Source organism: Myxine glutinosa, chromosome 2 (genome assembly GCF_964187855.1).
Source record: "Myxine glutinosa chromosome 2, kmMyxGlut1.1, whole genome shotgun sequence".
In the NCBI taxonomy this organism is placed as follows: Eukaryota; Metazoa; Chordata; class Myxini; order Myxiniformes; family Myxinidae; genus Myxine; species Myxine glutinosa.
The window spans coordinates 17,961,230-18,083,125 of NC_136262.1; the positions used below are offsets into that span (position 1 = coordinate 17,961,230).

Consider the following 121,896-nt stretch of genomic DNA (forward strand, 5'->3'; position numbering starts at 1 on the left):
GAAATGTCTGAGGTTTAAATAAGACAGGGTCCTCCAAGATCCTCTCTAATGAAGTTCTAATAATTTGCACCTGAGCTGGTGCACCTGATTCTAATTTTAGGTATTTGAAGTAGTGATAAATGTAGGGGTGTACTTACTTTATCCACATGCAAAATTTGCATTTATGTTTATTTAAATTATACAATGGACTACAAAATGCAAATGTTTCATGATATTTGTTATATTATATCACCTTTATCTATCAATATTGTTGAAATGAAGATCAAATAGCTGTATGTTGGAATATGTTGAAAAAGTCAAAACTTTACACGGGGTGTACTTACTTTTTCACGTGACTGTATCTTAACACAGATTTCGCCCAAGACGGTAAAATCCCTTGGGAAGGGGGGCTAATTACATTGCTACAACCTCTGTCGTGTGACCCTCAGTCCTCCTGTTAAGGTTGTTGAGATTGCATAAGTATCGATCAAATGCGTTGCGATCAGACATCCAGACAGACAACAAATTGCGTATTTTAGTACGATATTGTTGCGGTCCCGGGTTTCAGGTTGTTCTATGAGGTGGAGCATCTCGGTTTCTCCTGAACTACTGGACACGAGGCCACCAATGAAATGGATAACTGGGTGACCTTTGTGGGTTGCTAGGCAACCGAGAACACCAATTAGTTGAACAAATCCCCCCAGGTTCCTCCGTCTGATTACCGTTTACCTGGGTGATGGGCTTCCCAACCAGGTTTTGTACCCTCAGTACTGGTCTTATCTTTGTCAGAAGCAATTGAGCAAAACTGCAAGTATGCACTGGACTAGAGCCAATTACTTGGGGTAGAACGTCCCAGCTACGCTAATATTGGCTATACTTCACCAATGAAGGAAAAGACATCACGAGCAGCTCAGAAGAACAATTCAACAAGAGGAGGTTTACTTACAAGGATGGGGAGAGTGTGAGGAGACACAAAGACATAATCAGTGAGCAACTAATGTATGAGCAATCAATGTGCAAGCAATCAATTGATGACATATAAGGGATCAATAACATCCAAGAGGTCAAAATGGCCAAAATGTATGGACATACAGCAGAGTTGTCCCGATCTGTCTAGTTATACAACTACCTAGCTAAACACAGTACGAGGGTGACCACTCAGAAACATCTGTGGAAGGGCAACTGGAGAACAAGGAAAGAAAGAAAGTTCGCGACTTTTTGCTACCTCTTGCCTCACTGAATGAGGGCTAATGAACCCACGTTTCCCAATCGCTTCGGTGAGGAGTAGAGGGAAGAAAATACGTTGGTTAAGGTGTGTACTGAGGTGATAATCGGCTTGGACCTTTGCATCCGTAATGCGCCCTGCATGGAACTGGGATTGTTTGCTCGCTGAGCACTCTGCTCCGCAACTCCGTCCCATAGCTGGGCATCACTCTGTCTCTCCTCGCACACCACCTCCGAACCAGAAATCACATACCAAGATCGCCTCCTCCAGGAATCACCTTTCAAGACCTCAACTCCCTTTGAATCACCACCTCCCTAATGTCTGGAATGCGGCATTTTGTATAGCTGTTTGGGGAGTGGAGCTTTGATGAGGATAAAAAGAACCTCCGGGTGTGTACAGATTTGGTGTTTATGGGAACAGGCGTGTTCAGAATTCTGACTTCTTATTCACAGGAAAATCTTAACTGCCAAAGTGGCCCAGGTGTAAAGGATTACTGCCGATTACGGAAATGGATACCAGTGGTAAAAGCTCGTACCGTGATTTGCTGTTTACAGCAAACTGGCGCAGGTGGTAAAAGGTGGTGTACCAGGTGGTGTACCCGTTATTTGCTGTTTATGGCAAATTGGTGCCTTTATTTTGGACTGGAGTTCTTAAGGAAATGGGGATAAACGGGAAAATCCTTGCTAATCCCCCACAATGCATATTGAACCATGAAACCCATTACACAAAAGGGAAGGACGACCTGCACATGTACTAATGAAATGACTAACTAGGAAACCTGTATGTTGAATGCCATTGCCTGGGGAATGATGGTTTCATGGAACCGTCACAATGTATTTTTTTTATTTTTTTTATTTTTTTTTGTATACGAGATCGAGGCTCGTGAAAGAGCTAACATTAATCACACAAAAAGACAAACCGACACACAAAACACAAAAAACAAGGGGAGCGGCAGACAAGATGGGGAGAGAGGTGGAAGGACACAAAAGAGAGGGGGAAGAGGGGGAAGGACACAAACACAACATTTGAGAGCAGGGACATCGGGAGGACTTGGGGGGAGGTGTGAGAGGAATAAAACATATGAACACTGCAAGGACTCTGGGGTGAATTACCGGGGGTAGAAAAGATCAAGGTTTTCGATGGGGGAAGATAAGAGATGGTGGTGAACAGCTGTTTTAAAGACCTGGAGGGAGGAGTGGGATTGAAGGGAATGGGGGAGTTTGTTCCAGAGGCGGGAGAAAAGGGGAATGAAAGAGTGAAGGTGAGCAGAGAGCCTAGACTTTGGCAGTTTAACCATAAGAGGGTTGCAGGCAGATCTTGTGCGACCTGAAGGAATATTGGGGGGACAGAGCACAGAGAGAGCTGGGGGAGCAAGGCCGGAGAGGAGTCGGTAGAAGACAGAAAGACCACCAACCTGCCCGCGGTGAGTGAGTGAAAGGCCCTCAGTGTTGACTACATCGCAGGAGATTCCAATGATTCTGAAAGCTTTGGCCTCAACAGCGTGAAGCCGAGCAAGGTGTGAGGCAGGAGCACCAGCCCAGAGGGGGGAACAGTATTCTATTGAGCTGCGGATGAAAGCCTTGTATGTGGTGAGGAGCTCAGGTGTGCCAAGGACGGACTTCGCACGACGGAGGATGCCCAGTCGGCGACTGGCTTTGGAGGCCAGCTTGGAATGTGGTTTTCCCAAGAAAGATCATGGCAGATAGTGAGACCCAAAAGCTTGAGCGACAGAACTTCTTGGAGAGGATTGTTGAGAAAGTAGATGGGAGGGTTGTCCAGTCGGTCCTTTCGGAGAGACATTGTAAGAGTGTGAGATTTGTCAGGATTGAAAGACATGTTCCACTTGTTTGACCAGTCTGTGATTTTGTCCAGGTCTGCAGAGAGTGAGGAGGCTGCAGACTGCCGATCTGAGGGATGAGGAATGGAGCGACAGAGAGTAGAGTCGTCAGCAAAGAGATAGAGAGGATTTTCAAGAGAGTCAGAGAGATCATTGATGAAGACCAGAAAAAGCACAGGGCCCAGAACACTACCTTGGGGAACTCCAGCCTGAACAGGAAGAGGAGATGAGAGAAACCCATTCAGGGCCACACGTTGACTATGGCCAGAGAGGAAGTCCGCCAGCCATGCGTGGAGATTTCCATGGATACCAAAGGAGGAGAGTTTGGTGAGCAGAGCAGGGTGCCAGACCGTATCGAAGGCACGTGAAATGTCAAGGGAGACAGCTCTAATTTCCTGTTTGGCGTTGAGGACCTCCATCCATTGTTGAGAAAGTTGTTTCATTTGTCAATGAAAGCTGAAAATTTGCATGCCGACAGACATTGAAGCTGGTACACCGGGAAAAATCACAGAACCGTCGGAAAGCGTCTGCAAATGAAAATATATGTAAACTAGAACTATGCGACTGTGTCGCCAATATGCCTCCGCATAGTCCCACAACAGGTAGATGCCATCACTCTGCATATGTATGGGTAGGGGATCACATTTGTGAAGTTTTGTGTTAATCGGACAAGGTTCATTTTTCTATCAAAGATGGCTGCCAAACCACGTGACCTATGATATCATCATTTTCAAACTATATGCAACAGTGCTGTTAGATATTTGTGAAATTTCGCATCTATAGGGTGAGCGGTTTCAGAGATATAATTATTTTATATTTTCCTTCAATCAAAAATGGCTGCCAAACCATGTGACCTTTGATGTAATAAATTTAATATTTCAATACAAATGGGTCATAGATCATGTGCAATTGTGCATGCAATTTCAGATTTTTAGGATAAGAAATTCGATTAAAACATTTTTGGCTGGTATACCACTTCACTTTTGATGTCATCATTATCATGCTTTTGTTCCCCATTGGGAGTACTCGACAATGTGCCAAGTTTCAAATTTTTCCATTTGCCGGTTTCCGAGAAATAATTCTTTAATTATTATTATTATTATATATATATTTTTGTATACAGAATCGAGGTTCATGAAAGAGCTAACATTTATTTCACAAACAAATCAAACAGACAAACAAAATATATAAAAGGAGGGAGCGGTAGACAAGATGGGGAGAGAAGGGGAAGCACACAAACACAACATTTGAGAGCAGGGAGATGTGTGGAAGGGAGAGGGCTTGGGGGGGAGGAGGCATGGGAAGGGGGGGAGGGGGGGTGGGAGAAGTATAAAACACAAGGACACCAAGGACTTCAGGAGAGAAGTTGGTTTTACAAAAAAGTGGATTTGGGGTGAAATTAGTGGGGGAAATTAGTGGGGAAAAGGGGAATGAAAGAGTGAAGGTGAGCAGAGAGCCTAGACTTTGGCAGTTTAACCATAAGAGGGTTGCAGGCAGATCTTGTGCGACCTGAAGGAATATTGGGGGGACAGAGCACAGAGAGAGCTGGGGGATAAAGGCCGGAGAGGAGTCGGTAGAAGACAGAAAGACCACCAACCTGCCTGCAGTGAGTGAGTGAAAGGCCCTTGGAGTTAGTTTCATCGCGGGAGATTCCAATGATTCTGAACGCTTTGGTTTCAACAGCGTGAAGACGAGCTAGGTGTGAGGCAGGAGCACCAGCCCAGAGGGGAGAGCAGTATTCCATTGAGCTGCGGATGAAAGCCTTGTATGTGGTGAGGAGCTCAGGTGTGCCAAGGAAGGACTTCGCACGACGGAGGATGCCCAGTCGGCGACTGGCTTTGGAGGGCAGATTTGAAATGTGGTTTTCCCAGCAAAGATCCTGGCAGATAGTGAGACCCAAAAGCTTGAGTGACAGAACTTCTTGGAGAGGATTATTCAGAAAGTGGATGGGAGGGTTGTCCAGTCGGTCTTTTCAGAGAGACATCGTAAGAGTGTGAGATCTGTCAGGATTGAAAGACATGTTCCACTTGTTTGCCCAGTCTGTGATTTTGTCCAGGTCTGCAGAGAGTGAGGAGGCTGTAGACTGCCGATCTGAGGGATGAGGTTTGGAGCGACAGAGAGTAGAGTCATCTGCAAAGAGATAGAGAGGATTTTCAAGAGAGTCAGAGAGATCATTGATGAAGACCAGAAAAAGCACAGGGCCCAGAACACTGCCTTGGGGAACTCCAGCCTGAACAGGAAGAGGAGATGAGAGAAACCCATTCAGGGCCACACGTTGACTACGACTAGAGAGGAGGTCCGCCAGCCATGCGTGGAGATTTCCATGGATACCAAAGGAGGAGAGTTTGGTGAGCAGAGCGGGGTGGCAGACCGTATCGAAGGCACGTGATATGTCAAGGTAGATAGCTCTAATTTCCTGTTTGGCATTGAGGACCTCCATCCAATGTTGAGAAAGCAGAAGCAGCATGCCCAGAGTAGAGTGACCAGGTCTGAAATCAAATTGATGATCAGAGATCAAGCCAATGGAGAAGAGGAAAGATTTCATATCCGAAGCAATGATGGATTCCATGACTTTGCTGATAATTGGGAGAAGGCTGATTGGTCTGTAGTTGCTAGGATCTGTTTTTGCACATTTTTTGTGCAAAGCGGTGATGTTGGCTGATTTCCAAGCCGATGGCAGATGACCTTGAGCAAAAGAGAGGGTGAAGAGAACAGAGAGAGGGAGTGAAAGAGCAGAAGAACAGGATTTTAGGACCCGTGGGCTGATGCCGTCAGGTCCAGTTGCAGAATCAGAGTCGAGGGTTGACAGAAACTTTTCCACCTTGTCAGGAGGAAAGGACACTGAGTCCAGGAGCAGCTGGGCACGGTGGGTACAGAGAGGGATGGGTTTGGGACACAAGATTTAGAGGCAAACACAGAGTTGAGGCATTCAGCTTTTTCACGCGCGGAGTCAGCCGTGTAGCCGTTTGAGGTGAGGGAGGGGATGGAGGGGGAACAAACACCAGAAACAGATTTGACCAGACGCCACCAGGATTTGGAAGAGCGAGACAGATAAGAGAGTTCGGTCTTGAGAATGGAGAGATATTGTTTCCTGGCTCTCCTGAGGGTGGACACACACTTGTTTCGGGCTTTGTGAAAGGAAATGAGATTTCCTTCCATTGGATTTGCTTTCCAGGAGACGAAGGCAAGTTGTTTCTGGGCAACAGCCTCACCACAAGATTCCGTGTACCATGGACGGGAGGAAGGGTATGACAACTGAAGACGAGATGGGATAAATCTGTGCATGAGAGAGAGCAATTTACTTTGGAAGAATTCCCAGGATGAGTTGATGTCAGAGGTGGTAGAGATGGGAGACCAGTCCAGATGATTGATGGCTGCTTGAAGACCGTGCCAGTTGGCCCGAGTGAAATGCCAGACTCGTCGACGCTGAGGAGGCTCTCTGAGAATGGTCAGAGAGATGTCCACTTTAACAAGCACATGATCAGATGAGCCGATTGGAGCAGAAGAAGAGCAGCAGACATTTTCAGGGAAGTTAGTCATAACCAAGTCCAGAAGAGAAGATGCTCCGTTGACTGAGATCTGGGTCGGGAAATTGACAGATTGTGTCAGTCCCAGTGAGTCGCAGAAGTCCTTTGTGAGGAGCCATGGCTGGTGAGAGAGGTACCCACACCCAGCCAACTGGCATGGTGACAATTGAAATCACCACATATGTGGAAGAGAGAGTTGGGATGGGTAGATAGAAGTTGGTCCATATTATCAGACAGTGAGATGTAGATGGAGTCATCACTGTTTGGTGGATGGTACAACACACATATGAACAAAAGGTGCGAGCGAAGGGGAAGCCGTAGCCAAAGGTATTTCTGGGGGTGAGGTGGAGAGAGGGCAGTGCAGGGCGAGTGAGGAAGAGAATTTTATATAAAGATAGCAACCCCACCTCCAGGACGAGGCTCAGGTCTCTCATTCCGGAGGAGGGAGTAACCTGGGAGAGATACCAAGGAATCAGAGACATCATGAAGGAGGAAAGTTTCTGTTAAGCAGATCACGTCTGGATTGTCAGAAGCAACCTGTATTGAGAGATCAGTCAGGTTTGAGCGAAGGCCCCGGATGTTTGAGGTCCATACCGTTAAGGAAGAGGAAGGGGGAGTATCGGATACAGAAGAGGGGGGGAGGGATAGGGTAAGATGTGGAAGAGGAGGAAGTGGTAGGGAGAGCTGTTGAAGGTGTGTCAGAGATTTCAGAATAGCTTGGAGAAAGGGAAGAATGGGGCAGACAAAAGGTTTGATGGTGATTGGATGAGGCACAGTGAGGTGTTATTTGAGGAGGGGGAAGAGCGAGGCAGAAGGTTGGGGGAGATGAAGGTGAAAGTTGGAAGGGGGAAGAAGTGGGGAGGACGCTTTGAGGAGGAGGGGTGAGAGGGGAGTCGAGGAGGGGTGGAAAGAGGGAGAGTCTCAGAGGGAAGGGGTGTTTGGGGAGTTTAGGAGGGAAGGGGCAAGGGGGGAGATTTGAAAGGGATGGGTGATGGGGAAGATTTGGAGGGGAGGGGAAAGGGGGAAGATTTGAAAGATAGGGTGATGGGGAAGTTTTGCAGGGGAGTGGCAAGGGGGTAGATTAGGAGGGGAGGGGTGATGGGGAAGTTTTGGAGGGGAGGGGTGATGGGGATGTTTTGGAGGGAAGGGGTGATGGGGAAGATTTGGAGGGGAGGGGCAAGGGGGAAGATTTGAAAGGGATGGGTGATGGGGAAGAATTGGAGGGGAGGGGGAAGATTTGAAAGAGATGGGTGATGGGGAAGATTTGGAGGAGAGGGGCAAGGGGGTAGATTTGGAGGGGAGGGGTGATGGGGAAATTTTGGAGGGGAGGGGTGATGGGAAAGTTTTGGAGGGAAAGGGTGATGGGGAAGATTTGGAGGGGAGGGGTGAGATTGGATTTTAGAAAGTGTACGATTAATGGGAAACGAACATTTATTGCAACATGAGTTTCTTGTGACCTTCGAGTCAAAAATACATTTGAGGACGCTGAAGGAGGGGTGGAGTGCAGGAGAGTTTCGGGAATGTAGAAAAGAGGAACTGTAAGAGATGGAATTTTTTTTTGGAATGAATACATTTGGTGAGCAAGTCGAAAGCATCCTTTTATAGAAGAAGAATAAAAAGGTGTTATAATATACGACAGAATGCAGTCCTTCAGGGGAAAGTTTAAACATTTTTAAATTGAGCAGTGAAAACTATCTGGGGAAATGGAAAATGGAAATGGGGGTGAAACACGTGATCGAAGAACGAATGAACAAATAAGAACAATGAATAAACGAATAAGAACAACGAATAAGAACAGAGAAGGAAATGGTTTTTTTTGTTTGTTTTTTTTTTGAGTTGAGATTTTAAACAAGGAAGTATGGGGTGAAAGACTGGGACAAAAACAGAGAACGAAAGTAATTGCAGCACAATCGACGGACCGCTGAGAGAAAAACAAAGCCTCAAGGTTGGACACGGGAGCCTACTAGGCCTCAAAATATGCGACACGAACTAACCGACGATTTTGTATACATGTATGAAAAATTAACACCGAAAATCTTACTAAAGACACACTACAGGTACACACACCGAAAGATAGATACAGTTTCGACAAAAACACAATTGTGAAAAATTACTTAACTTCGAAAGCGTGAGCACATGGACAGCTTCGAATAGACGTGACCTCGCCGACAAAGATCTCGCGAAATCTCCCATTTTGCGCGATCGCGAGATCCTTATTTGCTTTTAATCCAAGATGGCTGCCATACCACGTGACCTATGACGTCACAATTATCATAAACACATTCTGCATGGGTGTCACTCCTACCCTGAAAGTTTAGTCTCAATCGGACTAATGGTTGCTGAGAAAAACGAGTTTATCCCGGACGGACGGACGTACAGACGGACGGACAACCCGAAAACATAATGACTACGGCGACTTTGTCAACGGAGACATCAAAACAAACAAACTGTAAACCCTTATGTAAACATAGGGGCAATACCCCTGGCACTCACCTGGTGGAGTAAACAGTATACTGCACCGATTAAAGGTATTTAAAACCAATTTCAATGGTTGCTAGAAGACAGGGCTGCATGTAGAATCATACTAATATAATCATAAGACTAAACAAACAAAAAAAATACCTATTTGGGTGGGCTTTGGAAAGCTGTTCCAGGAGGAAAAAATATGAACAAAAAACAATAAACCTGGATTCTAAAGGATTAACAAGGAGGGTTTCCGGGAAAAACTTGTGTGCTTTGGAGTAGCAGGCAACTGAAAGTGAGGAAGGAAAACCTGAAAATGGAGGCAGTAGAAAACTTACCACTTACCTGTCTTCAATGACAGAGCATCAGGCTTTTGCATTTCTGCTTCATTGTGCGAAAAACAAATTATTTTAAGAGCTTCTGCATCTACATCATTGAGGGGTCAGAATGGTGTAAAGTGGGGTACAACAACTGTCCACCCATTATATGTTGAAGAAAGTCTTCGGACCATGCGCCTCTGTGTTCTTTTGTCGTTCAGAATGATTTTCCTTCAGGCATTACCATTTCACCTACCGAGGAAGCAACATCAACAAGGATGGTGATGCTGAGTTTGACATCCGCTCAAGAGTAGGGAAAGCAGACTCAATCTTCCAGTGCCGATATAAAGTTTGACGTCGACCACCCATGAAGCCTCGTCTATGCATGAGCATCGTGGTACCAACGGTGATGTATGCTGGTGAGACATGGAAGAAGACAGTAAATGTGGCGAAGAGGCTGGACGTCTTTCATCAGCGATGTCTCCGCAAGATCGTGGACATCACCTAGAGGGACAACGTCACCAATGAGAATGTGCTGGCAAAGAGTGGAGAACGGTGCCTGAGTGAAATTGTGATGGAGAGAGGTCTGAGGTCGGCAGGTCACCTACGACTACCCGAGTGGCGATCTGCTAGAGTCGCTATTGAATGGATTCCACAAGGCAGGAAAAGAAAGAGAGGGAAGCCAAAAAAAGACTTGGAGGAATACCTTCAAAATATACTTAAATGAGATGGAAACCACCTGGAGTGGAGTGAAAGAGCCACTGTATATAATTTACCTCTTTTTGTCTCTTTTTTTTGCCCCATATTTTCGCTCAATACAAGTGCTCCAAAAAAATTCTCCCCTGCTCTATTTCCCTAACCCCTGGCAATTTGACCTGCTGCTATTCCAGCTGGCTTGGAATCTATCCACTGTCCATGGTTTGACAGTTTTGGCTTTATGAAATGTCGGATACCTAAATTATAATATTCTCAATTGGCTCTCCATATCTGCTAGTGCGAGAATGAATGATGTTCAAACTCCCCTACAACGTTTCCTGCTCTTACTCAACTACGCTTAGCTCCTCAGATCGTGTCCTTTTGAGAGTGTCTCCCACTCTGGCTATTTCAGGGAACCACCAATGTGCTGCCGTGTCTGGCAATTTGATTTTAAAGCTTGATATGTTCATCGGATCTTAGAATCAGCAAGCTTATGGAAGAAGTCAACAAATTCAAGGAGGTTCTGGATGAGTCAGAGTATGCTGAAGACATTGAGTAGGAGGTCTCACTCGAAGGAACTACCAGAATGTGTCTGTCTGCAATTTCCTATCACTCAGCAAAAAGTATCCGCAAGGAACTGAAAGAGCAAAACAATGAAGGGAGAGACTCAAGTCTTACAAAGACTGCGTGGGAGAAGGGGCTAGCCACACTGGCTAAGGCACGTGAATCAAACAGTGAGAAAATGGAACAAGTGGAACAGGTTTTTGAACCGCATTCAAGTCTTGAACAGGGATATGCAATGAGAAAGGGAAGTAAATCGGATTACCTGGTGGCTTTGAAATCATCACTTGGTGATCTCTGGAAACAAAAAGAGATGTTGCCACCTTCTGAAGAACATGCAGTGCTCATTGTTGATGCAATGGCCTTCATCCAACGCTACCAGCAGCTTGACAGCAGCAACTTCTATGATCTACAGAGGAATTAATTGAAGTGGCTTGTTTGCATGGAACCCAATGCATGCAACTTTATCAATATTTCTGGTGATCGGTATGATGTCAGTGCTACAAAGACTGTGAAGGGTGAAGAACGAGAGAAGAGGGAAGACACATCAAGGCAAGGTGAAAGAATATGAACCTCGTGCTACTCTAGCCATTCCTGATTGGAAGAGCTTCATTCAGAGTCCTCTGAATAAGGAAGGCCACCTTCTCAACTACCTGGGACAATCATGGACTCATCACCACAATGCTCTCCCAGGAGGGTGTCAGATGATTTAAGGTGGTGTACTCCATGATGCTGGTCGTACAGTGTCCTTGACAGTAGACGGTCACTGGTATCCCTGAAATATCATGCAGAGACCACAAACGGCAGACACATGCATGATCGCACCTACTGCATACTGTGCACAGCACCTGGGCCACAAACGGCCTGTAGTTATGGCAACAGACACTGATGTAATCGTGTTGTGCATCGATTATAGTATTTGTCTGGTCAGACTGAAGGCACTTTGGGTTTACAAATTTGATCTTTCCTTGCGCACTCACCAGATTGCAGAATTCCTGGCAATAAAGTATGACAAGGATGCCTCGCAGCTGGCATCTGTTCTTCTCAGTGCAGACATCCTTACTGGGTGTGACACTGTGAGTTATTCCTCCAGGAGAGGGAAGAAGAAAGCTTATAAAGCTGCTGTTGCCAACATGGGAGATCTTCTAACCTTAGTCAGGTTTGGGGACCTAATGAAAGTCTGAATGTCACAAATGATGTCATCTCGGCTGCAAGACACCTGCTCAAGTGTCTGCATGACAGGGCTGACATTGAGGGCAACCTTGATGCATTGCGTGCTCACCTTTTCGCTACCACCAAGGGAGACATGCGGTGCCATTCCCCATCTCCATGTGCTCTGAAATTTGCATCAGATGGTACTTTGTAAGCAGGCCCATCTTTTCCAGCCATCACAAGTTAGTGCCACAGACTTCGGCAGAAATGGCAAGCTGGCGGCAACAATGATGCTGAAGGAGCCAAAGCCCCAACATTGCAAGACGTCCAAGTACTGTCGGTGCAAAACAAGCAAATGTCTGAAAGGTTGCATTTGTGCAAGGGCTACTGTGAATTGTGTGATTGCCTGCCTTTACACAGGTGACCAACAGAAATGTCCACGAGCTCAAACTGCATTAGACGACAGCGATACAGACCAACTACAAAGTTTGTACAAACTTACAAGAAGTGCTGGATAATGTTTTCATGCACAATATGTTTTGCTGTTCGATTTTCTGTTTTTTTATTGAAATTCAAAATTCCTGGTGTTTGGAGCAATAAGAAATGTCACTAAAGTATTCTTGTGAAGCATTGCCAATACCAGGAACGGCAGCTTGCTGCACAAAGAAGCCGTATGTGTCAACTTCCAATATGTTCACTCGGAAGTCGTTCGATTTAGTGACTTGTGGGTAGGGGTATGAAATCTTGCATAACATTGTCAATTCATGCAACATACACCTATCTGCCATTTTTGCACTGAAAGAAGTGCAGTAACTGGGGGAAAGAATGGAGTCTAAAGCTAGATGCATTTAACTGCAGCAGAGAGGAAAACTAGAAAATTTTATTGGGACGCCTCTTTGTGGTGGTTGTACCCCCCAATGCAAGTCGGGGAGCAAATCGTCCCTATTCTTCCTTGCTGCCCGGATTCGTCAGGGCAGCGTGGTCATGGTCAGAGTGCTGATCATGGACCAGCCCTTTCGCTCTTGTCTCTCTCGCTTCTCTCTTTCTCTCTAACTCTGTCGCGGCCCTGAATTTGTGAAGGGTGGGAATGTGTCTATTTGTAATTTGTGGGAATCTGGGTCGCTCCTGGGAGATTTTGGCCTTATGAAATGTCGGATACCTAAATCATAATGTTCTCAAATGGCTCTCAATATCTGCTCAATATCTGATCGGCTGTCTCCGTGCTTGTTCGAGGGAACTGTTTGGGGATATACAACAACAACTAGAAAATTATACCAAGATCGTACTAGAATGTGTGTTGATCTGATAGCTAAATCTTGCCAATTTACTTGTGAGGCATAATTTATTGATCCACACACCTGGAGTCATGCCATCCGCTGAACTGGGATAAGTTTCATAAGCCCCAACTAATCCTGTGGGGGTGAATGGACTCGATAAGTATATTTTGTTGTTTTTTACCAAAAACAACTGCACGGTACATGTGGTCGGAGATGTATTTGTTTGACTAAAGAGTAGCACAACTCTTTCATGGTTTTTCACATTTCGTTTAGACATCGTCCGCACTGTTCCTATGGCATCCTTCTCACTCCAAGTGGAACAACAAAAAATTATTTGATCCCTTCAATCCCCTGACTCATCCATTTGATCCATCTTTTCATGTGCTCATTGTGATTGATCATCGGCAAATATTTATATTTGTTTACAAACTGCCTTCCATTCACTTGGCCCTTCTATTCCATCTCGTGAACTCTTTCCATGACTCACAGAAAAATATTTGATCATTGTAATGTCGCTCGGTTTCTAGTCCCCAATCTTTCTTATGTGGACATAGATTAGTTTCAATTTTTTATGGTGTCTAAACTGGAATTTTGTCCCACATTTAAATAGATGATTTTCTTTTTACTTGGTAACACCTTCAGTCTGATATCACATAAAGAGATAAAACCTCTGGTTGTCCATTTTCCTTGTCCTGTGCAGTGAGAGGATGTATCATGAACAAACAACCCCAACCACCTTCCCCCTTCTCATTCATCACACCCCAACAACAAGTTGCCTTTCTTTAACATACACTGCTATGTCATTGATATCAATGAATGCCACATTTTCTCCAAAAGATGTAGATCAAATCTCTATCTACTGTGGCCGGCCTTGTACTTTATGCTTACGTTGTAAACATTTATGAGCTAAGGGCAACAGATAGTCCAGGATTCCAGGGGGTTGAAATTTGAGTAGATTTTACGCCGCACAATACACTTTTACTTTGCTATTTATATGTTAGAATATATCTTCAGGGTAAACAATGGTTGGTCTGCTTTGCTGGAAACCTTGAAAACAAAAATTATGACCATATGGATAGACTCTCCTCCTATGGTATCCATGGAAATCTTCACGCATGGCTTGCGGACTTCCTCTCTGGTCATAGTCAACGTGTGGCCCTGAATGGGTTTCTCTCATCTCCTATTCCTGTTCAGGCTGGAGTTCCCCAAGGCAGTGTTCTGGGCCCTGTGCTTTTTCTGGTCTTCATCAACGATCTCTCCTACTCTCTGGAAAATCCTCTCTATCTCTTTGCTGATGACTCCACTCTCTGCTGCTCCATACCTCATCCCTCAGATCGGCAGCCTGCAGCCTCCTCACTCTCTGCAGACCTGGACAAAATCACAGACCTGGTCAAACAAGTGGAACATGTCTTTCAATCCTGACAAATCTCACACTCTTACGATGTCTCCCGAAAAGACCGTCTGGAAAACCCTCCCATCTACTTTCTCAACAATCCTCTCCATGAAGTTCTGTCACTCAAGCTCTTGGGTCTCACAATCTGACGTGATCTTTCCTGGGAAAACCACATTTCCAAGCTGGCCGCCAATGCCAGTCGCTGACTGGGCATCCTCCGTCGTGCGAAGTTCTTCTTTGGCACACCTGAGCTCCTCACCACATACATGTCTTTCATCCACAGCTCAATGGAATACTGCTCTTCCCTCTGGGCTGGTGCTCCTGCCTCACACCTAGCTCGTCTTCACGCTGTTGAAACCAAAGCATTCAGAATCATTGGAATCTCCCGCGATGAAGCTAACTCCGAGGGCCTTTCACTCACTCACCGCAGGCAGGTTGGTGGTCTTTCTGTCTTCTACCGACTCCTCTCTGGCCTAGCCCCCCCCAGCCCTGTCTGTGCTCTGTCCCCCAAATATTCCTGCAGGACGCACAAGATCTGCCTGCAACCCTCTTCTGGTGAAACTGCCAAAATCAAGACTCTCTGCTCACCTTCACTCCTTCATTCCTATTTTCTCCCGCCTCTGGAACAAACTCCCCTCACTCTCTTCAACCCCAATCCTCCCTCCAGGTCTTTAAAACAGCTGTTCACCACCATCTCTTATCTTCCCCCATCCAACACCTTGATCTTTTCTACCCCCATTAATTCACCCCAGATCCACTTTTCTGAAATACCGACTTCTTTCCTGGAAGTCCTAGCTCTGTCCATGTGTTTTTTTTTACCTCTTCCACCCCCACCCCCTTCCCACGCCTCCTCTCCCCAAGCCCTCTCCCTCACATAGATCTCCCGATGTCCCTGCTCTCAAATGTTTTACTCGTGTGCGTTTCCCTTTCACACCATCTTGTCTCCCGCTCCCTTTATTTTGTCTTATGTGTCCGTTTGCTTTTTTGTCATTAATGTTAGCTCTTACATGAGCCTCGATCTTGCATACAAAAAAAAAAGTTCTGATTTTTGAAGGAGTACCTTGTCGTTTTTGAAGGAGTGCCTAATATGTCGTGCTGAGAGGTTCAATCGACTAAACCTCTTTTAGCAGCCAACCTTTAAAAAAGTTTATGTGGACTCATTTCACTACTCTTTAGACTGACATTTGCCAGGACTGAAAGACTATTCCATTTATCAGACCAGCATCAACTCAATTCCAGATCAACAGAGACTGATGCAGCTGCCATCTGCCTGTGGGTGTGATGAGGTAGGATATAGCACAATGTGGAATCATCTGTAAAAAGGAAAAGAAGGTCTCAGATCTAGGGCATATGAGGGGTTATTAATGTAGAGGACAAAGAATACTGGGCTCAAGTCTACAACCTCCACTGCATTAGAACAGGAGAGGATGCCATTGATAGCAACACGTTTACTGCTTGAACAGAGGAAGGCAGAAATACAGGTATGAAGACTGCCATGTGTCTTGAGGTTGGGAAGCTGAGCAGCATGGCTGTGTCAAAATGGCCGAAATACTGAAGGTCCAGAGAGACAGTTCTAACCTCTTGTTTGACATTTAGGGCCTCCAATCATTGGTGAGAGAAGAGCAGGAGCATGTCCAGAGTTGAGTGACTGGGAGAGAATCCAAATTAATGATCAGAAAACAGGCTGTTTGAAAAGAGGAAAGGGAGTCCTTGACAATGTTCGAAGCAAGGATGGAGTCCTTCACTTTGCTTATAATTGCAAGTAAGCTCACTGGCCTGTAGATAAGATTAGTTCTGCACCCTTTTGTGAATGGAAGTGACGTTTTTGTCTTTCGAGACAGACAGGAGATGACCAAAGAAGAGAGACAGACTAAAGAGTGCAGACAAGGGGGAAGCAAGAGCAGCAGAGCAGGATTTGAGAGCTCAGCAATTGATGCCTTCTGGGCCCATCACTGGAGCAGAGTTCAGGCTGGCCTGAACTTTTACCTTTATTTACCTTCTCTAGTGAGAGAGAGATTAATTTTAGGAGACACTGGGTACGAATGAGTGAGATGGAGACAGAGCTAGATGGGTTGGGTACAAGAGATGTTTTTAGGCAAATATCACGTTTTGAGATATTCTGCCTTATCTTTAATAGTGTCTGTGGAGATGCCAATTAAGATGAGGAAATAGATAGAAGAGGAACACACTAGAGACCTACTTGGCAAGGCAGCACCAGGACTTTCAGGACAGATACTGGTTGGAGAGTTCAGGATGGATAAGCACTTGTGTTCCTTCCAGAGAGATGGATGTCATTTAGAGCTTCGGTCTTTGAATAAATTCCTAATATCAGGACAAAGCTTGCCAAACTAACGCACATGTACCTTGGCCCAAAAGGCAAAATGCTTGATCGTGCAATTAAGCACATTCTGGGCAGAAATCCAAAAGCATGGACATACAAGAAATACTTGCCTCAGTCTTCCTTCTGGCATCATCAGCAAGACAGTGAATAATCTTCAAAATGAAAGGCTTCTCTTCAAACAAGGCCAAAATACTGTTTGACTCACATTGCTTTAAAATGAGTCCTAACAAATGCTTCATTAGCCTAACCCCTTGCAGGTAGCATCTCAGCGATGTTAACTTTGATTGACCTAAAGTTGTACAATGAACCACCACACAAAGGGAAACTAGAACGAGCAATCAAAGACTGCATACTGTTACGTGGTCCTCCCGGTGACTACCTGGTCTCGGTGACCCCCGGACCGTGAGAGGAACTCCGCCAGAAAGATTTATTATGTATGCGCTTTCGTAATGCAATCAATATGAATTCCAACCAAGAAAAAACCCCACACCAAGGATCCGGAATAATCAATGATATATTCCCCGAGCAATCAACCATCAACAATCAGCACTCAATAGTACAAAGATGTAAACTCATCTACATTAACTCTAAGATGGCCATCTTATACATTCCTCACGTGAACCCTACTCCCGACTCCCTCCGTGGTCAATGTCTCTCACAATGTCTCCGTACTCCTGTAGTTCGATCTCCGCACGTGGGCGGTTGAACGGACCCTTCCTGACGTGCTTTCACCGGGCACGTCCCGTACCGGGAACAACGGCTGCAGACCGCACCTCATGGCCAAGCAAAGCGGGTAATGTAAAGCAGGCACAGCAACACGCGGCTTGCCCAGCGCGCGCGGCCCAAGGTGCGACCCGTACGTGGCCTTGTAGACGGCGAGGCGAACTGTGCCAGCTGCTTGGTTCCGTGCACGAACCCACAGTGACTTGACGTGTCAAAGGGTAGTTACACGTCCCGGTAACTCCTCTCGCCAGACGGGCGTTGAAACGCCGATTCTCTTACGTTGCTCAATCGATACCGCTCGTGTCCGAGCTCAGCCAGGAAGAAGAAGAATCGTCGCCTCTCCAGGACCTCGTGTCTTTTCTTCTTCCGTTTCCGGTCTCCTTTTCCCCAGAAGGGCTCCTGACCCTTTAATCACAACAACCTTTAATCGAGTCCCCATTGATAAGCAAAGACCTGAATAGTAATTCACATACATTCATGTAAATATGTAACACTCCCCCCCTTCAAGAAAGAAAGTTTCAACCCAGCGAAACTTTCTTTGCCGGCCAACTTGGATAAACAAACCAGATAACTCACCCCCCCCCCCCCCCCAACTCATCAGTTCCCCCCGGGCACAGTCATCACTTAAAAATAAAGCAACAAAATTTCACACAATCCCCTAGATTAATTCCCTCTGGACCAAGCGTCAACCACTTCTAGTTTCTCTTGAATGACGGTTAAGAGGTGGTGACCCAAAGCCCCCAAATTTAAACCTCTCTATAGCACTTTTTCGGGAGGCCCAGCGGAGTATTCCTACATGGACGCCTTAAGGAATGTGGAGTTCACGGTTAGTCCGGGGAGGAAAGTTCATTACATGGACGCCTTTAAGAACGTGGAGTTCACGGTTAGTCCATGCAGGAAAGTTCACTACCTGGACGCCTTTAAGAACGTGGCGTTCACGGTTAGTCCGTGTAGGAGCCTCAGCTCGGCGGCTCCCCCGTATATAGTGCTTCAACTTCTTCAGACTCCTAACAGTTACGGTGGGACCCCTTGTCCCAGCCGTTACCTGACTGGCGGTCTCCTTCTCGGCCAGTGCTCTGACATTCATTCTTTCGGGAGGTGCCGTAACTCTGGGAGCCTCCATAGTAATATCGGCTGCTGCTAACCCCAAAACTCCTGCCAAGTGGTCCTCTTCTGTAGACCTCTCGACGCCTACGAAATGCCTTCCCTACTGTTATGGTCCGACCCTCCAAATCCTTACCATTCCAATTCTTCTCTGCCTCCCTGGCATCTCTGGTGCTTGCAAACGTGACAAAGCCGAACCCCCTTGACCGTTGCGTTTCCCTGTCTTTTACCACCCGCACTTCCACCAGCGGCCCATATCTGTTGAATAACAGAGGTCAGAACTTCTTCCTCTGTGTTGAAGTTCAGTCCCCCTACAAATAACTTGGAACTTTTGTCGCCATCCCAAGCGGGGGTGGTGTTATTTCCCCTGCGGGGCTCTTTACCCACCCTCGGGTTACCATAAATTTGCCCCCCGGCCAAATCATTCCCGATAATCACAGATACTCCCTCTACAGGAAGCGTGGCTTGTAAACCAACGGTGACCGGTCCTGACACCAAATCGGATTCCAAATGGATGACATGAAGTGGGGCACTAACACAGCCACCGATCCCTTGTAACCGAACACTATCACCAGTTGCGGTACTCTTTGACAATGGCAAAATGCCTTCAAGCATTAAGGATTGATTGGCTCCTGTGTCCCTCAACACCCTAACCGGTCTTGGGTTAGTCAAGTCTCCCTTGAGTGAGACCAACCCCTCATAAATAAATGGTTGGTAACTCTTCTGTGGGTGATTTCTTACGTTTGCCATCGCATTCGGAGTTGTACTAGTAGGACTCCGCTCTGGGTTGTCCCTTTTCATGAGGTAACATCTGGACATCAAGTGTCCAGGTTTATGGCAAAAAGCACAAGTAGGCCCGGAGGAGAACCTCGGGGTCGGCCTTGAGCCCCCCGAAAAATAAGTTTGTCTTGGGCCCGTAGCCCTCTGATTTCTAACAGTTGGGGTATCAGAGTTGTCTCCATAATCATCTCGAGGCCGCCGCCATGTAAGGTCGTTCTCCGCACCGGGTGTTCCATAACTCCCCTGCTGAAGTCTAGGCGAGGAGTTAGGTTTGTGGACCCCTATCCGGTGTGTTAAGGCATAATCATCTGCCATGGTGGCTGCGTCCCACAACTTTGGTACTTTCTTTTCCTGCAGGTACACTTTGATGTCCTCGTGGACACACTGTTGAAATTCATCCACCAGGATCAAGTCACGCAATGTTTCGAAGTCTTTCCCGACTCCTTTTGACCCACACCACCGATCAAACATGTTTTCTTTCACTCTGGCAAACTCCACATGGGTCTCACTCTCCCTCTTCCTGGCATTCCTGAATTTTTGCCGGTAAGCTTCCGGAACCAACTCATAGGCTTTGAGGATGTGCTTCTTCAATACCTCATAATCTGCACATTGGTCCATTGGTAGCGCCGAATAAATCTCTTGAGCTTTTCCCACCAGCACACTTTGTACTAGTATGGTCCAGGCCTCCTCCGGCCAGTTTAACTGTCGAGCCACTTTCTCAAAGTGTGGAAAAAATTTAGCGACTTCCTTTTCACTGAAGGGTGGAACCAGCCTCACATGTCTGCCCACATCCCAGGTGTTCTGGCTAGGTGTCGACCCCGTCAGCAAGGGTGGTCCCTCTCCCCGTTCTCTCATTAACTCCAGCTCCTTGAATTTAATTTCTTGCTGAAGCTCCATGTCACGTTCCTTTAATTCCCTTTCCGCTTTTCTCTCCTCTGCTTCGAGGTCCCTTGCAGCTCACCTCTCCTCTGCTTTTCTTCCTTCTAACCTTTCCTGGAGTTCTCGTTCCACTCTCCTTTCCTCTGCTTGTTTCTCTTCTCTCCTCTCTTCTGCTTTCCTTTCTTCTTCTGCTCTTTCCTTTTCTGCTTTCCTTTCTTCTTCTGCTCTTTCCTTTTCTGCTTTCCTTTCTTCTTCTGCTAACCTTTCCTGGAGTTCTCGTTCCACTCTCCTTTCCTCTGCTTGTTTCTCTTCTCTCCTCTCTTCTGCTTTCCTTTCTTCTTCTGCTCTTTCCTTTTCTGCTTTCCTTTCTTCTTCTGCTCTTTCCTTTTCTGCTTTCCTTTCTTCTTCTGCTCTTTCCTTTTCTGCTTTCCTTTCTTCTTCTGCTCTTTCCTTTTCTGCTTTCCTTTCTTCTTCTTTTAACCTTTCCTGGAGTTCTCGTTCCACTCTCCTTTCCTCTGCTTGTTTCTCTTCTCTCCTCTCTTCTGCTTTCCTTTCTTCTTCTTTAATCCGTTCCTGGCTCTGTAATTGCAACTCCAGTTTCCGGAGCTCAACGTCTTCTGGTTCTTCGGGTAGCCACTGCCAGGCTAACTCGTCCCATGTTCCTAATCCCACCATAGACTGTATCACAGTGGTCTGCAACTCTGCCTTCCTCAAATTAGTTCGGACCTCCAAGTTAAAATGTTTGGCCAATTTCAAGAGGTCTGACTTTAGTAACGCTCGGAACTGTGCCTCACTCGGGGTTACCGCAAAGTTCTGTGCCACAAACGCCATGGTGCCTATCGTTAACACCTGTTAACCTTCACCCAAGACTTTACCCCAATTTCCCCAAAAATTTACCAATTAATACTTAATTAATAAATTTTAATTAATAAAAATATTATTTTATTATTTTATACAATTTTAGATCCCGACGTAGACCCAATTGCGAATCCGCAAATCGTATCCCGGACGAGCCCCCAATTCTGTTACGTGGTCCTCCCGGTGACTACCTGGTCTCGGTGACCCCCGGACCGTGAGAGGAACTCCGCCAGAAAGATTTATTATGTATGCGCTTTCGTAACGCAATCAATATGAATTCCAACCAAGAAAAAACCCCACACCAAGGATCCGGAATAATCAATGATATATTCCCCGAGCAATCAACCATCAACAATCAGCACTCAATAGTACAAAGATGTAAACTCATCTACATTAACTCTAAGATGGCCATCTTATACATTCCTCACGTGAACCCCACTCCCGACTCCCTCCGTGGTCAATGTCTCTCACAATGTCTCCGTACTCCTGTAGTTCGATCTCCGCACGTGGGCGGTTGAACGGACCCTTCCTGACGTGCTTTCACCGGGCACGTCCCGTACCGGGAACAACGGCTGCAGCGCGCACCTCATGGCCAAACAAAGCGGGTAATGTAAAGCAGGCACAGCAACACGCGGCTTGCCCAGCGCACGCGGCCCAAGGTGCGACCCGTACGCGGCCTTGTAGACGGCGAGGCGAACTGTGCCAGCTGCTTGGTTCCGTGCACGAACCCACAGTGACTTGACGTGTCAAAGGGTAGTTACACGTCCCGGTAACTCCTCTCGCCAGACGGGCTTTGAAACGCCGATTCTCTTACGTTGCTCAATCGATACCGCTCGCGTCCGAGCTCGGACAGGAAGAAGAAGAATCGTCGCCTCTCCAGGACCTCGTGTCTTTTCTTCTTCCGTTTCCGGTCTCCTTTTCCCCAGAAGGGCTCCTGACCCTTTAATCACAGCAACCTTTAATTGAGTCCCCATTGATAAGCAAAGACCTGAATTGTAATTCACATACATTCATGTAAATATGTAACAATACCTTCATCCAGGTTTGTTTTGTGCGGTTTTACCGTGCGTACTGCTATGGTTCTACAAACCGTCACCCTGTGGCAAATGCACACAACATACAGCGGTTTCCGAGTTACTTATTTCATTACCCTGCGCTGGTGAAGTGGAAAGAGAGGTTAAGAAATTGGCTGAATAAGTACGTACATACGTATTTGATTATTTTTTAAAATTCATTTTCTCGTCAACTGTTCGTCTGATTGGCACATTTTCACCACAAGAGCACCTCTTGTAGAATTTTAGTGATCATTTTGATGTCATAGGTCACGTGGTACAGGCGCCATATTGGAAAAAAACGTTGCACCTCTATATCCCCCAAATCGCCCCATGAAAAAACAAGAAAACATCATGCGGAGCGCGATACTTGCAAAATCCGTCCCCCCCCGCACCCCCCCCCCCCAAAGTTTTCCATTGGTACAGCAAATTGCCCATTTCATTAAGATTAAAATTTATGATCTTGATCAAAGCTCGGGTCAATGGGAAGAAAAGTGACAATTTTTCAGATGAAAAATGATATTGGAAGGTTGACCTTGAGTTGACATTTGACCTTTTGACCTCAAAATTAGTTAGTTTCCCTATTTAGTGACTCAATGTGCAAATGCTGTTCAATTTTCAAGTCAATCGGATGAAAATTGAACATTTAAAAAACTTGGCCTTTGTTGACCTTTTGGCCTATGTTGACGTCAAAAATAGTTGGTGGTTGAATTCAGTGATCATATGTGTAAATCCTCTTCGAATTCTAAGTCAATCAAATGAAAATTGGTGATTTTAGAAATTTGGCCTGGGTTGACCTTTTGGCCGATGTATACCTAAAATATAATTTGTGGTTGAATTCAGTGAACAGATATGCAAGTCCTCTTCAAATTTCAAGTCAATCGGATGAAAATTGAGGATTTTAGAAATTTGGCCTATGTTGACTTTTTGGTCTATGTTGACCTCAAAAATACTTGGTGGTTGAATTCAGTGACCAGATATGCAAATCCTCTTCAAATTTGAAGTCAATCGGATGAAAATTGAGGATTTTAGAAATATTGGCAAAGATGGTGACCTTTGGCCTATGTTGACCTTTTGACCTTTTGACCCCAAAAACAATAGGCTTCTTGCTTATGACCAACTCTACCATTTGGTAAAGTATCGTGACGATCGGTTTAGAATTGTGACCTGTAGGCCGGTGACAAACAAACAAACAGACAGACAGACAGACAGACAGAACGACAAACGCAACCGACCAATATACTTGAAAAATCTTCGATTTTGCAAGGAAAAAAATTGAAACCCCTCATTGTCAAGTACTCACCATGGGGAATAAGATATGTTAATGATGGTCATAATTCAACAAGTACAACGCATAATCCGATCAGTATGAACATTTTTGAGGGTCATTTATGGATAATTTGGTTGCCAGAATTAAATTGACTAGGGCATGCCCGTACTATATATATGCCCGTACTATATATCTATCTAAAATTATATCCCCCCCCTCTATTTACATGAAATGGTTTGGTCCATTCGCAACGCCAAAGCGAACGGCGAACGGCTTGCGAGTACAGTGACAATCCCCCCCCCTCTATTTACATGAAATGGTTTCGTCCATTCGCAACGACCACAGAACCCCCCCCCCCCCCTCTATTTACATGGAATGGTTTGGTCCATTCGCAACGCCGGCACACGCGATCGTTCGCTGCTCTCTGATTGGTTGAATCGTTTTTTGGACATAGCTCGGTAAGTAATTGTCCGATTAATATGAAACCTTGAAAAGGCACATCCTCGGGTCCCCAGCAATATACCTGGCAAGTGAAAAGTATATCGGACCCGTGGTTGTCGAGAAACAGCGGTCACAGACAGACAAACGTACAAACGTACAAACGTACAGAGATTACTGGAATTATAGATAGATGACATCATAGGTCATGTGGTTCGGCAGCCATGTTGTATTGAACGTTTTAAAAAGCTTAAGAAAACCTTTATCGCCAGAACGGCTGACCAGATTGATGCAAAACCTAATGCACATGATCTACTTACTACCCTTGTCGAATATAGGGTGTCCATGGATAAATCACAGGTCACATTGTCTGGCAGCCATGTTGGATCAAAGGAAAAAATAAACAATTATTTCTCTGAAACAGCTGAACTTATCAAAGGGAAACTTTCCAAATATAATCTAACTCCATTGCTGCATACAGTGTGAAAATGATGATGTCATAGGTCATGTGCTTTGGCAGCCATATTGGATAGAAAAAGGAATCTTATCAAATCAACACGAAACTTCACACATCTTATCCTCTATCCAATTGGAGCGAGAGTGTAAATTTATGATGTCATAGGACATGTGGTTGGGCAACCATATTGAACCAAATGAAAATCTTTGAAAATCCTCTTCTCTGAAACCGCTTAACCGATCAATGTGAAACTTCAACAAAATTGATCGAGGATGCAATTTTGCCCACGTTCGCAACTCCACCACCAACAAGGCTCGCTGCTTGTTAGCACAAAACTGTCCTCACCTTCCTACTGTTCCCACCTGTCAGCAACGACTATCCGGTTATCCACCATGCCATCTGAGCCCTTACCGGGCATTCGGGTGGTGAATGCGGAACGATACACATCATCCCCATGTTAAGCTGAGCTGACACCCATCGCACCTCCCAAAAGTGAATGGTGACATTTTCAGACCAGCAAGCACATGGAGAGAGTGACATCACACAGAGGCTCATCTGGGCCGATGGGCTCACCGCACCAGAACCAAAGGGGGCAGCGCCTAAACCTTGCTCTCGGAAACTATGCCTGTAAAAGGTGAGCATCACCCTTGACCCCTTCCGGATTCCCCACCCCTCCTGAGATGCATAAAAGGAAGAGCAACAGGTCTGTCGAGAAAGTGGAGTCTCTCAAGGTCATCAAGTCCTTTGTTCTTGGATCAGAGCAGTTTGTTGGAGGCGCTAACTTGTGGCATTCAATCTGTCTTGGAACGGAGCAGAACGGGAGAAAGATGTTTGAGAAAGCCAGGTGAGTGGATTCATTCCAGGCAATAAGTACAGTTTTACTCCCCATTACCCTTTCCCCAGAGCAGGAAAACGATGGACTCTTCAGTCCTCAATTGGTGAGCCTAGAGAGGTCATTAAAATGTCACCCTGCTCTTTTCTTCTTAAACTCTCTACCCTTCTGCAGTGTGATTCTGATGGCATCAGTTATTACCTCCACCACCGAAGGTAGATGGAGGTTATGTCATTAGTCCTGTAATAAGTTGTATAAGCTAGGCAGACATGTGCATAACTCTGCTCTTTTTCTTTTCACTTTTGCCCCTCACTGTATATCTTTTGCCTCATTCCCCACATGGATTAATGTCTTTGCCCTGCTGTACAAATGTTCCTGTAAATAAAACATATTGTCTTAAATGTACCACATGCCTTTCCTCACTCTCCACCTGGTAAGTAAACCCTTGTTTTGTTCTTACAATCTGCCCGTATCGCGTTTTCCTTCATTGGTCTAGTGTAGTCCCCATTTATTAGTAGCCTGGGAGGTTTTTACCCCAACAAATTGGCTCATTTAACTAGTTGGCGCTGCCCTTCCTGTTCCACTCAGCAGTCATTTAAAGGGCCGTGCCGAAGGGATGATCCTTGGTCAGTGGAGCTACGTCACTCCAGGTATATGGTGAGAAACGTTAGACCATGGAAGGACTGGTCATATGATTGATGTTCGTTGTTGGTTTCAACCGAGCAGGCCGTAGAGTTATCTGTGGCCCACCGGCCTGCAGGATCGGATGTTGAGAGGAACCCGAGGAGTCTCCTATTGGCAAACCCCAAACACCGATTCCATAACAATACTGTTATGTTGGTGGGGTAGAGATACTTTAGACCAGGTAGATTTGTGTAGGTATCATGCTCCGACTGTCGTGAAGAAGAACCACCACCATGTAATAAGTAGAGGACCTGTTTAGCCCAGATGTTGGATTAAGGTGTATCTTCGTCCCCGTCTCGAGGGGGCGGGGCATGTTATTTAGCTCAGGGATTAGGTTAAGTACTTCCCTGTTCATCGTTCCCTATGTGATCTATCCTTTGTCCTTTATGGCACCGCACCATAGACACAAGTTAGAATTGGCATTAAACCACACTTAATAATAAAAACCAACCGGAAGCCAGGCATCAAGCACTAGGGCTAACAACCCCGACTTGGCAGGCACACAGCTCAGGCAGGCCGAGAGCCACACCCAGAAGGACAGTGATTGGGTGAGAGTTGACCAACGGGAAGGCCGGGGTAGGAAGGGACTCGCTGATTGGCCAGGGTGGAGCAAGAAGGCACTCACGGATTGGTGGAGAGCTGAGCATACAGTGGTGGCCTGCAGGCTGATTGGTGGAGAGTCACAGATGACGTCACAAGGCTGCCGATAAAAGAACACGCTGACCGACATCTTGCCCCTTGGTATCGGACCCTGGGAAAGACGGTTGAGCGCTGACTATTCTCCACCCTGTCTTGACATTCTGGACCTCGGTTCTGGCAGAAGAGGTTGTGGGCCGGCATCGTATCCTCATTCCCCTGTACGTCTGACGTGAGTAGGAAGAGCCGCAGACGGAGAGCTACAGTTTTGCCAGGCAGAAATGCCGTGCGGATGAATGCTTGGGAGGCCTTCATCGAGGCCTGTTTTGCGCCAAGGCACGCGCTTCGCGCGCAACGCTACCGGCGCCTCGGACCCGTTCGAAGACCCTGACGAGGTTCAAGCCGATTGAGCTAAGTGCAAATAGCCACACGTTTTTATTTTCCAGGTTATCCTTCCCTTCGTCTATGTTTCTAAGTCTGGTGAGGGAGCGCTCCATTTAGGACTTTAGTTATTGTCGTGCTTTTCTTTGTCCCAGCATTCCGTTTAATAAACCCCTTCGTTATTTTCTGTACATTTTAAATCCGTGTTTGTTTGAGTTATTTCTTTGCAGGCTTTGGGACTGCCGGCGATCACAACAGGTAAGCTTCTGTTTTCCCTTCTCTTTCTTCCTCCGGCGCATATAGTAAAATCTGCATTTGATCATCGCCTCCGAGTAATGCTCGATTTGCCTTCCGTGACTCCCGGTGTTAACTGAGAGCAGTCACACACCAATACTTTATAGACGTACAGCACTCACATTCTAATTGTACATACTTTGTGGAGGTATTTGGTTGAAAAAGTGTGCAAAAATTGTACTCTACGTTGGCAAATAATATGCGGACAAACAGACAGACAAACAAAGAAATATGTCATGCATACCTGCGAAATCCCTAAAATAAGTTGTTGACCTTTGGCTTATATTGCCCTTTTTGCCTATGTTGACCTCAAAAATAATTGTTGGTTGAATTCAGTAATCTGAAAGGCAAATCCTCTTCAAATTTGAAATCATATGAAATCATATGAAATATGAAAATCATATGAAATTTTTTGATTTTAGAAATTGGCCTATATTGACCTTTTCAGCTTTAGACCTTAAAAATAATAATTGGTGGTTGAAGTAAGTGACCAAATATGCAAATCCTATTCAAATTTCAAGTCATTCGGATGAAAATTGAGGATTTTAGAAATCCCACCTTAGGTTTTTGACCTTTTGACCCATGTTGACCTTTTGGCCTTTGTTGACATAATAATTGGTGGTTGAATTCAGTGATCTGACATGCAAATCTTCACATTTCAAGTCAACCGGATGAAAATTGAGGATTTTAGAAATTCCACCTTAAGTTGTTGACCTTTGGCCTATGTTGACCATTTCACCTCAAAATCAATAAGCTTTTTCTTATGACCAACTCTACTATTTGGTGAAGTTTCATTAAGATCGGTTTACAATATTGACCTGTTGGCGATTGACATACAGACACACAATATGTCGTACATAGCACGATACTTGCGAGATCCATAAAATAAGTTGTTGGCCTATGATGACCTCAAAAATAATTGGTGGTTGAATTCAATGACCTGGTATGCAAATCCTCTTCAAATTTCAAGTCAATCAGAAGAAAATTGAGGATATTAGAAATTTGGCCTATGTTGACCTTTTGGCCGATGTTGACCTCAAAAATACTTGGTGGTTGAATTTAGTGACCAGATATGCAAATTCTTACAATTTCAAGCTAATCGGATGAAAATTGAGGATTTTAGAATATCTGGCCTATGTAGACCTCAAAAATACTTGGTGGTTGAATTCAGTGACCAGTTATGCAAATCCTCTTAAAATATCAAGTGAATTGGTTGAAAATTGAGGATTTTAGAAATTTGGCCTATGTTGACCTTTTGGCCTATGTTGATCTCAGAAATACTTGGGGGTTGAATTCAGTGGCCAGATATGCAAGTCCTCTTCAAATTTCAAGTCAATTGGATGAAAATTGAGGATTTTAGAAATTTGTCCAATGTTAACCTTTTTTTGGCCTATGTTGACCTTAAAAATATGTGGGGTTTAATGCAGTGATGGGATATGCAAGTCCTCTTAAAATATCAAGTGAATTGGTTGAAAATTGAGGATTTTAGAAATTTGGCCTATGTTGACCTTTTGGCCTATGTGGACCTCAAAGGTACTTGGTGGTTGAATTCAGTGGCCAGATATGCAAGTCCTCTTCAAATTTCAAGTCAATCGGATGAAAATTGAGGATTTTAGAAATTTGTCCAATGTTAACCTTTTTTTGGCCTATGTTGACCTTAAAAATATGTGGGGTTTAATGCAGTGATGGGATATGCAAGTCCTCTTAAAATATCAAGTTAATTGGATGAAAATTGAGGATTTTCGAAATTTGACAAAGTTGGTGACCTTTGGCCTATGTTTACCTATTGACCTTTTGACCCGAAAAACAATAGGCTTCTTGCTTATGAGCAACTCTACCATTTTGTGAAGATCGGTTGAAAATTGTGACCTGCAGTGACTTACAGACTGACATACAGACAAACTACTACTAACTACAGACAAACTACTACTAACTAAGACAAACGACTGACATACAGACAAACAGAAAGACAAACAAACATACAGAGAAACATACAGACAAACAGGCAGACAAACAGGCAGACAAACATACAGATAAACAGACAGACAGACAAACAGACAGAATAATGCACAAGAACAACAATATACGAGACCAAAGTAACAAACAGACAATCAGGCAAACGGACCCAAATGCAATACCTTCTCTCCTGGCGAGAGTAATAACGAAACAATGATCACATGACATCGTCAATAATTTAAGGAACACAAGGCTTGCAAGTAAGTCTTGAGCTAAGAATGCCATCGGCAAAACAAAAGGAAAATCTCAAACAAAGCTTAAAGCAGAAGATGACTGCATTCAGAGTGTGTGCAAAACTTACTGCAAAAAATAAATAAAAGAACTGCGTGCAAAAAATATTACATAGACATTTTTATTGCAAAAATGAAAGAAGCACAAATGGAAATAAAAAAGAGAAAGAAAGCAAAACTTGTAATACAAAGAAGATCAGGGAGAAAAAAAAGGGTAGAAGAGAGAAATGTATTTTACAACTCCTGCATATAATTAGCATAATGAGCTGATTAACCACTCACTTTGAAGAGTAAATGAAACAGGAGGAACCTTGACCAAAAATGAATCGTCAATGGAGGGAGTGCTCCAAATAGAATGTTCCACAGCTGTGCAGAGGCATCACATATTTCTTGGAGATGATTAAACTCACCATGTCCTTGCAGAATCATCTGAGCTACAAAGAACGGTTTGTATGGCCAGATCTGTGGACGTCGCTAAGTGCCAAGGCCGTAGCTGAGGGTCGATGGTTGGAAAAGCAGGCGCATCTCCCGGGAGGGCACTCGAGGGTTAATGAAGCTTTCGTTGTACACGAACCACGGGGGAACGGCCTGGGTGCGGTCTCACAAAGCCTCAAGTATTGCACGGTCAAACACGTCATCTCAACTAAATCACAACTTACTCCACCATGCGCACGGCCTTGTTTTGAACTATTCGGGGTGGGGGAGTAAAAAATCAGCCAAAAAGCCACTAATGTTCAACATGTGATGTATGGTCCTTGTGGAGCATACCATCCTGCGACGTGAACCTTTGAGCTCATTTTCAGCCAGAAACAAATCATTTTGACATTTACTCGTTGTGATCCCAACTATGTTCAAATTCAAACCATTATACCAAGGTATTTATGAGGAACATACTCCTATGTGAGAAGGATTTTTCAAACAAGCATTTTCTCTCTGAATCATCACAGACTTTTGGCATCAGTGAAAAAATAATACTCGATACACAATAATACCGGTATACAATAATACCGATATACAATAATACTCGACACACAATAATACCGGTATACAATAATACCGATATACAATAATACCGATATACAATAATACCGATACACAATAATACTCGACACACAATAATACTCGACACACAATAATACCGGTATACAATAATACCGATATACAATAATACTCGACACACAATAATACCGGTATACAATAATACCGATATACAATAATACCGATATACAATAATACCGATACACAATAAAACCGATATACAATAATACCGATATACAATAATACCGATATACAATAATACCGATACACAATAAAACCGATATACAATAATACCGATATACAATAATACCGATATACAATAATACCGATATACAATAATACCGATATACAATAATACCGATACACAATAATACCGATATACAATAATACCGATATACAATAATACCGATATACAATAATACCGGTATACAATAATACCGATATACAATAATACCGATATACAATAATACTCGACACACAATAATACCGGTATACAATAATACCGATATACAATAATACCGATATACAATAATACCGATACACAATAATACCGATATACAATAATACCGATATACAATAATACCGATATACAATAATACCGGTATACAATAATACCGATATACAATAATACTCGACACACAATAATACCGGTATACAATAATACCAATATACAATAATACTCGACACACAATAATACCGGTATACAATAATACCGATATACAATAATACCGATATACAATAATACCGATACACAATAATACCGATATACAATAATACCGATATACAATAATACTCGACACACAATAATACCGGTATACAATAATACCGATATACAATAATACTCGACACACAATAATACCGGTATACAATAATACCGGTATACAATAATACCGATATACAATAATACTCGACACACAATAATACCGGTATACAATAATACCGATATACAATAATACTCGATACACAATAATACCGGTATACAATAATACCGATATACAATAATACTCGACACACAATAATACCGATACACAATAATACCGATATACAATAATACCGATACACAATAATACCGATATACAATAATACCAATATACAATAATACTGATACACAATAATACTCGACACACAATAATACCGATATACAATAATACCGATATACAATAATACTGATACACAATAATACCAATATACAATAATACCAATATACAATAATACTGATACACAATAATACCGATATACAATAATACCGATATACAATAATACTGATACACAATAATACTCGATACACAATAATACCGATATACAATAATACAGATATACAATAATACCAATATACAATAATACCGATACACAATAATACCAATATACAATAATACCGATACACAATAATACCGATATACAATAATACCAATATACAATAATACTGATACACAATAATACTCGATACACAATAATACCGATATACAATAATACTGATACACAATAATACTCGATACACAATAATACCGATATACAATAATACAGATATACAATAATACTCGATACACAATAATACCGATACACAATAATACCGATATACAATAATACCGATATACAATAATACCGATATACAATAATATCGATATACAATAATACCGATACACAATAATACTGATACACAATAATAATACTCGATAATACCGATATACAATAATACTGATACACAATAATACTTGTAGTAAGGGCATTTTATGAGATATTTCACAAATCTGTTAACTAAATTGTTACCAAAAAATTTCTTCACCAATATGTTTGTAAAGGTGTGTAATACTAATAACATGTGTTAAAATGTTGAAGTTCAACTCCCGTGGGAAACCCAGAAAAAAAGCTGTTGAATTCGGGTACCGAAAAATTATTTTCGAGAATTTTTTTTTTTTTTAAATCGGCCCTTAAGTAATTTATGAGGGGTCAAATAAGGGTTTTTCATGATTCTGAGTTGATTGTTAACATTTATATTTTCACTTTTACATTTACACACAAAGTAGCTTTTATTTCACATACATATATAATACTCAAGAGTTATTTCTCATTCACAATGTCAGAAGTTTCAACAGTCATTGTCTATGTCTTCTTCAGACTCAACAACATCATGACTGCAGTTTCTGCATGTAATGCCATTACAGACTCCACAGGCCGAGATGCACGTGACCCCATTCTTCTTGCAGCTGCATCGCCGGTTGCTGCAATCTCCATGACAATTACAGCTCGTGAACTGCAATAGCTCCTCAGGAGCCGTGGGGTCCAGTGTTGGAACTGGCTCATACCCATGCGCACCTATTGTCCATCCATAGTCACTGGGGTTCAGAGACACGCTCTGTAGAAGGATCCAGTCCCGGGTCTGCAGGTAGGACAGAAGTTTGGCTGTCGTACTTCCAGGATAGATCAACTGGATCACATCTAGTAGTCCAGAATCTTCCATGATGTTACCCATTGATCCAAGATAAGACTTCAGCAGGTGAAAACCACCCAACCTTGGAATGACGGGTAGATTTGCCTGCTTTATTATATTCACAGCCTTCAGCCAAATCGGAAGATCAAAGGTCACTATAGCGACCCCAGCGCGCCGTATGCACTCTTTCAGAGTGGTGAAGATGGTGTTGAGGTCATTAGGGTCTCCTTCAATAACTGGGAGGAACTCGATCTGTGTGCTCTGCTTTGCATCATTAGCATGGATTCTCTTCATCCAGCCATTCCAGTTGGAGTGTGGGAACTCAGGATCGTTGGCTTTGATCACCCACCCCGCTGCCCAGAGTGTGTCACCTGGAGTGAGGAGTGGCTGATCATGAGCCAGGGAGGAGGAAAGCTCAGCGAGGGGGAGAAACATGATCGCGTTCGTTCCTATCTGTTTCCTGTTCGTAAATGGAATAATCTTTACTTCAGTTCCTCTCAGGATCTTAGCTTTGTCAAGTGCCTTCAACTTCACCCGGGGGAAAGCTGCTGTTGTCTGTGGATCTGGCAAAGGTGGTGCCGGAGAGGTGACTTCGATCCAACCCATTGAGTGAAAGGGAGTGTTTCCGTGAATAGAGACAATGTTTAAATCTATATTGTCTCCAACAAACTGAGTGACTGCATTGTTTGTTTTCCCAACCTCCATAAAGACCACCTGATCATTACTTGACAATTCACTTTCACTGGCTGGCACTTTGGCTGTCATCACTGATTGATCCTCAAGCGCAGCATCAACCGCAACCTCATCATTGATCTGTTCATCGGTTTCCTCCACAATGGTGTCAAGAGTGCCAGAAGTATCTGGAACATCATCTCCACTCCTACTATTAAGGAAGCAGTATTTGTAGTTTTGTGTCTCCGTGTAAGACTCAGTGTATCCCAGCCGGTGGAACTTGTTGAGCATCCATTTTGACCCAAATCTATGATCAAGTTGTATGGCAAGCCCCATTTGGTGTGGCAATACTCCAGACCGAGGTCGACAGGCCTTAATAAAATTCTGCCCCCAAACGGCAACTCTTTCGTCTGTCTTGACAATCGGTCTCAAGAACATCTGAAGGCTTGCAGGAACAAGTGTCAGCTGACTATCGATGTCAGTCATACTGTGTGTGGTGGGGTATGACTTTGGACCTAAATCAATCAAGGCAATATCATTGGATATGAACTTGAGTGCCGTCTTTATGATCTGAGTCTTCTCATCTCCATGGTCAAGATTAGCATGATGCACTCGCAGAATATTGTCGGTGCCATCTTTGAGACAGAGTACATCTGCCCTTCTTTCCTGTGTTGTGAAATACAAGGTGTCTTCGTATTTCTCTAGAAGTTTTATCTTTAGCCAATGCTTTGAATAAGAAAGGCTCTTCTCTGGTGACTGATCAAACTCCTGCAGCTTTTCATGGACTTGGTCCATGTTCATTACCCCATGCTCTAATTCTGAGTCTAACCATTCGCAGAATTCAATAAAAACTGCCTCTCGCTCCTCATCAATACTCCTCTGTCCTCTATTCCTTTTTCCTTCCTCATCAGTCTTGGACAAACTGTCACCTCTCGCAAACATAAGTTTGCATCGCAAATGGTACAGTGTTTCTTCTGCTACCAAGTCGTTGATCCCTTCCAGGCGTCCAGTGACTTCAGTGCCCCAGTCATCCCCGCGACTCCGTGCTGTCTTCAGCAAGCTTGCCTTCAGTGTATCTGCAGTCAAATTATCTGGCACTCTGTATTTCTTTCTAGCTTGTGCTGGATTATTTTTGTAGAGCTGGGCTGGTTGGTTGCAAAGAATGCATACATCCTTATACAGGAGGTCAACTGACTGTGATCTTCTAGAACTGCAGCCAGTTGATGAACTGAACTCACAAGTAGTGCGTCTTCTCTTCAACTTTGATGACTCTTTCTCTGCCTTTGATGCTTGAGCTGACTTCTTGGTGGTTGCAACAAAGTTGTTGTACAGATCATTTTTACACTTCTGGTGGTACCTCAGTTTTCCTTCCTTTTGAGCCTCCTTCATACGTTCCACAACAGTAACATTTTCGACAGTTTCTGCTTGTTTCAATAAAGTTGAGTATCCCTTTGGAGTTGCCTGTATGAGCCTTTCAGCTGGTGTATCCGAGCGTGCACAGATGAAGCAATTGAGCACAGGTGGAGTAACGTCTTCATCCATATTGCTAGACTCCATGTCCTGCAAAGTAGAAAATGAGATATATTTAGAAATTATTTTTCCACAAAGGAGTGTCTGTGGTGAAATATAAATGTTAACAATCAACTCAGAATCATGAAAAACCCTTATTTGACCCCTCATAAGTTACTTAAGGGCCGATTAAAAAAAACAAAAATTCTCGAAAATAATTTTTCGGTACCCGAATTCAACAGCTTTTTTTCTGGGTTTCCCACGGGAGTTGACCTTCAACATTTTAACACATGTTATTACACACCTTTACAAACATATTGGTGAAGAAATTTTTTGGTAACAATTTAGTTAACAGATTTTCATATGTTTCCCTTACTATTGATACACAATAATACTCGATACACAATAATACTCGATACACAATAATACTGATACACAATAATACTCGATACACAATAATACCGATATACAATAATACCGATATACAATAATACTGATACACAATAATACTCTATTCACAATAATACTGATACACAATAATACTGATACACAATAATACTCGATACACAATAATACCGATATACAATAATACCGAAACACAAAAATACTCGATCCACAATAATACTCGATATACATAATAATACTGACACAACAACAGTGATACACAATAATACTCTATTCACAATAATACTCTATTCACAATAATACTGATACACAATAATAATCGATACACAATAATACTCTATCTATATAATAATACCGTAAGGACTCGACTTTGTTATCCCTTTTACGCCGCACCCAGTGACCCGATGCCCACGGCACTAATGCATTTTCCATCTACGAACCGCGCTCTTTGTTTATCACGTACAGCCATACTCGAAAAATCTGAATTCGCTGACTTTGGGACCCAAAAGCATCCGATTATCGGCCGATACGACGCCATCTTACGACACCATCGTATTGGCGTCTGCTGGGCGAAGGCGATGCGAGCCGTCCGCTGATTCGACAGTCGAGTGGTGTGATGGGTGGTGTGAACCAAATGGTCTTTTTATTCCCTTGAACATTTTAAATTAGGATATATAAGGAAACGTCTTTATCGTCATTTTAATAAAGTTAAATGGAGTGACATTGCGATACTCGGGGTGCGTTGCATAAATCCTCGTAACTCAGAGAGGTGTAGCAGGTGGCGAGACGTAAGGAAGCTTAAAGATAACGAGCTGAAACAGACGAACGATATGTCAATCCCTTTCTACACCGAACGGCAATAAAAGTATGAGAGCGGGAAGGCATGGCCTGAGCACTTCGAGCAGAGAGGACTGATTGGACTTAACTTAAAGAGAAAAAATTGGAGCTTAACGGAAGAAGAAGATCCCATGAGCGCTCCCCTATGCCATCCATAATGGTACACTCTATCCATACACCACATCCTCCCTTCCGTGGATGTTCCACGGGTTTCACGTCTTTATCGTCATTTTAATAAAGTTAAATGGAGTGACGTTGCGATACTCGGGGTGCGTTGCATAAATCCTCGTAACTCAGAGAGGTGTAGCAGGTGGCGAGACGTAAGGAAGCTTAAAGATAACGAGCTGAAAACAGACGAACGATATGTCAATCTCTTTCTACACCGAACGGAAATAAAAGTATGAGAGCGGGAAGGCATGGCCTCAGCACTTCGAGCAGAGAGGACTGATTGGACTTAACTTAAAGAGAAAAAATTGGAGCTTAACGGAAGAAGAAGATCCCATGAGCGCTCCCCTATGCCATCCATAATGGTACACTCTATCCAAACACCACATCCTCCCTTCCGTGGATGTTCCACGGGTTTCGGCTAGTATACAATAATACTGATACACAATAATACTCGATACACAATAATACTGATACACAATAATACTGATACACAATAATACTGATACACAATAATACTGATACACAATAATACTCGATACACAATAATACTGATACACAATAATACTCGATACACAATAATACTGATACACAATAATACTGATACACAATAATACTCGATACACAATAATACTCGATACACAATAATACTGATACACAATAATACTGATACACAATAATACTGATACACAATAATACTCGATACACAATAATACTGATACACAATAATACTCATACACAATAATACTGATACACAATAATATTGATACACAATAATACTCGATACACAATAATACTGATACACAATAATACTCGATACACAATAATACCGATATACAATAATACTGATACACAATAATACTCGATACACAATAATACTCGATACACAATAATACTGATACAAAATAATACTGATACACAATAATATTGATACACAATAATACTCGATACACAATAATACTGATACACAATAATACTCGATACACAATAATACCGATATACAATAATACTGATACAAATAATACTCGATACACAATAATACTCGATACACAATAATACCGATATACAATAATACTGATACACAATAATACTGATACACAATAATACTCGATACACAATAATACTGATACACAATAATACTGATACACAATAATACTCGATACACAATAATACTGATACACAATAATACTCATACACAATAATACTGATACAAAATAATACTCGATACAAAATAATACTGATACACAATAATACTCTATACACAATAATATTGATACACAATAATACTGATACACAATAATACTGATACACAATAATACTGATACACAATAATACTGATACACAATAATACTGATACACAATAATACTCATACACAATAATACTGATACACAATAATACTCGATACACAATAATACTGATACACAATAATACTCTATACACAATAATATTGATACACAATAATACTGATACACAATAATACTGATACACAATAATACTGATACACAATAATACTGTATACACAATAATACTGATACACAATAATACTGACACACAATAATACTGATACACAATAATACTCTATACACAATAATATTGATACACAATAATACTGATACACAATAATACTGATACACAATAATACTGATACACAATAATACTGTATACACAATAATACTGATACACAATAATACTGACACACAATAATACTGATACACAATCATACTGACACACAATAATACTGATACACAATAATACTGATACACAATAATACTGATACACAATAATACTGATACACAATAACACTTGATCCACAATAATTCTTGCTCCACAATAATGCTCGATACACAATAATGCTCGAACCACAATAATACTCGATATACATAGTATAATACTTGATCCACAATAATTCTTGAGCCACAATAATGCTCGATACACAATAATACTCAATACACACAATGTGTGCACACCGTCCCTCACATGGATGTTCAACTGGTCTGTTGAACGATTGTTCTCATATTCAGGCACAAACTTGGTGGCATAATGAATAGAACATCCGCTCTGAGTCTGGGAGGTCGGTGGTTCAAACCGCATCCGAGTCATACTGAACTTCGACAAATGAACGGCAATTGAAAGCTGTCCGAGGTTCAGTAACGATCCTCAAAATAGCCCTTGGAACAAAACGTTGAGAATAAGAAAACTTCACAAACTGGTCCATGAATCATGATCCTTACTGAAATGGGGTGGATACTGTGAGACCTGGGAGGACTCCGTTCCACCTTCTGAAACCCGCATTTGAAGATGACAACAGACAATACACATGGAGGTGGATACTTCGAGACCTGGGAGGACCCCGTTCCACCTTCTGAAACCCACATTTAAAGATGACAACCAACGATACACATGGAGGTGGATACTTCGAGACCTGGGAGGACCCCGTTCCACCTTCTGAAACCCACATTTAAAGATGACAACCAACGATACACATGGAGGTGGATACTTCGAGACCTGGGAGGACTCCGTTCCATCTCCTGAAACCGACTTTTTTTTTCTTTTTTTTGAAAACAAGATCGAGGCTCGTGTAAGAGCTCACATTAATGACAAAAAAAAAAACCCCAAAAACGGACACATAAGACGAAATAAAGGGAGCGGGAGACAAGATAGGGAGACAGGGGGAAGCACAAAAACAACATTTGAGAGCAGGGACATCGGGAGATCTGTGGGAGGGAGAGGGCTTGGGGGGAGGAGGCGTGGGAAGGGGGGGTGGGGGGGGGGGAGGAGAGGTAAAGAAAAAAAAATACATGGACACTGCTTGGACTTCCAGGAAAGAAGTCGGTATTTCAGAAAAGTGGATCTGGGGTGAATTAACAGGGGTAGAGAAGATCAAGGTTTTGGATGGGGGAAGATAAGAGATGGTGGTGAACAGCTGTTTTAAAGACCTGGAGGGATGAGTGGGATTGAAGAGAGTGGGGGAGTTTGTTCCAGAGGCGGGAGAAAAAAGGAATGAAAGAGTGAAGGTGAGCAGAGAGTCTTGATTTTGGCAGTTTCACCATAAGAGGGTTGCAGGCAGATCTTGTGCGACTTGTAGGAGTATTTGGGGAACAGAGCACAGACAGGGCTGGGGGGGGGGGGGGGGGCTAGACCAGAGAGGAGTCGGTAGAAAATAGAAAGACCACCAACCTGTCTGCGGTGAGTAAGTGAAAGGCCCTCACAATCGGCTTCATCGCGGGAGATTCCAATGATTCTCAAAGCTTTGGTTTCAACAGCGTGAAGCCGAGCGAGGTGTGAGGCAGGAGCACCAGTCTAGAGGGGAAAGTAGTATTCCATTGAGCTGCGGATGAAAGCCTTGTATGTGGTGAGGAGCTCAGGTGTGCCAAGGAAGGACTTCGCACGACGGAGAATTCCCAGTCGACGACTGGCTTTGGAGGCCAGCTTGGAAATGTGTTTTTCCCAGGAAAGATCATGGCAGATTGTGAGACCCAAGCGATTGAGTGACAGAACTTCTTGGAGAGGATTGTTGAGAAAGTAGATGGGAGAGTTGTCCAGACGGTCTTTTCGAAGAGATATTGTGAGAGTGTGAGATTTGTCAGGATTGAAAGACATGTTCCACTTGTTTGACCAGTCTGTGATTTTGTCCAGGTCTGCAGAGAGTGAGGAGGCTGCAGACTGCCGATCTGAGGGATGAGGTATGGAGCGGCAGAGAGTGGAGTCATCAGCAAAGAGATAGAGAGGATTTTCCAGAGAGTCGGAGAGATCATTGATGAAGACCAGAAAAAGCACAGGGCCCAGAACACTGTCTTGGGGAACTCCAGCCTGAACAGGAAGGGTTGATGAGAGAAACCCATTCAGGGCCACACGTTGACGACGACTAGAGAGGAAGTCCGCAAGCCATGCATGGAGATTTCATTTGGAGATGACAACCGACGATACACACGGAGGTGGATATTTTGAAACCTGGGAGGACTCCGTTCCCCCTCTGAAACATGCATTTGAAGGTACAACCAAGGCGCGCGCACACACACAGAGGCGCGCGTACACACACACACACACACACACACACACACACACACACACACACACACACACACACACACACACACACACACACACACACACACAATGGGAACAGTGATAACAAACAACTCCTGCCTGACTGAAAAGTTGGCCTTTTGACCTAAACTATAATTGTAGGACATACAGTGTTGCCAATGCTCATTTGCTGTTCACGGGTTGTTTATACAATGGAATAAGAGAAAATGCACCAAGCACTGTTGCATAATTAAAGAGTTGCAAAACGATGCACACTTCGCATGTTCCATAATGAAATATACGTCCTTGATTAAACGTACAACGCAACACTTTTAATGTACTGCTTGATGCTTCAGCACCATGATAGGTAATCCATCACACCCCCAAAAGCCGGAGTCATGAGGCTTACAAAATAAATTAATACCTGTGAGTGAAAATGATGGATGTGAGCCATATGTTGACTCATGGTAAGACAGCAGGTGCATTTCAGGCCAAACAAATTTACTCTCAACCTCAGCCGGTGGGGTAAAACCATCAGCGAGTTTGTTGCTCCAGTTTTCCATAACGTTTTCCCAAAGCTTGCAGTCATCGTAATCTTATATTCTAGTTACCTATATAAATGTAAGTTCTGCGATTGTGTCTGAATGGGGTAAACGACGTAACTGCAGCACGTATAATGCTAAATAATACCTCATTTAAGAGCTCTTTGGTCCGTACAGTGCACGCAGTGGTTTATAAATATCGGTATTCTCTCAATTTCAAGTTATGTGCATTTTTGCGGATTGCATAATTTTGCGCATGCGGGCGGTGTATAGGCTCAGAGTCGCCGGTTCACACACCTACCGGAAATAAAAATAATAATATAACCACAAACTATTCATTAAATTCCATCTCACATATAATTACCTTTTCGTCGACTTAGTTCACCAAGAAACCTTTATAGCAATCTTAACAGTTAGTGGAGTGACCATATGCTGTCAAAAGACATTCATAGCAAACTCCCTAAATATTGCACTGTGGCGGACACAAAAGCCCACTGGCGTGGTGACATCATTCCACGCACCAAGTGGGCAGTGGCCACGCCCGAGGGGTAGGCGTGGCCTCATGGATACACCGGGCGACCAGCCCGGAGGAGTTCAGTGTTACAGTGTAGTCTTACAATAAAGACGTTTACATGTTACCGCTTGTCCGCTTCCTCCTTGCTCACAAGCAGCGCGCGTAACGCCGCGCTTTACTGGTGACCCTCGACGTTGGATCTGCCGGAGCGATCCTTCCACACGCAACGCCATCGCCATGGCCGACTTCGTCAAACTTCCGGAATTTTGGGAGGCTCAGGCCGAAGTCTGGTTCGTCCAGGCCGAAGCCCAATTTCAGCTTCGGCACCTCACCGGCGATGACACGCGCTATTGCCACGTCGTCGCCTCCCTCGGGCCCGGCACGGCCGCTCGAGTTGTGTCCGTCCTTCACCACCCACCGGACGGCCACAAGTACGAGGCACTCAAGCGGCTACTCCTAGCCACGTTCAGCCTCACGGACGACGCATGGGCCGACCGCCTCCTGGATCTCCCCGAGCTCGGTGAGACGCGCCCGTCGGTCCGAATGGACCATATGCTGTCACTGTTGGGCGACGAAGCCCCCGGTTCGCTATTCCGGGCGCTTTTCCGTCGCCAACTTCCAGCGCAGGTTCGCCTCGCGTTGGCCGGGACCGGGCTAACGGAACCCCGAGCATTGGCGGCCGAGGCGGACAAGTACTTCGCCGCTTCGGACACGCGGGCGAGCGTCGGCGTGGCCGTCACGGCCTTCGACGCTGATGTTCAGCAGCATGTTCCACAGCATCATCTTCTACAGCACGCTGATGTTCCACAGCATCATCTTCTACAGCACGCTGATGTTCAGCAGCATGCTGATACGCACCTCGTGAACGCCGCCACGCCCCGCCCACCGCCGCGGCGAAAACCGCCACCGCGGGGAAACCCATCGACTCCACCGGCCTGGCGGAGCCAGCCGCGCTCCTCCAGCTCCACCACCTGGTGCTGGTTCCACGCCAAGTTCGGCCACGAAGCTCGGCGGTGTCATCCGCCGTGCTCCTTCAACGGGTCGGGAAACGCCCGGGCCGGCACTCAATTGTGGCGATGAGCGCCGGCCGTTCGAGCAGCCTGCTGTTCATAACGGACACCTTCTCCGGGCGCCGTTACCTGTGCGACACGGGAGCGCAGGTGAGTGTCATTCCCGCCGGCACGTCAGACAAGCACGCCGCGGGTGGGGGCCCCGCGCTGCTTGCCGCGAACGGGACGCCCATCCGTAGGTACGGAAAACGCTGCCTCTCTCTGCGGTTTGGAGGGCAGGTTTTCCGATGGACGTTCGTCACCGCCGACGTGCCCATGGCACTGCTTGGCGCGGACTTCCTGTGCGCTAATGGGCTCCTGGTCGACGTCAAGCGCAGACGGCTTGTCCAGGCCGAGACGTTCAGCTCGCTCGCATGTGCGTTGCCCAGCTCAACGAGCGGCTTGCCAAGCGGCTTGCCGAACGATTCAGTTCCGGCCACGTTGGTCTGTACGCTTCCGGCAGCGGACGCATTCACCCGCCTCCTCGCCGGCTTCCCGGCCCTCACGCGGCCCACCTTCTCGGCGGGGGCCGTCAAGCACGGGGTGGCCCATCACATCCCCACCGTCGGGCCACCGGTCTCCGCCCGGGCACGCCGCCTCGAGCCGACGAAGCTGGCGGTGGCAAAAGCGGAGTTCGCTACCCTGGAGCGACTCGGCATCGTTCGGCGCTCAGAGAGCGCTTGGGCGTCGCCGCTGCACATCGTGCCGAAGCCCGGCGTGGGATGGCGACCGTGCGGGGACTATCGCCGTCTCAATGACGCCACGACTCCCGACCGCTACCCCGTCCCCCACATTCAGGACTTTTCCGCCCATTTGGCGGGCAGGTCCTTCTTCTCGAAGGTGGACCTCATACGCGGCTACCATCAGGTCCCCGTCAGGCCGGAGGACGTCCCGAAGACGGCGGTCATCACGCCATTCGAACTCTTCGAGTTCCTGCGCATGCCCTTCGGTCTGAAGAATGCGGCTCAGGCGTTCCAGCGACTGATGGACAGCGTCCTGCGCGACTTGGATTTTGTCTACGTCTACCTGGACGATATCCTCGTCGCCAGCGCGTCCCGCGAAGAGCACCTCCGCCACCTCCGCACGCTCTTCGAACGCCTGGGCCAGCATGGCCTGATTGTGAACCCCGCAAAGTGCCGGTTCGGCGCCGCCACAATCGATTTTCTGGGGCACCGTGTCACCAGGCACGGAGCCGTCCCCCTGCCGGCCAAGGTGGAGGCGGTGAAGGGGTTTCCGCGCCCCCGCACGATCAGAGGGCTGCAGGAGTTCCTGGGCATGGTGAACTTTTACCATCGGTTCCTGCCCCGTATCGCCCAGCTCCTGCGCCCCCTGCACGAAGCTCTCCGAGGTAAGCCGGGCAAAGGCGACGTTACCTGGACCGAGCAGATGGACACGGCGTTCACGGGCGCGAAGCTCGCCTTGGCTAACGCCACCATGCTCGCGCACCCGGCGCCCGATGCACCGATCGCCCTCACCACCGATGCCTCGGACTACGCGGTGGGCGCGGTGCACGAGCAATGGGTGCGTGGAGCTTGGCAACCGCTGGCGTTCTTTAGCCGGCAGCTTCGCCCGCCCGAACGCCGTTACAGTACCTTCGACCGCGAGTTGCTCGGACTTCACTTGGCGGTCAGGCACTTCCGCCATCTGCTCGAGGGCCGGGCGTTCACTGCCTTCGTCGACCACAAGCCGCTGATCTTCGCGATGGGCAAGGTCACCGAGCCGTGGTCGGCCCGGCAGCAGCGTCACCTCTCGGCCGTGTCCGAGTACACGACGGACATCCAGCACGTCGCGGGGAAGGACAACCCGGTGGCGGATTGCCTTTCCCGGGCCGTCGCCCACGCAGTCCACCTCGGCATCGACTATGCCCGGATGGCAGCGGACCAGGCCGCTGACCCCGACGTCCAGGCCTTGCGGACCGCCATCACGGGCCTCCGCGTCACCGAGGTGCCGTTCGACGGCGCGGGCGCGGCCCTCTTGTGCGACGTCTCCCTCGGGCGTCCTCGCCCCATTGTGCCCGCGGGCTGGCAGCGCCAGGTGTTTGACGCCATCCACGGCCTGTCCCACCCGGGCGCGAGGGCCTCCCAAAGGCTGGTCGCCGACAAGTTCGTCTGGCATGGCCTCCGGAAGGCCGTCCGCGGCTGGGCCAGGACATGCCTCGCGTGCCAGCGCGCCAAGGTGCACCGGCACACCCAGGCCCCATTGGCCCCTTTCACGGTGCCGGAACGCCGGTTTGACCACGTCCACGTGGACCTGGTGGGACCTCTGCCCCCCTCGCGGGGTTTCACCCACGTCCTCACCATGGTGGACCGCACCACCCGGTGGCCGGAGGCCGTGCCCTTGGCGTCGACAACGGCGGCCGATGTCGCGCAGGCTTTCATCGCCACCTGGGTCGCCCGGTTCGGCGCCCCCTCAGACATCTCATCCGACCGCGGCCCCCAGTTCACCTCGGAGCTCTGGGGGGCGGTTGCGCAGGGGCTCGGGGTCCGGCTGCACCGAACCACGGCCTACCACCCCCAGGCTAACGGCCTGTGTGAGCGATTTCACCGCTCATTGAAGGCCGCGCTCCGGGCCACCCTCCGCGACGGCGGCTGGGTCGACAGGCTCCCCTGGGTCCTGCTGGGCCTCCGGACGGCGCCCAAGGAGGACCTGCGCGCATCCGCGGCGGAGTTGGTCTTCGGGCAACCGCTGCGGGTGCCGGGCGAGTTCCTCCCCGACTCCACGGCACCATGGTCCGCGGCACAGCAGCGCTCCGCTCTGCAAGAGACCGCCCAGAGGTTCGCCCCGGTGCCAACGGCATGCCACGGGCACCCACCGACGCACGTCGCCCCGGAGCTTCGCACGGCGGAGTACGCCTTCGTCCGCCACGATGCCCATCGGACACCACTGCGGCCCCCGTACGACGGGCCTTTCCGCGTGCTGGAGACCGGGGCGAAGCACTTCACCCTGGACATCGGCGGTACTCCTGACCGCGTTTCGGTAGACCGCCTCAAGCCGGCCCACCTCGATGTGGACCATCCACCGCCAGTGGCCCGACCCCTACGTCGGGGCCGCCCTCCTGCGGGCGGACCCCCGGCACCACCCAGCCCCGCCGCCACGGCGCCCCCCGGTCCTGCACCCATCCCAGGGGCAGCCAGGGGCATCCCACCTGGTATCCCTGCACCCCGGACGCCGCCGATCGCCAGGGGGCGCTTCGGCCGGGTCATTCGTCTGCCCCGCAAACTGGCCCTCCAGGTGCGCGGGAATTCTGGGGGGGGCGCGTGTGGCGGACACAAAAGCCCACTGGCGTGGTGACATCATTCCACGCACCAAGTGGGCGGTGGCCACGCCCGAGGGGTAGGCGTGGCCTCATGGATACACCGGGCGACCAGCCCGGAGGAGTTCAGTGTTACAGTGTAGTCTTACAATAAAGACGTTTACATGTTACCGCTTGTCCGCTTCCTCCTTGCTCACAAGCAGCGCGCGTAACGCCGCGCTTTAGCACTCTCTTTTGGGAACCAATTCTCTTACAACAGCCCAGTGGAACCAGGTAATCTACTCGTCTGCAATAAAATGAATGATAGAGAAGTCCCTACCGATAAGTCTTCTTGTATCAAATGGATTCCTTTAATAATGTCAACTCCTCGGAACCACTTCAAATTAGGAAACAGGAAAAAGTCATAGCAATATTTTCTCATCGGCTCTCTCGCGTAATGCAATCCATGCACAGATTGCACACAGATGGAAAATATACCTTTGATTACCATCTCGATTGATAAACAAGCCACAATAGCTGGGAGCAAGAGGTTTCTCTCTTGAAGTTAGTCGGACTGCACCTGCTTCAGTGAAAGCCATTTCATCATGAATTATTAACCTCTCATTTCAGGGTTGGTAAAATTATGTTTTTGAAAAGCAATCTCTTTCTGCACCACTTGTTTGAGATCCGGCTAATGGAAATTTAAACCATGTTGATTTTGGGTAAATAGGAAATTATTGCGGCTCATAACACATGCGTTTGGAAGGACCCCAGGATGCAGCGGAAATGGCAAATGGATGGACCACAGGATGTAGTGGAAATGGCAAATGGATGGACCACAGGATGTAGTGGAAATAGTAAATGGCTGCCTCGTAACTGCACTATCCACCCCTCCGTCCTCCCAACCCAAGATCTGGCACGGAACAATCCACTTGGGCTGCCAGGCCCTCACAGATGGAGAAAATGCATTAACACTTTCTGCTGGATGGTATCAACATTGTTAGTACTTCTCTTCCCTTGCTTGGCCAAGCATCCATTTTTCCAAAACGCACTCCCTCCGGAGATTCTGAACTGCCTTTGCCTCGGGGCGTGAAATGCCCTGAAAACTGCACAGTCCACGACCTGATGGCTAAAACAAGTCTCTGCTCCCTCTACTGCTCACAGCACCGGATCTTGTGCAGTCCTCTATTACTCACGAAGCGCAAGCCTCTTCCGCCCTCTATTGGACAGTGTTTCACGGACGTCATAGAGGTGCAAGATCCATTGTTTATTCGCCATTTTTGGACGACAAAATATCAGGCATAACATTTGAATTATTCCAATTTTAACAGTGGAAAAACAACAATACCTGACTCTGTAAATAATCTGTACAAAAAAAAACAAGTGACCGATGGGAATTTTTTTTTGCAATTAGAGAGTTGATGCCCAAAATACTACTACTACTACTACTACTACTACTAGTACTAGTACTACTACTACTACTGCGACTACTACCACGACTATCACGACTACCACTGCTACTTTAACATCCCTAAGTATTTCCACATTTCCACCATGGGAAAAGTTTGTGGTCAAACTTTTTGATGGACCGGCTCGCCAGGCTTGAATTGGAGCAGTGGAGCACTTTGTGATAAAATGCCATACCTGTGAAAGCATCAATAAGACAGTCTATATTTGGGTCAGAGTATATTCTTTTATATTTGATATTGAACACATTATACAACAAGAACGGCACTCGGTAGAGAGCATACCTCCGCCAGGATGAACAGTTTACGTGTTGCATCCCACTGATAGGCCGGATCTGGATTTGGACCTGAAACAAAATCAAATCGGCTTGTTCTTGTCAACTAAACAACGCATCAACCAAGTTATGTAATAATCCGTTCACAACTTTTTGAAATATCGCGATATATATATATTGTTTTTGGCTTAATTTCTCAATGTTGAAGAATCACTTCATGAATTGAAATAATTCTCTGATCCAGATTTTCACCAAATTAGGATCAATTCTTCCTTGTCATATACCCAACCTGTCCACCAAGTTTAGTCCGCAATAGTCCATAACTTTTTCAGATATCCTGCTGTTGGTGTTTTTTGTTTTTTTTGACATATTGTTGCTGTTGTGGCATCCATCAATTTGCCTTCGATTTTATGATTTGTAAATATGCTTGAGCTCTGCTTTATTGGGTGATTTCTGTTAAGAGGTGAGCCTGAAGAAGGATTAATGGATCGGATGGTGGTGGTTTGAATAAAGAGATCGACCCGGAATCTGAACGTGACGGACATGTTTTCGGCCACGCTAAAATGTCTCTGAGTGGTGAATAATGAATGAATGAATGAATCATTGAGTGGTGAAGAATCACATAAAAATGATACTATCAACATCTGCAGCTGCATCTTCACCAGAATCGAATCGGTTTGTCGTTGTCACATACCCAACCTGTCCACAAAATTTCATCCAAATCGATCCATAACTTTTTGAGATATCATGCTCACAGACAAACAAACAATGGGTGAAAACTTAACCTCCATGTACCTTTGGTGGCAGAGGTAATCAGAACATTTCAAAATTATTTTTACATTCAAAATTATAAAAATGAGAACACTACCTCAATGTACCTTTGGTGGTGGAGGTAATAAATAACATTTCAAAAATAATATTTACATTCAGAATTATAAAAATGAGAAAACTACCTCCATGTACCTTTGGTGGTGGAGGTAATAAATAACATTTCAAAAATAATATTTACATTCAGAATTATAAAAATGAGAAAACTACCTCAATGTACCTTTGGTGGTGGAGGTAATAAATAACAACATTTCAAAAATAATATTTACATTCAGAATTATAAAAATGAGAAAACTACCTCCATGTACCTTTGGTGGTGGAGGTAATAAATAACAACATTTCAAAAATAATATTTACATTCAGAATTATAAAAATGTGAAAACTACCTCCATGTACCTTTGGTGGTGGCGGTAATAAATAACAACATTTCAAAAATAATATTTACATTCAGAATTATAAAAATGTGAAAACTACCTCCATGTACCTTTGGTGGTGGCGGTAATAAATAACAACATTTCAAAATAATATTTACATTCAGAAATATAAAAATGTGAAAACTACCTCCATGTACCTTTGGTGGTGGAGGTAATAAATAACATTTCAAAAATAATATTTACATTCAGAATTATAAAAATGTGAAAACTACCTCCATGTACCTTTGGTGGTGGCGGTAATAAATAACAACATTTCAAAAATAATATTTACATTCAGAATTATAAAAATGTGAAAACTACCTCCATGTACCTTTGGTGGTGGAGGTAATAAATAACATTTCAAAATAATATTTACATTCAGAATTATAAAAATGTGAAAACTACCTCCGTGTACCTTTGGTGGTGGAGGTAAAAAATAACATTTCAAAATAATATTTACATTCAGAATTATAAAAATGTGAAAACTACCTCCATGTACCTTTGGTGGTGGAGGTAATAAACAACATTTCAAAAATAATATTTACATTCAGAATTATAAAAATGTGAAAACTACCTCCATGTACCTTTGGTGGTGGCGGTAATAAATAACAACATTTCAAAATAATATTTACATTCAGAATTATAAAAATGTGAAAACTACCTCCATGTACCTTTGGTGGTGGCGGTAATAAATAACAACATTTCAAAATAATATTTACATTCAGAATTATAAAAATGTGAAAACTACCTCCATGTACCTTTGGTGGTGGAGGTAATAAATAACAACATTTCAAAATAATATTTACATTCAGAAATATAAAAATGTGAAAACTACCTCCATGTACCTTTGGTGGTGGCGGTAATAAATAACATTTCAAAATAATATTTACATTCAGAATTATAAAAATGTGAAAACTACCTCCATGTACCTTTGGTGGTGGAGGTAATAAATAACATTTCAAAAATAATATTTACATTCAGAATTATAAAAATGTGAAAACTACCTCCATGTACCTTTGGTGGTGGCGGTAATAAATAACAACATTTCAAAATAATATTTACATTCAGAATTATAAAAATGTGAAAACTACCTCCATGTACCTTTGGTGGTGGCGGTAATAAATAACAACATTTCAAAATAATATTTACATTCAGAATTATAAAAATGTGAAAACTACCTCCATGTACCTTTGGTGGTGGCGGTAATCAGAACATTTTAAAATTCATTTTACATTCAGAATTATAAAAAATGTGAAAACTACCTCCATGTACCTTTGGTGGTGGAGGTAATCAGAACATTTTAAAATTCATTTTACATTCAGAATTATAAAAAATGTGAAAACTACCTCCATGTACCTTTGGTGGTGGAGGTAATAAATAACAACATTTCAAAATAATATTTACATTCAGAAATATAAAAATGTGAAAACTACCTCCATGTACCTTTGGTGGTGGAGGTAATAAATAACATTTCAAAATAATATTTACATTCAGAATTATAAAAATGTGAAAACTACCCCTACGTACTTTTGGTGGTGGAGGTAATCAGAACATTTTAAACTTCATTTTACATTCAGAATTATAAAAAATGTGAAAACTACCTCCATGTACCTTTGGGGGTGGCGGTATTATCAGAACATTTTAAAATTCATTTTACATTCAGAATTATAAAAAATGTAATCTTCTGGATCTTGAACAGAACAAATGCACAAAACATTTACCTTTCGCGCTTTTGAAAGCGTCTGCTGCCTTCCACTGATGACAGCATGTGACATTTGTGGCTGCTTACTGTCGACAGCCAATGAGGATGTGCTGCCCCCTGCAGTTCATCATCCATTATTGAAATGGAATGTCACACAATATGACAATAGATATTGGGACAGTAACTCAGGAAATTCCTGGGTTATTCATTCACAACGGTTTGTGAGATGTTTCACGCTGGCAGGACAGCTTATATGTTTGCGCATTCACCTTTGAGCTGTCTAGGTTCAAATTCCGGCCCAGCTATAAACTCTAACCCTGGTATTTCGCAGGCAGGCGGTGATACATCATTGTGTGTGCCATCCATCGGAGGGACATTAAGTCAGAGGGTCTGTCTGTCAGCAGTGGTTGGTGGTGGATGTTGAAGATCCTCTTGGGGTCGTAAACAAAATGCATGACGCTAATTGGCCGTAGGTGTTTTCCACGAAAGGTTGGCAGGATGGCCTAGGGATACCTACATGGAGGTACATAGAGGTATACTCGCTTCTGAGACGTCTAGCCTGTGTTTGAATCTCGTCCCAACTATAAACCGTCATCCTGGTGTCTTTCAGGCTGGGGTGCAGCAAACATTTTCCTAAGGAGGGGGCTCATGGTACCTGCCAAGTACCAGGTGTACAGGAAATACTGCAATGCAAAAGCAAGCTGTCGAGGCGAGGTGAGGTACCACTGCAAAAGTAGTAAGTGTTACTGCAAAAGTAGTAAGTGTTACTGCAAAAGTAATAAGTGTTACTGCAAAAGTAGTAAGTGTTACTGCAAAAGTAATAAGTGTTACTGCAAAAGTAATAAGTGTTACTGCAAAAGTAATGTGTTACTGCAAAAGTAGTAAGTGTTACTGCAAAAGTAGTAAGTGTTACTGCAAAAGTAGTAAGTGTTACTGCAAAAGTAATAAGTGTTACTGCAAAAGTAATAAGTGTTACTGCAAAAGTAGTAAGTGTTACTGCAAAAGTAGTAAGTGTTACTGCAAAAGTAGTAAGTGTTACTGCAAAAGTAGTAAGTGTTACTGCAAAAGTAATAAGTGTTACTGCAAAAGTAGTAAGTGTTACTGCAAAAGTAGTAAGTGTTACTGCAAAAGTAGTAAGTGTTACTGCAAAAGTAATGTGTTACTGCAAAAGTAGTAAGTGTTACTGCAAAAGTAGTAAGTGTTACTGCAAAAGTAATAAGTGTTACTGCAAAAGTAGTAAGTGTTACTGCAAAAGTAGTAAGTGTAACTGCAAAAGTAGTAAGTGTTACTGCAAAAGTAGTAAGTGTTACTGCAAAAGTAGTAAGTGTTACTGCAAAAGTAGTAAGTGTTACTGCAAAAGTAATAAGTGTTACTGCAAAAGTAATAAGTGTTACTGCAAAAGTAATGTGTTACTGCAAAAGTAATAAGTGTTACTGCAAAAGTAGTAAGTGTTACTGCAAAAGTAGTAAGTGTTACTGCAAACGGAGTAAGTGTTACTGCAAAAGTAATAAGTGTTACTGCAAAAGTAATAAGTGTTACTGCAAAAGTAGTAAGTGTTACTGCAAAAGTAGTAAGTGTTACTGCAAAAGTAGTAAGTGTTACTGCAAAAGTAGTAAGTGTTACTGCAAAAGTAGTAAGTGTTACTGCAAAAGTAATAAGTGTTACTGCAAAAGTAGTAAGTGTTACTGCAAAAGTAGTAAGTGTTACTGCAAAAGTAATAAGTGTTACTGCAAAAGTAGTAAGTGTTACTGCAAAAGTAGTAAGTGTTACTGCAAAAGTAATAAGTGTTACTGCAAAAGTAGTAAGTGTTACTGCAAAAGTAGTAAGTGTTACTGCAAAAGTAGTAAGTGTTACTGCAAAAGTAGTAAGTGTTACTGCAAAAGTAGTAAGTGTTACTGCAAAAGTAATAAGTGTTACTGCAAAAGTAGTAAGTGTTACTGCAAAAGTAGGAAGTGTTACTGCAAAAGTAATAAGTGTTACTGCAAAAGTAGTAAGTGTTACTGCAAAAGTAGTAAGTGTTACTGCAAAAGTAATAAGTGTTGCTGCAAAAGTAGTAAGTGTTACTGCAAAAGTAAGCCTCCTGTGATGCACTTAATGGAAGTCAGTCGTTTTTGTCCCACAATTGAACGTGTATAGCTCTTAATTCGCCGAAGAGTGCTAACTGTACGATCCCTCTGCTGGATCAGTTGATACCGGCAGCACAAATGATTCTCAGTAATGAGGCGATAATTGGATAGACTGTGGCACGACCGTGTACCAGACTCCCCATTGCATTCTGTGGCATTTATTGTGCTGCATCATTTTCCCATTTGAAGTGCCACCTGTCAACTGCAGCAGCAACCACAGTGGGCTGTGCCACATTTTACTGATACACCACCAATGATGTAAAATTATTTTCTCAGATGTGCAAATAATACCATGCCTTAAATAACAAGGAGAAAAAAACATTAAAATGTCATAGCACACGTGATTTTATTAATTCTGCTGTACGAAGTTCAAGACCACCAGTCGGCCATCTTGGAGCTGATCTAAAAAAACAACAACTAGAACGGCACTAAACTAGAAATAACAAAAACAGTTTTAAACAAGAACGGGACTCTGACGTCACGGCGTCGACTGATACGCCTCCACCCACATTATTACATCATGATAATACTTGTATCAAGTTTGATTTAAATCCATTCAGCTGTGCCCAAGTTAGCACATTTTTTTACCTGACATGACGTCTGACCTTTGACATATTGACCCGAAAATGTAATCAGTTAATGTTTGCATCATTAGACATACCTGTACCAATTTTGAATTAGATCCCATTCGCCATTCTCAAGTTATACATCTATTGCAGACTTAGACCTTTGACCTCTTGACCCCAAATTCTAACCATTTAATCTTTCCAATATTATACATACCTGTACAAAGTTTGAATTAGATCACTTCAACCATTCTCAAGTTAAAGACCTATTACAGATTTGACCTTTGACCCCAAAATCTAATAAATTAATCTTTACATCATCATACATACTGGTACTAAGTTTGAATTGGATCACTTCAGATGTTCTCAAGTTAAACACCCATTACAGACTTTGACATTTGACATTTCACCGATGAACAAAAAATCGAATCACTTCATCCTCACAACATATATTTGCGTACCAAGTTTGAATTAGATCACTTCAGCTGCCATCAATCACTCAACTGCTGCCATGTTTCAGCTGCCATGATCACTTCAACTTCAGCTTCAAGCAGCCATCAATCATCTGGACTGCTCTCCCACCTCTACAACCTCTGACATGAACTCATCCTGGGAATTCTTCCAAAGTAAATTGCTCTCTCTCATGCACAGATTTATCCCATCTCGTCTTCAGTTGTCATACCCTTCCTCCCGTCCATGGTACACGGAATCTTGTGGTGAGGCTGTTGCCCAGAAACAACTTGCCTTAGTCTCCTGGAAAGCAAATCCACCCGAAAGGAAATCTCATTTCCTTTCACAAAGCCCGAAACAAGTGTGTGTCCACCCTCAGGAGAGCCAGGAAACAATATCTCTCCGTTCTCAAGACCGAACTCTCTTATCTGTCTCCCTCTTCCAAATCCTGGTGGCATCTGGACAAATCTGTTTCTGGTGTTTGTTCCCCCTCCATCCCCTCCCTTACTTCAAACGGCTGCACAGCTGACCCCGCACGTGAAAAAGCTGAATGCCTCAACTCTGTGTTTGTGTTACGGATTCGTCACTTCCGTTGTGGTGGTTTTCATCCACTGTAAACATTTTCGATTCCATGTACTATTATTGTTGTCAAAAGGTTTATTGTTTATGAACTGTTTTCAAAAGGTGAAAAAGTTAGTTTTAAATGAAACCGGAAACGGACGATGAAGAAGAGGAGGAGAAAAAGAAGGCGGAGCGAGTGGAGGCAGACAAGAAGCATAGTTGCTTTGCGGTCCGGAGCAAACGTTGGCGAGCAAGAGTCACAAGTGAACTTTTGGTTTCCCGGGAAAGGGATTCCTGCAACCGAGTTGTTATCGCTGTGACGGATCAACCTGCGTGTCAGGTTTTGCGGTGGATTCTGTAGAGAATCATCGTCATCATCGTCGTGCCGTTACGCCACGAGACCGGGCCGTCGGCCATTTTGACTAGCGCAGGACTTGCGCTTCGCTCAAGGTTTCATCTCGTTTCGACCATTTTCACCGCATTCAGACGTTGATCTGGGGTGTGTGTGTGTGCAACGTGGCTTTTGAGTGGACAGTCTGCGTGTCACCGATTTGGAGCCTTGGAACGTCCATACCCGAGGGTGTGATTGCCCAGTCGCCTGGAGGGCGCCTTTGGATTTCTCAGTCGCCTGGAGGGCGCCTTTGCACAGCTTTGACAGCAGGACTGTAACTGCCAACCCAACGGGATTCTGGTCTCGATTGGACATTGATCTGACGATCGCTGGAGCGAATGAACTTTGGCTTGAAGCCGGGAATTAGAGACATTGGGAATCTTCTTCTTTCCGCTCACTTGGAGCACAGTGAGTTATATATTACAAAACTGATGGTACCATCATAGGACATATTGATTGTACTTTTGATTACTATTATTGTTATACTGTTATTATTGTGTGATCTTAATACAATATTTGTTTGTGAGTAACAATTGGTGTGGCTTCCCCATTGATCTTTGACATACAGAATAACACATTTTTCTGCCGTGACTCCTCCTGGGGCTCGGAGGTACACCGTGACCTGGGGGTCGGGGAGGAGCACGTAATAGAAATTGGGGGCTCGTCCGGGATATAATTCCATAACATTCCCAAAATTCCCAAATTTGGAATTTTTCTAACATTCCCAAATTTTTCAAAAAATTGGAAAAATTTTGTGTGAAGGTTAACAGGTGTTAACTGATAGTCACCATGGTGTTTGATGCAGAAAAGTTTGCGGCGTCCCCTAATGAGGCACAGTTCCTAGCGTTAAAAAGATCGGAACTCTTGATATTGGCCAAACATTGTAACTTGGAGGTCCGAGCTCATATGAAGAAAGCAGAGATGCAGACATTGGTGGTAGAATCTCTGGTGGGACAAGGAACATGGACAGAGGTAGCCTTGGATTGGTTGCCCGAGGAAAAAGAAAATGTGGAGCTCTGGAAAGTGGAGATGCAACTGCAGAGCCAGGAAAGGTTAAAAGCAGAGGAAAGGAGAGCTGAAGAAGAAAGAAGAGCAAAGGAAAGCGCAGAGGAAAGGAGAGCCGAAAGGGAGTTAAAGGAACATGACATGGAGTATCAGAAGGAAGTTAAACTCAAGGAGCTGGAATTAATGGGAGAACGGAGAGAAGTAGTATCCATGCCGGCTAGTTCGACAACTAGTCAGAACACCTGGGATGTTGGTAGGTATGTGAGGCTGGTTCCACCCTTCAATGAAAAGGAGGTAGCCAAGTTTTTTTTACACTTTGAGAAAGTGGCTCAAATGCTAAAATGGCCTGTGGGGTCCTGGACTATTTTAGTGCAAAGTGTTCTGGTGGGTAAAGCTCAAGATATATTTTCGGCTTTACCGATTGACAAATGTACAGATTATGAGGAAGTGAAGAAAGCCATTCTCAAAGCCTATGAATTGGTCCCTGAAGCTTACCGGCAAAAATTCCTGAATGCCAGGAAGAGGGAGAGTGAGACCCATGTGGAGTTTGCCAGAATGAAGGAAACCATGTTTGATCGGTGGTGTGATTCGAAGGGGATTGGGAAAGACTTCAAACTGTTGCGACAATTGATCTTGGTGGAGGAATTCAAACAGTGTGTCCATGCGGACATTAAAGTGCATCTGGAGGAAAAGAAGGTACCAGAGTTGTATGAGGCAGCAACCGTGGCAGATGACTATGCCTTGACACACAGGATGGGGTTCCACAAACCTAACTTCCCGCCGAGAGTTCGCCAGGGGAGTTATGGTACATCTGGTGCGGAGAACGAATATTCATGGGGGCGGCCTAGAGATGACTATGAGGACAAATATGATACCGCGACTTTTAGGGATCAGAAGACTACAGTTCCAAGACAGACTTATCTTCCGGGGGGTCCGAGGCAGACCACGAGTTTTTCGTCCGGGCCTACTTGCGCTTTTTGCAAGAAACCTGGGCATTTGATGGCCCAATGTTATGCCCTGAAAAGGAAAAATCAGGAGCGGAGTCAGACTAGTACAACTCCGAATGCATTGGCAAATGCGAGAAATCGTCCTTGGAGGACAGTGCCTTGTGAAGGTTCCCATGCCAAAGTTACGGCATCACAGAACGACCTTGTTCAAGAGGGTTACAAACCTTTTATTTCAGAGGGGTTTGTGTCACTGGATGGAGACTTGACTAACCAGAGACCTGTTAGGGTATTGAGGGACACAGGAGCACATCAATCTTTGATGCTTGAGGGCATTTTGCCATTGTCAGAGAAGACGGCAACTGGTGTTAGTGTTCTTTTACAGGAGGTTGGTGGCTATGTTAAAGCTCCACTTCATGTCATCCATTTAAAGTCTGATTTGGTGTCAGGACCGGTCACCATAGGTTTACAAGCCACTCTACCTGTGGAGAGAATATCTTTTGTTATCGGGAATGATTTGGCCGGTGGTCAAGTTTCTGGTAACCCGATGTTTGTTGAAAAGCCTAGTATGGAAAATAACACTGCACAGTTAGAGCAGGAGATTCCGGGTATCTTTCCATCCTGTACCGCGACTCGTGCTATGGGTAGGAAGCACTCTGAAGAGAAGAGGAAGGTACTGACGTCACGCTTTGCACAGACACTTTTTGTCAAGTACCCTGAAACTAAGTGTCAGCGCACACGAGTCATGAATGGAGGCAAGGTTGGCAAGCTCTTTGTCGGTGGACTGAACTTCAACACAAGGGAAGACGTTCTGGACTCTGTCTTCGGCAAATATGGACCACTCTTGGAAGTGTTGCTGATAAAAGACAGGGAGACGCAAAAGTCGAGAGGGTTTGGCTTTGTCATGTATGAAAACACAAAGGATGCCAAAGATCAGAAAAGGATTTGAATGACAAGGATTTGGATGGTCGGACCATAACAGTAGAGAAGGCAGGCCATGGGCGTCGAGGGGGCGACAGAGGAGGAAAACGTGGAGGTAGTGTTACGGATTCGTCACTTCCGTTGTGGTGGTTTGCATCCACTGTAAATATTTCTGATTCCATGTACTATTATTGTTTTCAAAAGGTTTATTGTCCATGAACTGTTTTCAAAAGGTAAAAAAGTTAATGTTAAAAGAAACAGGAAACTGGATCGGGAACCGGTCGACGAAGAGGAAGAAGAGGGGAAAAAAGGGCGGAGCGAGTGAGTCGGACAAGGAGTTGCCGAGCTACTTGCGGTCTGGAGCGAACGTTGGTGAGCAAGAGTCACTAGCGAACTTTCGGGTTTCCAGGAAAGGGATTCCTGCAACAGAGTTGTCATCGCTGTGACCGATCAACCTGCGTGTCAGGTTTTTGGTGGTGGATTCCGAGGAGAATTATTGCCGGGCCGTTACATCTCAAGAGCGGGTCGTCGGCCATTTTGACTTGTGCAGGACTTGTGCTTCGCTCGCGGTTTCATCTCTTTTCTACCATTTTCACCGCATTCAGACGTCGAGCTAGGGCATGTGTGTGACGTGGCTTTTTGAAGGTTACTTCGTCTATACCCGAAGGTGTGATCTCTCAGTCGCCTGTAGGGCGCCTTTGGATTTCCCAGTCGCCTTGAGGGAGCCTTTGTACAGCTTCGGCGGTGTGACTGTACTTGCCATCTGCACGGGATTCTGGTCTCGATTGGACATCGTTCTGGCGATCGCTGGAGCGAATCAACCTCGTCTTGATGCCGGGAATAAGAGACATTGGGGAATGTTCTTGTTTCACTCACTTGGAGCACAGTGCGTTCTATATTACAAAACTGATGGTACCATCATAGGACATATTGATTGTACTTTTGAATACTATTGTTGTTGTACTGTTATTCTTGTGTGATCTTAATACAATATTTGTTTGTGAGTAACAATTGGTGTGGTTTCACCATTGATCTTTGACACACAGAATAACACATTTTTCTGCCGTGACTCCTCTCGGGGCTCGGAGGTACACCGTGACCAGGGGGTCGGGGAGGAGCACGTAACAGTAGTTTCAGGGGTGGCTATGGCTCCCGGGGTGGGAGTAGTAGTTTTGGTGGTGGCCGCAGTCGAGATTACTATGGAGGCTCCCAGAGTTACGGCAGCTCCCAAAGGGATGATTATCAGGGTAGTGGCCGAGCAGGAGACCGCTACTCACATGGCTACCACACCCGTCTCTACCACCGTGATTATGATTTTTATGATCAAGGGAAGAGTTGGAAGCACTGAGTGCTCAGGAGCAGCCGAGCCAAGATTCCTACATGGATTATCCATGAACTCCACGTTCCTAAAGGCGTCCATGTAGTGAATACTTCCAGGCATCACCACCCAACCACCATGAAACCTGGCTCTCAGCTCGGCCTCCTTCAAAAAGTGCAATAGATTTGCTTTGCTTTGGATTTTTGATCACAACCCCTTAACTTCATTCAAAAAATGAAAAATAAAAATCAGAGGTTGATGAGATGGAATTTGGCTTTGCAGGAGTTCAACTTGGAAATTGAGCATGTAAAGGGCAGGGACAATGTCGTTGCTGATGCTTTGTCCAGAGTGAACTAACTTTGGAAATTTCTGTAGGTTGTTTGGAAGTTTTGTTGCTTTATTTTGGGAAATATTAATTATTGTTGCTCCCCTGAATTGATGATTTGGGTGTGAGTTTTACTTGTTTGTTAAAAGAGTTTTTGCCTGCAAAGAAAGTTTTCACTATGTTCAAACTTTCTTTCTTGAGGGGGGGGAAGTGTTATGGATTCGTCACTTCCGTTGTGGTGGTTTTCATCCACTGTAAACATTTTCGATTCCATGTACTATTATTGTTGTCAAAAGGTTTATTGTTTATGAACTGTTTTCAAAAGGTGAAAAAGTTAGTTTTAAATGAAACCGGAACCGGACGACGAAGAAGAGGAGGAGAAAAAGAAGGCGGAGCGAGTGGAGTCGTACAAGAAGCATAGTTGCTTTGCGGTCCGGAGCGAACGTTGGCGAGCAAGAGTCCCGAGTGAACTTTTGGTTTCCCGGGAAAGGGATTCCTGCGACAGAGAGGTTATCGCTGTGACAGATCAACCTGCGTGTCAGGTTTTGCGGTGGATTCTGAAGAGAATCATCATCGTCATCGTCGTGCCATTATGCCACGAGACCGGGCCGTCGGCCATTTTGACTCGCGCAGGACTTGCGCTTCGCTCTAGGTTTCATCTCGTTTCGACCATTTTCACCGCATTCAGACGTCGATCTGGGGTGTGTGTGTGTAACGTGGCTTTTGAGTGGACAGTCTGCATGTCGCCGATTTGGAGCCTTGGAATGTCCATACCCGAGGGTGTGATTGCCCAGTCGCCTGGAGGGCGCCTTTGGATTTCCCAGTCGCCTGGAGGGCGCCTTTGCACAGCTTTGACAGCAGGACTGTAACTGCCAACCCAACGGGATTCTGGTCTTGATTGGACATTGATCTGACGATCGCTTGAGTGAAACAACTTTGGCTTGAAGCCAGGAATTAGAGACATTGGGACTCTTCTTCTTTCCACTCACTTGGAGCACAGTGAGTTATATATTACGAAACTGATGGTACCATCATAGAACATATTGATTGTACTTTTGATTACTATTATTGTTGTACTGTTATTCTTGTGTGATCTTAATACAATATTTGTTTGTGAGTAACAATTGGTATGGCTTCCCCTTTGATCTTTGACATACAGAATAACACATTTTTCTTCCGTGACTCCTCTCAGGGCTCGGAGGTACACCGTGACCAGGGGCCGGGGAGGAGCATGTAACAGTTTGCCTCTAAATCTTGTGTCCCAATCCCATCCCTCTCTGTACCCACCGTACCCAGTCGTACCCAGCAACCTGACCTGACGGCATCAGCCCACGGGTCCTGAAATCCTGTTCTTCCGCTCTTTCACTCCCTCTCTCTGTTCTCTTCACCCTCTCTTTTGCTCAAGGTCATCTGCCGTCTGCCTGGAAATCACCCAACATCACCGCTTTACACAAAAAAGTGCAAAAACAGATCCTAGCAACGACAGACCAATCAGCCTTCTCCCAATTATCAGTAAAGTCATGGAATCCATCATTGCTTCGGATATGAAATCTTTCCTCTTCTCCAATGGCTTCATCTCTGATCATCAATTTGGTTTCAGACCAGGTCACTCTACTTTGGACATGCTGCTTCTGCTGTCTCAACAATGGATGGAGGCCCTCAATTCTAAACAGGAAATTAGAGCTGTCTACCTCGACATATCACATGCCTTCGATACGGTCTGGCACCCCACTCTGCTCACCAAACTCTCCTCCTTTGGTATACATGGAAATCTCCACGCATGGCTGGTGGACTTCCTCTCGAGTCATAGTCAACGTGTGGCCCTGAATGGGTTTCTCTCATCTCCTCTTCCTGTTCAGGCTGGAGTTCCCCAAGCCCTGTGCTTTTTCTGGTCTTCATCAATGATCTCTCCGACTCTCTTGAAAATCTTCTCTATCTCTTTGCTGATGTTCCCCAAGCTCTTGTGCAAGCCCTGTGCTCTGGGCCCTGTGCTTTTTCTGGTCTTCATCAATGATCTCTCCGACTCTCTTGAAAATCCTCTCTATCTCTTTGCTGATGACTCCATTCTCTGTCGCTCCATTCCCCATCCCTCAGATCGGCAGTCTGCAGCCTCCTCACTCTCTGCAGACCTGGACAAAATCACAGACTGGGCAAACAAGTGGAACATGTCTTTCAATCCTGACAAATCTCACACTCTCACTATGTCTCTCCGAAAAGACAGGCTGGACAACCCTCCCATCTACTTTCTCAACAATCATCTCCAAGAAGTTCTGTCGCTCAAGCTTTTGGGTCTCACTATCTGCCATGATCTTTCCTGGGAAAAACACATTTCCATGCTGGCCTCCGAAGCCAGTTGCCGACAGGGCATCCTCTGCCGTGCGAAGTCCTTCCTTGGCACAACTGAGCTCCTCACCACATACAAGGCTTTCATCTGCAGCTCAATGGAATACTGTTCTCCCCTCTGGGCCGGTGCTCCTGCCTCACACCTAGCTTGGCTTCACGCTGTTGAAACCAAAGCTTTCAGAATCATTTGAATCTCCTGCGATGAAGCTAACTCCGAGGGCCTTTCACTCACTCACCGCAGGCAGGTTGGTGGTCTTTCTGTCTTCTACCGACTCCTCTCCGGCCTTGCTCCCCCAGCTCTCTCTGTGCTCTGTCCCCCAAATATTCCTACAGGTCGCACAAGATCTGCCAGCAACCCTCTTATGGTTAAACTGCCAAAATCTCGGCTCTATCGTCACCTTCACTCTTTCGTTCCTCTTTTTTCCCACCTATAGAACAAACTCCCACAATCTCTTCAATCCCACTCCTCCCTCCAGGTCTTTAAAACAGCTGTTCACCACCATCTCTTATCTTCCCCCATCCAAAACCTTGATGTTTTCTTCCCCTGCTGATTCACCCCAGATCCACTTTTTTGAAATTCCAACTTCTTTCCTGGAAGTCCTTGCAGTGTCCAGATGTTTTATACGTCTCCCACCTCCCCCCACCCCCCCCCCCCAAGGCCTCTCCCTCCCACAGATCTCTCGATGTCCCTGCTCTCAAATGTTGTGTATGTGTCCTTAACCCTCTCTCCCCATCTTGTCTACCGCTCACCTTTTAATATATTTTATGTGTCGGTTTGACTTTTTGTGTGATGAATGTTAGCTCTTTCACGAGCCTCGATCTTGTATATACCAAAAAAAAAAAAAAAAAAAAATGGCCGCCCGTATATCAGTCGGCGTTCTTGCAAGTTGCACGATCGTGTTCTTGTTCAAAATCTAAAGATACAAAAATATGAATTGGTATTTTTTTAACCAACGAATGTTTAGATTCCAAAGAGAGCAGTTCCACAAATGCAAATTGAATAAATTCCAGTGTTAGAGTTATAATGCAGTCCACCTCGGCAGAAAACACGGTGGAGCGTCTGCAGAGTATTTTTGCGAACAAGGGGGTTCCGGAGATTTTTAGTTTCAGACAATGGTTCACTGTTTGTATTTGAGGTGTTTGCTGTGTGCAAATAGTATCAAACACCTGAGGTCGGCGCCTTGCCACCCAGCTTTGAAATATGCCTTGCATAGGGGCCAAGATGGGAATCGAGCCTGTGATGGATGCTGTGAAGAGAAACAGGTTGAGATGGTTTGGTCATGTGTTGAGGAAGGATGAAAGTGACTGGTTGAGAAGAATGATGGAAATGAATGAAGCAGGAAGTAGAGGATGGGGAAGACCGAGAAAGACTTGGCTAAAGATGGTGGAAGAAGAAATGCGGGAAAGGGGGTTAACTAGGGGAGATGCAGAAAATAGGGCAAAATGGAGAAGATTGTCATGGGGACCGCAAGGCTAACCCCCGCTCTAGCAGTGAAAATGGCCTTTTAAAATGCATGTTGTTGTTTGTTGTATCGGGGCCAAGAGGTTCTATCTGTGCAGAGTAGGGTTGATGTGTTTTTGCATGCCTATCGTGACTGATCAGTGCATTCTACCACACAAGAAACGCCTGCGTTCCGCATGTATGGCTGACAGTTGCGGTCGTGCCTAGGTTTGCTTTGACCTGGTGCACCAGAAGTTGTTACGGCGACCACTGCTCGTTCTTTCCCGGTGTACCAGCCAGCTTTGACACGGGACTATGTACCACCGACAGAAATGGGTGCAGGCTACTGTGATCTGAGTTGGAATACCGGCTAACTACCTTGTTCGCACATTCACACGCAACCAATTCCTTTCCGCCATGCGATGCGTCCTCGTCCATTGAGGTGCCCGTGACCACATTCCGACCGGCTAGCCCTACATCTGTGGATCCGGATATTCAGGGCAGTGATAGTAGTGCGGATGATCCTCCGGTGTCAGTTGAACCTGATTTGGTGTCTCATTGAGAGCCATCATCTGTTTCCACTGCCTCGCCATTGCCGGTCGTGTCTTCGGCTTAATGCCCTTGTGTTTCTTCCAGACGCATTGTGTGACCTGCGTATTTTAAGGACGATGTGACTTCAGGGGGAAGGAGTGTAGTGCCGTGTATGGCCAAGTGAGGCCACTGTTTACTGGCAGAGTGAGGCCTGTTTTACCTGGAATGAAGATGGTGCTCGATTCTCTCTATGTGCCCGCATCTGTGTCCTAAAAACACTGCAGTCGGGATAAGGGGAGGATAGTTATCAGCCGGATAAGGGCTGGAAAAGGCGTGGTTAACGTTTTGATTGACATATGGTATCCCACAATGCATTGCATTACATTACATGACAGTGGATCAACACGTTTGCACATCCATCTATGACACATTGGATGTCTTAACAAGTCAGGACAGTCTGTCTCTTGACTTGACTAAACCAACGACCCTCACTGGCTTGTGAGTAGGAACGGTGACTCTGACACCCTGCAGGACTAAAAACAACATCTGTTAAAGGTCGGATGGGTTTTGGGAGCTAACGGCCATCCAGTAAGGAGATGGTGTCTTTGAAAACACACCCATCTGGTTGGACCGGTTTTTTGGAAGTCGGGTGCAGACTGCAACTGCTCAGGGAAGTACTACCGTTCTGACTTCGGAGCGTTAAAGTGGTGCCCGGAACCGTCCTGAACTCTCCGTATCAGGATTGCTGGTCTTACTTTCTGTCTCCCTCAAACTATAGCTTTCGGGCAAGCTTTAATCTCTCTTTCTCGCCAACAAACATCATACACTTTTCATCATACACTTTTCTTCCTCATTTTCACTCACCTTTACATTCTCTCTCTTTTATTTACCTTTCCTCACATTTATCATTTCAGTTCTTTTATTTAAGGTCTGGCCTCGATGAGGACTAAATAGTTTTTGAATGGAGCCTTAAAAATGGAAAAAAACATTTGGGGAATTTCCTTTAAATGTTCGTCTGACAGATGTTCAACAAAGCTTAATCGACTGCCATTTTGAATTGGACAAACATACGTACTTAGGTTGTTGTTTTTTGTGTACAAGATGGAGGCTCGTGTAAGAGACAACATTAATCACATAAAAACAAATTGACACATAAAACATAAGACAAAGGGAGCGGGAGACAAAATGGGGAGAGAGAGGGAAGCACACAAGTACAACAGCAGAGAACAGGGACATCGGGAGATCTGTGGGAGGGGGAGGGCTTGGGGGGAAGAGGAATGGGAAGGGAGGTGGTGGGAGAGGTAGAAAACACATGGACACTGCTAGGACTTCCAGGAAAGAGGGGAGAACAGTATTCCGTTGGTATTTCAAAAAAAGTGGATCTGGGGTGAATTAGCGGGGGTAGAAAAGATCAAGGTTTTGGATGGGGGAAGACAAGATATGGTGGTGAACAGCTGTTATAATGACCTGGAGGGAGGAGTGGGATTGAAAAATGAGAGGGAGGTTGTTCCAGAGGCAGGAGAAAAGAGGAATGAAAGAGTGAAGGTGAGCAAAGAGTCTTGATTTTGGCAGTTTCACCTTGCTCACAGATCTTGTGCGACCTGCAGGAATATTTGGGGGACAGAGCACACACAGAGCTCGGGGAGCTAGGCCGGAGAGGAGTCGGTAGAAGACAGAAAGACCACCAACCTACCTGTGGTGAGTGAGTGAAAGGTCGTCGGAGTTAGCTTCATCGTGGGAGATTCCAATTATTAGTCCCCTACCGGTGTACGCCGGAGGGGACTTTAGGTTTGCACGCCGTCCCTCCGTCCGTCAGTCTGTCAGTCCGTCAGTCCGTCACGCAAAGAACAGTTGTCCGCACTTTTTTTCTAAACTCTTAAAGCTAATGATTTCAAACTTGGCACATGGTTTCCTTATGATAAGTTACAGATCAGGTTCGAACTTCACGACGTTTCGATCATTTTTGACAAAGTTATGGCACTTTGAACTTTGGGAATTCTGATGATCCTTAACTCAGTGCCATTTTACGTTTTAATTTCTTTTAAAAAAGATTTTCTCTGCAATAATTGGACCGATTGAGATCAAATTTTCACCATAGGAGGGACTCGGTCTGTAGAATATTTTAATGGTAATTATGACGTCACAGGTCACGTGGTTCGGCCACCATATTGTTTTTCGTGAAAACACGAAAACCCCGTTTTCTCTGCAACGGCTGAACAGATCGAGGTCAAACTTTGCAGGCAGAATCGCATACACATGGCGAACAAAAAACTCAGCGAGCATGACGTCATGCATCACATGGTTTCAGAGTTATGACGTTTTTAAGCATGAACCTTTAAAACTGAGCCCCTCCCTCATTTTTGATCCAATCGAGGGGAAACTTCACAGTTCTGTTCAGCACGTCAGTCTACTAAAATGTTATTTTGGAATTTGCGATAGGGCACGTGGTTTGGCAGATATCGTTAATTAAACGAAAATATTTTAAAAATGGATATCTCTTGTTTATTCGAGAGTTCTCCTCAAGCCGCACCGCGCACACTTTCGGGAGGGGCGGAGCCAAGCCGAACAACATACATATATACACATCGATCATTGATCGTGAACCGGAAAATATAATAAATTACTGATATTTAACAACTCGAAAGGTTCTTTATCAACAGCCTATTTTCTCGTGCTTCTGCTCACCTGTCTGCAAGGTGTATAAATCGAAGTCCCGAGTGCGAATCACAGGTGAGCCCGTCCTGAGGTAATTAACGATTGGGAACGATTCAGAACCTGTGGGTAAATAACTCTTGGTAATTTCCCCAACAGTTTTCCGGACGACACACTGCCGGTAGGGGACATGTATTGCAGTGCAATACTCAGAATGCTTGTTCTGAAAGCTTTGGTTTCAACAGCGTGAAGCCGAGCTGGGTGTGAGGCAGGACACTAGCCCAGAAGGGAGAACAGTATTCCATTGAGCTGGGGTTGAAAGACTTGTATGTGGTGAGGAGCTCAGGTGTGCCAAGGAAGGACTTCGTATGACGGAGGATGCCCAGTCGGCGACTGGCTTTGGAGGCCAGCTTGGAAATGTGGTTTTCCGAAGAAAGATCATGGCAGATAGTGAGACCCAAAAGCTTGAGTGACAGAACTTCTTGGAAAGGATTGTTGAGAAAGTAGATGGGAGGGTTGTCCAGTCGGTCTTTTCGGAGAGACATAGTGAGAGTGTGATATTTGTCAGGATTGAAAGACATGTTCCACTTGTTTGACCAGTCTGTGATTTTGTCCAGGTCTGCAGAGAGTGAGGAGGATGCAGACTGTCGATCTGAGGGGTGAGGTATGGAGCGGCAGAGAGTGGAGTCATCAGCAAAGAGATAGAGAGGATTTTCAAGAGAGTCGGAGAGATCATTGATGAAGACCAGAAAAGCACAGGGCCCAGAACACTGCCTTGGGGAACTCCAACCTGAACAGGAAGGGGAGATGAGAGAAACCCATTCAGGGCCACATGTTGACGACAACCAGAGAGGAAGTCCGCAAGCCATGCGTGGAGATTTCCATTGATACCAAAGGAGGAGAGTCGAAGGCACGTGATATGTCAAGGGAGACAGCTCTAGTTTCCTGTTTGACATTGAGGACCTCCATCCATTGTTGAGACAGCAGAAGCGGCATGTCCAGAGAAGAGTGACCTGGTTTGAAACCAAATTGATGATCCAAGATCAAACCATTGGAGAAGAGGAAGGATTTGATATCCGAAGCAATGATGGATTCCATGACTTTGCTGATAATTGGGAGCAGGCGGATTGGTTTGTCGTTGCTAGGATCTGTTTTTGCACCTTTTTTTAAAAAGCGGTCATGTTGGTTGATTGCCAAGCTGAAGGCAGATGATCTTGAGCAAAAGAGAGGGTGAAGAGAACAGAGAGAGTGTGTGAAAGAGCGGCAGAGCAGGATTTTAGGAACCGTGGGCTGATGCCGTCTGTGTTTGCTTCACAGATGCCGTCGTGGGAATCAGAGTCGAGGATTGACAGAAACTTCTCCACCTTGTCAGGAGAGAAGGACACAGAGTCCAGGAGCAGCTGGGTATGACTGGGTACGGTGGGTACAGAGAGAGACGGGGTTGGGACACAGGATTTTGAGGCAAACACAGAGTTGGGGCATTCAGCTTTTTCACGTGCGGAGTCAGCTGTGTAGCCGTTTGAGGTAAGGGAGGGGATGGAGGGGGAACAAATACCAGAAACAGATTTTACCAGACGCCACCAGGATTTGGAAGAGGGAGACAGGTTTGAGAGTTCCGTATTAAGAGTAGAGAGATATTGTTTCCAGGCTCTCCTGAGGGTGGACACACACTTGTTCCGGGCTTTGTGAAGGAGAGGAAGCGTGGAGGATGCTTTGAGGCGGAGGGCTGAGTGGGGAGATTTGGAGAAAAAACAATTTGAAGGGGACGGGGGAGGCTGGAGGGGTGAGTTTAGGAAGGGAGGGGTGAGGGGGGAGATTTGAATGGGATGGGTGAGGAGGGAGTTTAGGAGGGGAGGGGTGAGTTTGGATTTTAGAAAGTGTTGGACGATTGATGGAAAACGAACATTTATTGCAAAATGAGTTACTTGTGATTTTCAAGTCAGAGATCCGTTTGAAAACGTTTGAGGGGTGGAATGCAGGTGAGTTTATGGATTGTAGGAAGGAGGAACTGTAAGAGATTGAATTTTTATTTGAAATGAAGAGCTTTGGTGAGCAAATTGAAAACAACCTTTTAAAGAAGAAGAAGAAAAGTGTGTTGTCATACACAACAGAATACAACACTTCAGGGGAAAGTTGAAACATTTTTAAACTAAACCGTGAAAACTATCTGGGGAAATTCCCTAAATGAGGGCATGGAGGATTCTAAGGGGGATTAATGATTCCAGCACAGGTTCAGAAGCAGGAACAGAAGAATAGGATTTGACAGCCAGGAGAGCAGAGAACGGAGGAACAGGGAGGTGTATAAGCAAATATGTAGTACGGGAGGAGAGGCCTACTTATTAAATTCTTCATAAATATGTTGTTTTGAAGGTTAGGTGAAAGTGGATCAGAGAAAGGAGAAAGTTGAAGGACTATGGTGAAAAATAGAATTGGAAAGGTGTCTTTTGGCTGGAGAGGATTTAGTTATGAAGGAGTGAGAGGAGGGGGGGGGGGGTGGGTGGGGGGGGGGGCGGTGGGGCGAAACATGGTTGAAGAACAAACGAACACGAACAAAGAAGGAATTTTTTTTGGGGAGTTTTTTTATATTTTTTAAATTAAGATTTTAAACAAAGGGTAAGATGTTCGGGGAAGCATGGGGTGAAAAGAAAGACTGGAAAAAACAGTGAGAGAACGAAAGTAAATGGACCACAAACGACCGCCGAGAGAAGACAACGAAGCCTTGAGGGACCAGGCCTGAAAAACGGGGCAGGAAACAACCGACGATTATACACAGGCATGCACGATCCACACCAAGATCTTCCCAGAAATACACAGTCGGCACACACACCATAAAATAAAAATAGTTTTGACAAAAATACAAACGTGAACAAATACTCAACTTTGATAGTGTGGAGAGCTTGGAAAACACAGCCTTGCCGGCAAAACCGGAAGCAGCCGTGATCACAGAGAGCTAACAGAGCTGAAAATGAAATCCTTGAAAGGAACATCAAGGTGATAGGTGATTACTTGGGTTGGGGGTGGGAGAGTAATGACTTGGGTTGGGAGGTGGGAGGGTGATGACTTGGGTTGGGGGTGGGAGGGTGATTACTTGGGTTGGGGTGGGAGAGTAATGACTTGGGTTGGGAGGTGGGAGGGTGATTACTTGGGTTGGGGGTGGGAGAGTAATGGCTTGGGTTGGGAGGTGGGAGGGTGATGACTTGGGTTGGGGGTGGGAGGGTGATTACTTGGGTTGGGGGTGGGAGAGTAATGACTTGGGTTGGGAGGTGGGAGGGTGATGACTTGGGTTGGGGGTGGGAGGGTGATTACTTGGGTTGGGGGTGGGAGAGTAATGACGGGTTGGGAGGTGGGAGGGTGATGACTTGGGTTGGGGGTGGGAGGGTGATTACTTGGGTTGGGGTGGGAGAGTAATGACTTGGGTTGGGAGGTGGGAGGGTGATGACTTGGGTTGGGAGGTGGGAGGGTGATTACTTGGGTTGGGAGGTGGGAGGGTGATGACTTGAGTTGGGAGGTGCGAGGGTGATGATTTGGGTTGGGAGGTGGGAGGGTGATGACTTGGGTTGGAAGGTGGGAGGGTGATGACGGGTTGGGAGGTGGGAGGGTGATGACTTGGGTTGGGGGTGGGAGGGTGATGACTGGAGTTGGGAGGGTGATGACTGGGGTTGGTAGGTGGGAGGGTGATGACTGGGGTTGGGAGGTGGGAGGGTGATGACTTGGGTTGGGAGGCGGGAGGGTGATGACTTGGGTTGGGAGGTGGGAGGGTGATGACTTGGGGTGGGAGGTGGAAGGGTGATGATGACGGGTTGGGAGGTGGGAGGGTGATGACTTGGGTTGGGGGTGGGAGGGTGATGACTGGAGTTGGGAGGGTGATGACTGGGGTTGGTAGGTGGGAGGGTGATAACTTGGGTTGGGAGGCGGGAGGGTGATGACTGGGGTTGGGAGGTGGGAGGGTGATGACTCGGGTTGGGAGGTGGGAGGGTGATGACTTGGGTTGGGAGGTGGGAGGGTGATGACGAGGTGGGAGGTGGAAGGGTGACGACTTGGGTTGGGAGGTGGGAGGGTGATGACTTGGGTTGGGGGTGGGAGGGTGATTACTTGGGTTGGGGTGGGAGAGTAATGACTTGGGTTGGGAGGTGGGAGGGTGATTACTTGGGTTGGGGGTGGGAGAGTAATGACTTGGGTTGGGAGGTGGGAGGGTGATGACTTGGGTTGGGAGGTGGGAGGGTGATGACTTGGGTTGGGGGTGGGAGGGTGATTACTTGGGTTGGGGGTGGGAGAGTAATGACGGGTTGGGAGGTGGGAGGGTGATGACTTGGGTTGGGGGTGGGAGGGTGATTACTTGGGTTGGGGTGGGAGAGTAATGACTTGGGTTGGGAGGTGGGAGGGTGATGACTTGGGTTGGGAGGTGGGAGGGTGATTACTTGGGTTGGGAGGTGGGAGGGTGATGACTTGAGTTGGGAGGTGCGAGGGTGATGATTTGGGTTGGGAGGTGGGAGGGTGATGACTTGGGTTGGAAGGTGGGAGGGTGATGACGGGTTGGGAGGTGGGAGGGTGATGACTTGGGTTGGGGGTGGGAGGGTGATGACTGGAGTTGGGAGGGTGATGACTGGGGTTGGTAGGTGGGAGGGTGATGACTGGGGTTGGGAGGTGGGAGGGTGATGACTAGGGTTGGGAGGTGGGAGGGTGATGACTTGGGTTGGGAGGCAGGAGGGTGATGACTTGGGTTGGGAGGTGGGAGGGTGATGACTTGGGGTGGGAGGTGGAAGGGTGATGATGACGGGTTGGGAGGTGGGAGGGTGATGACTTGGGTTGGGAGTGGGAGGGTGATGACTGGAGTTGGGAGGGTGATGACTGGGGTTGGTAGGTGGGAGGGTGATAACTTGGGTTGGGAGGTGGGAGGGTGATGACTTGGGTTGGGAGGTTGATGGTTTGAGGTTTGTGAGGGAGGGAGGGGTTGATACCTGGTGTTTGTGAGGGAGGGAGGGGTGAGTTCATACAGTAATACACTCACTCTAGAGTTCAAGACCCGGTCACATTTTATGTTCGGAGGATGTTCGTCGTGTTCCTGGAAATACAATTATATCGCGCTTATCCTTCATGTATGCTCCATGAGTCATGAGAAGGCATATTAGCCGGTGAAGCCGGTGTTGTGAATGAACGCGTACGTATTATGTTGAAAAGCCAGATTTTGCTGGATCCCTTGAGAATTTCAAAGCTTTGACGCACCACATCGCTCCATGGAGGCCGCCATTTTGCGGATGCGGAAGTATGCATAACAAAATTGCGAAAAAGTTCAATAGGAGTTTGTTTCACCCGTCTTTGTTTGATTCACAATCTTATGCACCTCTAATTTGTAATTAAAATACATTTAAGACCAACCTCGTTCCCCGGGCCCACACGGGCCCTGGTTATCTTCAACGAAAATCGTCACCAAACACCGGAACCAATGAGATTTGAGCATTTGAAAAAATATTTCAAAAAGCTTTTTACCGTTTCGGACGCTGAAAACGGCGTCAAATATTCTAAAATTGACAAATAATTATTTTTTAGAAATCTCGCGGCTGTACGGGATAGTTTTTCACGGCCGGAAATATCCGAAGTTGAGACGGAATTCACCGAATTAATCAAGAAGTAAATTTTATAAATTGTAATCTCATCTAGAATGCAACTGGTGTCATTTTGAACCAGGTACGGTACCAACTACCTACCTACCTACTACCAGCTACCTAACCTACTGATGCCATAGTGATGGGTACAATAGTGGCAAGAGGCTTTGGCTTCGCCGGCTCATTGCGGCTTTGCAGTCGGGTACTACTATTTTTAATATACACGCACCGCCTGAGCAGCTACCCAAATATGCTTCTTCGTTCCAAAAGAAGAAGAAGATCTTAGTAAAGCAGTTAATTTGCACAACAATAATGCAGGTAAAACGGTTGCAATGGTAACACAACGAAGCCCAGCCCCACGATCCTCCATTCGAACTCGGATAACGTCCCTATGTCCCACAGATGAGTAGAATCAGCGACTGCAGCACTCGGAAACATTTTTTCCATCCCACTAAATGACCAGAGCCAGATTTTCGTCTCATTTTTAAAATAGCAAATGCCGATTTGATCGACACAAAAAAAAGTTTACTCTGCGAACCTCTGAAGGAAACACGTTCTCGCGAGGGAATGAGCGAAGAACGACTGTGTAGCCGGTTGTGCTCGGCCACGGGCCACGGCTAGGGAGACCGGCAGACCGCGATGATCTTCCTCCAGGACGCATTGGCGCTCTTTTTTCCTCAATTGGGTCTCAACGCGTACGTTGTACACTCATTAGTCACCACTCGTGAACGTTTTCATTTGTTGTTGATAATTTATACCGTTCCTTGAAATGTTTCTGTAAATGAGTCTTCGTGACGATTTACTCACCCGTTTGCTCATTCGCTGGACATACCACGCACACACAGTCATACACTCTCTTACACATCACACCCTCACTATTTTACTCACACTCTCTTTTACTCACACACACTCTTACATTACACCTCACACCTCACTCTTTTACTCACACACTCACTCCTTTACTCACACACTCACTCTTTTACTCACACACACTCTTTTACTCACACACTCACTCTTTTACTCACACACTCACTCTTTTACTCACACTTTTACTCACACTCACACTTTTACTCACACACTCATTCTTTTACTCACACACTCAATCTTTTACTCACATACTCACCTTTTACTCACACTCACACTTTTACTCACACACTCATTATTTTACTCACACACTCACTCTTTTACTCACACACTCACTCCTTTACTCACACACTCACTCCTTTACTCACACACTCACTCCTTTACTCACACACTCACTCCTTTACTCACACACTCACTCCTTTACTCACACACACTCTTTTACTCACACACTCACTATTTTACTCACACTCACTCTTTTACTCACACATATACTCTCTTACACGTCACACAATCACTTTTTTGTTTGTTTGTTTTGTATACAAGATCGAGGCTTGAGTAAGAGCGAAAATGTTTTGAAATGTTTCAAATGTCTTTTACTTGTCTTTTATGTCTTTCACTCACACACTCACTATTTTACTCACACACTCACTCTTTTACTCACACACTCACTCTTTCACTCACACACTCACTATTTTACTCACACACTCACACTTTTACTCAAACACTCACTCTTTCACTCACACACTCACTATTTTACTCACACACTCACTATTTTACTCACACACTCACTCTCTTACTCACACACTCACTCTTTTACTCACACACTCACTCTTTTACTCACACGCTCACACTTTTACTCACACACTCACTCTTTTACTCACACTCACACTTTTACTCACACACACACACTTTTACTCACACACTCACTTTTACTCACACATATACTCTCTTACACGTCACACTCACTTTTTTGTTTGTTTGTTTTGTATACAAGATCGAGGCTTGTGTAAGAGATAAAATGTTTTGAAATGTTTCAAATGTCTTTGACTTGTCTTCTATGTCTTCAATGTCTTTCACTTACACACTCACTCTTTTACTCACACACTCACTCTTTTACTCACACACTCACTATTTTACTCACACACTCACTCTTTTACTCACACACTCACTATTTTACTCACACACTCACTCTATTACTCACACACTCACTCTTTTTTTCTTTTTTTGTATACAAGATCGAGGCTCGTGAAAGAGCGAACATTAATCACACAGAAAGACAAACCGACACATAAAACATATACCATAGGGAGCGGTAGACAAGATGGGGCGAGAGAGGGAGGAACACAAACACAACATCTGAGAGCAGGGACATCGAGAGATCTGTGGGGGGGGGGGGGGGGGAGGCATGGGTTAGGGGGGGTGGGAGAGGTATAAAACATATGGATACTGCAAGGACTTCCAGGAAATAAGTTGGAATTTCAAACAAGGTGTATCTGGGGTGAATTAGTGGGGGTAGAAAAGATCAAGGTTTTGGATGGGGGAAGATAAGAGATGGTGGTGAACAGCTGTTTTAAAGACCTGGAGGGAGGAGTGGGATTGAAGGGAGTGGGGGAGTTTGTTCCAGAGGCGGGAGAAAAGAGGAATGAAAGAGTGAAGGTGAGCAGAGCCGAGATTTCGGCAGTTTAACCATCAGAGGGTTGCTGGCAGATCTTGTGCGACCTGTAGGAATATTTGGGGGACAAAGCACAGAGAGAGCTGGGGGGGGGGGGGGGCAAGGCCGGAGAGGAGTCGGTAGAAGACAGAAAGACCACCTACCTGTCTGCGGTGAGTGAGTGATATGCCCTTGGAGTTAGCTTCATCACGTGAGATTCCAATAATTCTGAAAGCTTTGGTTTCAACAGCGTGAAGCCGAGCTAGGTGTGAGGCAGGAGCACCGGCCCATAGGGGAGAGCAGTACTCCATTGAGCTGCGGATGAAAGCCTTGTACGTGGTGAGGAGCTCAGGTGTGCCGAGGAAGGACTTCGCACGACGGAGGATGCCCAGTCGGCGACTGGCTTTGGAGGCCAGCTTGGAAATGTAGTTTTCCCAGGAAAGATCATGGCAGATAGTGAGACCCAAAAGCTTGAGCGACAGAACTTCTTGGAGAGGATTATTCAGAAAGTCGATGGGAGGGTTGTCCAGTCGATCTTTTCGGAGAGACATCGTAAGAGTGTGAGATTTGTCAGGATTGAAAGACATATTCCACTTGTTTGACCAGTCTGTGATTTTGTCCAGGTCTTCAGAGAGTGAGGAGGCTGCAGACTGCCGATCTGAGGGAAGAGGAATGGAGTGGCAGAGAGTGGAGTCATAAACTTTTACTCACACACTCACACTTTTACTCACACACTCACTATTTTACTCACACACTCACTATTTTACTCACACACTCACTCTTTTACTCACACACTCACTATTTTACTCACACACTCACTATTTTACCCACACACTCACTATTTTACTCACACTCTATTTTACTCACACACTCACTATTTTACTCACACACTCACTATTTTACTCACACACTCACTATTTTACCTACACACTCACTATTTTACTCACACACTCACACTTTTACTCACACTCACACTTTTAATGAATGAATGAATGAATATGAATGATCGTTTTAAGGCCATTTTCCCTGCTAGAGCAGGGGCTAGCCTTGCAAGCCCCATGACCATCATGGTTCCCTGTTTGAGGCCATGTTTTTATGGCCGGATGCCCTTCATGACGCCAACCCTTGGTCACGCTCTTACGATGCGCAGGGATACGGTGTACCTATTCTAAACCGGGGTACACACCGGGATCATTCATCCCAGCAAGCTGATACTCAATTTGCCGATCTCGGAAGGATGACAGGCTGAGTCAACCCCCCTGGCGTTAATTCAGCGATCGACCGGGATTCGAACCCAGGATCCTAGGATCCCAAGCCGGCACCCTATCCGCTAAGCCAACATTTTACTCACAATCACTATTTTACTCACACACTCACTCTTTTACTGACACACTCACTCTTTTACTCACACACTCACTATTTTACTCACATACTCACTCTTTTACTCACACTCACACTTTTAATGAATGAATGAATGAATATGAATGATCGTTTTAAGGCCATTTTCCCTGCTAGAGCAGGGGCTAGCCTTGCAAGCCCCATGACAATCATGGTTCCCTGTTTGAGGCCATGTTTTTATGGCCGGATGCCCTTCATGACGCCAACCCTTGGTCACGCTCTTACGATGCGCAGGGATACGGTGTACCTATTCTAAACCGGGGTACACACCGGGATCATTCATCCCAGCAAGCTGGTACTCAATTTGCCGACCTCGAAAGGATGACAGGCTGAGTCAACCCCCCTGGCGTTAATTCAGCGATCGACCGGGAATTCGAACCCAGGATCCTAGGATCCCAAGCCGGCACCCTAACCGCTAAGCCAACATTTTACTCACAATCACTATTTTACTCACACACTCACTCTTTTACTGACACACTCACTCTTTTACTGACACACTCACACTTTTACTCACACACTCACTATTTTACTCACACACTCACTATTTTACTCACACACTCACTCTTTTACTCACACATATACTCTCTTACACATCACACACTCACTTTTTTGTTTGTTTGTTTTGTATACAAGATCGAGGCTTGAGTAAGAGCGAAAATGTTTTGAAATGTTTCAAATGTCTTTTACTTGTCTTTTATGTCTTTCACTCACACACTCGCTATTTTACTCACACGCTCACTCTTTTACTCACACACTCGCTATTTTACTCACACACTCACTCTTTTACTCACACACTCACTCTTTTACTCACGCACTCACTCTTTTACGCACACTCACTCTTTTACTCACACACTCACTCTTTTACTCACACACTCACCATTTTACTCACACACTCACTCTTTTACTCACACATATACTCTCTTACACGTCACACTCACTTTTTTGTTTGTTTGTTTTGTATACAAGATCGAGGCTTGAGTTAGAGCGAAAATGTTTTGAAATGTTTCAAATGTCTTTTACTTGTCTTTTATGTCTTCAATGTCTTTCACTCACACACTCTCTTTTACTCACACACTCACTCTTTTCCTCACACACGCACTCTTTTACTCACACACTCACTATTTTACTCACACACTCACTATTTTACTCACACACTCACTATTTTACTCACACTCACTATTTTACTCACACACTCACTATTTTACTCACACACTCACTATTTTACTCACACACTCACTCTTTTACTCACACACTCACTCTTTTACTCACATACTCATGCTTTGACTCACACTCTCACACTTTTACTCACACACTCACTCTTTTACTCACACACATTTACTCAGACACCTTTTTACTCACACACTCTCACTCTTACTCACACACTTTTACTCAGACACCTTTTTACTCACACACTCACCCTCTTACTCACACACTCACTATTTTACTCACACATTCAGGCTTTTACTGACTCATTCACTCTCTTACTCACACATTCTCTGCTACTCACACACACACTCCTTTACTCACTCTCTTACTCTTTTACTTACACACTCACTCTTTCACTCACACACTCACTCTTTTACTCACACACTCACTCTTTTACTCACACACTCACTCTTTTACTCACACACTCACTCTTTTACTCACACACTCACTCTTTTACTCACACACTCACTATTTTACTCACACACTCACTATTTTACTCACACACACACTATTTTACTCACACACTCACACTTTTACTCGGACACCTTTTTACTCACACACTCACCCTCTTACTCACACACTCACTATTTTACTCACACATTCAGTCTTTTCTTACTCATTCACTCTCTTTTACTCACACATTCTCTGCTACTCACACACACACTCCTTTACTCACACTCTCACTCTTTTACTTACACACTCACTCTTTTACTTACACACTCACTCTTTTACTTACTCATTTACTCTCTATTTTATTCACACACTCACTCTTTTACTCACACACACACACACACACACACTTTTACTCACACACTCACTCTTTTACTTACTCATTCACTCTCTATTTTACTCACACACTCACTCTTTTACTCACACACTCACTCTTTTACTCACACACTTTCACTCTTACACACTTTTTTCTCAGACACCATTTTACTCACACTCTCACTCTTACTCACACACTTTTACTCCAGACACCTTTTTACTCACACACTCTCTCTTTTTACTTACTCATTCTCTCTGTGACACTAATTTAGAATTCACTTTTCACACTTTACCTTATAATTGAGGGATGAATTATGCGTGTACGATTGAACACCTTTCTTGTGCTGCGACAGGTGAATTTTGGGACAGATCATGGGAAGCCAGTCAAGTGTCGCGTATCGAGACGTCCACCAAAACTGCACCAAAGTTCCCGAAACGAAGGATGACAGTCATGGACGTGCATGCCACATTGATGCCTCACATGGAGACGTGTGTCCAGTTGACATTAATCCCTCGCCGAAGTGCAACAATGATTTCTTGCTGGGAGCTGGGTCCGTGGGACGGCTGGTGATGCTGAAAAGACAGCTTGGAGACAGCTTTGGAGTAGATGTTGAAATAAAGCGACGAATGCCCGCACGGGTTTTCATCCTGAAGACCCAACCGGGTGGTGCAGCCGAGAGAGTGAGTGAAACAGAACACAATGATGATATTCAGTGAAAGTTTTTTTATTATGGTTATAGATATGTACGAAAAAACTATTGAACATTTTGTGTTTTCAAACGGACTCTGCACCTGGGACATTCTTCATTGGTATGTAAAAGTAGTTCGCTGTTTATGATCAGCTTTCCGTCCTTACAAAACAATACGTCAGTGAAATGTGTGTCACAATCATCTCATATCTTGACATTTGAAGACGTAAAAAATTTAGAGCCCTTAATTATAAGTACATTTGACAACCTTTTCTGCAAAAAGGAAATCTTTTAAATGAGGTGAAATTTGGAAAACCTGGCAAGGTGTACTGTTTTCCTTTTTGTATATAATCTAAAATTTCATCTTACTGATTGGTGTTCCAGGATGGCTCTTCTGGAGCTTTGCAGACAGTGCTGACGTGGTGACGTCATGGTTTTTGTCATAGGTTCAAGCACTAATTATAAATTACAGACTTGGCATTTAACATGGAATATTTTTTTTTTCTTGACTTGGGTTTAATTTCTGAACTCGCTATATCAATCTGGTGAGTTTATTTTATGCTTCGGTGATTTCTTTGTTAAAAGAACCATGTCACTGATTGTTTGTCGCAGCAAGAAGTCTATAACAGGATTATATCACAGGTGGCGTGACAAAATGTACGGACAGGTACATTTGACGATTGGCTTCACAATCGGGTATATAAGGGTTGTTGCGTTCTGTATTAGTGGAAAACAACTGCTGCACGTTTACAAAAGTTATTGCCGCTTCTTCTGGAGATGGTCTGTCAACTCGACAATGCTGTTTGTCGAGGAGTCTTTTTGTTTGTCAATGTCTCTGTCACAGATAGCTTTATGAAATTACGGAATGAAACAGCGTGCTATTGCTTGGCAGTATGGCATCACTCAAAGTCAGGTGTCAAAGATCCTGAAACGAAATGCTCAGAGAGGTGTCCCTACTCCAATACCGAGGCCAGGACGTCCCCGCAGAACCACAAGGAGGGATGATCGCCAGCTGCACCGGTTAGTCCGCAATGGCCGTACCAGGTCAGCTAATCGGCTTAGGGCTGAGTGGCAGCAACTGACAAATGTGCCTGTATCCAGAAGGCTAGTCGACCAACGACTGGTTCAAGGAGGCTATTGTGCCAGGCGTCCCCTGAGAAAGCCACGTCTGACCAGACAACACCGCCAGCGCCGATTGCAGTGGGCCAGAGAGCACCGTCAATGGCAGCCAGGACACTGGAATCACGTGATCTTCAGTGACGAGTCTAGATTTCTGGTCTATCGTCAAGATGGCCACGTCCGATTGCGCAGACAAGTGCATGAAGCCTACAACAAAGATTGTATAGTGCCAAGAGTCCAAGCTGGAGGTAGTGGGGTGACCGTTTGGGCTGCTTTTCATGCAGGGGGCAAAACTGACCTGGTTGTTCTGAATGGAAACCTGAACCAGTTCAAGTACAGGGCCATTCTGGAAGAAACATTGCTTCCATTTGCTCGTGCAGCCTTTCGAGGAAACTTTGCCTTCCAAGATCACAATGCACGGCCTCATCGTGCTCGCACGATCCAACACTTTCTTGCTGACCGTGGTGTAGAGCATATGGAGTGGCCTGCCATGTCCCCGGATATGAATCCGATAGAGAACTTGTGGGCAGAATTAACGCGTCAAATCGACCACTTGGACCAGCAGCCGACCTCTGTGCGTGAATTGCAGCAGGCTATTGTCACTGCATGGCAAGCGATTCCTGTCCAAACCTTGGCAAATCTCGTGAACAGCATGCCTCAACGTGTACGTGCTCTCCTGAATGCTCGTGGGGGTTACACGAAGTACTGAACTGTAATTTTACTGTCCGTAATCCCAGTCGTGATTTAACTTTTGTTTTTGTTAAAAAAATTTTTGGCTAATGTGCAAAATAAAGAGATACTTCTCGAAAACGTACAGAAGTTTAACACAGTCATGTCCATGAATTGAGTTCGATATCAGTTTTCATCACTTTCAAGGATCAATTTATTTGTTTCGAAATGTCAAATGTGGTTTTTCTTTCTTTTAAAGGTCACATTAACAAAATCTAGAATAATTTCAACATAATTCCAATGAACTTTTGGTTCTAAGACATCTTGAAAAGGAAGTTCACCCCCACAAAAAAAATATTCCATATTAAATGCCAAGTCTGTATATATGATCGTGTCACTGATTGGGTCAAAAACAATATATAGCATGATACCACAAAAACTTGTGGACTGATTTAGATGAAACTTGATGGATGAGTAGGGTAGGTGATGAGAACAAACTGATTTATCATTTTGTATGCAGCCTGTGGCTGAGTTGCATCGTTACAGGGAGCGTGGCTTTGCCGCTGATGCAGTGCCCCCTGTTTCCAGTAAGCTGCTATTGTACTCATTTTGCTGACCTCAGAAGGACGACATGCTTAGTCAACCCACCTGAAGTTATTTAACATCACGACAGCAGCTCAAACTCAAGACCCCAAGATCTTAAGCCAGCTACCCTAACCGTTAACCCAACACCAGGCTAAACGAGACGATTAGACTTCGGTTCAGGTTTGGATCTAAATCCCGTCTATCAGTGGGATACAAATCAACCTGGCGGCGGTATGTGTTCTCAACCGCTCTACTGAGTACCGTTGTACTTTTTCATTTATTCGTTCAATCATTTAGGAATGTTTGGTGAATGGGGACTTGGTTGAGGATGTAGTTGAGAACATTATGTGCATTGGGAGATGAGAAATACAGATATGCATTATGGATTTTGAACTTAGCTCACTATACACTAACCTGTTGATGCTTTTATGAAGACTTGTTGAAATGTGTGATATGAATAATGACGAAACCGGTTTTGTTGCCGTGGTTTTGAAGGAATGGACCTTGATCAGCCTCTTCTTCTTGTTGTATTTTAACCTTGTATGTTTGTAGCTATATCTGTGCATTACTCGTGTATTTTAACCTTATGTGCATTGTACCGTAGACCTCTCACGTTTTCTATTTTCTAAAGAGCAACACCGATGCGGTAACTTGACAAGTGGAGTGAGGCAGTCTACTATAAGGGTCAGAGGGCATGCCATCCCATCCCTCCCCGCATCAAGGCTTAAAAGTTTTGAAGCCATAATTGTAGGTACATTTTACAGCCTCTTTTGCATGAAAAAACAAGAAAGAGTGCAGACACTCGCCAGGATGTGTTTTTGCTTGTTTTTAAGGATTTTGTGTTAAAACAAATATGGCGGCCGAACCACGTGAACGATGACGTCACCATTATTATTTTTCTCTCCACCCAATTTATCCATAGGTGACGCAGAAGAAATTTCATCTTGATCGGATGAAGTTTTGTACTTGAATTATGATGTCATAATGTATGAACCTATGACATCATCATTAACATATGTTATTCATATTTATTCCACATGGAGAGTTCTTTACAATGAGCCATATCTCAATTTTTTCTATGCAGCGCTTTCGGAGATATATAGGTGCAAAGTTTTTCGGTTTTTCCAAGATGGTGCCTGTACCACTTGACCTATGACGTCGTAATTATCAGTAAAAATTCCACAGGAGGAGGTGCACCTTTGGTGACAATTTCCTGTCAATAGGACCAACGGTTGCAGAGAAAATCATATTTATTCTGTGTGGACAGACAGACAAACAGACAGACCAACGGACTCAAATTCAATCCCCTCTCCTCTGGCGAGGGTAATGAGGTGAAATTTGGAAAATCTGGCAAAGTGTGCTTTTCCTTGACAATATATCAATTAAAGTGTCAATATGTAAAGTGTTGATAACCCATATTCCTGAAACTCGCAGTATTACTGGAAACAGCTTGTAACTCCATGACAGTCTTTAATATACCTGAAACCACAAATATTTTTGACAAAAACCTATGAATATCTCTGGTTGTATGTATGCTGGTATCGACATATTCACGAGTCGTGTCGATCTGCAATGTTTGGCTTTATATTGTATGGAACTTTTGTGCGAAATACCTAAAAATCGAAATGTATGATGGAGACACCACTAGTTGTGTGAGAGTGTGACATTTGGCTAAATTTCACGAGTCTCGCACCAATTGCACGAGACCTGTCAGGTATGCGAACTGTATTTATACAAGCAAACTTAAACACCGGAATATGTCAGTCGACTGGCATTTATTGCAAGCATGTCTTAATTTGTGATTTCAAAGTCGAGTTTACCAAAGGTCCTCATCATGTTTGACTTTACTTGCATGCCATAATATTAATAATTAGCAGGATCTAAAATATTACACCACGGCAATGGATTTGCTACCTTCTCCACTGAAGGTGGATGGAGATCTTGCTTTTACGCTTGTATGTTTGTGAGCAGGATATCTCAAAAAGTTGTGCACCAATTGGGACGAAATTTGGTGGACAGGGTGGGTGTGTGTCACAGAAGAAGTGTTTCCACTTTGGTGAAGATTCGGATCCAAATCTGAATACAATTTTTTTTTTTTTACTTTTCAAGTGATTCATTACCATTGATATAGGGCCCAACAACAGTAATATGATGATGATGATGATGAAGACCACTCCTTTTGAAATGTGATTATGCATAGGGCTGCAAAGGCAGTTTCCTTGACTATTGGGCACAATCCTGGATGGGTCGCCGACGCAGGATACCCGAATGGCTCATTAATCCCCGCAAGCTGGCACTCATTTTGCCGACTTGGGAAGGATGACAGGTAGAGTCAACCCCACCTGGTGTTAATTCAACAGCATGATACGGGCTTGAACTCAGGACTTTTTGATCTCACGCCAGAAAATTTAACCGTTAAGCCAACACCGTGCTTCAAAAACTATATATAGCATGATATCTCAAAAAAGTTGTGGACGAGTTATGACAAAACTTGGTGGATAACTTGGTTAAGTGAAAGAACAAGCCGATTCGATTTTGGTTCATGTCTGGATCCAGATCCGGCCTATCAGTGGGATGCAAAACGTAAACTATATCCGTGATTTTTCTAATTTTCATTAATGATCTCTCTGACTCTCGGGAAGATCCTCTATCTTTGTGCTGATGACTCCACCCTCTGCCGCTCCATCTCTCATCCCTCAGACCGACAGGCAGCTGTCTCTTTACTCTTTGCAGACTTGGATAAAATTACAAGCTGGTCAAACAAGTGGAACATGTCTTTCAATCCTGACAAATCTCAAACTCTCACCTTGTCTCTCCGAAAATACCATCTGGAAAGTCCTCCCATCTACTTTCTCAACAACCCTCTCAAAGAAGTTCTGTCTCTGAAGCTTTTGGGTCTCACTATCTGCCATGATATTTCCTGGGAAAGCAGCATTTCCAAGCTGGCCTCCAAGGAATCTGGGCATCCTCCATCATGCGAAGTCCTTTCTTGGCACTACTGAGCTGCTCACCACCTGCAAAGCTTTCATCCACAGTTTGATCCACTCTCCCCCTCTGGGCTGGTGCTCCTGCCTCACACCTAGCTCGGCTTCACACTGTAGAAACGAAGGCTTTTAGGATAAGTCTTATCTCCCACAATTGATCTGATTCTGCAGGCCTTTCACTCTCTCACCGCAGGAAGGTTGGCGATTTTTCTATGTTCTGCCGACTCCTCTCTGGCCTTGCACCCCCTGCTCTGCCTGTGCTCTGTCCCCAAATATTCCTACAGGTAGCACAACAAACTCCCTCACTCTCTTCAATTCCACTCCTTCCTCCAGGTCTTTAAACAGCTGTTCACCACCATCTCTTATCACCCCCATCCAAAACCTTGATCTCTTCTACCCCCGTTAATTCACCCAAGATCCACTTTTTTTGAAATACCGACTTCTTTCTTTCCTGGAAGTTCTAGCAATGTCCATGTGTTTTATACCTCTCCCACCCCGCCTTCCCATGCCTCCTCCCCCCTAAGCTCTCTCCCTTCCACAGATCTTCCATTGTCCCTGTTCTCTGCTGTTGTACTTGTGTGCCTCCCTCTCTCTCCTCATCTTGTCTCCCGCACCCTTTATTTTTGTATGTTTTGTGTGTCCGTTTTTTTTTTTTTTGTGATTGATGTTAGCTCTCACACGAGCCTCGATCTTGTATACCAAAAAAAAAACACAAAAAAAACTATCGAATACAATTTGTGTACAAACATGAACACAAGCCAGAAAAGATTTCTCCTCACCTTGCAAAAAACCTCCATAAACAGGTGTGATTAGAAGATGTCACGCACAAAACCGAAACAGCAACTATAACAGCCCCAACATTGCAAAAAAAAAAACAAAGGAATAATGCAAGATGAAATACCAGCAGATCTATTGTGATGACTAGGAGAAAGATGAAAGAGTAGGGGGGAAAAAAGTTGGACACATTGGGGATAGACAAAGCAGGATCACTGGAATGGCTAAGGAAAGGTCAGCTCAACTGGGATGGAGAATGAATCATTAATTAATGCCCAAGATCAAGGACACAACACCAATGGATTTAAGAAGATAGCAGGACTGAGTCAATCAGACATGTGTAGGTTCTGCAAGGTATAAACAGAGAGGATGAGTCACCTCTTATTGGGATGTAAGATGTAAGTCAGAGTCTCATGTCAGAGCAGCTGTATACCCAAAGGCACAACAAGGTATCCACTGGCACAAATTTAAAACTCTGCAGAAATTTCAATATCTCAGTTCCACAAAACTCATGGAAACATGAACCAAAAGCAATCATTCAAAACAAGGACATAATGCTCACGTATGACCCGATGATTCCATCGAGCATGAACATAGAAAACAAAGCATTGTGACCGGACGAAGTACTCAGGAAAAAGAGGAAAATACAGCATTGTTGATTGAGATATCAGTACCCAGCGATTTGGCCTAAATGATGCAGAAATCACGAAAATGAACAAATACCAAGACCTCAGTAAAAAACCACCTTTAGAGGCCATTTTTCCCCGCAAGCGGGGGTTGGCCTTTTTCGGGAACTGTGGTTGTTGTTGTTTTTCGGTCCCCTTTTTGAAGCAATGTTTTACGGCCGGATGCCCTTCCTGACGCCAACCCTTTTTGCCGCCTTTAACGACAAGCAGGGAATTACCAGTGAACTGGTACTCAATTTGCCGACCTCGGAAGGATGACAGGCTGAGTCAACCCCCCTGGCGTTAATTCAGCGATTGACCGGGATTCGAACCCAGGATCCTAGGATTCGAACCCAGGATCCTAGGATCCTAAGCCGGCACCCTAGCCGCTAGCGCAACACCAAGACCTCAGTGAATGAATGAAAAGATCCTGGAAGCTGAAGAGTGCCAAAATTGTACCAGTGATAATTGGAGCAACAGGAATGATAAAGAATATCCTTCCAGTGATATTAAACATAGGGGCAATACCCCTGGTGCTCACCTGGTAGATTAAACAGTAGACTGCACCGACTAAAGGTATTTTAAACCAATTTCAATGGTTGCTAGAAGACAGGGCAGCATGTAGAATCATACTAACATATTCATAAGACTATAAACAAATAAACAAAAAAATATCTACGGCACACACCACAACCTTTCACCCCGTATAACTCCTCAGACCGCAATTTTTCCAATGCCTTCAACAAATATTGGTACATGACAGGTGATGGAGGTTGTGGTGAAGTTTCATCGAAATTGTGTGTGTAGGTTCTGAGAAAACAGTAAATACCTATTCCCACCCCCCCCCCCCCCCCCCCCTTCATAGACCACCTTAGACCCCGATTTTTTGAATGCCAGGAACAAACTTTGGTACGACACGGATGATTAAGGTTGCGGTGAAGTTTCTTCAGAATTGCGTGTGTAGTTTCAGAGAAGAAAGCAAACCTATTTTCGGGGGCAACTTCCCCCCCCCCCTCCCAACACCCCCTCCCCCCTGTAAACCCCCAAAGGGACAGATACTCTTAGTGCCGTGAACAATCTTCGGTATATCATGGGGGATGAAGGTTGTGGTCAAGTTTAATCGAAATAGTGTTTGTAGTTTCACAGAAAAAAAAGCAAATTCCTATTTTGGGGGGGGGGGGGGGGTAGGGGGGCAAACCTGGACCCCACTTTTACCCTGGTAAACCCCCTTAGACTCCGATGTTTTTTAATTCCGTGAACAAACTTTAGTCACAACACAACAAGTATAATTTGTGCCAAATTTGGTCGCAATCCCATCAGCAGTTTCGGAGAAGAAGTTTCATGTGTTTACGGACTGACGGACGGACAACGCGCCATCGCATTAGCTCCCCTGAACTTTGTTCCAGGTGAGCTAAAAACCATCCCTGGGAACATTACCATAAACAAACTACAGTTGGAGGCTGTACAGGGCTCAGTGACGTTCCTGAAAAGAGCCATTGGAACAAAACTCTGAGAACGACAAAACTGCACAACTTAGTCCATGAATCGCAATCCTTCACCGAAGCGTGGGTAGATACTTGGAGTCCTGGGAGGAATCCGTTCCACCTTCTAAAACCCAAATTATGGAGATAACAACCAACACACACACACACACATTATTATTGATGCTGGCAATTAAAGTTTTTTAGTATGGCTTAAAAGGCAGGCAATTAACACAACTTTCCCATTTCTCTCTTCCCACATCAGTACCACCTGCATAGATGAGGCATATAAGGAAATTAGCATATTTTGTCATCCTGTTTGCTAAAACTTTATCATTTATGGAATATCTGTGTGATGTTATTAAATCATATATTGATCAACATAAGGTTACCCACAAGGAACTTTGACACAGGAGGAGGCCATTTGGCTCATTATGTCTGTGCTACACCAACGCCCAATACAATCACCCATCCATACTCGAGCTACCTACAAGTCCTGCCAATATCCCTGCACCCCTCGATATCCAATGCTTCTAGGTACCTATATAATTAAAAGTTGAAACTATCAACTGTTTTTTCTTCAACTACCTTTCTAGGGAGACCAACCATTCCATGCATTAAGTTCTCTCGGAGTGAAAGACCCTTGCCTTATTGTCCCCCGTCGCACCGCGGAGCGAAAGGGGGACTATGGTTTTCCCCTCCGTCCGTGTGTCTGTCCGTCCGTGCGTGCGTACGTGCGTGCGTGCGTAAGCGAAGGACCGCATTCGAATTTGGTGTGTGGGTGCAACTCACGTCAAAATCCAAGATGGCCGCCGCCATGTATGTCTGATGCCTTGTATGTCTGAACCTTGTGAGCTGAATATCTTGAAAAATAAGCGAAGTACCAACTTCTAACCTGGTGTGTGGGTGTATGTAGGCATAAGGAAGAACCCTATTGAAAATTGGGTCGCCACGTCAAAATCCAAGATGGCCGCCTTGCGTCTTCAACTTTGTCAACTCACATCACTTCACCGACGGGGGACCTAGGTGTAACGCTTGTTATTGTTGTTCTAACTCTCTTCTTTTTAACTCTCAGGCTATGGCCCCTGGTCCTATCACTGTCTATCCTGCTGTAAAACTCTTCTTCACTTATTTTGTGTATACCTGTCATTATCTTAAACATCTCCATCAGATCCCCTTGTAATTGCCTCCTTTCTAATATATAAAGTCCTGTCTCCTTCAGCTGTTTCTCATAGCTAAGTGTGACGAGTCCCAGAATCAATCTGGTAACTCTACACTGACACTCTCTATGCCAGCTATGTCCTTCCTTCGACTATGTGGCCAAAACTGTTCATAATATTGCAGAGTAGGCCTCACTAAATTCCTAAACAGTGTGAACATTACCTCTTATAATTTATCCCCATACAAATACAGCCTAAAACATGATTAGCATTACCTGTAGCTGCCTGGCACTGTGTTGTCTGCTTACCTCCTGTCCCCATATCTATTACCACCCCGGATCCTTCTGTGTGACACACTCCAAAACTTCCACTTGCATTATTTAGTTTCTATTTTAATTACTCTTACCCATCCCAGCATCTTACATTTATTTATCAGGCCTGGCCAGGCCGGTTCGTGGAAGACTTGGGCCGAGCTTCACCCCGGCCGACCCCACAAGGTGGGATAATAGTGGCAGTTAAAGAGCAACAACAAAGCATGATATTTCAAAACGTTTTGGATGAGTTATGACAAAACTAGGTGGATGAGTTGGGTAGGTGACAAGAACAAGCCGATAAGATCTTAGTTCGGGTCCGGATCCAGATCCGGCCTATCGGCAGGATACAAAATGTAAACCGTCAGCCTGGTGCAGGTATGCGCTCTACCGAGTGCCATTCTCGTTCATTTTTACATGCATCTTCGTCAAACGTGAGAGTTCTTTCTCAGAATCTTGTAAAATGTGTCCTTGGACATGTCATTTCAGCTTTTATCTTGGTTTTTGATTCATAACTCGATGTGGATTAATTGCTCCATCAACGTTGTGCAGATTTTGTTAATCCGAGGAACTACTTGATTTCAATTGGATGTTATATTTTGAACACAAAGATTGGAACGTGAAATCAGAAAACGAACCTGTTGTTACCTCCGCCACCAAAGGTGGATGAAGGTTATGTTTTCACCCCTGTCTGTCTGTCGGTCTGTCTGTGAACAACATATCTCAAAAAGTTGTGGACGGATTCGGACGAAATTTGGCAGAGAGGTAGCATATGTGACAAGGTCGAAATTATTTGATTTTGGTGAAGATCCGGATTCGGCTCGTATTATTTTTTAAGTGATTCTTCACCATTGGGAGATAAGGCCAAAAACCATGTTTCTCAAAAGTTGTGGACGGATTTGGACGAAACTTTATGGAGAGGTTGGGTGTCTGACAAGGACGAATCGATTTGATTTTGGCAAATATCTGAATATGGATTCGGATATGATAATTATTTAATTTTGGTTGCCGACATTGCACAATCTTCTTGTTTATAAATGCATCAGTAAGTTGTTGACCGACATATTTATGAACACTTTCAAATGTTGAGCTTAGTTATGACAAGAAAGGAACTCTTTCTTGCTGTATTGTTTTCTATGATTCGATGCTATCATCTGTTTACTGACTTTTTCAACAATATTTGTGCCGATCAATTTTTTTTCTGCCTTCGTTCCTACCCTTCCTATAAAGGTCAACTTATTCCCAGGAGATGAGATTGTTGCCGTCAATGGCATTGCTGTAACAACGTTTGATTACCGTGAAGCCTGCAACTACTTTCAGGGCCTGAAACAGCATACTGAAATACAGCTTTCCATTTCCGACACAGGTGACGGAGATAAAGGCGTAGTGGGCAAGAGGGAGAAGCGACAAAGACTTAAATGCTTCATTTCAGACGTGGCTGGAAGTTAGAATCTATCAAATTGAGGAATTTTCAGATTGAAGAAAAGCGAATATTTCATAATTGTTCATTTTGCATTTGCCAAATGCTTTTGGAAAGAATAACATTGAATCTTTCAAACTTTTCCATAATTAAGCTCACCATATTTTGTTTTTTGCCAGGCTCAGAGGGAAAAATCCCGTCACCGAGAGATCCTGGCACCAATGGCATCCCAAAGGAGGATACTTTTCTGGGTCGAGGTCATCGAGAGCAAATGTTGGTTATTCCAAGGTCATATGTGAAAGATTGTCCTCAGGTGATGCCAAAAACAGAAGAGCTGCAGCAAGATTTTCTTCCTCCTCCAAAGGAGATTTCAAGTGATTTTGAGGACTTTGGGGAAAATGAAGAGTTGCATGATGGAAAAGGAGTGATGGAAGGCACGAAACGAAAAAGGAGTATTGAGGAAAGGAAATACATTTATAATGCATTGGAGGGTACAGAGAACAGGCAGAAAATGTGTGAAATTGATAGAAATAGAGATTTCGATGAAAATATCGAGAAAGATGAAGAAAAGGAAGGTAAGCAAAGCATAGGATTTACAGCATCGCTTGGGGATCGGGCAGCAGAAAGTGTTGAGATCGAGAGGAGTGAAGAAATTGTGAAGTTCTCAAAGGGACATGAATCGTTGGAAACTGACTCAGGTCAAGAAAAAAAGGCACAGGAACAATGGACAAATGATAAAGTGCTCACGAAAGATTATATCGCGGAAGGAAGCAAGATGGAAGCGTGTGCCCTCAGCAAAGGGAAGACAATTGGAGGTTTTCGAGATAATTTTTTCGGAATCGAGGAAGGAAGAGAAAATGATTATTATGATGAGAATCATAAATATGAGTGTTGGGCGGAAAAAGATTCAATCAAGAAGGAATGGAAAGACGCATTTGCAGTTAATGATGGTGGAATGGAGAGTATGAATGAAGCCAAACCTGAAGGTAATGTAGTGGAAGAAAGGACTCATCATGCATTTGATAATGTTAAGTCATTATGTTGTGATGGAGAATCAGGCTTGGTCACAGCCAGTGCCACACCCAATCTCTCTTCTGTCCTTTATCCTCCAAGCTCAGCCCTCTCTATGTATGCTTCGGCATGGGATTCAGAGACCGGATCAACAGATGAGTTTAGCTCTGAATCTAGTGAAATTTTAGAGGTTTTTAATTTGGTGGAAGAAGACAGTGGTCCACTGGCTATAATTAGCAATGAAAGGTGTGCAGCAATTGATGATCCCAACAATTTGGTCAAAGATGGCGCTCAAGAAACTCAAGAATATAGTTTCGTCCCTGCACTCCATTGTCGTCAAGACATTTTGTCTAATACGTCTGTCACTGGAGCACCGTTGTGTAACCTGTTTTTTGAAGACTCCGCAACACGCCCTGTTGTGCAAAAGATATCGAAGAATAGTTCAATGGTTATGTCATCAGATTACAATCAACAGGTTGAAAAGCAAAGTGCACTGGATGAAGAGAGCACTGGAGCTGTAAATGTTCCTGCTTTATCAGATTCTGAATCTGAGCCGGAAGTGTTTGTTACTGTGCTGCCTCGAGAATCAACAGAGTTGCAGCAGGACATTGATACAGAAGGGAATAATATGAAAAATGACTTCATCGGACCTGTTGCATTAAAGTCAGAGAATCTCCAAAATATGAAAGGTATGTTTTTATGCCTCCACCGATGAAGTCTTTATGTGTTCAGGCTATCCGTCCGTGATAGATTTTCGTTCCCGCGATAACTTAAGAACGGCTGAAGGGAACTAAGTCAAACTCGGTCCAAGTATGTATAATGACTCAAAGATGAATTAATTCGATTATGGGTTCAAAAGCCCAAAGGTCAGAGGCCTGTTAGCTAAAAATTCTGTTACCCAGCTAACTTGTGAACCAGTGATGGGATTTCGACCAAACTTCATATACAGTGCATGCAGAAAGTATTCAGACCCCTTCACTTTTTTCACATTTTGTTATGTTGCAGCCTTATGCTGAAATCGTTTAAATTCATTTTTTTCCCTCATCAATCTGCACTCAATACCCCATAATGACAAAGAGAAAACAGGATTTTAGAAAATTGTGGAAATTTATTAAAAAGAAAAAACTGGAATATCACATTGACATAAGTATTCAGACCCTTTGCTATTACACTTGAAATTTAACTGAGGTGCCGCCCATTTCTCTTGATCATCTTTGAGATGTTTCTACACCTTGGTTTGAGTCCACCTATGGTAAATTCAATTGATTGGACATGATTTGGAAAGTCACAGACCTGTCTATATAAGGTCTCACAGCTGACTATCCATGTCAGAGCAAAAACCAAGCCATGAGGTCGAAGGAACTGCCTGCAGAGCTCAGAGACAGGATTGTGTCGAGGCACATATCTGGGGAAGCCTACAAAAAAAAATTCTGCTGCATTGAATGTTCCCAAGAGCACAGTGGCCTCCATAATTCTTACATGGAAGAAGTTTGGAACAACCAGGACCCTTCCTCGAGCTGGCCGCCCGGCCAAACTGAGCAATCGGGGGAGAAGGGCCTTGGTAAGAGAGGTGAACAAGAACCCGCTGGTCACTCTGGCTGAACTCCAGAGATCCTGTGTGGAGATTGGAGAAACCTCCAGAAGGACAACCATCACTGCAACACTCCACCGATCTGGGCTTTATGGAAGAGTGGCCAGACGGAAGCCTCTCCTCAGTGAAAGGCACATGAAAGCCCGCTTGGAGTTTGCAAAAAAGTACATAAAGGATAAAGAAAAAGCACCTAACAAGATTCTGTGGGCTTTCATGTGTCTTTCACTGAGGAGAGGCTTCCGTCTGGCCACTCTGCCATAAAGCCCAGATCAGTGGAGTGTTGCAGTGATGGTTGTCCTTCTGGAAGATTCTCCCATCTCCACACTGGATCTCTGGAGCTCAGCCAGAGTGACCATCGTGTTCTTGGTCACCTCTCTTACCAAGGCCCTTCTCCCCCGATTGCTCAGTTGGGCCGGGCGGCCAGCTCAAGGAAGAGTCCTGGTTCTTCCAAACTTCTTCCATTTAAGAATTATGGAGGCCACTGTGCTCTTGGGAACCTTCAATGCAGCAGAGATTTTTTTTTGTCGGCTTCCCCAAATCTGTGCCTCAACACAATCCTGTCTCTGAGCTCTCCAGGCAGTTCTCCGACCTCATGGCTTGGTTTTTGCTCTGATATGCATTGTCAGCTGTGAGACCTTATATAGACAGGTGTGTCCCTTTCCAAATCATGTCCAATCAATTGAATTTACCACAGGTGGACTCCAATCAAGGTGTAGAAACATCTCAAAGTTGATCAAGATAAATGGGAGGCACCTGAGCTAAATTTCAAGTGTCATAGCAAAGGGTATGAATACTTATGTCAATGTGATATTTCAGTTTTTTCTTTTTAATAAATTTGCATAACTTTCTAAAATCCTGTTTTCTCTTTGTCATTATGGGGGTATTGAGTGTAGATTGATGAGGGAAAAAATGAATTTAAACGATTTCAGCATAAAGCTGCAACATAACAAAATGTGAAAAAAGTGAAGGGGTCTGAATACTTTCTGAATGCACTGTAAGTATACATTATGATGCAAAGATGAACTGATTAGATTTCAGCATCAAGAAGTCAAAAGTCAGAGTCTAATGGTTTTTGTTACTCACGATAACTTAAGAACGGTTGAAGGGAACAAAGTCAAACTTGGTACAAGTGTGTATAATGATGTAAAGATAAACTGATTAGATTATGGGGTCAAGGGTCAGAAGTCCCTTTCAGTAAAAATTCTGCCACTGCACTAACTTGTGACTCAGTGATGGGATTTTGACCAAATTTTGTATAAGTGTATATTATGATGCAAAAAATGAACTTAAATCGATTTCGGTATCAAAGGTCCGAGGTCATGTCAGGTAAACATATGACACTTAAAAATAGCTGAAGGGATTTAAATCAAACTTGGTACAAGTATATATAATGATGTAATAATGTGGTTGGAGGCATATGGGTCGATGTCGAAGAGTGCCGTTCGAGTTATTTTATTCATTCAAAGTCTTTCCAGTGAACTACAGACTTGGCATTTAATATGGATTATTTTTTTTGTGGGGGTGAACTTACTTTTCAAGATGTCTTAGAACCAAAAGTTCATTGGAATTATGTTGAAATTATTCTAGATTTTGTTAATGTGACATTTAAAAGAAACAAAAACCACATTTGACATTTCGAAACAAATAAATTGATCCTTGAAAGTGATGTCAACTGATATCGAACTCAATTCATGGACAGTACTGTGTTAAACTTCTGTACGTTTTCCAGAAGTATCTCTTTATTTTGCACATTAGCCAAATTTTTTTTTAACAAAAACAAAAGTTAAATTACGACTGGGATTACAGACAGTAAAATTACAGTTCAGTACTTCGTGTAACCCCCACGAGCATTCAGGAGAGCACGTACACGTTGAGGCATGCTGTTCACGAGATTTGCCAAGGTTTGGACAGGAATCGCTTGCCATGCAGTGACAATAGCCTGCTGCAATTCACGCACAGAGGTCGGCTGCTGGTCCAAGTGGTCGATTTGACGCGTTAATTCTGCCCACAAGTTCTCTATCGGATTCATATCCGGGGACATGGCAGGCCACTCCATATGCTCTACACCACGGTCAGCAAGAAAGTGTTGGATCATGCGAGCACGATGAGGCCGTGCATTGTCATCTTGGAAGACAAAGTTTCCTCGAAAGGCTGCACGAGCAAATGGAAGCAATGTTTCTTCCAGAATGGCCCTGTACTTGAACTGGTTCAGGTTTCCATTCAGAACAACCAGGTCAGTTTTGCCCCCTGCATGAAAAGCAGCCCAAACGGTCACCCCAACACCTCCAGCTTGGACTCTTGGCACTATACAATCTTTGTTGTAGGCTTCATGCACTTGTCTGCGCACTCGGACGCGGCCATCTTGACGATAGACCAGAAATCTAGACTCGTCACTGAAGATCACGTGATTCCAGTGTCCTGGCTGCCATTGACGGTGCTCTCTGGCCCACTGCAATCGGCGCTGGCGATGTTGTCTGGTCAGGCGTGGCTTTCTCAGGGGACGCCTGGCACGATAGCCTGCTTGAACCAGTCGTTGGTTGACTAGCCTTCTGGATACAGGCACATTTGTCAGTTGCTGCCACTCAGCCCTAAGCCGATTAGCTGACTTGGTACGGCCATTGCGGACTAACCGGTGCAGCTGGCGATCATCCCTCCTTGTGGTTCTGCGGGGACGTCCTGGCCTCGGTATTGGAGTAGGGACACCCCTCTGAGCATTTCGTTTCAGGATCTTTGACACCTGACCTTGAGTGATGCCATACTGCCGAGCAATGGCACGCTGTTTCATGCCGTAATTTCGTAAAGCCACCACTCCATGACAAACAGCATTGTCGAGTTGACGGACCATCTCCAGAGGAAGCGGCAATAACTTTTGGAGATGTGCGGCAGTTGTTTTCCACTAATACAGAACGCAACAACCCTTGTATACCCAACTGTGAAGCCAATCATCAAATGCACCTGTCCGTACATTTTGTCACGCCACCTGTGATATAATCCTGTTGTTGACTTCTTGCTGCGACAGACAATCGGTGACATGGTTCTTTTAACAAATAAATCACCAAAGTGTAAAAGAAACTCACCAGATTGATATTCTGAGTGAAGAAAGTAAACCCAAGTCAAGAAAAAAAATATATTCCATATTAAATGCCAAGTCTGTAGATGCAAATTATGATGAACTTTGTTTTTAAGCTCTTTTTCCTTTTTTCGACCATGTCTATTTCTTTCCCTAGGTTATTCTACCAGCTTCCTGCTTCATCTCTCTCAGTGCCCAAGTGCCTCTTCCTCCGACTTCTTTGATCATCAGCTGAAGTTGTCTTCCGACCTGATTTCCATATCTTCCACAAATCCCTTGCCCAGCAAACCAGTTACTCCTGTTTGGCCAGAACCTTCACAGCCATATTCAAAACCACACTCTACTATAGTTAGCCAACCTCTTATGCCTGCACAGGTGCTGGGATCACTAGGACAGGAGATGAAAATGAGTGATGATTTAATCAGTGTGAACATTGATGTTGAAGAGCAGAACAAAAACAGGGTGAAGGAGCAGTCTGGTGTAGAGGAAAGGTTGATGGAATGTGAAATGGACATATTTTCTGGTCTAGGGATGACGGTGGTAGTAGACGGCGAGAAACAAACAGAGAGGGAAAATGATGATATGAACTATTTGGAAAATCTACAGCGTCAGAATGACAATAAAGTGCATTTAGAAGATGAAAAAGGCAACCAGATGGAGGCATGGAAGGGGGAGAATACAAAGCACAAGGAGAATATGAATAAAGAAAATTGGAGGGACAATGAGGAGGAATGCACTCGTGCTTCAAAATGTAAGAATTGGAAGATTGGAGAGAAAGGAGAAAGGAAAGATGTTGAAACAACAACAAGTGAAGACACGGCTATGGAGGAACTACAGAAAGATGCTAATGACAATAAGCTTACTATGTTTTGCAGAAAGATATCATCTGATTCGGATACACATTCAAGCGGTCCGAGCCTTCCATCCAGTGCAGCACCAAGCCTCCCACCAAGTCCACCTCCACTATCGGACAATTCCAATGTAGAGAATGACCAGCTTTTGGCTTCATCTGATGATCAATGGTTTATTTCTCCTTTGGTCTTCGGTAGTTTGCAGACGTCACCACAATTGCCACCTCTCATATCTGCAGAACCAACGGAGGTGCAGGACAGTGAATTCTCTGAAAAAATTGCAAAGGAAATTGTCAATGATGAGGTGAAACTGGTGATGATGGAAGGAAGTGGTCAGCATAATAATTTCAAGGTCGTCAAAGGTAGGACAAGCGGTAACACCATTGGGATTGCTTGTGAGGAAAGGGATGTTGATGACGAAAAAGTTAATTGTTGGAGCAAGTGTGTGAAAGAAGATGTGAGCTGTGCAGAATACCATTCAACACCGTTGGCATTCGCTGATGGTGAGCCACTGGCAACACCAGCAATAATTCATGATGCCAACAATTCAACAAAGCAGCAAACGGATTTGCTTCCAGCTGATTCTGGAGTCACTTTGGCTGAAGTGAAAAACAGCAAAAGTAAAGCAGATTATGACGATTCCAATTTGGTTTCTGTGCAAGCCCTGATTCAATCGTTCGAAGCATTACCAAGGCACAAAGACAGCGACCAATCCAGGAAAACCCACAGAAAACGTCAAGGTGTAAGTTGGCCTTCCTGGAGGCCCCAGTCGCATGAGTCATTGTCTACATTAACGAATTCTTTTGAGGCAAAATCACAGTTGCACCTGTGGCCAAATTCAACAATGGATGTTGGGTATTGGGCAGATGCTGGACATACTGAGAAATTCCTCAACCAGCCCAATGTTTCTTTTCAATTTTCGAAGCCTCTGATGTTTAATCAGGTTGAGGCTTTGAGAGAAAACAGGTTTCACAGTCTGGTATCTGACCCCACGGACATACATGTAGTGGCAAAAGATAACGATGTGTTAAAAGAGCCAGTGGAGGTGCAAGTGAAAGGTGATCAGAATAATGATGACATCACCCCATCTGTCGGACATGACAAGTGCCCGGGAAAGCTACGGCCTTCTTGCAAAGGGCATGAAATTGAGATGAGGAACCCAAATGGAAGAGGTAGCAGATGGAGTGCAGTATTTGAAGTTGAGGCTGAGACCGAGGCATTAGGTGGTGGAAAATCGGAGGTTGTGGTTGAAGAAAGCTGGTCAGTCAGGTACGTGATGAATACTATCGTAATTGTTGCAGTAAAAAAACGTGATGCTAAAATGTTGTTTATCTTGATTCTGTATAGACATAATGTGGTAATATCTATACAACCTAGCTGTTGTTTATTGCTACGTACACTATTGGTTTCTTTAGTTTTGAAGATATTCCAAATTGTTGTTTTTGCTATGCTATTGGATAATTGTTTTGGATCTTGGAGCTATTGTTTGGCTGTTTTGCTGCAATACAAATTGTTTTGCTTTTGGATGTTGGAGACGGCGTGAAGCTGGAAGGTGTGAAAACATTTTGCTACCTCGGAGACATGCTGAATGGAAAAGGTGGATCAGACTCGGCAACGGTTGCTAGAGTGAGATGTGCATGGAAGAAGTTTCGGGAACTGAGTGGCGTGCTGATGATGAGGGGAGTGGCGTTGAAGCTGAAGGGAAAGGTGTATGCTGCATGTGTGAGAAGTGTTATGATTTATGGGAGCGAGACATGGATAATGAACGTAGAGCAGCAACGAAGGCTGGAAAGGGTGGAAATGCGAATGGTTCGGTGGATGTGCGGAGTATCGTTGAGAGAGAGGAAGCCAAATGATGAATTGCGAAAGATGATGGGAATAGAGCCTGTGATGGATGCTGTGAAGAGGAACAGGTTGAGATGGTTTGGTCATGTGTTGAGGAAGGATGAAAGTGACTGGTTGAGAAGAGTGATGGAAATGAATGTAGAAGGAAGTAGAGGACGGGGAAGACCGAGAAAGACTTGGCTAAAGATGGTCGAAGAAGAAATGCGGGCAAGGGGGTTAACAAGGAGAGATGCAGAAAATAGGGCAAAATGGAGAAGGTTTTCATGGGGACCGCAAGGCTAACCCCCGCTCTGGCAGGGAAAATGACCTTAAAATGCCTGTTGTGTATGCCCGATTTTTGTCCTCTGGGTCTAATTTAATTCTTCTATTCTTTCAGTTTCCAAATTGCTTGCTTTTCTTTCATTGACAGTTGCCTGGTCTTCATGTTGGTTTACGTATATTGACTCCCAAGACAGACTCCCATTTCAAAAAGCAAAAGCTAAAACCAAGACGAGATATTCACAGCTTTTATATTTGAACAATCGATGCAACAAGAAATACCTGAGCAACAATAAACAACTGTCAGTCATTTGTTCCAATACTTATGATTACCTAAAATGGGGGGACTGATCATAAAAAGTGTTATTGTTCTACAATGGGAAAACATTCCGTCTATACAGGTTGTTTTTTTTCAAAAAGAGTGATACAACTTTAAATGTTTATTTACAAAGAAACAGAAACCTCAGGAATGTGAACCAAACATTTCTTGAAAGCTTATGACGTGGTATTTTCTATCGATGATTGCTGTAAGTTGCAGTAAGTCACTGCTCGAGTTAGCGAGAGCCCAAGGTCTGAAATTGGCATCGATGCAAAATCCTTGTAATTGACGTTCTCGATGTGTGCCCCTCCGCGGCATTGATCCGTTCAGACAGGCATTGATCCTGACGCCAAAGTTCTGTCCAACTTTCCTGTAGGTGTGGCACTGCCAGGAGGTAGTCGGACACCTCCTGCTTCCGATCATCCTGTGTGGCAGGGCAGGTGACGTAGACAAAGCCCTTGGCAGCCCCCCAGAACCAGTAGTCCAGATGGTTCAATTCTGGGCTATGGGGTGCCCAGTCATGAGCGGTACCCAGGGCAATGAGGCGGTTTCTGAAGAGCTGCTGCAGGAAAGTGATGGTGTCACCAGCTGTATGTCGGGGTGCATTATCCTGCATAAACCAGGTCACGCTGAGCTGGTTTGGGGTGACCTTTTGGGCTAGATCATTATGGAACTTCTGGAGCACGGCCCGGTCGCGCTCACCGTCGATCGTCACCGTCCTGCTGTTGTCTTTCTCAAACCGGTAAGGCCCTAGCATTTCCCATCTCGCATTGAAGGCACAGAAGCATGTGACCTTAGGCCCTTTCAGGTACCTCTCAGTGAACTCAGGTGGGTCTGCCCCCCAGAAAATGTTGTGGTTGTCGATGCCACTGTTCATACCACAGAGCCACCACTTTTGTCTTCTGCTCCACTGTCAAAGGCATAGTTGCGCTACGGAGCTAGAAATCCCAGGGAACAAATACCACGATAACACCACCAAACCCTGAAAAGGAAAACGGTACAGGTAAAAACACAAAGAAATGGCAGGAAGTCAAAGAGGGGGGGGGGGGTGGAGGAGGATGGAAGGAGGAGCTACTGTGGGCCAGATGAGGATTTTATCAGCTTAAATTTTTATTTTTATCATTTTATCAGTTTATCATTGATTTAATCAGTTTATTGAGGATTTATCAGCAGTTTCTGCATGAGTTGTGACCAATAGAGGGCGCTTTCCACACGTCCATCCTATTTTGGCACCCATTCCACCATTTATGAGGATATTGCAACCAGGGTAAACAAGATATTACAAGTTAAAAATATCCTTCTGGCTTTCAGGTGCAGGCATTTGGTTTGTAGTCCACAACCTTGCTGAAGCCGATACGTCTACCCTGGCATGCAGTAAACATTTTATATCCCATTGACATCCAATTTCCAGCCACGTGTTGAAGCGTGGAATTTTAGGGATGCTTGGATAAGGCCACACCATTATAAATGGGGTTCTGCTCCTTCAATCACAACTAGCAATATCTAGTATAATACGGATGTATGTGAGCAGTTATTTGAGCATTAATCTAACTGGTGCACTTCCGGTGGAGCACCATCTTGCACAAATGAAGCCTCAAGTACCATTCCACAATGTTTATTGGGTTTGACACCGGTAATCTGCAGGCTCAACCAAGGTGACATTAATGGCCAATGACGGGCGAACAGAAAGTGGCAATGTGACCATGTAGGAAATGACAGTCAGCTATTGCACGCATTACTTGTAATAATAATAATTCATTTATTTTGTATAGCGCTTTTCATGAAGCCCAAAGGCGCTTTGACAGAGTGCAAAACATAATGCATAACAAAACATGAAAACAACAATTGCAAAAAGACAAGAATCAATAGGGAAATATTTAAAGCAAAAGGAGGGAGAAGGAGAAGTGATAGTCAGGGGTTAAATGCTGTGGGTTGAATGTTGAATGCAGTGCTGAACAGGTGGGTCTTTAGTGATGTTTTGAATGTGGTGAGTGAGGAGGAGTCTCTGATGGTGTGAGATAGTGAGTTCCAGAGGGTGGGAGCAGCGATGGAGAAGGCCCTGTCCCCCCAGGATCTGAATTTGGTCCGGATGGGGGGGGGGTCAGGAGGTTGGTACCAGCAGAGAGGAGGTTGCGGGTGGGAGTGTGTCTGGAGAGGAGGTCAGCCAGGTAGGATGGGGCCAGGTTATGGAGGGCTTTGTAGGTCAAGAGGAGGATTTTGTACTGGATTCTCTGGGAGATGGGGAGCCAGTGAAGCTTGTAAAGGATGGGGGTGATGTGGTCACGGGTCCGGGAATGGGTGAGTAGACGGGCAGCGGAGTTCTGAATGTATTGGAGTTTATTGGTGATTGCTGAGGGTGAACCATAGAGGAGGCTATTGCAGACGGGAGGTGATGAAGGCGTGGATGAGGGTTTCTGCAGCCGTGGAGGAGAGGGATGAGCGGAGACGGGCAATGTTTTTCAGGTGAAAGAAGGCTGTCTTTGTGATCTGTTTAGTGTATTTGTCGAAGGAGAGGGTTTGGTCAAAGATGACGCCAAGATTCCGGATGAGAGGGGAGGTGGATACTGGGATACCGTCGATGTTGAGGGCAAAGTTATGGGTGGATTTTGTGAGCGTTTTTGGGCCAATGATGATTATTTCAGATTTATCACAGTTAAGTTTAAGGAAGTTGATTTGAAGCCAGGATTTTATTTCAGAGATGCAGTTTGTCAGGATAGAGTGGGTGTCGGCGGACACTGACTTGGTGGAGATGAAAAGCTGGATGTCATCGGCGAAGCAGTGGAATTGGAGACCATGACGGCGGATTAAGTGACCAAGGGGGGACAGGTAAAGGATGAAGAGGAGGGGGCCAAGAACTGAACCTTGGGGGACACCTTGGGGGAGGAGAGCAGTGGGGGATTTGCAGTTATTGATGGAGATGAACTGGCGTCTGTCAGAGAGGTATGATTTAATCCAAGAGAGGGCAGTGCCGGTAACGTTAAAGGTGGATTCAAGTCGGGTGAGGAGGATGGTGTGATCGATGGTGTCAAAGGCAGCGCTGAGGTCGAGGAGGACGAGAATGTTGAGGTTGCCAGCGTCAGAGGAGAGGAGAAGGTCGTTGGTGATTTTGAGGAGAGCAGTTTCAGTACTGTGGTTGGAGCGGAATCCGGATTGGAATGTTTCATACAGGTTATTGGCAGAGAGGTGATGTTTGAGTTGAGCGGCTACAGCGCATTCCAAAACTTTTGACAGAAAGGGTAGGTTGGAGATGGGTCTGAAGTTATTTAGGGTGTCAGGGTTGAGTCCAGGTTTTTTCAGAATGGGGGTAACAGCAGCAATTTTGAGGAATGGTGGGACGATGCCTGTAGACAGGGAGGAGTTTATTGTTGCAATGATAAGTGGAGAGAGAGCAGGGAGGAGTTTATTGTTGCAATGATAAGTGGAGAGAGAGCAGGGAGGGAGGCCTTGACAAAGCTGGAGGGGATGGGGTCAAGAGTGCAGGTGGCAGTTTTCATTCCTATGAGGAGTTCAGAGAGGTCAGTAGGGGAGACCGGGGAGAATTGAGACAGGAGAAGGCACGATAAGGGGGGGCGGGTGGTTGGAGGGGGAGCGGGTGCGGCGGTGGTCAAGCTGTTGTAGATGTTGTCAATTTTGCGTTGGAAGAAAGAAAGGAAGGAGATGCAGTTGTCTACTGTGAATGACTGGGTGGTGGTGTCCAGGGGGCGGAGGAGTTTGTTTATTGTCGAGAAGAGTGCTTTTGGGTTTCCGGAGCCAGAGTGGATAATTTGAGAGTAGTAGGCGGAGCGGGCGTGGGAGAGGGCATCTTTGTGGTGTTGTAGGTGGTCCTTGTAGGTAGGTGAGCAGACAAGGTCCAAGATGTGACCACGGATATGCGTAGGAAAGTTGACATGTTGAGTGAGGTTAAAGCAGGTGAGTAAATCAGTGAAGTCAGTGGTTATTGTGGAGTCAGTGGAGTCCATGTGGATATTGAAATCATTGAGGGGGAGAGGGAACATAGCTGGGTCAGAAAGTAGGAGAAGTCAGACAGGAATAATGGGTGTGGTTTGGGAGGGCGGTAGACGACAGCCATGACTGACTGCGTGCGACCAGAGAGTTTAAAAGTCAGGTGTTCAAAGGATGAGGCGATGGGGATGAGGCTGGTCCTGATGTCTTGACGGTGGATAACGGCAATTCCACCACCTCGGCCCTCCGAGCGTGGTTTATTGATGTAGGAATATCCATTGGGTGTGGTGAGGTTGAGTGTGTAGTAGTCCAGAGGTTGTTGCCAGGTTTTGGTGAGACAGAGAAAGTCCAGTTTGTTATCCAGGATGTATTCGTTCAGGATGAGGCATTTGTTGTTGAGGGACCGGGTGTTGAACAGGGTGAGCTTGATGTTGTTTTGAACAGCAGGGATGAATTCAGGTGATTTAGCCAGGGTTCGTAGGCAGGAGGTGCGATTTTGTGCGTTGCCGTGACGAGGTGCGCTGGGACGAAGAGTGGGAGTGCGCTGAGCCGACCAGAGGACGGGGATGGAGTGACCTGATTGTACATATACAAACTTACGACCGGAGCCACGGTGAATGTACCTGGGTCGTTGGAGGAGTCCATTTGATTTGATGGCAGAGATGCATGATGGGGTGGAGCGGGTATTGAGCAGAAGGAGCCTTGCGGCGGAGTACCACAGAGCCATGCCAGGCAGGAGCGGAGAGACGAGACGGGGCCAAGGTTGAGGAGGTGAAACAATGGTCCCAACCCACGGGAGCAGGCCCAAGGCAACGAAGGAGACGAAGGAGCCAGGTAGGTGAAGCCAGGAGCAGAGTCGGGACCAAGCAGAGGGCAGACAGGAGCAAAGAGACGATCACGAGGCCAAGGTTGATCACGGCAAAGCGGGAAATGCAGCGGCAATCAACCGCCGCCGCTACAAATCAAGATCACGGTGGGAAAACCGCCGCCACACCGCTGCGAAGGACACAACCCACGAGAGCGTGCCCGAGGAAACAGCGAGCAGGCGAAGCAGCCGGGTAGGCGAAGCAGGGAGCAGAGCCGGGACTATGCGGAGGGCAGACTCAATGGCCAAAAAATCCGCACGACCACCAAAAAAGCAAGCCACAGACAGTGGCCCGGTCGAAGAAGCGGCGAGCATGTGACGCCTGCGTCCTCTTCAGCGACGAGGACGCTTGTAATCTTGCTATGAATTCGATATACAATGTTTGATACCTAGATTGAATTATGGCCTATTTTGTGTGTCAGTTGTTTATTGAGGATTTATTTTAGACTTTGCTGACTTTGTAGTTTGCCCTGTTGCCTCCGACACCCAAGGTGTTTGTTTGTTTGTCTGTTTTTCTGTCTGTCAGCAGGATATCTCAAACGGTTATGGATGGATTCGGACGAAATTTGGTGGACAGTTTTTTTTTTTGTTTTTTTTTGTATACAAGATCGAGGCTCGTGAAAGAGCTAACATTAATCACACAGAAAGACAAACCGACACATAAAACGTATAACATGGGGAGCGGTAGACAAGATGGGGCGAGAGGGGGAGGAACACAAACACAACATCTGAGAGCAGGGACATCGAGAGATCTGTGGGAGGGAGAGGGCTTTTGGGGGGGGGTGGGCATGGGAAGGGGGGAGGGGGTGGGAGAGGTATAAAACATATGGACATTGCCAGGACTTCCAGGAAAGAGTTGGAATTTCAAACAAGGTGGATCTGGGGTGAATTAGTGGGGGTAGAAAAGATCAAGGTTTTGGATGGGGAAAGATAAGAGATGGTGGTGAACAGCTGTTTTAAAGACCTGGAGGGAGGAGTGGGATTGTAGGGAGTGTGGGAGTTTGTTCCAGAGGCGGGAGAAAAGAGGAATGAAAGAGTGAAGGTGAGCGGAGAGCCGAGATTTCGGCAGTTTAACCATCAGAGGGTTGCTGGCAGATCTTGTGCGACCTGTAGGAATATTTGGGGGACAGAGCACAGAGAGAGCTGGGTGAGCAAGGCCGGAGAGGAGTCGGTAGAAGACAGAAAGACCACCTACCTGCCTGCGGTGAGTGAGTGAAAGGCCCTCGGAGATAGCTTCATCACGGGAGATTCCAATGATTCTGAAAGCTTTGGTTTCAACAGCGTGAAGCCGAGCTAGGTGTGAGGCAGGAGCACCGGCCCATAGGGGAGAACAGTACTCCATTGAGCTGCGGATGAAAGCCTTGTATGTGGTGAGGAGCTCAGGTGTGCCGAGGAAGGACTTCGCATGACGGAGGATGCCCAGGGGGTGACTGGCTTTGGAGGCCAGCTTGGAAATGTGGTTTTCCCAAGAAAGATCATGGCAGATCGTGAGACCCAAAAGCTTGAGTGACAGAACTTCTTGGAGAGGATTGTTCAGAAAGTGGATGGGAGGGTTGTCCAGTCGATCTTTTCGGAGAGACATCGTAAGTGTGTGAGATTTATCAGGATTGAAAGACATGTTCCATTTGTTTGACCAGTCTGTGATTTTGTCCAGGTCTTCAGAGAGTGAGGAGGCAGCAGACTGCCGATCTGAAGGAAGAGGAATGGAGCGGCAGAGAGTGGAGTCATCAGCAAAGAGATAGAGAGGATTTTCCAGAGAGTCGGAGAGATCATTGATAAAGACCAGAAAAAGCACAGGGCCCAGAACACTGCCTTGGGGAACTCCAGCCTGAACAGGAAGGGTCGATGAGCATTTTGCCATTTGCGTGCGTGACGACGCATTGATTCGATTTTCGTGAAGATGTGGATCCAGATACCAGAATTTTTACTGATTCATTCACCATTGAGCGATGGGGCCGAAAACGATATTGGCCTACAGCATGCTACTTCAAAAAGTTGTGGAAGGATTGTGAGAAAACTTGGTGGATGAGTTGGGTCGATGAGACCAACAAGCCGATTCGATTTTGGTTGATGTCCGGATGCAGAAACTTGTTGCACAGGTCGGGTGTCTGACAAGGAAGACTCGATTCAATTTTGGTGAAGATCCGGATCCGGCTCGTAGAATTGTTTAAGTGATTCTTCACCATTGAGTGATATGGCCAACCAGGTGGAGGTATGCTCTCTACTGAGTGTCGTTCGAGTTTACCATGTAACTAATGAATTGGCCATTGGGGCTGCTTCATGGTCTGTGATTGGATATGATTTCTGCTTCAGGGACTTGGTTTCATTAAGCCCCTTTTTTGCCATCCTATATATAACATGTGGGCTTAACTCCCGTACCTCACGCTGGTCACATGACAGTACTATAACGACTTGACAAAGCGATGTTTTTGTATTTTGTAATACTTAAGTTTTAACTTGAATTTACTTAAGTTTGTATAATTATTTTTCACGTTTTGTTTTTCCCCTATTATTAACCCCTATTGGACCCTATTATTTTCATTTGACTCTGCATGTCCTTTCAGTTTGGAGGAGCTCTCTTCATACGCTGCGGGAAAGGGACCCCGAGCACGGTTGGCAAACCTTCTGCCAGAATGTGACCTAACGAGTCTTTTGGAGCAGCTTCAAGTGCACGAGGTAATGATGAGGAAGCCTGATATTTATGGACCTCTACACCAGTTTTCTTGCTGCTGAGCATTGTTCAGGCCGTAAATCTTTTGTTGTAGTCCTGCCATAGTTTGGTGAAAGCTTGAACATCTTCTTTTCATAAGCGAATTAAAATGCTTAATATATATTGAGGTAACTTCACTGAGGATTGTTCATTTGATGTTTCACTTCCAGGCTTTCTGGGAATCATGCTTTGTAGTGCTGAAGAAGGAGGAGGGAATGGACCTCGGGTTCAGCATTACTGGTGGTTCAGACATGGAAATGCCTTATGTTACAGTGAGTTACAAGCTTTTCAATCTCTCCTCTGCTGGTTACCTATCTCCTGCTGGCATCTACGGCAATGAGGTTTTAATTTAGCAAGACCCGACAACACCAGAACTATTTGCGCACGCCACAATTCCTGTATGGTGTTAATGCATTAACAATAGTTAACAGTTGTTTATCGAGCATTACAACTTCCCTGTCCAATGTGCCTTGCCAAGGTTCATCGAGTGTTTCCTGGAGGTGTGGCTGAGAGGGAGGGCTCCATCCACCATGGTCAAAGGTTGTTGTGGATGAATGGTCAATGGCTGTGGGCTGTATCACACAGCTCTGCTCTGAGAAGTTTGCACAAAGCGAGGACAAGTCCACATGCTCTGCTTGTCTTAGCAAAAGATCATGAGCAAAAGGTGATAGAACCAGCAAGTGAAAAATGGAGCAAGTGTGCAGGCACAGGTGAGTTAAAGAACAACATAATAGTGTGAAAATGTTAATTATTATATACATGATATTTACTCAGCTCTCCTTACTTTAGGGGTTTAAGTTGCTTTTTCCAAAAGTGGAAGTAAGCAGGTCTATCTTAGCTTTGATTACTTCCGCTAAGTTTTCACCCCTGTCTGTCTGTTTGTTTGTCTCTTTGTGAACAAAATATCTCAAAAAGTTCTGACAGGCTGGCCTGGACGTACACACACTCGCCTCTAAGCTGTCCCGCTTACATTTGAATCCCGACCCAGCTATAAACTGTCAGTTCAGAGTTCCACAGGCATGGTGATTCATGAATGTGTGTGCCGTCCCTCGGATGGACGTTAAACTGGGAGTCCCGTCTGCCAGCATGTGTTGGTGGACGTTAAAGATCCCATGGTGTCCTTCGCAAAGGGTAGGCGAGTGTCGCCGGCATAATGGCGAAATTCTAACTTCCTGCCTTAACTAGGTGAATCTCAGGCTTGGCCAGCCAGTTCCTGAATACTTGGGCCAAGCTTCCTCCCAGTCAACCCCACAAGGTAGGATAATAGTGGCCATTAAAGAAGAAGAAGAAGAAAAAGGAATATCTCAAAAGGTTGTGGATGGATTAGGACAATTTTAGGGGAGAGGTTTGGTATATGACAAGGATGAAATAATTACATCTTGGGGAAGATCCAAATCCAGATCTGGATACTAGAATTTTTAATGTGATTTGTCACCATTGAGAAATGGGGCCAGAAAAGATACATAGCATGATGTCTCAAAGTTTTGGATGAATTCAGACGAAACTTGGTGGATAGGTCTGGTGTGTGACAAGGAAGAACTGATTCATTTTTGATGAAGATTCAAATCCGGATCAGATAATTGTTTGAAGTGATTCTTCACCATTAAGTGATAGGGCTATCGGATAAGTCCGATTATATAGCACAATGTCTCATACAGTTATGGACGGATGACAAAACTTGGTGGGCAGGTTGAGTTTGTAACGGGGAAGAAAAGATTTGATTTTGGTGAAGATTCTAATACGGATCTGCACACGTGAATTTAAAAAAAAGTTTTTAAGTGATTCTTCACCATTGAGTGATACGACCAAAAACAATAATTATATAACATGATATTTTAAAAAGTTATGGACGGATTATGACAAAACGTAGTGGATGAGTTGTTTAGGCGACAAGAACAAGCGATTCGATTTTAATTAAGGTCCGAATCCAGATCCGACCTATCAGTAGGGTACAAAACATAAACTGTTGAGCCTGGCTGAGGTGTGCGCACTCCCAAGTGACGTTCTTGTTAATTGATAAAATCACTTCCCTTCAAGCATAATGAGGATGAAAATTAGCTACTCTCTGAATTAACTACTCTCGAAGTGAAAGACACCTTCCTTAATACTGTTACGTTTATGGGGGGTAGGCAATGGAATACCTTAGGCCAGGTAGGATTGTACAGGGTAGTGTGCTCTGTATGTCGTGTAGCCACCTTCATCTACTTAAGTCAGGCCGGATGTCACGTAAGGTTGTATATTTGTCTCCATGACAGGGGTGGAGCTATGCTAATTAGTTATGGTATAAGGAATAATTCCCTGTATGTAAATTGCCTCTGTAGTTTTCCCTTTGTTCCTTATGACACATGCAGCACCAGCCATGCATTCCGCACCTAAATTATATAACGTAACCGCTGACCGGATTCAAACATTCGAACACTACCACTGACACCACCAGACGAGTCATCACTAGGGCCGTGAGGCCCCACCCCGAGAGGTGATGATTGGTGGTGGCCATGGAGCGATGTGATGGGACTCTTTGATTGGAGTGCGTGCGGACATCATCATATGACGTTCGAGCACCAGGGACAAAAAAACCTTGGAATTGTAACTCAGTCTAGTGCACCTCGGAATTAATCTAGTCACTCTGTGCTGAATCCTTTTCTGTAGCAGCTATGTCCATCCTGAGATACTGAAGGGACACAGAATATTATAGATGAGGCATCACTAAATTCTTGCACAGTGTTAATACTACCTGTTGTGATTTATAATTCATCCCCTGCAAATCTTCTACAACTAAAAGGAGAAGTGTGTGTCTGTCTGTCCATCCATCCGTGCGACCATCACGTTTTACTCTAACTAAAGGGTTCCTTCTATCGTAGACCAATAAAAATGGTACTGTTGAAAAGGTAATAATCGATTTACTTGGAACAAAATGTAATGTTCTTTGTCTTTCCCTCGCGGTCCCCATGTGCTGTCTTTGTCTTTCCCTTGTGGTCCCCATGTGCTGTCTTTGTCTTTCCCTCGCGGCCCCCATGTGCTGTCTTTGTCTTTCCCTCGTGGTCCCCCTGTACTGTCTTTCCCTCGCGGTCCCCATGTGCTGTCTTTGTCTTTCCCTCGTGGTCCCCCTGTACTGTCTTTCCCTCGTGGTCCCCCTGTACTGTCTTTCCCTCACGGTCCCCATGTGCTGTCTTTGTCTTTCCCTCGTGGTCCCCCTGTACTGTCTTTCCCTCGTGGTTGTCAGCTCTTTCACGAGCCTCGATTCAGTATAGAAAAAAAACCAAAAAAAAACAATGTCGGTTTTAAAAGCCCACCTTTCCAGGGTATTAGAATAAGAAGAAGCACTTTTTCTCTATTTATTCACTTTTCTATCAATGCAGCTCTTTTATTTACGGCCTGCCCTCGAAGAGGACTACATAGTCCATGACTGGACCCTTCAACATAAAAAAAAGCTGGACCTGGAGATTTGATGTAGCAGTTCCAACGATATGACAACAGGACCTAGTAATCAACCGAAACATCGTATTAGCCGATATCTGGCATTTTGAGTTTGTCATCATTCTCCGATGATGGTGTCGATATGGCCGATATATAAAAAAAACTTTCCTTCTCGTGATGTTGAGCAGCTGGATGACCAAAGTGTTGCTGGTTTTCAAGGTAAAAGACCAAGAATCAAAGGATTTTCAACTGTTTTTAACAACTAGTACAACCACTTCCCATGGATGTGGCAGGAAGGGTCATGTTATTATCCTCTCTGGGGTATATAGATTACAGTAGATATAGGTCCGTTCGGCTGTGGTGGACGCGATAAGCATGGAATTAGAATGCCTCAAGAGTGTCGGGATCCCTCTAAATTTCTTTCAGTTTAGTGTTGAACAGCAGTAGCGACTGTTTAAAAAGGTCATTGCTGTTTAAGGTTAAAAAAAAGTTGTTGCTGTTTAAGGAAAAGCGGCTGTTTAAAAATGTAAAAAAAATAGGTATTTGCTTTCTTCTCAGAAACTACACACACAATTTCGATGAAACTTCACCACCACCTTAATAACCCATGATGTACCAATGTTTGTCCAAGGCATTATAAAAATTGGGGTCGTAGGAGGTATATGGGGTTGGGGGAGAGGGGGTTGCCCCCCGAAATATGTATTTTTTTGTTTGTTTGTTTAAAGTCTTATGATTATGTTAGTATGATTCTACATGCTGCCCTGTCTTCTAGCAACCATCGAAATTGGTTTAAAATACCCTTCATCGGTGCAGTATACTGTTTATTCTACCAGGTGAGCACCAGGGGTATTGCCCCGATGTTTCATGCAATGGACTGAGCTTAATCGCTGCATTGTTCAGGATGGGATTTTTCACCTCACCCTCACCTTTCATATGTAATACGCAGATAGACTGAAAGCATGATCTGCATTTACAGGGCCATTAGTAACTGTGTCCTTACCAGCTGGGACGTCAGGCCTTGGATTCAGCATTAATGGCGGAAGAGACAGTGTGCTTGGAGATACGCCACTCACGATACACCATCTGTTCAAAGGTAAGTTTTGTGTCTTGGTAAGCTATCCAATGTTTTACCTGTTTATTGATGCAGATGGACCCTATCCTTCACGAGCATGACTCATTCTTCATACCATCCAGGTGGGTAGATTAGGAAGAGGGATTTTTCATCCAGGATGTGGATAGATTTATTGATAGCAAGTGGGGTACATTTATCGCCCAGGGTGGATAAATGTCATCACGTTCCCAAATTTCATCACACGTTGCGAAGAGGTATGTTATAGTAGTTGCAAACCTGAAAGAAGGTGTAAGTGCCTTTGTATTTTGCCTTCAAATGTGTGTTAATGACACCAAGGAACAAAATCATTTATTTTGATTTTACCACACTAATATATATATATATATATATATATATATATATATATATATATATATATTTCAAGTGTTTGTGTTTGTGCAAATCGTACGTTATTCTTTCATGGTCAAACTGTAGGTAGCGACTAAAAGCCCCAAATTTTGGGTGTATTAACTTCAGAATCTGGTCAAGGTGATAAGCTACCACAAGTAGGCCTTGACATCCATTTTGAGGCCATCAAATGCCGCTATAAAGTGTACATTACGATGTGGGGTCAGTCAGTGCTGCAGCCGACCCGCAGGCAAAAGGTAACCACCATGAGGCCAATAACTCCACACAGTTGTGGCCAAAAATGTTGGCACCCTTGCAGTTTTTGCAAATAACTCACAATTTTCTCAAAGAATAAGTTGAAATTGACATAAGTGTTTGGTCTCCACAATTCTTTATTTCACTCTTAATATTACAGAACCTTTGTTTTTTATTTAGAACTTAATGTATCTTTTTAAATCAGAAAATAAAAAGAAATGTCATTGACAAAATTATTGACATCCTCGACTTAATATTTGGTAGCACGACCTTTGGACAAAATAACTGCAGTCAAGCTCTTCCTATAGCCATGAATGAGCTTCCTACACCTCTCTACTGGCAGGTTGTCCCACTCTTCTTGTGCAAACTGCTCCAGTTCTACTAGATTTGAAGGGTGCCTTCTCCCAACTGCTGTTTTCAGATCTCCTCACAGGTGTTCAATGGGATTTATATCTGGACTCATTGCTGGACACTTCAGAACAATCCAGGGTTTTGTCTTGAACCATTCATGGGTGCTATTTGAAGTGTGTTTGGGGGCATTGTCCTGCTGCAAGACCCATGACCTTCGAAGGAGACCCAACTTTCTGACACTGGGTTGAACATTGCGCTCTAAAATTCCTTGGTAATCTCCTGATTTCATGATGCCATGCACACAATCAAGGCACCCAGTGCCAGAGGCAGCACAGCAACCCCGAAGCATCACTGAACCTCCTCCATGTTTGACTGTAGGGAAGGTGTTCTTATCTTGTTCATCTTATGTGGATGCCAAAATATTTTTTTATTTCAACAATTTTCTGGAAGAAATGGTTCATTATTTGAAAAAAGTGCAAGGGTGCCAATACTTTTGGCCACGACTGTAGCTCTTCAATGTCCAACACGTCCTGAAACCACCGCTGGGAAAAGCTCACCCCTGCTTTTTAACGGGACTAGTATAGCAGGTACAGAGTAGTATTTGATAAGAATTGATCCCAAATTAAATACTTTACTTACCAAATGGTGGCTTTTTTTTACATGCCTGAAGGGACATTTTCTGGTGTTGGATGTTCAGTTGCTTCAGCGTTTTTATGGTGCTGTTCATCTCGTGACATGTTTCCAAATATTGTCCCTCTATAAGCTAGCCTGGAAATGCCATTCACATTTGGTGCCCTGAGTCATTCTGAGAGGGTCATTAACCAGTGTGGCAGCTACATTCAAATGTAAGGTGTGCACAGAGGGAGCTGCAGATGGAGGAAATGTTGAGTTGGATCTTGGAGATGGCGTGAAGCTGGAAGGTGTGAAAACATTTTGCTACCTCGGAGACATGCTGAATGGAGAAGGTGGATCAGACTCGGCAACGGTTGCTCGAGTGAGATTTGCATGGAAGAAGTTTCGGGAATTGAGTGGCGTGCTGATGATGAGGGGAGTGTCGTTGAAGCTGAAGGGAAAGGTGTATGCTGCATGTGTGAGAAGTGTTATGATTTATGGGAGCGAGACATGGGTAATGAACGTAGAGCAGCAACGAAGGTTGGAAAGGGTGGAAATGCGAATGGTTCGACGGATGTGCGGAGTATCGTTGAGAGAGAGGAAGACAAATGATAAATTGCGAAAGATGATGGGAATAGAGCCTGTGATTGATGCTGTGAAGAGGAACAGGTTGAGATGGTTTGGTCATGTGTTGAGGAAGGATGAAAGTGACTGGTTGAGAAGAGTGATGGAAATGAATGTAGAAGGAAGTAGAAGACGGGGAAGACCGAGAAAGACTTGGCTAAAGATGGTGGAAGAAGAAATGCGGGCAAGGGGGTTAACAAGGAGAGATGCAGAAAATAGGGCAAAATGGAGAAGATTGTCATGGGGACCGCAAGGCTAACCCCCGCTCTAGCAGGGAAAATGGCCTTTAAAATGCATGTTGTTGTTGTTTGTATTTGGTGCCCTGAGTGTGGAGGATATGAATGATACTCCTCCCGCTGTCGAGCACAAGGCTGACGAGGCAGTTTCATTGGATAGGGGGCACAATCGTGGATGGGCCACCGTTCTAACACGGGATACTCGACTCACTTTTCCAAGCAAGCTGGTACTCATGTTGCTGACCTCAAAAGGATACAGGTTGAGTCAACTCCGCTGGTGTTATTTGGGAATGTCTGGGGCTTGAACTCAGGAGCTTGAGATCCGAAGCTATTTTGTTGAAATGGCACAATCAATTTATAGTTTGGAAATTGAAATGGCACGAACATCTCTCTTGCTGTTCACTAACACGAGTTGGCACTAAACTACCGTACATGTGAAGCATTTGCCCTAATTTGCTTTTTCGACTCGTAAACAAAATATAAGTGAAGCTAATTGTTTTCTTTTATCAATTTTCTGTGCTGAACACATGGACTGTGATCAGTATTCATTTATGGTGAAACATTGACGTAAATTATGCACGCTGGAATGATAAAGATAGAAGCAGTGTTTTACAGGATTTTAACCCTATTTGCACAATATAACTATAAGATCTGGAATTATTCCACATAATGCAAGATAATGCGGCACTATTGAAATGACATAATCCGCCCCAGATTGCTTGGTGCGCATGCGTAGAAACTAATCGGAACGAAGTTCATCAGTGTGGCTTGGACGTATTTCATGCCTGCCAGATGGGGATTGTAGCATGGAATGACAGAAAAAAAAACTTTTTAAAAAGCCGGAAATACTTGGAAACGTACCTGCAGAAAATGGGTGTCCCTCTGCACAACAAAATAATTTGAGAACTTCCTGATCAACTCGTCCAAAAAGTTGATACCTTGCAGCCCGTATTGTAGAAAACTGCCGATGATGTGTGCCCATGAAATGCTGAGTGTTTGTAAAGGGTTGCATCTTAACACCGATGGGAAGGTCATATCTGGGGATTGTCGATGCACAGGGTAAGTTTTAAAATGACGATATTTATGATTAATCATGGGAAGGAAAGGGGGGGGGGGGGTGGGGTGGGAGTGGGATTTGTGTGGACTGGGTGTCGTTACAAGTGCTGTATATCTTTCTTGCTTGGTTCCGGGGCCACAAGATAAATAATACTGGAATTTTGCATCTCTTGGTGAAAGGAGAAGCATCCGTTTGTGTATTATGTGTTATAACCACAGCTGCCGCTGGCTAATTAATTGTATTCACTGGAAATGGTACGAATTTGACTCCTTTCATGCATTGATATGTCCAATTTGCATTCAGTAAGGGAGCAATTATGGATAACCATTCTGAATTTGCCAATCTATCATCTAAATGCTGAAAATTGTGTTTAAAAGACTATTTGATTCACGGACTTCACACTAGGAATGGCAGGTTCAAAGTTCCTGGCGAGCAGAACTGAATGTAAACAAACACACACAGCGCATGCGCAAAAGACCTCATTTAGCATTCGTACGTCATTTCAAAAGTTCCGTATTGGCAGGTATGGGTTGAGTTGATAACTCAATTCTCAACTTTACTTGCATGAAATTGTGAATTTCATATGTGAGACTCTCAAATGGAAGATGTTGTCGTGTACCAAAATCGCAAACGACGCCTGGTGGGAATCGCACACACCGAGGTCGTTCAATTTAAAGATGGCCGGCTTAAGGCTGAACTTAGCACAAAGCACTGGGAGCAGTTGTAGGTTTTATCCCCCTGTTAGATAATTTACCATCCAGGAATACAGTACTCAGAAATGGTTTGCACAGGAAGGGTGGCAGGCAGATATGCGCACTGGCCTAAGGGATTACACACACAATAAGCACATTTATAATTTAGTGAGATTGAAGATCGTAGGCAGGAAAGGTTTGAGGTCAACACCAGCAACAACAGCTCATTTAATTAGATATAGCTCAAGCTCAGCACAGATCGGAATCCTCCCCGAGATTGTCTCTCACTGACTCTGTTCTTCTCCAACTGCAGCAGCATTGAGAGATCACTCTCGTATCCACACCCTCTACCTCTGAGGCGTCCACATCAGCCCAATTCACCATTCACTGGCCACCCCATGCATGGCATCAGCGCCGCAAGGTCACAACCCCATCAGCGGTACCAACCCTGAACTAATTGGTGCTGTGGATGCTGATCTGCATCGTCCAATTGTGCGTCACCTCACTCGCTGCCAATCAGGTACAGCCATATTAAAAGGCCTGAGGTTCTTCCTCTTCAGCAGCATGTGAGGCGAGAGGAGAAATGAGCAGGTGTGTCACCGCGGTGTGGACAGTAAAACTTTCAAGGCATCCCACTGACCTGACCCCCACCTGGTTCTGAATAGGAAACGCATGCCAAGACATCCGTAAACCTTTCTTACCACAACAAATTACAACACTCTCCCACAACTATCGGGGACACCCCTTCGCAGTTGTCGTACCCCCCAACTCAAGTCGGGGGCCAAATCTTCCCCATTCCTCCCTGCTGCCCGGATTTGTCAGAGCACTGCGGTCATGGTTAGAGTGCCGATCGGTTCCCTTGGACCGGCCCTTTCCCTCGTGTCTCTGTCTTTCTTTCTCTCTAACTCTGTCGTGGCCCTGACTCTGTGAAGATGGGCGTACGCCATCCCGGATGTGGGGGATGGGAGTCTATAGCTTAACTCTGATAATTGACCCCCAAACTCCCACAAATGCAACAATATATTGGAAACACTCGTTTAATTTTTCATTTTCCGTTTGGCAAAACTGTCATTTTTTTTTCAGGTGGAGCGGCAGAACAGAGTGGGTGTATATCAGTGGGTGATGAACTATTGACCTTGGGGAACAGGGATTTGCAAGGTCTGACTCGATTCCAAGCCTGGCGCCTGCTCAGAGCCGTTCCGGAGGGACCAGTCAGCCTTGTAATACGCAAGCCTCCTGCATTCTGATCCACAATACTTCATTAATCAGTTTGTTTGTTTTTAGCAAAAATTACACTCCATTTTTAAATTCCTTACGTCTTATTCTCATCATGAAAATGTGGCTTACCTTCTGATCAATGAAAAATAAAACTGTTTCATCACATCTTAAGTAATGCTGGTGTTGCCATCCCAAAGTTTACATGGATGTCATTTGTTTGTTGTATATTTCTTTTTCTTCCTTTGGAGAAGAGGCATTTGGATTCAAGGCTCCTGGGTTATTTTAATTATTTTCCACGAACTTGTATTACAGTCCAATTTGATGGTTTGTCCCGGTTCTGTCATATCTTCCTGAAGAGTGCGTTTTCATAGTGTTGCCGTACTGAGGGATCACATCACATCAGCCCTCACTTGGTCAATCATTATTCCAGACTTAAGTTAATTTTGCAAAATCATTCAAATTCTTTTTCTGTATTTTTTTTAATTTTAATTGAGACAATAATTAAGATTAGATGTATTTTTTTTCCAATGTCATCACATACATCGATGGCATTCCTTCCTTTCCCCACCAATCCCCCACCCTTGCACCTTAGATTTGTATAAAGTCACATCTGCATCACCCCCAATCTCAGCAATCACATGATCTCTCTCTCTCTCTCTCTCTCTCTCTCTCTCTGATGTACCATACTCTTCATAGAGCATCAGTGCCGCTGAAGCAGCTTCAAAACCTGTACACCAAAAACCTGTAAATCTCTTTCCTTCTCTTCATATTTCCAAAATGCACTTATATTTAAATTTAAGAATTACTGAACCTTTGGTGCATGCATTGCTGTCATGCTCAGTTTGCTACAACTGTTTGCAGGTTTAGCTGTTTCTTCTCTTCATCCCCTTCTTCACTTTTGGCAATTTAACATTATTCAGCTTTGCTCTTCAACTGTGGAACTGACTCAACTTTTAACATTTGCACTTTCTCAATTTTTACTTTTCTTGCCTCTTACTATTAATTTTGAAAGACGTTTGAGGTTTCAAAATGAAAAGCATTATACAAGAAATTGATTGATAGTATTGTAAAAACTGATCATATCCTGTTTTATACTTTACTCCACATTCCATGAGGCAATGTCAAGAGGTAGTTTGTAGATTTGAATGAATTTTTTTTTTTTGGAGGATGAAAAGGTTTTTTTTGTTTTTTTGGGGGGGGTTTTTTGGGGGGGAAATGCAGACGTGTGTAATTTTTATTATATTTCTTCAGATTGATCTTTCATACTGGTTGATGAAATAAATTTTCTCCATTTCGGTTTTTGTTGCAGTTCTCTCGGGTTCTGGGATTAAAATGGCAATCTTTGTTTGAAGCAGAATGCGTCATTGGCTTAGGGCATGGCTGTGGAGCATGTGTTTTGTCAAGAAGGCAAACAGTTCTGTTTTGTTTGCATCAATTCTCAGGAACTGCTGCCAATATCCTGGAAGAACAGTGGATCCGTCAACTCTCCTTCAAATGCCTTTCCCACGTTTGTCCCTGGCTTGAGATTTCAGGCTGTTGTCATGGTACTGGTCCCAGACTATATCCACACGACAGGCCCTTTGCAAGTGACCTTGTATGTGTGGCAAGAATACTTTCAGCGCATAATCATCAAAGGTTTTGGCAGCAACTGGTTTCAGAACGTTCACCAACACTGCCCCGTCAAGGATAGTGACGTCACTGGTGCAGTGCATTCTGCTGGTTAAGGCAGGAATTTTGGGAATTTGTTCAGAGTTACCTCGCCGACTCTTCGCAAAGGATCTTTAACATCCACAAACTTATGCCGGCAGATGGAAAGCCCGTTTAGCGTCCATTCGAGGGACGGCACACACATTGACGAACCACCCTGCCTGCGAAACACCAGGGTGACAGCTGAGTCGGGATTTGAAACAATGCTCTACAGCTAAGAGGTGAGTGTGTGTACCTCTTGGCCATCCAGCCAACCCATGAGTTTAAATGAGTGGAGCATGATGAAGGTCTACAGTTGTACCACAGATGCAATGCCTGCTGTAGGTTTGGGCAAAAATTTGTAATGTGCTTGTTGCCTGTGCTAGCCTACCCTTTGCTTAAAGACGCCATAAGTCATTTACACTACACCTTTTAGGGCAGGGGCGAGTGCCTCTGGCCTTGCCACTTGTGGGCTGAAAAGGAGCAGGATACATCCACTCAGAGGCTGGAGCTCAGGATACATTCACTTAAAGATTAGAGCAACCTGTAGTTGCAGAGAGCACAGAAGCTTAAATCAGAGATAGCATCTGAAACAGTCCCGTTAAGACCCGTTCCAGTCAATGATTCTCTGTGACAACAGAATGTACATCCTGCTTTTTCTGTGACAAAGGCGAAGAACCACTGCATAAAGCTTCAACCATGAACCTTGACAAAAAGTCAGATCTTGGACAACTGAGCTCAAAAACACAAAGCTGCTGGCTAAATTGGCTGCTGGAGATGCACATGCAATTGATTTATTCTACTGCAACAAGGAGCTGATACTCTTGGTCGAGGTACCCTGCCTTTTTGGGTGGTATGAGGAATATATCTGTCACGTGATATACAGTCACGTGAAAAAGTAAGTACACCCCATGTAAAGTTTTGACTTTTTCAACATACAGCTAGCTATTTGATCTTCATTTCAACAATATTGACAGATAAAGGTGATATAATACAACAAATATCAGGAAACATTTACATTTTGTAGTCCATTGTATAATTTAAATAAACATAAATGCAAATTTCGCATGTGGAAAAAGTAAGTACACCCCAACATTTATCACGACTTCAAATACCTAAAATTTAGAATCAGGTGCACCAGCTCAGGTGCAAATGATTAGAACATCGTTGGAGAGGATCTTGGAGGAACCTGTCTTATTTAAACCTCAGACATTTCGTTTGGTTTGCTCTTTGTTGTTGAAGTGTGTGGCGTCACCATGCCTAGATCAAAAGAGCTCTCTGAGGCCTTCAGAAAGAAGGTTATAGATGCCTACGAGTCTGGGAAGGGATTTAAAAAGATCTCCAAACAATTTGAAATCAATCATTCGACTGTCCGGAAGATCATCTACAAGTGGAGAAGATTCCAACCAACTGCCAACTTGTTCAGGCCAGGCCGCCCAGCAAGTTCAGCCCAAGAGCAGACTGCAAGATGGTGAAAGAAGTCTCCAAGAACCCCAGATTGTCATCACGGGACCTACAGGTAGCTCTTGCCACTGTTGATGTCAAAGTGCACGAGTCTACCATTAGAAAGAGGCTGCACAAATTTGATCTACATGGGAGATGTGCCAGGAGGAAACCTTTGCTGTCCAGAAAGAACATCAGGGCAAAACTAAAGTTTACCAATGAATACCTCGGCAAAGACCAGCACTTCTGGAACAATGTGCTCTGGACAGATTAGTCAAAGGTAGAGCTATTTGGCCACAGTACCAGAAGACATGTTTGGCGAAAACCAAAGACAGCATTTGACCACAAGAACCTGATACCAACTGTAAAGCATGCTGGTGGAAATATTATGGTTTGGGGCAGCTTTGCTGCATCAGGGCCTGGGCAGCTCACCATCATAGAATCCACTATGAATTCTTCATTGTACCAGAGGATGCTTGAGGATAATGTGAGGCCATCTGTCGGAAAGTTGAAACTCAACCGAAGGTGGACCTTGCAACATGACAATGACCCTAAACATACCAGGAAATCCACCAAGGAATGGCTGAAAAGAAAGAAATGGAGGGTTCTGGAATGGCCAAGTCAAAGCCCGGATCTAAATCCCATCTAGATGTTGTGGGGGGGGGGGGGGGGGGGGGGGGGGTTTGAAACGAGCTGTGCATGCAAGAAACCCCTCAAACATCGCACAGCTGAAAGAATTCTGCATGGAGGAGTGGGCAAAAATTTCTCCCAGTCGATGTCAGAGACTGGTAGACAGTTATAAGAAACGCCTACTTGAGGTTGTTTCTGCCAAAGGGGGCAATACCACCTATTAGAGCCAAGGGTGTACTTACTTTTTCCACATGCGAAATTTGCATTTATGTTTATTTAAATTATACAATGGACTACAAAATGTAAATGTTTCATGATATTTGTTATATTATATCATCTTTATCTGTCAATATTGTTGAAATGAAGATCAAATAGCTGTATGTTGAAATATGTTGAAAAAGTCAAAACTTTACATGGGGTGTACTTACTTTTTCACGTGACTGTATCTGTAACAGGATTATATCTGTAACATTCCCCAAAGTCACGGTGTCACGACACAAGGCCAAAGTCGATCCCCGCTCTGGCGATCACACGAAAAGGTCGTACTGAGACCTGAACCCTGGTCGGTCGACAGTCAAAGCTGCAGAAGAGCCGCTTCGTGAGAGGTTGGGCCGATGTCGGTCCGGTAATGATTCACCCAAAAGGCGAGTGGAAACTCACACATTCAGTTCACCGACAATTTTTTTTTTTGGTTCACGAGTTATCAAACAAAGTGACCACTATATTCGTCATGGGTGTGTGTCTGTCTGTCTGTCTGCAGCATAACTACCCGATGATATCATCCGATCTTGATGAAACTCGGAGGGCCTTTCACTCTCTCACCGCAGGCAGGTTGGTGGTCTTTCCGCCTTCTTCCGACTCCTCTCCGGCCTTGCCCCCCCAGCTCTCTCTGTGCTCTGTCCCCCCAATATTCCTTCAGGTCGCACAAGATCTGTCAGCAACCCACTTATGGTTAAACTGCCAAAATCAAGACTCCTGTCTGCTCAGCTTCACTCTTTCATTCCCCTTTTCTCCTGCCTGTGGAACAAACCCTCACTTCCTTCAATCCCACTCCTCCCTCCAGGTCTTTAAAACAGCTGTTCACCACCATCTCTTATCTTCCCCCATCCAAAACCTTGATCTTTTTCTAACCCCGCTAATTCACCCCAGATACACTTTTTTGAAATTCCATCTTCTTTCATGGAAGTCCTTGCAGTGTCCATATGTCTTATACCTCTCCCACCTCCCTGCAAACCCTCTCCCTCCCACAGTTCTGTCGATGTCCCTGCTCTCAAATATTGTGTTTTTTGTCCTCCCCCCTCTCTCCCCATCTTGCCTACCGCTCCTCTTATTTTGTGTTTTATGTGTCGATTTGTGTCGGTTTGACTTTTTGTGTGATTAATGTTAGCTCTTTCACGAGCCTCGATCTTGTATACAAAAAAAATAAATTGTGTCCTGCCTAGAGTGGGCGTATTGCGCCCATTGTGGGCGGAGCCACGCCCCCAAAAATATGTCTTTTTAGGGGGTAATCGAGTTCAAGCTACATCTTCTCCGAGGGAGTTGGTGGAATCTGACAGGGATTTCAGTATTTGGTTAGGCCAATATCATGTGTCTAGCCCCTTGGAGTTTGATTTTTCATTTTCGCCCCAAGGTCAAGGTCACAAGGTCACGAAATTTAGAAAAGTCGATTTTTGATGGTTTTATTACATTGTTCGCTTCCTGATAGGGTGAAATGTCGTACATGTTTTTATATTATCACATACATAATGAAATACAAGTTTTCCAACAAATTTCAGAATCTTCGACCTTTGACCTTTGAAGGTCACAAAGGTCAAATTTTCAAAGTTGGCGGAATCGAACCGAATTTTCGGTATTGTGTAGCTAACTAACTTCATAACTGATTATACATTATTTTCTATCACATTTCCAGGCCAGCACCACACACAATTACGTACAGCCGGTTCCTAAAGGCCTGCGCACGCAGCGCATTGGGGCCCTTTGTAAATAGGCATGTACACCGCATGTCGGGGGCCGACACCTGCCGCGTGGGCCCCCGACCCCCCAGTGCGGGCCTGTTTCGGTTATAGTCCGTCCTTTGTCATTGAATACCACTCGCTCGTGAACCATCGTCGTCTCCTGACATTTCAATTATCTTTTCTGATTCCATGGAAAACCCTGCCTATCTCTTTGCTGATGATTTCACCCTCTGCTGTATCATCTCTAATCCTTCAGATGGGCTAGACAGCAGCCTCTTCCCCCTCTGCAGAACTTCATAGAATCAGAAGCTAATCCAACAACTCGATTATGTCTTTCAACCCTGACAAATCCCACACACGCACATTGACTCTCCGAA

At 44.6% G+C, this 121,896-nt stretch overlaps 1 protein-coding gene and 1 long non-coding RNA gene across 2 annotated transcripts; one reads left to right on the forward strand and one right to left on the reverse strand.

The window, feature by feature from the left end:
* Positions 1–47,068: 47,068 nt before the first annotated feature.
* LOC144890869 (uncharacterized) lies at positions 47,069–50,592 on the reverse strand. Its single transcript, XR_013622544.1, has 3 exons — positions 50,524–50,592; positions 47,572–47,633; positions 47,069–47,464 (listed from the first exon to the last, which is right to left on the reverse strand). It is a non-coding gene; the product is annotated as an uncharacterized LOC144890869 (long non-coding RNA).
* A 21,487-nt stretch (positions 50,593–72,079) lies between these two features.
* On the forward strand, positions 72,080–117,104 carry LOC137421999 (uncharacterized). The gene is made up of 10 exons (XM_068108649.2): positions 72,080–72,376; positions 77,919–78,246; positions 89,233–89,368; positions 89,602–91,122; positions 95,252–97,214; positions 105,739–105,850; positions 106,055–106,156; positions 106,363–106,594; positions 110,278–110,394; positions 115,671–117,104. The coding sequence occupies exons 2-10, from the start codon at positions 77,938–77,940 to the stop codon at positions 115,832–115,834; spliced, it is 4,656 nt and encodes a 1,551-aa protein (XP_067964750.2). The 5' UTR covers positions 72,080–72,376; positions 77,919–77,937; the 3' UTR covers positions 115,835–117,104.
* Positions 117,105–121,896: the final 4,792 nt, after the last annotated feature.

Coding starts and splice junctions, on each gene's coding strand:
- LOC137421999 (XM_068108649.2), top strand. CDS start 77,938: ATGGGAAGCCAGTCAAGTGTCGCGTATCGAGACGTCCACCAAAACTGC. Junction 89,369..89,601: donor GCTTTCCATTTCCGACACAG/GTGACGGAGATA, acceptor GTTTTTTGCCAG/GCTCAGAGGGAAAAATCCCG. Junction 97,215..105,738: donor GAAGAAAGCTGGTCAGTCAG/GTACGTGATGAA, acceptor ATGTCCTTTCAG/TTTGGAGGAGCTCTCTTCAT.